Source organism: Manis javanica, chromosome 15 (assembly GCF_040802235.1).
Source record: "Manis javanica isolate MJ-LG chromosome 15, MJ_LKY, whole genome shotgun sequence".
NCBI lineage: Eukaryota > Metazoa > Chordata > Mammalia > Pholidota > Manidae > Manis > Manis javanica.
In genome coordinates this window covers 2396926-2541104 of record NC_133170.1, presented here as the reverse complement: position 1 = coordinate 2541104, position 144179 = coordinate 2396926, and the positions used below count along the sequence as shown (strand labels likewise).

General features: G+C 40.6%; 2 long non-coding RNA genes and 1 other non-coding gene across 4 annotated transcripts; 2 read left to right on the top strand and 1 right to left on the bottom strand.

Moving 5' to 3' along the window:
* Window positions 1–4113: 4113 nt before the first annotated feature.
* LOC108391139 (uncharacterized) lies at window positions 4114–10254 on the top strand. The gene is made up of 5 exons (XR_001851687.3): window positions 4114–4196; window positions 4601–4702; window positions 5115–5236; window positions 6379–6575; window positions 9093–10254. It is a non-coding gene; the product is annotated as an uncharacterized lncRNA (long non-coding RNA).
* Window positions 10255–58298: 48044 nt separating this feature from the next.
* LOC118970432 (uncharacterized) lies at window positions 58299–141403 on the bottom strand. Of its 2 annotated transcripts, none has more exons than XR_005058372.2 (5): window positions 141267–141403; window positions 141009–141113; window positions 93785–93845; window positions 91787–91828; window positions 58299–59656 (listed from the first exon to the last, which is right to left on the bottom strand). It is a non-coding gene; the product is annotated as an uncharacterized lncRNA (long non-coding RNA). The 2 variants fall into 2 exon arrangements; XR_005058368.2 differs by lacking the exon at window positions 58299–59656 and adding an exon at window positions 87850–88446.
* On the top strand, window positions 115624–115729 carry LOC118970963 (U6 spliceosomal RNA). Its single transcript, XR_005059189.2, has one exon. It is a non-coding gene; the product is annotated as a U6 spliceosomal RNA (small nuclear RNA).
* Window positions 141404–144179: the final 2776 nt, after the last annotated feature.

Genomic DNA, 144179 nt, shown 5'->3' with positions numbered 1-144179 from the left:
TCATCCCTGGGCCGGCTGAGCTCTCGAGTCCTCATCTCAGAACGTGCTGCCCCCGACACCGGCGGCCGCTGACCTTTTCTCTCTCTGTCTTCTGCTGCCCCTTCCTAGATCCTTTTCCGGACTCCTCTGCCTCCATCTTTAACAGAGGTTAGTGACTCTCAGGATTTGGTCCTACGTCATCTGTCATTCTATCTTCATGTCTGGACAGTCATATTCATCTTCTAAATTATATTTCATGTCTGATCTTGCCTCTTGCACGTGGATGTCTAGATTCCTGCAGGCGTGGCACCCCAAGTAACTTTCCATTTTGGTCCCACCCCCCTGGGCCTGCTCCGTTTGTTTTTCTAACTTTGAGAATGAGGCGGCCATATGCGTTCTTGTCAACTCCGAAAGTCTAATCGTCTTCAGGGACTTCTCTCTGTCCCTGCCTCCGTCCAAACTACACCCAGTCCTGGCGATACGTCACCTCCTAATCACTGCTCTGCAGCCTGCGCCCGCCCCAGGGACTGTGTCCTCTCGGTCACCAGAAGGTCTCCTGTGCTTTGCATGATGCTGGGGACATACAAGTCCTCAAAATGTTTCTTGAATGAATAATTAAATTCATTTTAGAAAATGGAGAAATATCAAGAGATAACAGAAGAGGAATATGGATTTTTAAAAATTCCTTCGTGTTATTAGCATACAATTTGTTTTAACAAGCCAAAGGAGTCCAATATTTTTACACTGAATTGTTCTTTGGAACATTTATATCAGAATCATATACTTAGAAATGTATTTTTAATGACTTCCAGGAGGCTGTTTCTCCACATTTTATGTGGGAAAATGCTATAACGGCGAGTAATTTAGTCCTGTGAGCCTCTGGCTTAGATTTAACATATAAACATCTAACATAAGAAGACACCAAAATGGAGGAGTATGTGAGCTGGAGGCTGCGATGTGAAATCGCACGTGTCAGCTGCTTTTTGGGAAGCAGGAACCGCATTTCTAAATGTCTTTGAAACCTGCTTATAATGTGGATGGTCAGAGAGGCTCTTTAATGTATTCTAATTTATAAAATTGAGTTCAGCTTCAGTTTAGTGATAAAATCCCAACTGCTCAACATACATGTATGTGTTCATAATGAGACAGCAAGCGTGTGGGTAATTGGGTAGCTCCTTTGAAAATGGAATCCCGGTCACTTCTTTATCTGGTGATGAGTAACTGGACACTTCCCATTCCCAGGGCACACGACTTTTTAAAATTTCACTGAAGGTTTCTGCAAGGCCGTATTCACATGTCACGTTCAGGCTTCCCGGCCCGCGGATACTGCGAGGGGGCATGCGTGCAGGGCGGAGATCCCCCCTGAGGCTGTGCCGCACTGCTGGTCTGTTGGCAGGAGAATCCTGGGGGCCCCATTCTGCCTCTGGGTGAACGTCGTGGAGCAGAGCTGCCCTGTAGGCAGCGGAGGGCCGGGTGTGTTCCGAGGTGAATGAGAGAATCTTTCGCCTGGATGCTGTTTAGAGAGCGATTGTCCCTGGGATGAGCGGCCCCACGGACGTCCCCAGAGACTGAACACAAACGAGGGACATTAGCTAAAGTCATCACAGTTAATATCTTCAGTACATCATATGATTGTTCTTTGCTCTTGACCATTAGAATCTTGTTGTTGACTTGGTTGTGGCTAAATGAACTCGTTAACTTTAAAGTTAAGGTTCTTTAGACACTGGGTGGGCAGATTTCCAGTACGTGACTGGCTGTTTGCATTTTTTATTTGCTGAAGATTCCTTTGACCTTGGTGAAAGCCAGCAGAGAGGAAATAGCATTCAAGGAGGCAGAACTTAAAATGAAAAACACATGAACTAGGAGAACTCCGTGGAATCGAGGCATGGAACCCCGACGAGGAGCGTGGTGGTGTTTCCCCCACACGGTCGGCCCGACCGCTCGGGGCACCTGATGTTAGACTGCCCTCGTGCAAATGCGCGTGGAAAAGAGGTCATAAGTGGGCAGTGAAGCTTCTGACATCATTTCTCCAAAATAGAAACGGGTTTTAATTACACGTATACGTCTGAAGTGTTCTACGAATTTGCTAATGTTTCTTGCATTTTGTCCATGTCAAGACATCAAATTAATTAAAAGGCCATGATTTTCATGATCCTTCCATATTGTAGCAGGGAGAGCTTGCATAACAAGAAGCATGTATTTATGATTTAGGTATGAAAGATTTCTCACAAGTGGCTCTGACTGCCTTGAAGCAGATGCTATTCTGTATTAAAATTACATTGTTCACTAACATTTATTGTCTCATGTAATGACAGCATCAGCATTTAAAAAGGAAAACAAATCAATTGCACATATGAAAACTAAACTGCTGAAGTTATATTTTAAAAATAAATCCAAAAACAGTTTTCTGCCACTCTGCAGGTAGAATACAACTTGCCATGAACCTAACACGTTTTAAAAAAATCTCCTATGCAATAGCAAATCATTTCTTTCTGCCCAAGTATATTCTGATCTCTTCTGGTAATATTTTTGCCTTGAAGTTTTTAAACAAAGAATGTTATTTTTATTTTTCTAATATGTTTAATAAGATTCCTTGCCCATTGTGAAGTATATATAACTGAACAAATGAACTACTGGGTCCTTATTAATGGACAAGTCAGTTCTGTATGAAAAAGAAAATACTAGTTCCTTTTCTTTAATCTTGTGTCTCCTCCAGTCAAGAATGATGATATTTTAAAACCTCTGTTTCATTTGTTCTTTCCCTCTCTTCTGTGTTTGGTGAAACCCTATGCATCCTCCGGGGTACAGATGTCCTCTGCAGACAGACGGAGGGCTCTTCTTGGAAGGCCAGGCTCCTGCCTCTGAGCGCCCCCTGCCCCGGGCCGCGGGCGGGGCCACCCCCAGGACCAAGGCGTGCTGTCCACTGGGGTCTTTAATGAACGTGGGAACTGCGTTTCACATACTGGGGCCACCTGGGTGGTACAGTACCTCTCACAGAATCATGCTTGACCTAAATAATGAAAGATAAAATGAGTTGATGGTCTTTAGACTTGTTTCAAATGGAAATACCATTATTTTCCACTATTTTTAATAATGAAATAAAAATTTTACATCAAAGAGACAAACATTTATTATCTTCATGTCTTGATTGATGGGATGCAGGCTTCAAGGTTCATCTTTTATTTTGTTTCTCTGGCTGTGCTGGTTTGGGGACTAGATAGAAGACCAAATGGCTAGATATCAGCAATGTTTATGAAAAATATACCTGACTTAAATTGCCTGAAATGGCTCTTTTATCTCCTGTTTTAAGAACCACCTCTTCTTACATGGCCCCAGATACACTACTGCTCAAGTGCCTGTAGCCGCCAGCAGGAAAATTTGTTACCTGTAGCCTGGTATGACTCAGCTTTTAAGATTGACTTAACAATAATTTCTTGGGAGGTTTTTATTGTACACTTTGTCCTTATTTTTGCTTTTATGTAGAAGAGATTATATAAAACATGAATATAATTTTGAAGATGTAATAAGTATATTATAATAAACTCTAATACAACTACTTTTATGTTTGCCAGCGACTTGCCTTATTTATATGCATATACACATTGTATATGCCTGTGGTTGTATTGCAATGGCCAGTTTGCATTATAGATTTTAACGGAATACCATGTCATAATATTTCCTCCTGTTACAGTGTGGTCTTTATAACTGCAATTTTCAGAAAAGTATATTTTTCTAGTGTGTTATTGTGCCATAATGTATGCATTTTATCTATATACCCATCAAATGTAATATAAATGTAAATTACATTTATTTATATAATATTTTTTTAAATAACTAGATCTATTTACCTATCTACCTTTCATCTAGCTAACTAGCTAGGCATCTATCCAAAATCCAAACCAAATCTTTCAGGCTACCCACATGAGATATAAAGTTCTATTTTCCTGTGCCAATTTTGTTTCATTTTCCTGGATATCTGTGTCAAAATTCAAAATGTTTTTGTCAGAGAAATGGCTGTTGGTCTAGTGACACAGGGAATAGTAGGGGAAGAGCTTGCAGCTAAAGGAGCGTTTTTTTCAGGCAAATGGAATAACTTATTTCCTTTAAAGCACATTTAAAATGCTTCCTATGTTTCAGGAATTGGGATTTTGCTGGGATCACAAAAATGAACATGATAGATACATTCATCCACTTCCAGACCTTATCTTCCAGTGGTGGTAAGAAATACAAATACGTAGACTAATAAATAAAATATTTACAAATTATATAATACATCAAGAAGGAAATGTTTTTAAAGCCTCCCAGACAGAACATGTCTCTTTGGGGTGAGTTCTGGGTGAACTCCCTACTGGCCCTCTGATTAAGTGCCAGGAAAGGGGTCAGGACGTATTGGGGACGCTTTCAGGCAGTGGGGAGAGCAGGGGATGCAGCCCTGGGGTGGGGAAGAGCCCATGTGGAAAGCTGGGTTGGGGTGTGGAGGAGAGAGCCTCAGGCAGTGAGCAGCAGCTTACCAGCTTGACATGAGGCTGAAGGGATAAATAGGGTCAGACTGAGGATCAGATAATGCTGGGCTTGTCAGCCATGGTTAATAATGTGGGCCTTGTTCTGTGTCTGATGTGAGGCCTTTGAATGATCAACCAGCCTAGTGGACGAAGATGGCATAGGAGACCTTGCAGGAGGCCATGGCGATCGTCCAGGCCAGACACTGGCATCGTGGACCGGGGTGAGCACAGAAGAAATGGGGAATAGTGTGCAAACAAGATGTGTCTTTCAGTGGTAAACAGTGGTAATAGTGGTAAACAGTGATGTTTGGGTGCGGGGGGGGTAAAGGAAAAGAAAAATCAAGAATGGCCTAAATATCTATCTGACTTTAGCACCAAGTCGCAGTTGGTATTATTCACTGAGACGTGGGAGAGGAGGGGCTGGAAAAGTGTAGAGTAGGGACGGTGGGCCAGTGGGAGGGAAGCGGGCAAGCTGATCGTGCTGTCCGGGGGCATCTTGCACACGTCGGCCTTAGCTCTGCAGGCCTGCAGCTCCGTCGGTGCAGCCCACAATAGGGAGGGCTTTACTCCACAGCTGCTGATTGTACATGTTAAGCATCTTCACAGCAACATGTCTGTGGTTTGACCCAACAGTGGGGGACCACGGCCCAGCCAAGGGGACACAGAAAACTAAGCAGCCCACTCGGCAGGGGGTGCCTGCAGGATGTCGAGGAGGGATGAGACGGGCGGCTCCTGACATGCTTGTCATCCTTATCGTGAGTGTATTTAAATGTCTGGGTAGCGTAAGAAAATCCATTTTATTGGCAAAAACTTTAAGAATGTTAGTGCATAAATAATTTAAGTCCTAAAGATGTTCTGATGTGAAAGTCCAGAAGATAAAGCCTTCCTGCCTATGAAGAGGGTTTCCACCGGCACAGTTTCCTTATTGTTGTAAGATTGTCTAAAGGAGGCATCTTAAGTCTTTCCTGTCCCATTCCATCCCGTTACCTAATCCAAAGTTCCAGCCCAGAGTCACCATACATCCCTCACTCACACATCTGGGCCATAGAAGTATGTCCAGAAGCAATACTTCTCTGTTGATACATAGACATATGACTGGCTGAATTTTTCAGAAACTAACCATTACTTACAGTCCCACGATTAAAATGCAAACTGTCAAAAATACTTAATAATCATCTGATGGATCCCCTTCAGTGTTCTATGTCAGTTTTCATCTTTTAAATGACGTGACACGTAAACTTCAGCAGTATCTCATCTACTATGAGGTTCTGGAGTCCTAACAATGGTACTTTTCTATCAAATAATGCCTATGGCTTCAGAAAATGCTGGTGGAAAGTCTAATTGGAGAAGGGACTTCAGCTATATATTTTTGAAATAAGACTTGAAAGAATAACCTTTGTTATTCTTAATATAAGAGCATTCAAAAAATGTCAGGAAAAATAAACCCTTGGAAGTAAAATAATGGTTACCGCAGGAATGACACTTTGATAATATTTGACTAAAACCAAGTCCACCAAGTGTTTTCATCAGAATGTTCTTTTTGTTCCCTTTGAAATGTTTTATATTATTGGGTATCACGTGTCTCCCTGAATTTCTGTTCTCAGGCACGTTTCCTGCGAGGGACATATGGAAAGGGTAAATGTCTGGAGTAAAATTTAAATGATATTATAAACTATGAGGGAGGATCTTGAAGGATTAATGCAGTTGAAAGAGCTAAAACTCTGTAGTTAGAAGGAGACAACCATTTTGCTTATCCTATACTCTTTTTATAGATTATGAAAAAGAAAATATGAAAAGCAGAACTTATAAAATCCTGTTACTTCATGTGTTTATGTTTTGATGTTGGTATCAATTCACTGTCCCGCAGATGCTTAGTATTATTATGTTTTGAACACAGAGAAATGTCATGTGTGGAAAACTGCAGAGAATTCTGGTGATGGGCATTTATGAATCAGGAGGTGGTTTCCCTGGAGAACTTCGGCTCAGAGCCTCAGGGCTGCTTCATGCTCTCCCTGCAACTGGGGCTCAAGTCTCCTGAACGGACTGAAGCGTGTGATTCCTACACTGGAGAGAATTCAAGAGTCATACCCTAAAGTAAGGGTAGATGTGGGCAATTACTTCAGTAACTCAGGCTTAACACTGTTAGCATTTGTCCCATTCAGTTTTACATTCTCTACTCTGCTGTGGTTATAAAGACATGGCCTTTCTTTCCCTTCATGGTTGCAAATTTAGACCTCCAGAGAACAAAGTGCACCAACCCGTCCCCTTCCTGTGACTGCCTGGGCCCCAGGATCCGGGGGCCATGCAGACTGCCCACGTGGCCGGCCAGCCTGGGGAGATACCGATCCTGGCTGTACATTCTGTCACATGCCCGACTGTAGGGCACACATGCTTTCAGCAGACAGACCCCTCCACACAACTAGAAGGTAGGCAGGCTTAGGACTCCTGTTTTACAAATATGGCAACTAGTATAAGAGGTACTTACCCGAGACTCCAGAGGAGTTCAGAACTAGGCTTGGAATCTGGCTCTTCTTCCAAAATCCTCTTTGTTTTTGTTATTATTGTCATTACTGGACCTAGTTTTTGACATGCTGAGCTAATTTGCCCAGCCTGGTAGTGACTTACTCCATAAGAAATAGGACAAATTATACTGATCAGAGCTGGGAGACCTTTCACATTTTACCAGCTTTCAAAAGCATCTGAATTCTCAGCAGAGCTAGAGCTCCCAAAGGGGCCATGAACAGGGTGTGCCAGTCGTGGACATGAGCGGTCCCGCAAGGACCCACAGTGCTCGGGGTTGATCCGGTTGTGCCGTAGGCCTGAGCCTGATAGCCATTCAGAATTCAGGGCCCGTGGCCTGTAGCGCTCCGCATACTCCTGGGTATTTATCAATTAGGAATCGCCAGCATTTCGCCTCCTCTCATTAGGTGATCACATGAAAAATATTCTTTATCACAGAAAAAAAAAACTAATGGCTAGATCTTGATGTAGCTAGAGGCGAGGCTGTGGATCAGTGACACGGGACCACGGAAAGGGAAGGAAGCCAGAAAGTTTGTTAGTAGGGCTGACAAAGACCAGCGACACCCACAGCTGGTCCAGCAGACATGTGTGTCCCCTCTCTGTCCTGCTCTTTCCTAGGAACAATGGTTACAAACAGTGTTAGTGCCACTGAAACCACATACACTGTTGGCACCCACCCCTTCTTCCTACCTGTATGTCTTGATGATTCTATTAATCCAAGGCTCTTCAAAATATATTTGACACTTTGGTGGCCAACAGATGGGCCTTTCTAAGGAGGGAGTGGGAGATGGTGCCGGGATACAGTTAGAGCTGAGGTCATGTTTCCTTTTCACTGGATCATATCTAACAATAAACGAAAACCTCTCTGAGACTGTGAGTCTTTGACACTTTAATCAGGCTCATATCACCCAGTTAGGTATTTCTCACAAAATGTTTTAGATTATGATTAGATATTTTGTACCAGTGTGCCATGGCTACATGTAGAAGGGTAACTCCAGGGCTTAATACGGTAGATATTTTTATTGTCTTTATTATTTTTAGGAAGATGTAAGGCCCAGAAAAGTAAAGGGAATCTACCAATCTTTCAACCAACCAGTATCTAAAACTTGGGCCCTTTTTACTACTTATAATGTATTCAGTTTGCTAAACCATGTCATTCGCCTCTTCAGATAAATTCAGAAAACAGGTTGGGTACAAGCCACTGTGACGCCCATGCTCCTAAAACATTTTCTTCTCCATGGAAGCAGGCGTTTCCCTTCCCGTGGGCGAGCTGAAGCTGGAGCTCCTTTGCGGCTGCAGATCTTCTGAAGGGATGTAGGGCTGATTCTGCCCCTGAAAGAGGCTTTTCTTGACTGTCTTATGAAAATCAGCCTTTCAGCTCCCTGCTCTAGCAAAGATCGGTTTATGTATTTCGGCTTGTGGTTTGCACCATGAGGGCGAAGCTCTGCACGGGAGGGATTGCCTGCCTCCCCATCGCTTCCCCAGCGGTCGTGGTTCAATGCCTGGCACATAGTGGGTGCCTCGCCCTCTCCGGAGGTAGACTGAATGCACGAGAGGGCGGGTGTTCCAGGAGCGAATGAATGACTGAGAAGCAGCAGCAGGGCGGTGTGAGCAGGAGGTGTTTACCTGGGTCCCCTCCTGATACGACCCCAGCACATCGAGTGTGGAGCCCCGTAACCGTCGGGGCTGCAGGCTGAGGGACGCGTAACCAATCACAAGGAAAATCCAGCAGGTGGACCCACCGCCACCCTGGCCGTTTCCGCCATTCACCGGGGCCACGCCAGCCCCGTCCTGGGCTGCATTTCCCACTGTGGCTCAGTCCTCCCTCGCACTTCAGAGGTCAGGACAGGCCTCCCTAAGGAGGCCACGTCTGAGGGAGACAAGGCCCAGGGGGGAGGGAGAGGAGCAGAGAGCTGAGCTACTTACAGGTAAGTCGGGCATAAATGACACTTCTCACATTGGACAGATTTAGACTTTCACGCTTTGTGTTTCACCAACTGTGGAGAAATAGTCTTTATCGTTTTACTATTTTGAATTCAGCCCTTTACTTCACAAGGCACAAACTCACTGTCCTATGATGTCTTCCCACAGAGCTCACCTGGCGCCAGCATCACACCAGTGGTGCTCCTGAGGACACAGTGATTGACGAGGGAAGAGGCAGGTCAGCGACAGCCACGCAATGCCCTCCAGGCGGGCCCTGCATATAGCAACTCGCGTCAGTCTTCCAGTGGCCCTGAGTGGTGCAGAATTCAGTGTGGTGAGAATCAGTGTTCGGAGAGGTCATGCAAGAGGGTGAAATGCATGCTGCTCACAGCCAAAAGTCATGTCAGAAAGGGCTTACCGCCCCCCAGCCCCAGGCAGACACCGCAAGGTGTGCAGGCGGCAGAGAATTGAGATGCAAGCTGCTTGCGCTGAGCGACTGCACACAGAGAGGGTTTGGTTGCCAGACAGAGCGACTCCACCCTTGTGATCGAATAAAGGCCTATGAGAACCAGTCGGGCCTCAGGATGCGATTCTGGCTCCTGAAGTACATTAATACGTTTTTCCATCAAGTGATTGATAGAAAGACCAGAGACATGTATCAGTCGTGCTGCGTCTTGGCTAGGAGCTTCCGTTTGATAGCAGCAGATGAGCAGGCACCTTCTGTGCCTGAACTAACTCACCTAGAATTCTCTGCCCTCAGTACTTTGAAGAAAGGTGGATAATGAGACCAAGGCTAAGAGACACATACTATTTCATCTTGCTGTCAAAACCTATTATTTAAATAATTGGAAACTTCTGAAACATTGAAATAAAAGTAGGCCTGAAGGGAATAGAAATGGATTTTTTTTTAAAGGAGGAAGAGAGAACAAGAAGGAATTTGGGCTTGTGGTGATAATGGCTTGTCAGTGTACTTGCGTCCCTTGTACTCAGTGTGCCCCTGCGGTAGGGACGCCGATGGGGAGGAACATGTGCAGGGACGGGGGGTATCTGGGTTCACTTTCTGCTCAGTTTTGCTGTAAACCTGAAACTGCTCTAAAAAAAATAAAGTCTATTTAAAAATGTAAATGGATAAGGTGAAAAATATCTATGCAAACATTTGGGGCATTGCAATTTGCAGCATTTAGGCATTTATATCAATTCCCACGCCCACATTAACCCCCATATGCAGGTTACCTCTATTCTGCCTGTGATCACCTCTCACAGGGCAGACACTCTCCCTTCCCTGGGCTGACTCCCGTTTGGGAGTATCATTTGCCTCTTATATGTGAAAATACACCTTTGAGAGAAGTCTGACAGGATTATGCTTGAGAGTTCTGAAAGAATTTCGCCCAGGTAAAAAAAATTCATTCTGAAGATCCAAAGGTCAAAAGGTCACTGTGAACCCGAAGGGAGGCGAGCTGGGCCTCCACAGACGGGGGGCCCTGTGTGACCCCGAGCCCAGTTCCTGGGCTCCCCTAACTAGTGAGACATTCTTGTTGCCATCCCATTCCTGATCTTAGAGGGAATACTTTCTTAGCAGTAAGTCAGTATTATTAATGTATTATGTTATTAATAATACAAGAATTACTAATATAAGTGGAATGTTCTCACCAATTGTGGCAATTCTGTCTCTGTAACCTAAAGGATATTTTCGGGGCCTGATCATCCTCATGTAGGTTAGAGATTAGAGCTCTGTTTGCTGTATTAACTTCTGAAATTCTCACTTTGCCTCAAGCTATCTCTGAGTAAGAGGGAGTTTGGTAAGCTCAGGACATTAATTATATACTTTTCAACTGTTTTTCATGCTTATCAACAGCTATAGGTCTTACAAATAGCACTTACCTTCCTCCATAAATTCTTCACTCCAAGTTGTCTGTTACCACGGAGTGACCCTCACGTCCACTGGGCAGAGTTCAGTGTGAGATCCATGTGATGTTAAAATTTCAAATCAGAAAGTACAAATTTTTACCCTTTTAAATTGGCCAGGGTTTCTGGGAAATGACATAGCAAATGACCAGAAAACATTACAACCAAAAATGAGATTTGGAATATTAAGAAGAGAAGGGAAGAAATGAATAGGTGCCACCCCACAGAAATGATGTAACTCTTGCTTTGGGAATGGTGATGTTAGCCCTTTAAGTGAATTCAGAAATCCAGTCACTCTATGTGTTGTTAAATGATCCCATTCCTTAGGTTTTAAGAACTCTTTAGTTATCAGTGAGCAGTGTTCAAATATATAGGATGCCTTTTTCAATTATCTGTTCTAAAATACACATCCACTTACCCTTTGAGAATTCCATGATCGTACTTCCATCTATTGCATACATATACCTCCCTTTGTAGGATCTATTAAGATTGCTTTGGGACTGCTTTCCTGGATACCAGCAAACATCAGTGTCATAATAAAAAAAAACAATTTTGTACAAAAGGCACTGATTAATATAGCTTTCTTCTCCTTAGCTACTGAATGATTCATTAACTATTTATTGGACTTCAGAAGGAAGCTCATAAAAATGGAAAATAACAATTAACCCCCCCTGAGGGTTATTAATTACCAACTGACTTTTTCAAACCCATCACCCTACATGATAGAAATCATTCCTACACAGTATGTCTGTGTGAACTGTGTGAATGCCCACACCTACAAACACAATTATCTTTTCTAACTATCGGGCTCGTGTTACGCTTTTATTCAGCTATTATTCTCAGAAATAGAGCTGAGAGCAGGAAGCTTCCAGTTCAGAATCTCTTGTTCTATAAGACCATTTGTAAGCCTTTTTCAGTTGATGCTGTTTGTATCTAATTATTACTAAGAAAGCTTTCCCTCTAAGATCAGGAATTAGACAAGGATGCCCACTCTCACCACTCCTATTCAAGGCATAGGACTGGAAGTCTTAGCCAGAGTGATTAGGCAAGACAAAGTAATAAAAGGCACCCAAAGTGGAAAGTAAGAAGGAGAATTGTCTCTATTTGCTGATGATTTTATGCATAGAAAATTCCAAAGAGTCAATTAAAAAAAAACTTGGAATTAGTTAATGATATCAGTAAAGTGGCAAGATATGAAATTAACATATAGATCAGTTGCTTTCTTTCACTAATGATAAAGCCTAAGAAGGAGAAAGAAAACTGTCCCATTCATAATAGCATCAAAGACAATAAATTACTTGGGTATAAATTTAACCATGGAAGTGAAAGATCTGCACAATAAAAACTACAAGACTTTACTAAAAGAAATTGAAGATGCAAACAAATGGAAAGACACCCTGTATTCATGGACCAGAAGAATTAACATAGTTAAAACAGCCATGCTACCCAAAGCTACCTACAGAGTCGGCGCAGTCCCCATGAAAATACCGAAGGCATTCTTCACGGAAATAGAAAAGCAATCCTAAAGTCTGTGTGGGACCACAAAAGACCCCGAATAGCCAAATCCATTCTGAGATCAAAAGAACAAAGCCAGAGTTATCACATCCTAATTTCAAACTATACTACAAAGCCACAGTCGTGTAAGAGGTGTGGTACTCACAGAAATAGCCAATAGAACAGAACAGAGAGCTCATAATTAAACACCAGCATAAATGGTCCACTAATATTTGACAAGGGAGCCAGGAACACCCAACGGGTAAGGATACTCTCGTCAACACACAGTGTTGGGAAAACTGGGGAAACACATGAAGAACTATGAAACTGGACCCCTTATCTCACACCAGTCATGAAACTTGAAATGGCTCAAACACTTAAACATAAGACCTGATACCCTAAAACGTAGGGAAGAGCTAACTGATACTGGGCTTGGCAATGATTTTTAGACATTTACCAAAAGCACAAACAACAAAATAAAAAATCAACACATGGGATGACATTCAACTCAACATTTTCTGCACAGCAAAAAGAAGCAATGAACCGAACCATAGCCTACCGAGTAGGAGAACATTTTTGCAAACTATATATTGGCTAAGGGGCTAATATCCAAAATACATAAGAAATATATAACTTAGTAACAGAAAACAATCCAATTAAAATATAGGCAGGACTAAGTACACATTTTTCTAAACAGGACATCAAACTGGCCAACACACAATGGAAGATGCTCCACATCACTGACCATCAGGGAAATGCGAATCAAAACCACTGTGAGGTGTCGTCGTCTCACATCAGCAAGAAGGCAAGAGACAGCAGGTGCTGGTGAGGCTGTGGTTGAAAGGGAGCCTCATACACCATGGGTGGGGGTGTGGGTGGGAATGAGCCCAGCCACTATGGAAACCAACATGGAGGGTCCTCAAAATTAAAAATAGATCTGCTGTACAATCCAGCAGTCCCACTTCTGGGTATTTGCCCAAAGGACATGAAAGCAAGATTTGGATGAGATATATGCACTCCCATATTTAACACAGCCTTGTTTACAATAGCAAAGACATGGAAACAATCCAAATGCCTGTCAATGGAAGAATGGATGAAAGAGATGTGTATATCACACAGTGGAATAGTGTTCAGCCACGAGAAAGGAGACCAGTCTGTCATTTACAACTACATGGAACACATTATGCTAAGTGAGACAAGGTAGATAAATACTGTATGATATCACGTCCATGTGAAATCTAAAAAAAGTCAAACCTGTTAAAAAAAATAACCAAAAAGTACATTGGTGTTTACAGGGACTGAGGAGTGGGGAAATAAGATTGATGGTGCTTAAGGGCACCATCTTGTAACAACTAGTAAATAAGCCATAGACATTGAATATTCAGCATAATGAATATAGGTAATAATATCATACTGTAAGTATGTAATGTGATATATATCACAACAGTAATCATAATATGTAAATGTATCAAATTAATAAGCTGCACACCTTTAACTTACAGAATATGACGTATCAAATTTATCTAATAAAAATGCTATCTTTATTTCCAGTGGAAAATATCAAATAAATATTACAAATATTTCTTCAGATTAAACCATTTTGATCTGCTTATATTTGGGTTAAATATTTGTAAAACAGTCTTTTCAGCATAATTTCTAATGGAAAAATATAATTTCAATGCAGTGAGATCTGTATAACATTTTCTTCTTATAATGTTTATCCTATATGATGTCTGCCCTTTGGAAACCCATTCTGTGCACACGCTTGGCACTTCTTCCTGTTCTCATACTGAAAACACTTTATTCTTTGTGTTACATAGAAAAAATTTGGAAAAGGTTTCATTTTACTCAAGTTTTTTGTTCAACAAGAACTCCTTTCTACCTGGTGTTCATGAAATGAGTATAGAAAGCAACCTCCTGGAACTTAGAAACATTTATTACTAATGTTTTAATTGAAGTTCCTGTCCCTAAACAGAAGACACCTAGATATCAGGTTACTTGCAGTTACAATGAGACTGCTTTTACAGGCAAAAACATATAATAATCATCTAAATAAACAATCTATTGGGGCAGAAAGACAAGCCATTCAAGTTTGTGTCTGGTATCAAGCTTTCACCCATCCCACGTTTGTAAAAAGTTTAAGACGATATGGCTCAGTGTTACCTAAAATCGTCCTACCTACAAATTCCCTGAGGTTCTTGTTGAAGATATAGATGGGCTTGGCTCCCTGCTGAAATAGCTCCCATCAGATTTCACAATGAATCCTGTCTTGTCAAACATCATTATTGCTCGACTCCCTGCCAGCATTTGCCACAGTTCAGTTTCTCCTGATGCACTTTCTTTTCTAAGGCACTTGTGAAAAGGCCACCTTTTTAACTTCCTTGCTGCAACAGCTCAATTTCCTGCCTAGTTTTTCATCTTTTGTGAATCTGCTATAGTTTCCAAGCATCCCACATAACCCTCACCCCACCAAATTATGGCACAAGAAGCCCTCTGATTTATTGTATCTTAATTGCTTATGATTAGGACATTTCACCTTCTAGTTTGAGCTGATTTGTCGTGAATACATTTCATTCTCTCACTGAAATTCTGTTATGTCCAAACATTCAAAGATGCAAAATACACTGCTTTTTGGGATACAGACCCATATAAAAAGTTAAATAATCATAAGTCATCATAATAAAAGGCATATATCAAGTAAGAGATATGAATTCATGAGAAAGATGAGTCTTGGTGCATTTCTTGGAGAAGGGAAGGACTGAGTCATGTTCTGATGGATGGGCTGGGTATTAATCAGATGGCTATAGATCTAGTTTCTGTTTTACAACTAGGGAGTCTCAATGGCAAATGAAATCTCAGGTCTTGGATTCAGTCTAGAAGTCAAAGCCATATTGTATTTTAATTTATAACTACTGAGTGAATACACAAGATTAGATTTAGAGAGTACATTGAATTTAGGATCTCAGATGTAAATGGTTTTCAAGGGGATTCCTGTTCATAAGTAAGATTCATATATAGTGATCAATTTAGGAAAGTAAATGAAAAGTTCTAAACAAATTGAAAGGAGCATCAAAGCAAAAACAAGTAGCAAACCTTTGGGGGGTCGCTACCAATTCATTAAAAGGGAATAGGAAATTTCACCCACTAGAGAGAATAAAGTATTACAGATATGACTGATATATTATACAGCTATCACTGCAAAGAAGGTTGGATGGCTCCACAGGGCTGTTTCTGATTCTGTAATCTCATATAGTGATCATACACAATGCTCCTTAGGAAGGAGCTCATGGTGCAGTTTATTATAAATACGACGGCCGTAGCTATTTTCTAGCAGTACAAGGAAGAAAACGAAGTGACAATATGAAAAGAGAAAATTATGGGGCACAAAGAATGTTGGTTGGCTTAAAAATCATGTCTCTCCAAAAAACAATAATTACTTCAGTAAATAACCTTGGAATTGGAAGATTCCTTACAATATTTATGCAAAAAACATTTCTCAGCACCTATTGTATATACAGAAAGTAAGCACTTCAGGATTTCTAAGACTTTGCAGATGCAAATATAGATCCGACCTGGACTCAGCCCCCAGAATCTTATAGTCTTGTAGGGAAATCTGTTAGAAGATGAGTACTTACGCCATAATCACGGACCAGGTAAATACTACGGAAACTAAGGGGAGGGAAGCCATCTTCCTAATAGTTTTATACTGGCTGGAAATAAGTGTTCTTGTAAACACATAAACGTGGTTAAGTTTCTTCCATAAAAAATACACTGATATTTTGCAATAAAATTTTAGTCTTTTTGTTACAAACCTTTCGCAGCAAAACCAATAATAAACCCCTTTCTTTAATTCTGTGTCCCCCTATAGGTACTTTTTCAGATTGTTTCTTCTCTGCTAATGCAAGTTTATCCTTATCTAGAGCCCATCCACTCCACAATCTAGTGATCTGTACACTGAAAACAATAAAACACTGATGAAAGAGGGAAGATATTCCATATTCACGATCAGAAGAATTACTATTGTCAAAAAATGTTCATACTACCCAAAGCAATATATGAATGCTATGTAGTCTCTATCAAAATTTCCATGGCATTTCCATGGAAATAGAAAAAACAATCCTAAAATTCATAAAGAACCATAAGAGGCTCTGCTGGCCAAAGACATCTTGAAAGAGGAACAAAGCTGAATGCATCACACATCCTGATTTCAGATGATATCACAAATCCATAGTAATCAGAACAATGTGGTATTGGCACAAAACACACATAGACCAGTGGAACAGAATCAAGAGCCCAGAAATGAACCCACATGCATGTCATCAACTATCTTTTTTCAAAGGTACCAAGAATACACAACGGGGGGAGTGTAGTCTCTTCCATAAATGGTGCTGGGAAAATGAGATGTTTGCATGCCAAAGAATGAGACTAGGCCTCCCTCTTACACCATACATAAAAATTAACTCAAAATGGATTAAAGATTTAAGTGCAAAACCCAAAATGATAAAACTTAGAAGAAAACCAGGAAAAAGCCCTGTGACATTTCTCTTGAAAATGAGTCTTTGGATATGATACCAAAAGCAGAGGTGATGAAAGTAAAATGAACAGGTGGGACTACATCAAGCTATAAGGCTTCTGTAGCAAGGGAAACAGCAAATGAAAAAACAATCTATATGGTGGGAGAAAATGTATGCAAACCATGTATCTGCTAAGGGGCTAATATCCAAAATACATAAGGATCTCATATAATTCAATAGAAGAAAACAAAAACAACCCCCAAAACAACAACAAACAAAAACATTTGAGAAATGGGCAAAATGACCTGAATAGACATTTCCAAAGACAAATAAAGGCTGACAGGTACGTGGAAGGTGCTCAGTATCACTGATCGTCAGAGAGATGCAAATCAAAACCAAAATGAGCTCCTACCACACACCTAATAGAATGGCTATTATTAACAGACAAGTCATAACAATTATGGAGAAAAGGGCCCCTGTGCACTGCTGGTGGGAATGTCAGTTGGTACATATTATGGAAAACAGAATGGAGGTTGTTCCTCAAAAAATTAAAAACAGAACTGCCATAGGATCCGACAATCCCACTTCTTGGCACATATTTGAGGGAAATGAAATCAGGATCTCCGAGAGGTATCTGCACCCCTGTGCTCACTGCAGCATCGTTCACAAGAGCCAAGACTGCAGACAGCCTAGGTGCCCATCGATGAATGAATGGATAAATGAAATGTGGAATGTATGTGTATATGTAAATATGACAGAATATTATTCAGTCACAGAAAGAAAGGAAATTCTGCCATTGGTGACAACCTGGAGGACGTTATGCTAAGTGAGTACATCAAACACAGAAACACAAACCATGTAAGATCTGACTTACACATGGAATCTAAAAAGTCTAACTCATGGAACCAGAGAGTAGAATGGTGGTTCCCAGGCTGAAAGATGGGGAAAACGGTCAAGTACAAGTTCTCAATTATAAGACAAATAAATTCTGAAGATCTAACATACAGCATGGTGATTAAATTTAATAATACCATATTGTGTATTTGAAATTTGCTAAGAAAATAGATCTTAGGTTTTCACCATAAACAAAAAAGATAACTCCGTGAGGTGACGGATGTGTTAATTAACCTGACTGTGGTCATGATTTCACAGGAGATACGTATATTGAATCATCACACTGTACACCTTAAAAATCATGTTGTAGAACCTACACATGTATTTTTTTTTTAAATCTACCAGTCATACCTCAGTAAAGCTGGGATGGGGGGTGAGGGGGGGAGGAAAAAAAAGGTATGGAGGAACCCTAACTGCATATTGTTAAGTGAAAGAAGCCAGTTTGGAAAGTCTACAGACTATATGGTTCCAACTCCATGACATCCTGGGAAAAGCAAAACTACAGAAACAGTAAAAAGATCAGGGGTTGCCAGGGGTTGGTGAGAGATGAGTAGACAGACATAAAGGATTTTTAGAGCAACTAGTGTGTATGGTTCTATAATGGTGGATACATGTCATTATAGCTTTGTCAAAACTCGTACAATGGACAACCCCAAGAATGAACTATGGATTTGGTGTCAATGTGGGGCCATCCATTGTTACAGAGATACCACTCTAGTGCGGGATGCTGATAGTGGATGAGGCTGAGTGTGAATAGGGCCATCATGGAAACTGTATGTTTTGCTCAATATTTCCTGTGTACCTTAAATTCCCCCAAAATAATAAAGTCTATTAAAAATGATAATAAATAAAAATATCTAGTCATGATTTGTTAAAAAGAGGCTTTGATGTCCATAGTCCTATTAAAACTTCTCACAAAACAAAGGAGCTCAGCGTGGAGGTCATGGCCCCATCCACGTCCTGCGTGGCCCTTAAGTACCCACCTTAAGTTGGAGAGATTGGCACAGGGGACAAGGGAGCACGGAAATGAAGGCAGCCGAGAGGATGTATGTAGGAAAAGTCTTTGGAATACTTACTGCCATAATTAACTGACTCCCTAAATAAGGGGAGTCTTAGCACAATGACAAATATTTATAACTTTTAAATTAATGGTACTTGCTGGATCCCCTAAATCTTTGCAATTATCTCACTGTTTCTTTCAAGTTACTCCTACACAGCCGCCTACATTCTCTTTCTAGTCTTTCATTTAGACTATGCAACCTAAGATAAAATGGTAGTGTCCTCAGAAAAAAAGAAGACTTGAAAGAAATAAATAAGATGCATAGTGTTTTTTTTAAATTACATTGACAAAATAATCAAATCCTGCTGCTGTAAAACTACCCTTGGGGTCCCAAAGAGGCACCAGCAGGAAGGGGCTGTAGAGGTCATGCAAACACTAAGGGCATATACCCCAAATCCCACCTCAGATGTGACTGTGGGGAGCAAGCGCAAGAAAAAAGTCTTCCAGAAGTGGGTGCAGGAACCCTTAGAACAATGGTCACGGGTGTTCATCCTTCCGCCCCTTCTTCCTCCAGATGGTCAGCTTAGGAACCTGTTATAAAGCCTTAGCCGAGGAGACACCTTTTCTGTCTACTCTCCTCTCCATTCTCTCCCTCGTGAGTTAGGTATCTTTTTTCCTTGGCCCACTGGCATCCAAAATGCACTTACTTTATAGGACCTGCTGATGCGTCTGTCCGTCCTCACTAACTGGAGTTCCCAGAGGACAGAGACTGCATTTACATTCAGGTATTAGTTACCTTTTATGGAACATGAAACTCATTTAAGTGCTCGAGACGCCCCTCAGACATGCTTCCTGCCCTCAAGGGTCTGACTACAGAAGAGCAATTAAAAAATAATGAATAAGAAACATAAATAATAAAAGCATGTTTAAAGACTGATAAAGGCAATGGAGAAATTAAACAAGATGATGGATAAATGGACAGGGAGGGGTAGACATTAGACGGAATGGTCAGCCCAGGCTTTCCTGAAGAAGGATGCTCGAGCCAAGACGGCAAGCGGACTGTGGTCCGGGAAGGAGCTGGCGGCGGTGCCCCAGACAGAGGGAGGCTGGGCGCGATGAGCAAGGGAAACCCTCCTGCCAGCGGTCTGCGAGGCAAGGCTTTGGCACTGCTTCCATTTGAAGAGCCTGAAGTCCTTCATGCTGAATTGTAAATGACAGATATTCAGCTCAAAAAAATACTGCTCTTGAGCGAAACGGGAAAAGCACTTTCTCCTCCTCTTTCAAATATTTCCCTGTCTTCGCCGGCCCCAGTGGGCCCTGCCTCCCACAGAGGACTTGGGGGGGAAGAAGGCACCTCGCCACGTCTTTGATCTTTAGTAGCGGTCAAAGTCGATGGTTGTGTGGTTATTTCTCCCGAGGGAGGGAGCGGAGTGGACAGGGAGCGAGAGAGGGAGGGGGGATCGGCTGGCTGAGTGCTTGCGGGGGTGGCCCACGAGAGGCCACTAGCCGGCGTGAACCTGACCGCCCTTGGGCAGGGGGCAGGCTGTGCCACCCAGGCCATCGGCCACTCTGCTGTGCTCACCAGACCTCACAGGGGTGCTTCCTGCTGACTTACTTGTTTGTATGTGTGTCTATTTTGATGAAAACCAAGAAAAAGAGCTGAGTTTAGGGAAGGGCTAGAAGTCATAAAGTAGGACCCAAGGATTCAGTGGAAGCAGGAAGAGGCGGCGGTCAGAAGTCCCCATGAGAGCCCCGTGCTGACCAGATTTTACAGAAATCTAGGGAGGGACTTGCAACAAGGCAGGAGAGTTTGGAGCTCACGCCGATGTTCCTAAGGACGTGAGTGGCTCTTTTTCATGCCTTCATCACACAAAGCGTTTGTATTTAATGCAAGTCAGCATGCTAAGGGTGAGATGCCCTGCTGGGATCAGAAGCACATGCTGAGGAGCAGATTCAAGGGGTGCATCTCAGGGGCGGAGGGAAAACTGGAAACTGGCGAAGGGCTGTCTGCATAGAGGGTCGCTAGGAGGAGATGCACAGAGGAAAAGGCAAAGCCGTGCTCACAGGCCGTTGCCCCAGACATCCTGGCAGCCCCCCCGGGGCCCTCTGGGCCCACTGCTTGCGTCTCTCCGGCCCTGCCCGCCTTCTCGCCCCCAGCCCTGGCGGAAGCCGCTGGCGCTCCCTGGCATCTGCTCCGAGGGCCTCCCCTTCCTGCACTGCGGCCGCATTCTGTTCCCCGGGGTCCTGTTCCCCGGCGGTGCTGAGCAGGCTGGTGGAAGGTGGGCGGCGGGCTGAGAACCCCCTCTCGGCTTGGCCTTGGACCATCTCCTCCTTCTCCCGACCTCACGGCTGGAGCAGAAGGTGAGGGGACAGGGCTCAGGACAGCTCCTGACCGGGGACCCCACCGTGCACTTGATGTGAATGAAAGCTTTCTGTTAAGCCCCTGAAATCTTGTTTCTGTCTTTATCCTGACTTGATGTGACAGCCCATGACCACTCTCTCCACCCCGCCCCTCTCCTCCCGAGCCCCCCCTCTGTCTCCCAGCTGGTCAGATGACCTTTCCTGCTGCCCCACGACTCCCCGTTTGGTTCCTGTGACATTCGAGGATGGCGGCAGGGAGAGGGCGCAGGAGGAGGCGCTGAGTTTAGGGGATGGCTGCAGGCCACAGGGTAGAAAACAACGGTGCAGTGGGAGCTGCAGACGCAGCTGGCAGGCGCCAGGACACTCCCTAGTCTGTCCCCCATGATGAATTTGGGCTCCGTGCCCCTGTCACCGCGATCAACATCCATCACCTTTTAACTATGAGCAACACTGTATTGTGCTCATTAGAAAGGTTGAAAAAGATCTAGAAGATTTGATTTTAAGCTAAGTGACGGCAGGGATTACATACTTTTGTAGCTGTATATTAATTGCAATAAAAAATAGAAGGTACAACTTGACAGGCTTAATGAAATTAAGAATAGCACTGGCTCTGTCTCCAGGATACTGATAAAAAGATACTTAAATTGAATCATTGAAAAAAGCCTAATAATTTTTTTAGCCTATTATGAGCACAGTGTTGAAATGTACTTACACTTCCCAAGGTCCAAACCACCCACTTTTTACAAAGGTTTTGATGTTAGCATTCTGTCAAGGCCAGATGGAGTGCTTCAAAGAATTTATCTACTGTCTCTGGTATTAAGCACCGTGGGCTGCTTATGACATATTTTAGGTTCTGTAGTTATTTCTCAGGGCATCTGTATATACAAGATTCACTTTAAATCCTTTAACACCTTTTCCTCATACGGATGTTCCTGCAACACTCCCCTGCGAGAACATGTGTTGGTTTTGCTAGAAGAAGACTTAAAAGTAACAAATTGACTTTCTTTACAATGCTTTAGAAAATTTTAACCCTCAAGAATAAATCCCTAATTAGGTGGTTAAACTGTAGGGACCAAGCGAAAATAGCCCAGGGGAGGTTTTGTAGCAGAGGCGTTAGCCTCGGAGACCATCCTGGGGACGCTGTCAGGAAAGCACCCCTCCCTCCTACAGCCTTTCAGGTCACCTGCCTCGTTGTGCGGACTGCGTGGGGATGAAGGGACGTGGGCAGTGAGCAAGGGGTTCTGGGAAACAGTGTGGAAATGCATGTAGGACTGCCTGTTTTTAAGAGGCAGAGATTTAGAGAAAGAGATGAATTCCTATTGCCACAAAAGCAAAGAGTGAGTGATTCCACATACATTTCCTTTCATTTAGACCCGAAAGATACCATTAAATCAGACTTCTCTATTTCTGCTTTGTCTCTCTGTAAACTGGATTCTCTTTGACCTTCTCCAGAGCCCGCTTCTATATTCGTAATATGCGGGGGGGTGGTGGTTTTGTATGTAAACTTCCCGTGTATGGTCTCAGTTTATCCTTACAATAGCATGTGAAGTAAGCAGGGCAGGACTGGTGGTTTATAAGTCAAGAAAGATGAGGCTCAGCATGCTTTTCTCGGAAAGTCTTACAGCCAGTAAGTCCCCAGGTCTGGTCCTCTGCTTGGGCTCACGGCTGACTCATCATAGGTTCCTCAGGAGCCGTCAGGTCTCCTCATACGGCTCTTTGTCCCTTTCCGCATCTTGTGTTTTATCACTTTCTCATTTTGAAATGTGTAACTCAGTCACACCGGACATCTCCCAGCCCCTCACTTCTCCACACACCCCCTCGCTTCTGAGTATCTGCGCGCCGCGTTCCTGCTTCTGCTTGTAACATTCTGGTCCCCGGGGGGTCTGACCGACGCTCAGCCCGTCTCCACTGCCCGTTGTGGCATTGTCACTGCTGGGGCCTCCCCTGACCACCCCCTCCAGGACCCCCTAGAGCCGTGCTTGCTCCCCGGCTCCATATTTGTCACACCTACTATGTTGTCATGTCATCACCCGCTGTCTGTGAACTGCATGACGGCAGTGAACCACATCTGTTTTACTCAGTGTCTGCCTCATAGTAGGTGCTCAATATTTATTTTTTGGCTAACTGAAAGGATAAATGAATGAATGAATGAATGAATGGGTGAATATTGTTCATTCAAACGTATCCTTTCTTCCAGCCAGTTTCCAAGTCTCCCTTATTATTTTCTCAAATGTTTTAGCAAACTAGAACAACAGTTCATTTGACTTAAAGGTGTGTCCTACATTTATAAAGTGTCTCTGTCAATCTGTAGCCTTCTGAGAGTAGATCTTCTGGGAAGGCCGCATGCCACTGATTGAGGAGAAAGAATAAAGATTCCACTTTGCTACTTTTCTGGTTCCACTTTTCTCACCACCTACTTTTCAACCTTGGATTCTGATAAATTCTATTTTTACCTCATCCATCAAGACTTGTGAATATTTTCTGTGAACCATTTGTTACCTATATAAAGCTAACTCATAGGTCAAAATAACAATAAAAATGCAAATTTACAGGAGTTATGCCATTGTGTAGAAAAGGTTATTTGAATGCTTGATCTGAATATATTGTAATCTTAGACCTTGCTGAAATGAATTCCCTTGAGATTTTCCATCCATAAGCTTAGTAATGCCTTTTCCCAAATCTTTGTTAGATTTCTCAAGCCTGACGTGCAACTTTGAAAGCCGGGGCATACTCTGGTAGGGATTCTTTAATCCAAAGGATTAAAAGCCTCTTAAAGGTTACCTTCCATGAACTAGATCCGCATTTTCTATGAATGAGCCATAGAAAATCTGGCCCGGTGCTTCTCTTCATGTTGGTACGTCTCAACAGGGTAAGATGTTTAGAAAACGATCTAGGTATATTCGCTGATGAAAGTCATCAGCCTCTGAATACTCAGATAACTCAATATCTGGCATTGTTTGATTTCACTTGTTTGACAAGTGAAATGTGGTTAAAACACATCTATAGGGTCTTACAACATGGACCCTTTTTTTTTGACATGGAAAAGGTCTGGGGAGCAGCTGGCTACCAGCTGGAGCCTCATACTGTTTTATTGAAGTGGAATTGAGGCTTTAAAAAGCCTAATTGTATCAAGACTTCACCTGCATTGCTGAACCTATTATCCACCCACCTCCTTCTTTTGAAAACACATTGCTGGTTGTTTTGAAGCCTGTTTTCAGTATTTCCATCCAGACCATATTTGATCTGAAAGTTTTATAGTGTTACTCTTGGTTTAGTTACAATGGCATAAAAGGGTAAATTAAATCTAGCTGCTTTTGTGCAGGTAAGACCAGGAATAGGGGCCAGAGTCCTGGGAGATAACGATGCTGTCTATAAACCCAAGTGGTAATCTGACTAGATCTGCTGTTGCAGTGAGTCCACGAGGGAACCATGAGGGAACCGTGTGTCCTATCATTAGTCCATGCATTCTGCAGGTTTGCCTTTATTTTGCTTTGTGATTCTCTTAAGCAAATATAAGTCTCACATTTGATTGTAAGCACTTATCAGTGCTTCCGAACATGGCCGATGATAGACTTCTCAGCTTGGACCCTGGATTTATTGGAACTTGATTTATTGGAAGTCTATATGGATTGGCAAAAAAGATTACTGATCACATCTTCAAGCATTATGTTATTAAACCTTGTATTTTCCTTCAGCACGGGATGCTCAGTAACAATCAGCAACTTCCATTTCCTTTGTGCTGTGTTTTTAGCGCATGAACAAATGATTGGTAACCTCTTTAAGATGGCTTGGGGGAGGGTCTAGAGAGAGAGAAAATTACCTTTCAAACACGAAGAGAAAAGAGTGATGCAAATGTGGTTGGTGGCAATAGTAACAATAACAACATGAAAATGTTGGCAGAAACTAACAACCCCTTGAAACTTTTTGTGCTAAAAGATTTCTAGATCCTGGGTGGCCTGGAAAGACTAAAGGCTACGTGAATAAATTAGATGTTAGTATGAAACAAGCAGGCTGACCCCTTTGGGGCCTACCGTAGAGCTTTCTTGTTGTCAGTAGGTAATTACATTTCTATTTGCCTGTAACTCTTGGGACTAGAGATATTTATAGGTCTTGGAAAAGGAACTGGGTACAGTTGGCTGAGGCCAACAACAATATATTGCTATAGGGTTTTCTAAACTGAAAATTGGATGAAAGAATCATCTGTATATTTACCATGCACCTTATTTTAAGAGGTGTGGCTGACACACGATATTCAGTGAGAGATGGCAAGACCATGCTGCCTTGGGAAATCTTAGGAGGGAATGTAGTCCGGTAAATATGTTTCTTATAAGTATTATATGTGTTATATTACTTAGTCTGTTGTTTCAAATATTTTAATGGTTGATTCAATTTCTCTCAAGCCCTAAGATTCGGATTCAAACATTCTCTCTTTGTAGCTTCCTCTGTTCGCCCTGCCCAGCCCTTCCCAGCAGGATTACTGCCTCTCCCAGTGCATTCCTGGTCCCTTAGGGCACTTCTCAAATTGCATTGTAATTATTTATTTACATGTCTGTCTCTCTCACCAGCCTGAGAGCTCTTCAAGGACTAAGACAGCATTTATCGAATTCACTTGGTATACCCACAGCCTGTCAGTGTCTGGCACATGATGGGCACATGATAACTGCTGGAAGGAAAAAAGGGGAGCGGGATCAATGAACAAATGTAAATTATAGTCATCTCTGATTTATTGGGCAGTCATGTCATAGTGCGCACAAAAGAAACGCCCATATTATTCCTCCTTCAACATCCTGAAGTCTTTTCTAGAAATCTGAAGTGTTTATCAGTCTTTCCAATTTATATTCCATAATTCCCCAACAATGATAAAAGCATTCTAACTAAAGTATAAGCACCACCAAATCACTGGAAATCATACTGAGTTGCAAGCTTGGAACCTACAGACGTAGTTTGTTTCTATTGCAATTCATTCATCTTTTTTTTTTAAAGGATGATGTCTGGCTAAGTCTATAAAAATTGATAATGGTTGGACTTCTAAAATTCATTTGTATCTACAAAATAGTTTAAATTGGAATTTACTCTTAGGAAAAAAGTAGCTTATTAAGTAGAGCTATTGAGATGATCGAGTAGGTTCCTTAGTAAATGGTTAAGTGTCTCAAAGACCCAGACTAACACGGTTGGTGAGGAAACAGTACGGTAGCCGAAGAGCCTGCTGGGTATTACAGATGTTTGGGTTTGTTAAAAATGAAAATACATCCCACCTAGATTTTTCTGTTACTATGCAAATTTATGTGTATTTAAGAGAAATTTAATTATTCTAGTTCATTCATTTACACTTGAATCATTAAAAAGATATTTGGTAATAGATACATGGGAACTCTGTCTTGGTTTTACTTTTCATTATTTCAAAGCCTCTAAGGCATTTTTTTTCCTGACATCCAACAAAGTTAACCAATTAAGTGGCCTAACAGGAGCACAATCACCTCCAATACCGACTTTGGTTGAAGAAATGGAAAAAAAATTCATTTACTATCCTTAGTTAGTGATGTCTGATAGATTATTATTTTCATTTAATTAAACTTATGTAAAATTAAACAACACGTAAAATGACAACATGAACATGTGATCGATCTTTAAGAACAGGGACCGTGATTTCTTATTTGAAGTTGTTATCAGGTCCTGGTAGAATGCTTGGGACAAAACAGAAACTCAATAAATATTGAATGTGGTTTAATTGATGGCGGCATCAACAAATGTTATAGGATAATATAAAATTTTTTGTTTAGTGATTACGTCAGCAGAGGCGAATGCAAAGATCATTTTCATCTTTGAGGCACGTGAGGAATTTCAATTATGGTGGGAGCCCTGCCGAGAGAAAGCCCATGATTTATATGCCATGCTGTTCCCCAGAAAGGATACAGTCTTGAACAAAACAAAGCAAAGATTTAATTAAAATGACAGAGTTTCTGAGTAGCCAATATTGGGACTAGAGAAAGGTTGGGAAGGGAGATTAAAAGACCTCATTCTTTTCCTTTTCCCCATATTCCTAAACTGGCCCACAATCGTGGCCACCAGAGAACAGGCAACAGCCAGTTTCCACGTGCCCTGAATCCGCATTTTCCCCGCCTGGACTAGAAGATTTGAACTCTCAGGAGCTACTGGCTAGAAGGGCATCTTCTACTTGTCATGCGCTGATCCAGGCTCGTGGTGTCCACAGGGTTGTGTGTGCTCCAAGAGAACTCACTGGGTCACTGACTAGGGTGTGAAGAGAGCAAGTTGTAACTGTCACTTACTTTTATCTAAAAAACAAAGAAAGTGAGTTCAGCTTTACTCATCCTTCAGAGCTTCTTGTTTGTTTTTTTGGTAAGTTTGTGAAGTGTAACATACATACAGATAAGTGAACAATGAAGGTATACAGTTAGGTTAACTTTCATAAAGGGAACAAACTTAGGTAACCAACACAGATCAAGAAACAGGCATTATTAGCACAGGAGACCTCCCTTGTCTCCTTCCCCTCGAAGAAAATCTCAATCGCGACTTCTAACACCATATACTAGTTTTACCTTTTTAAAAATTTTATATAAATGGAATCTTTCTGTGTATTATTTTGTATCTGGCATCCTTCAACTAATCCATGTGTTTATGAGATTTATCTCCGCTGTTCCCTGTACCTGTGCTTCATTCTTTTCCGTGCTGCATAGTACTCCACTATAGGAATGTGCCACAGTTTACCCCTTCCACTGTTGATGAACACTTGGGTGCTTCCTCGTTGCCAGTTTTTGCTTCTCACAAATAGTACCACTCTGAATAGTATTATCTACCAGACCTCTGTTGAATGAATACCTAGGAGTAGAATTCCTGTGTTTTAAGGTATGCAATATATTAGGCTTCTGTAAATATGGCTAGTTTTCTGAAGTGGTTGTAGCAACATCTATTCCCAATAGTGATTGTATAAGAGTTCTAGTTGCTCCTATCCTCACCAACATGAACAGTTAATTTTTTAATAGCATTTCTTGTGTGTGTGTAGTGTGTGTAGTGACATTGCACTGTAGTTTCAATTTCTCCTCTCGTGACAAAAGACTTTTAGCCCTTTTTTCAAGTGCTTACTGACCATTTAGATATTCTTTTCTTGTTCAAGTTTTTTGCCCATGTTTTGTTAGGTTGTTAACTCCTCTCCTTATTGATTTGTAAGAATTCTTTACACTTGTCTTTGGCTAATGTATGTATTTCAGATATTGTCTCTATCTCTGTGGCTTGTCTATTCACCTTCTTAGTGACAAAACACTATTAATTTGTTATATGCAATGACCTTGGCATCTTACTGCACATACATGTCAGATGGTCACTTACCCCATACAGACGGTCATTTATCCCATACAGATGGTCCCTTGCCCCATACTGACAATCATTTTCCCTATACAGATGGTCACTTACCCCATACAGTGTCTTGCCCCATACAGATGGTCACTTACCCCATACAGATGGTTCCTTGCCCCATACAGTCACTTGCCCCATACAGATGGTCCCTTGCCCCCTACAGAATGTGTACATGTGGAGGGGAGTTTGGCAAGGGGAGCTAGATGGTGTGCTTAACTCTTCTTTGAACTTTTCCTTTTGAGATATTGTTATGCATTATAGCTTAATACGTGCATGATTAAATGGATTGAATGATTTGTTATCCAGCTTTTACTAAATTAATCTTCACAAAATGGACAAATGGCTTTAAAATATTTTAGCAAAGCAAACTTAGCTTGAAGATACATGTTAATAGAGCAAGGATTTGGGCACTATAAGAAAGTGGTTGACTTGATACCACCTCCCCAAATAAAAGCTGTTCTTCAGGTAGATAAATAAAATAACCTAGAAATAACAGAAAGCTAGTCAAAAAATGAAATGATAAGAAAAGCTATTTAAAGATTCATGTCTACTTTAGTTGATAGCCTTGCCTAATATATTTTTCCTTGATATATTAAAGTATAATGCCACAGTGATTAACCAAACATTAAGTATATTTATTTTGTCTTTATCTCAGTCTTCTAAATTTTCTAGTTTTTCTATATTACAGATATAATTTATAAGTCAATATACATCCTTTGGGGTCATAATCAAAATAGTGTGGAGAACTGCTCTGGACAATTTAAAACTATTGAGGTAGCACTAAGTAGAAGCATTAACATGCAAACCTTCAACTTTTGAAATAGAAATTTACAAAGTAACTTTTCTCTTAGCTTAGACCTGGCAGTTTGAAAAACATGGCATAGTTATACAGTGGAAAGTTGGGGGAGTGGAGATGCCTGGAACAGAATTGTGATAGGCTTGTAAGTAATAGTTCTTATAAACAACTATTCTGAACTCTCCAATAATCAATAAAAACTGTCCTGAATATCCTCATATTCTCAAGTAAGGGCTGATTCCTGAGAATGCCTTTGGTAGATTTCACTTCAGAATACAAGGTTCAGATCCCCAGCCTGGGTTCCTGGGAACATCTCAGCATGTCTGTTATGGCAGCAAATCAATTAGCAGAGGCAGTTGCTGCACAAAGGTGGGTGGAGCACCTTCCTGCACAGCGGTGGGTGGAAGGCTTAAATAAGTTTTGACAGTCAGATAAGTATTTCTTTCCTACTAAAGAGCCTATATAAATAATGTAAGGAGAAAAATATGATGAATATAAATTTTTTTCTTTTCTTCATATTTCAGAGATTTTGTAAGGTTTGGTGGCACTAACTGGCAAACAATTTCGTTTGTGGGTGTTCATTACAAAAGACTCCTTTCATCTGATGAATGAAAATCGCCTAATACATCCTGTGTGCTAATGGCAGGCCTGCGAGAACCCCCCTGGGGGGCTGAATCTCCAGGGTCACCCCTAAAGCTCCGGAGCTTCCAGGCACTGTCAGCAGCCCGTGGCTGTTTTTCTTGGCTGTGCACTTGGTGGACATGTTTCTTCAGCTGAACCTCACATCAGTTCCCTGGAATGATACTCCCTCCCCTGACTCCCATCCCAAATGCTGTGGAAATGTGCAGCATATTTTAGGCATAAATCTCTGTGGCTGAGAACCTTTTGTAAAGGACTGTGTCTATAGGCGACAGATCTGCCACATCTGTTCCTGTGTGTGGGACACACACTATATTTATCATCCAGGGTGAGTCACCTCAGAAAGGAGCACAAGCTACCCAAGCTCTTGTTTCTAAACTGCTCTCTGCTACAGTGAGCTATGGTATTTAAGCTTTAAGTGGTACATATCTAGGCCTCCTGGAAGCACCCTGCCAAGAGCAACAATAGCTACAGAGGAGAAAATTCGTCTTCCTTCTATTTCCTCTCAGTCTGTCTTTTTGATGATATCACTGCTGAGGCAAAGGCAGTGTGGCTCCTCAATGGGTGCTGCCCTGAAACACTAAGCCGACCCACACCTGCTCTCGAATTAGAACAGCTGAATCTGGCAAGGCAAGAGGACACAAAAACAAAGGGTAAAAAGAAACGGATGTATTATAAAACGCCAGTTAAATATAGCTAACCAATCATTAAATATCCATAGCAGTTGACATCAGGGTTTCTGAAGTGTGGCTCTCAGACAGGGTCTTCAATATGTAACTCTTGGTATATGTGACCTATTTCCTAAAGAATTTTCTTTAGTTTCCCAAAGTCTAAACGAAAAGACTTTATCCATCTTTGCAGTTCTATCTTGAAGGTGCTCAAAATATTCTTTTTCATTATAGATCATTCATTTGTATAAAGAATATTATTTTCTTACACTTTTATCAATGGATAGATCATCCAGACAGGAAATCAATAAAGAAACAATGTCTTTGAATGACACATTAGTCCAAATGGACGTAACAGATATACACAGAACAGGCCGCCCCAAAACAGCAGAATACACATTCTTCTCAACTGCACACAAAACATTCATTCTGTAAGGCTAGATCACACTGTAGACCACAAAACAAGTCTCAGTAAATTCAAGATTGAAATAATATCAAGTGCTTTTTCTGACCACTATAGGATAAAACTAGAAATCAATTACAAGAAAAAAACTGGAAAAAACACAAATCATGGAGGCTAAACAACATGCTACTAAATAATCAATGGGCCAATGAAGAAATCAAAGAAAAAATAAAAATGTATTTGGAGAATAATGAAAATGGAAACACAATGGCTCAAATTCTTTGAGATGCAGCCAAATCAGTGTAAGAGGGAAGTTTGTAGTGATACAGGACTACCTCAAGAGCACGAAAAATCTCAAATAAATAACCTAACCCTACACCTAAAGGTAAGAGAAAAAGAACAAACAAAGCCCAAAGTAAGTAGAAGGGAGGAAATAATGAAGATCAGAGCAGAAATAAATGAAATGAAGACTAAAAAAGCACAAAAGTTCAATAAAACTAACAGCTGTTTTTTTTAAAAGATACACAAAATTGATAAACGTTTTGCTAGATCCATCAAGAAAAAAAGAGAGAAGATTCAAATAAATAAAATCAGAAATGAAAGAGAAGTTACAACCAACACCACAGAAACACAAATGATTATAAAATGATTATAAAATCATATTTCAACAAATTGGACAGCATAGAAGAAATGGATAAATTCCTAGACATAACTCAAGTTTGTAAGACTGAACCAGGAAGAAATAGAAAAGATTGGCTGCTAGTAGCAAAAGTGAATTGGTAATCAAAGAAACTTCCAACAAATAAAATTCCAGTACCAGATGGCTTCACAGGAGAATTCCACCAAACATTTAAATAGTTAATACCTATCCTTATAAAACTATTACAAGCAAAGTTAAAGTAGAAGGAAAGCTTCCAACTTCACTCTATGAGGTTGTCATCACCCTGATACCAAAACCAGAGAAAGACACTACAAAATAAGAGAATTGCAGATCAATATCCTTGATGATTATAGATGCAAAAATCCTCAATGAATATTAATAAATCAAATTCAAAAATGAATTACATTGCACAGCTAAATGGGATTTATTCCGGGGATGCAAGGATGGTTCAATATCCACAAATCAATCAATGTGAAATAGCACATAAACAAAAGGGAGGATGAAAACCACACAACTATCTCAATAGATGCTGAAAAAGCATTTGACAAAATTCAACATTGATAAATGCAAAAAATCCTCAACAAAGTATATATAGAGGGAACATACCTCAATATAGTAAAGGACAGATATGATGAATTTGCAGTCAACCTCATACTCCATGGTAAAAAAAATCTGGAAGTTTTTCCTCTAAGATCAGTATGGTACTGGCACAAAAATAGACAAATAGATCAATGGAACAGAACAGAGCACCCAGATAAAGCCACACTTATATGGACAATTAATATATAACAGAGGAGGCAAGAATATACAACGGCAAAAAGTCTTTTCAATAAATGGTGTTGGGCAAACAGGATGGCTACATGCAAGGCAATGAAGCCGGATCACTAAATTTTACTATATACAAACAAAAACTCAAAATGGATTGAAGACCTGAAAAGAAGACTTAAAACCACAAAACTCCTAGAAGAAAACATGGGCAGTAAACTTGAACATTGGCCTGATGGCAGGAAAGTGCAAATAATGAAAAGTAGAGCCCAGAAGACCACAGAGAAAGATGCCTCCCTCCCCGTGCTGCTCACCCTGCCTTTTGGTTCTCATTCAGGTGGATGGGCGGCCCCCGCTGCTGGGAGGACCTGCGAGGAGTTGATGAATGACTCAAAGAAGGTCACCACTAGTGGGAAAATGCTGAAAGATGCCTGACTGTAAGATGAAAGGGTTCGGAACACACCACGCATATTACAGGCTGTATAACACACTCAGCCCCGACCCCAGAGCATAATGAACATGTAGTCACCATAGGTTCTCCTCTTCCTCCTCCTCCTTCTTGTTTTTACTGCTGTTTTTGTTACTTACTCTCATTACTTCCTCCTACTTTTATTCCCATCGCAACTGTGTAGTTGTTACTCGACCACTAAGGTCGCTTCTGTAGTATTTAAATCCCGTCTCCTTCACTAAACTTTCTCTGCCTAGTCTTACCCCACATCCCACACTTGCCTCCCATTTGGGGATCAATACTTTGTTGTACTCTATCTTATATTATTCCTTGTTATTTCGAACATCATTTAATACTGTTAGCTGATCAAGGTTATAGATACTTTAGATGAATGAAACTATATCCCTATGTATTTCTCTGTGTTCACCACAATAATTAGAACAATGTTGAGCATATAGAATGTCCTAAATACTGTTTAGAAATAAATTATAGGTATTTAATTAATAGTGTTTAACTGTCTGTCTTCACTCTGTATGCTCAGAAAAGTATACACATGTTATTGTACTCGAAGCAAGGGATTTGTTCATGTTCACAATTCAGCATACTCATATTTCTATCCTGCCAGGTTACAATTTACCCTTTACTCACTCCTCTGGCCAAAACAAATTAAAACACATGAACGAAGAGAAGGCCCCAAAGGAAAAATAACCAGACAACAAAAATGCAAAAAACACCACAAAAACACCCCAAAATCCAAACACTCATGAAATAAATAAAAATAATATGTTTATATGGTCAACATTGATAATTAAGAGTACAGATTACAACTGGGAAAGAATTACGTAGTCAAGCTTATAGTAATTATTCTGAAATTGAAGCAAATATATGAAATGAATTACTAATGGAAAGAGCGACATCTGATTTTTTCCCCACATAATCCATTTCAGATCAAGATCACTTTGTGGCCAGAACATGAAATCAGTCGAGACCAGCTGACCTCTGCAGAGCCTTGTGGCTGGTTAACTTCATAGTTCACTTCATATTGTATTTGAGACATGAAAGAAAAATCTTCCAGTCCCCATCTGCTGAATTATAACCCCTCTCTCCCTCAAAGCCCACACTGAAAACCATCTCCCACCGCAAAGCCTTCAAATGAAAGATGCACGGGCATCCCCCGCTCCGTCATGTCAGAGCCGCAAAACAGCCATTTTAACTCTTGATTAATTCAAGCAAATGAAGACAATTCGGTTAAATATGATTAAACATGTAGCAGGACCTTTGTTTCTCTTTTCCCTTTTCTTAAAAAAATTTTTCGCCGTGTCCTCATAGTTTGTCAAATCAGCTTGGCATCGAGTGCACGATAAAGAATTATTGCTTCTCTGTCATGTTTATATTTTCTGAGTAAAGGACATAAACTCCACACAGTATCTGCTAAGATTTCTCCATATGCAGCCAGATTCTTTTTTCATTATAGCTTCTCTTTGGCGAGACCTGAAACGTTTTCTAAATGCTTGATAGCAGAAGGCTTCCAAGCAGCGTCAGAGCTGTCGCTCCAGCGCAAGCTCAGCACTACAGACTTCTCCAAAGCTGGGCAAAGGTGCTGCAAAGAGCCGTTTCTTTCTGCACCATCTCCGGTTCCCTGACACTTCCCAGGCAGGCCCCAGCTGGCTGAACAGCAGCACCGGTGTACTGCACATACTTGGCTAGGCGAGATGGTTTATGCAAACTCCGCCACCCAGACATTCCATTCCCGCGGTGGTGTGCGGCTTGGCGTTGTGCAATGTGCTTGCGCGTCTGTGTCTGAGCCTGCTCTTCTGCATCTGTGCACTTGAACTTTGTTCCCTTAACTGTTCTACTCCATTGTACCTTGCAGAATCCCGCCTCCTTTCTGTTCAAGGCAAAAATGTCCTTTATTTCAAAAATGATTTCTCCTCTAATGGAAGCATTGCTTTCTCCCTAAGCCTGGATTCCCAGGAAGTCTCCCCGCCCACTCTCCCTGATTTAAGTGGGGTTGTGGTGAGAACTGGCTTTTCTTTGAACGTTTCTTCATCAGTGAACCAGCTGTGTGAGCAAGTATGCTGGAAACTGGAGAGAGGGACATGATTTCACTTCATTTCGTTTTCCTATGTGTTATTTTCATGTGTTAACAGGTACCCTGGCTTCTGAAGCTCTTCCCATTCCCATTACCTCCCTCTACGTGACCTTCCTTAAAGCATCACTGCTATTGTCTACCACGCCCTGGAATTAACTTCGGGTTATATAAGTGATTTGGCAAAAAAGTATTTCTTTCCATGTGTTCTTTGCTGTCTTGCTCAGTAACTTCAGTACTTAACGCTTCTGACCCTGGAGATGCCTTGATCTGTTTCCTCCCCATCGCCGACCCTGTGCACCCGTGGCTCACTGCGTCCTGAGCCACACAGCCTGACTTACCACCAAGGGTGACCATGTCAATGCTTTGCCTTCTGAGAGCTTTAATTCAGGGCTTCCCTGAAGGGGAACCACGGGCTTTCACCTACATCTTTTCCCATTTAACCCAACATCTATTCTCTGTTCTCTCTGGCACCTTTATGTGCCCCAGGGGTGACCTTCTCTCTCCGTGCTGAACCAGCCCTGCAAGCAGGGCCAGCTTCTTTGGTCAGTCCCTCTAGGGCTTCTCCCTGACCCACTCATTGAATGTCGGCCCGTGTAACCTCCAACCAGTTGTTTTTCCTGCATTTTTGTTTTGTTCTAGTTCTGAAACCACCAGAGAATGTTATTGGAGAAAGAGGACACAAAATAGGGAGACTTGGGGTAACTACTGAAGGCACTCTGCCTTCACGCTCAGGGCTCCCTCGTGTTGGAAATGCAGCATCAGGGCTGTCCACTCCGGCACTCTTTGATCTTTATTCCCCCCTCTCTTCTGCTGTTCTCCAGTCTAGACTTCACGGCTCTCTCAGTGTTCTGGACTCCAAGCATCACCAGTGTGTGCAGGATATTATTATCACAAACATCTACTTTTTCTCTAACATCCTCATTCTGCCAGATCTGTAGATACATGCATTTTAAATTAACAAAAAATGCAAAAACAAAGCTCATTCATACAAAGAATATTTACTGAATGCCTGCTCTGTACAGGCACTTTTATAGGGATAGGGGATATGAGGGAATAGCGCTCAGTTAACACGGACCGCTGTGTATTTGACATCTTTTCTACATGCCAACTGAATTCTTTCCTTTCTTGAAGAACCTTTTGAATGTAGTCCTAAATCCACTTCCTCTACCATTTGTTCTAACCATTCCTTTGAGAAGCCTCTTAAAATCTAGCTGCTTCCACTGACACCATTCTCTCACAGATTGAGGTAAAATGACAGCTTCTTTTGGTCTTAACGGAAGATCTGTGTTCTTATTCTCCTTGTTCACTTCACTTCGTCTTATATTCTGTTTTCCATTTTTCAGGTCCTCTCGCAGCTCTCTGACATCTTCTTTTTCTCCTCTCACACCCAAAGTCCAGTTGTCCTTTGAAGTGCTATCATCAACCCTTTAATATTTTCTCTTTACTCACTCTGTCAAGAGGCAGTTGTATTTTAAAGATTTTTTTTCACGATGACCCCTGTGTTCCTCTCCCAGAATTATATCTCAATTCTGATCTTGCACCTCCTGTGCAGCTCATGTTTCAAAGGTCCTGTCCAGTACTTCTGTTTGAATCGCCTGTCACACCTCAAATTCAACATGATCATTGCACGGGTGTAGGTCTGGGCCTTATAGAAAGGTAGGAAGTCTCCTGGGGTGAGGGCCCCCCAAGAGTTCTTCTCCGCAGAGTCCTTCAGTACCATTCACGTCAGCTGGAAGTGTCTCCAGGCATGAGTCCAGTGGATATGGTCATTTTAGTCACACAGAGCCAAACCGGTAGGTCTAAATCACGATTAGGGGCCTGGTGCCAGGGATTTCGTAAAAAAGAAATATAGGAACTGTTCATATTAGCAAGCCCTCAATTCACGGTTTGATATATGGAAAATATAAAATAAATACAGGAAAATGGACAAGCAAGAGACATGGAAGGCATGTGGATGCATTTACTAGGCGAAATTCATGAGAGGGTCCTAGAACAAAAAGCAGGGCCGCAGAACAGACTATGTGTGGACTGATCGTCTAGCAAAAACCTAGTTCCAAGGAGGGTGGCCATCAGGCCGTGTGGGGCTCGGGAGAAAGACGAGGACTCAGGGGTGCGGCTCCCCGGCTGGCGCATGACACCTGCAGGGTCCGAGCGGAATCGCCCGCCGGTCTCCTGTCCCACTGCCCTCTGGGGCACCTCTTCAGTGCTGACATCATCAGCCCGGGGCTGAACCTTTAAAACCTCTACTGTGCTAACGCCTATGAGGCAGCTCTTCTTCTTTTTTTTTTTTTTTTAAATCTTTTCTTTTATTTCCCTGAATATTTCTTCTAATCTTCCATATGTACTCTTTCTTTGTGCTCTTAAATATTGGCCGTTCCCTTGTATTCTGTCTTGGGCCTTCTGCCATTTTATCTTCACTTTCCTTAGGAAACTCACTACTTTTTTGATCTTAACTGACACTCTATCCTGTGGCCTCTTCGTCCGGGGCCATGGTTCTGGTCTCTCCCTTGAGCTGCAGGCTGATGTATTTACCTACCTTCTAGATAGAACCATTTAGATGTCTTACTCCACATGTTCCAAGCAGATCTGAATTTTGTCCAAGCGCGCTCTTCTATCCGAGGTTTGCTGTGCTAATTAACCGCAGCATCATTCTCCGAGTCCCTTGGGCCTGCCTCTGGGGCCGCCCGGAGCCGCTTCCCTCCCTCATGCCCCACGTACAGTCATCCTGCCCATCCTGCCAGTTTTACCGCGTGTTTACTTCTCGGTCTCACGCTCTCCTGGTTCAGTCCGTTATCCTAGTGCCGCTGGGCTGTTTCACTAACAAACCCCTGCTCCGCCTGCACCGACCGGCCTCTCCACGGCACGCCGCTCTTCAGGCAGTCCGGGTGCTGCGTCTGCCCTGCAGGTTCGGTCAGGTGACTTTCTCGCTTCCAGTCTGGCCTTGGTTCTTCATTGTTCATTGACTCCATCCAAGCTTTTTGGTACAACCCAAAACCCTTCATGATCTGACCGCTGTCTGGGCTTTTAGCGTCATGTCCTATTACACTTTCTCTAAAGTACCTAAAATTGCACTCGTGATTGATTATCTACTTGTCATCCCCCAAGCATATACGGCATCCAATATTCCTTACCATTTTCTTCAGCCTTCTAGAGAGGAAGTCAACATGTACTCTTTGATCTTTCTCACCAATAACTCAAAATAGTTGTTCAACAAATCTGATTAATTTTATGCTGGAAAGTATCTCTCAAACCTAGACCCTCCATTCTATTCCTCTTTTATTATTTCTCCCCTGAACCATGAAAGCATCAGGATGCTACAGATCTTAGTTTTCTTAGCATTTGATGGCCTTTTCTACGCTGTGGTTTTGGGTATTCCTGAACATTTTTCTGAGATTATTGAACATCTCTGAAGGAAAGGACATATTACAGATATACATAATCACTAGATCTAAAGCAGGTACTTGAATAACATATAATTAGGAGAAACTACATAGATAGATGATAGATAGATGATAGATAGATAGATATAGATAGATAGATAGATAGATAGATAGATAGATAGATAGATAGATAGATAGATAGATAGATAGAGAGAGATAACTCTGAGGCCACTCTGCACAGCCACTAGTCATGGATATGGGATGACATTCATTCCCTAGTTTTCTCAGTAGCAGAAGGGATTAATATAAGAATGAAAGAATTTTTTTCCTACTAACAGAACCATGCAGCATTTATTATAAAATGAAGGTACATGTTAACACTTCAATCATCTAAATAATCCCAATGTCATCCTGACTCACCTTGCCTGCACAGAGGTGGGAATATGCAGAAAATGGTCTGAAAATATCTAGGCTTTTGTAAAAAATAAAAGCAGCTGACTCCACAACATTTGGGAGAAAAACTCTTTCATGAGAATCTTTCTGGAAATTTGGTGCTCCTTATTTTTGATTTGACCAAAAATGCTATTAAAAACCAACTTTCTGGGAAGTAGTTTCCATGAAAGTTCTGTCACTTGCCTTTTCTTTCTGCCAATTCAGTAAAAAACAATTCCAAATCAAGTCTAAAACTGAGGCCTGATAAAAAAGGACTTGCTTTTAACAATTACACAGTTTTGCAATGGTCCCTCAAGGCATGCACCTAATTGCAATAAACGCTGTGAATGAGGATGGAAAACTTGGACACACAACGGGGAAGAGACTGCTTAGGCATGGACAGTGTATAAAGACGCCTCTGTTTCATAGTCTAAGGAGCAATTGTAAAAAGGACTGTTAAAATGTTCAGAAGAAAGGCTTCTGCTTATTTTGCTGGAAAATACAGATAGTTCCCACTTTTCACCAGTTCATTTTGGGGGTCCTGCTTTTCACTACACCTCATACTGGACATTTAATCATAAAGCCTCATATTTCACATTGTACCAACCATAGCTACACATATCCTGGCTTCTGCTCACATCTGACAGCAGATGCATAGTCAAGATGTAATGCAAGACCAGCCAGACCTGGCTGTGCACTAATCTTCTTGCAGTCCCATTTGCAGCAAACATTTGGTGTCTAAATGGGAGGACTGCCTTTAATGTCGGCAAGTTGATGGTCGGGATGAAAAAAGTGTCTGAGTTCTCTGTGAGGATAACCTTATCTTGAGTGTAAGTTTGTTTGGAATGTCAGCAGCCAGTCTGAACAAAGAATTCCTTGTATGGTGAAGACGCCTTTCAAATTTATTTTTCTGTTGAAGACCAGAATTGGAGACAATAGTCTCTGGGAAGAAAGCAGATTTAAACCACAATATAGATCACTGGCATTTGCAATTAATATGATTTTTTAGTTCCTGGCGACCCAAATGGCAGGTATACGCTATTTTGATTTGATTATCTACTTTCAGCATTCTGCCCGCACCACCCATTTAGGCAGCCCTGGCGGTGAGGCTGCTCTCTGGTGAGGGGGCCTTTTACTGGGAATTGATGTCTTCTGGCTCATCGAGGAAGTCTCAGCAGACCTGGCTGCTCTTCCACACATTTCTCTTGCCAGTATATTTCAATATCTGTGACTCCATAATAAATTAATACATCTGTCTCATATTAATACTGCATTAGAGAAATGCAACGGTAACATGATACAATAGAAACATTGCTAACCCCCTAAGACTTTCACATGGCTTTGCTGGAAGAAAACCTTTACCGTCAACTCCAGCTCAGACCTCACGTCTGTGAACAGGCAGAACAGACCGTGTCCTGGACGCCTCTGAGAGTATGAACTGTCCTGTTATCAATGCCAACACTGCTGTGCGGAGATAAGGAACAAAGACGCTCAGGCTGGTCCCGCCGTGGGCCCTGTGCTGTCTACGGCCCTCGGCGCTCTTCTCTTCAGCAGTATTGGCTTGTCATTGACTGGACAGCTGCTCATAAATCACACCTTAAATTGCCCATGACTCCATAATGTTCCTTGCCAAGAAGTACTTCGCTGAATGTTGGATAGATTTTCCAAAATAATTTGCTTGCAAGATACTTGGATTTCAAATTTTCAAGAAGATAGGAGAAATCATGAAGAGAAAAAAACAGATGTTTCCTGAACGCCAAGTTTGCTGGATTTAATTTTTATCTCCAGAGTGAACAACACAGAGGCATGAATCTTCACTAGAGACTTTCTTTCCAACCACATCTCTAAAGACACATTTTTCCTTTCCAGTCAGGTCTGGGCACAGTGCATTCCTTTTCTATGAAACTGACTCTTCACAGAAGTTTTCAGAGGAAGAAATACCATAACTTCTTGGGTTAATTAAGTCTATTGTTTCATAAAGACTTTATAAAGACTAATGTTAATCTTTGCACTTGAAGTCACTGTCCTGACCTTTTACCAACGTACATACAGATCAGATACAGCTGGGTACCTCTGCCTGTCCCTTCGCCCATCCTTGAAATATGTTGGTAGACTTGCCCATCTTCTTTCCACACTGAATAGACCCGGGTCCTGTGACCTTTCTTCAGAGAGACAATCTTCCAGCCACTCAGTCATGGTCATTGCTCTTCTGTACACTTGCTCCAGATCCGCTTCTCTGAGTGGCCCACAGAGGCCACCGTAAGTGGCAGACCCCCCGAGGCAGCGCTGACTGAACGGGAAGCAGCCTCGCTGGACGCACATGGCACGAGGCTGATGTCATGTCATGTGGCTATACCTCATTTTATGCAGTCCCACTATGGGAAAATTCACAACCAGCTTAAGAAGAAACTTTGCTAGAAGATTTGCCACAGGAGAACTTTTAGAAAAACACTCCAATATATTTAAAATAGGATTTGTTTTTCAGATTCTATGTATGTGCATCTCCAGAGAACATCTATCATGTGAGATGACCTACACAATACCCATGTATTCATTCACTCATTCATTCTTTCATTTATTCAAGAACATTTGTCGAATGCCGATATATTCTTTTTTTTTATTAAGGTATCATTGATACACAATCTTATGAAGGTTTCACATAAGCAACATTGTGGTCACTATATTCACCTGTATTATCAAGAAGTCCCCTCCCCACACCCCGTTGCAGTCACTGTCCAGCCACTTAGTAAGACGCTATAGAGTCACTACTTGTCTTCTCCGTGCTGTGCTGCCTTCACCGTGCCCCCCCTACATTATGTGTGCTAATCACAATGCCCCTTGATCCCCTTCTCCCTGCCTCCCTCCCCACCTCCTTCCCTTCAGTAACTGCTAGTACCTTCTTGGAGTCTGTGAGTCTGCTGCTGTTTTCTTCCTTCAGTTTTGCTTTTTTTTATACTCCACAAATGAGGGAAATCATTGGGTACTTGTCTTTCTCCGCCTGGCTTCTTTCACTGAGCATAATTCCCTCCAGCTCCATCCATGTTGTTGCAAATGGTAGGATTTGTTTTCTTCTTATGGCTGAATAATATTCCATTGTGTATATGCACCACATCTTCTTCATCCATTCATCAACTGATGGACACTTAGGTTGCTTCCATTCCTTGGCTATTGTAGATAGTGCTGCGATAAACATAGGGGTGCATATGTCTTTTTGAATCAGGGATCTTGTTTTCTTTGGGTAAAATCCTATGAGTGGAATTCCTGAGTCAAATAGTATTTCTAGTTTTAGTTTTTTGAGGAACCTCCATATTGTTTCCACAATGGTTGAACTAATTTACATTCCCACCAGCAGTGTAGGAGGGTTCCCATTTCTCCGCATCCTCACCAGCATTTGTTGTTCCTTGTCTTTTGGGTGTTGGTCATCCTAACTGGTCTGAGGTGGTACCTGGTGGTTTTAATTTGCATTTCCCTGATAATTAGTGATGTGAAACATTTTTTCATGTGCCTGTTGGTCATCTGAATTTCTTTTTTGGAGAAATGTCTGTTCAGATCCTCTGCCCATTTTTTAACTTGGTTATTTGTGTTTTGGATGTTGAGGCATGTGAGTTCTTTATGTATCTTGGATGTTAATCCCTTATGGGATAAGTTGTTTATGAATATATTATCCTATACTGTAGGATACCTTATTGTTCTACTGATGGTGTCCTTCGCTGTACAGAAGCTTTTGAGTTTGATGTAGTCCCATTTGTTCATTTTTGCTATTGTTTCCCTTGCCCAAGGAGATGTGTTCAGGAAAAAGTTGCTCATGTTTATGTTCAAGAGATCTTTGCCTATTTTTACTTCTATGAGTTTATAGTTTCATGACTTACATTCAGGTTTTTGATCCGTTTTGAGTTTACTTTTGTGTATGGGGTTAGACAATAACCCAATTTCATTCTCTTACATGTAGCTGTCCAGTTTTGCCAACACCAGTTATTGAAGAGGCTTTCATTTCCCCACTGTATATTAATGGCTCCTTCATTGTTTATTAATTGGCCATACATGCTTGGGTTTATATCAGGGCTCCCTTTTCTGTTCCATTGATCTATGGGTCTGTTCTTGTGCCAGTACCAAATTGTTTTGATTACTGTGGCTTTGCAGTAGAGCTTGAAGCTGGGGAGCATAATCCTCCCAGCTTTGTTCTTCCTTCTCAGGATTGCTTTGGTTATTCAGGGTCTTTTCTGGTTCCAATATTCTGATAGCCATTGGGGATATAAAAATACCAAATACTGAATCTTGCTTAGCTTGGCCCCTTACCTCAAGGAGTATGGAACTCAGAAAGAGTTTGAGAAGAGTTTGGCATTTGTGATCAGTCAGATCTGTGTGGAAATGGTGGTCCTGCTATTTGTTAGCTACAAATCATCAATAGTTAACATTCTCCAAACCTTAACTTTCTCATCTTTAAAATGAAGATTATGACAATTTCTATCTCACCGAAGATGGCAAAGTTTAAATGAAAAAAATGCATGTGAACAGCATGACAGAACAGCTTGTGGGTGTATTACAAAACCTTTTTTGTAGCAGAAAAAAATGTGTTTGTTGACTGAATTAATAAATAAAAGAATGAATAAGTGAAACACACATAAAAACTGATTGCTACAATGTAACAAGCACTCTAGTAAGATGGTGAAGGACAGGCACAATGCTTAGCCTTCTTATGGAGACCCTAGGAAACATGAAGAAAGTAGTATTTAAAGGCTGAAATGAAAGAAAAGTAGATGAGTAAGTATGGGGAAGCACATTCCAGACAGACAAAAGAGCATGTGCAAAGGCGTTGAAACACAAGTACCTGTGGACAGTTAAGGAACTGTTAGAGGCCAGGTGCACTGTGTGCGGAAGGGCAGGCAGAGGGGAGCTGAGAGTGACGGGGCTGGGTCAGGGGTAAAGGGTCACAAGAGCACTGTTAGAATTTAGGACATATCCCTTAGGCACTGGAGAAAAGGTGAGATTTTAAGCAAAAGAAAGAGGTTCAAAGATAATTTGGAAAAAAATAATTAGTAGTACAATTAGCCATAGTGTCATAAATGCAATGGGAAGAAAATGACTGAGGCAGAGGCCAGTTAGGATACAAAATCCACTGAGGTGATGCCGGGTGAGATACAGAAGGTCCAAATTCAGAGTGGCAGTCGGAACAGAGTGGAGAATTCAGATTTGAGAGAGATTTTTCTGGCATAAAATTGATCAAATTTGGTGAGCAGTTGCTCAGGGCTATTGATGAGGGAGTTGGGGGGTATATGTTGACCTTTTCTCATTTAGAAGACTGGATAAAATGATAGCAAATAGGAGGATGAGAAGTGGACAACAGTAAATGATGGGTTCAGCTTTAGTCGCGTAGGATGAGGTTCAGAAATCAGAACCTGCGGCTCGGAAGAGAGGTTTGCAACAAGAAATGTGGACTTGAGAGCTCTTAACGCAGATAGTAGTCGATGTTTGGGAATGGATGGTGTCACAGTGAGTTTGGGATCCTTTGAAGTCCCCATCTAATCATCATTCCCAATCTATATCATACCTAGAAAATGTTCTTCTTTCAAATGTAGATCACCTTGGAACTGTCCCTTGGTTATAATTTAACCATATGTCTTTGTGCATCTGTCATTAATTGATTTAAATGTAGTTGTTTCCAGGAGACTAGCCCCTTCAATAAAGACACATCTTTGTCTCCAAAACCACTTGCCAAAAGGGATCTGGCCCGGAAGTAGAGGACCACATTGGATGCCTTCCCTTCCTTGAAGTGGAGATGATAGGAATCTGTAGGATAACTGGGTCTCACTGCAGGGAGCATAAATAGGGGGAAATGGCAGCTGCCTGTGATGTCACTACACAGAAAACCATTGCTTGAAGAGCCGCCTGGTCATGAGTGTTGGATTGCTCTGTGAACATGACCCACCGCAGTCTCAAATCTGTTTCTTTCAGAACTACAGGTATTTATTAAATATAAAAGTTGACTTTCAAATTTTAAAAAAATGCAATGGAGATTAATTGACATACAATATTGCATTAGTTTCAGTTACACAACCTAGTGTTTTAATGTGTGTGTACATCGTGAAATGCTCACTACACTAAGCCTAGTTAGAATCTATCACCGAACTAGGCTGTTACAATCTTACCTACTATACTCCCTATGCTGTGCATTACATCCCATGTCTTATTTATTTTATAGCTGTGTTATTGTACCTCTTAACTTCCTTCATCTATTTTGTCAAGTCCTTTTGTTGAGCAGTTATACAACTGAGCGGCCAAGAAATTTAGAGCATTATAAGCTGTTGACTTGTGTTAATCAGCTGTAACCACGCATAGGATTCTTTCATATGACATCACTTTTAAATGATGAACACAGAAAGTTTAGAGTGTTAATTTTTAAAAATTGTGAATATCCTGGCATTTCTCTGATTTAAATCTATTTCCTAAGATTTTCTGGAATTAAAAAAATTTAATTGTAAGTGGAGTGTTTTTATAGAATAAGAGACCCTCCTATTATTTCCCACTTCTATTCTTTTCTATAGAACAGGGTATAGAACAAGGGAAAAATTTTGCTGCCATTAAAAGATAAAGTTTTAAGGATGTATCTAAAAAATATCATTAAAAACATGAACGCTAAAGAGGTGGTCTCATCAGGCAAGACTCCGAAGAAGGGATTTTTTTTGAAAAGCGTTAAACTGTTTCTTCATGGTGCCCTGCGCTCCCGCGCTCTGCGCATTCACAGCAACGTATGGACATCTGCTTGTACCATTTTCAGATTTTAAAAAAGTCTGCTCTCTTTAAAGAACATCTATTCCCTAGCTAATAGCGTGTGAGTTGCCTGCTTCTTGAATGAAACTTGTTCTTTGGAAATCATTTCACACACCAAATACATTCATTTCTCTAGATTGTCAGTTCCTAATAGCGTCATTCCTCCCGGCCTACTCTCAGAGCTGAGAGCCGGCTAGACCGCGAATGAATTCCTGTGGATGTGCGTATGGATCCCTGTGCACAAACCTGGGGGAGAAATGGCTTCACACCGGAGAATGACGTCAAAGGTGAGAGCTTCATGCTCCTCGATGATTCGCAAAAAGCTAATTGTTGAGATGAAAGATCATTAGCCTCTTCTTCAGCCAGACCACAGCGAGGTCTGCTCACTAAGAGGGGAACAGCTCCAAGACCAGCGCCGGAGAGTGTGACGCCGGCACGCTGCGGCTTCCAGCCTCTGCTCACAGCCGCCTTTGAGTTTGTGCTGTTCTACCATCATCCTTTCTAAAGCAACTCAATTTGGACAGTTTTTATGAAGGGTTCTTTTTGTAGAATATTTTCAGGAATAAATAAATATACAACGAAACCCACGAAATGGGGAAACAGAAATTTTTTTCCTACCACGGATAAGATTCTGTCATTTCTCTTTTACCATACTCATTATAAAAATCAAACTTTTATGACAATTTAGGTATTCCTGATAAAGTTAAAGACATTATAAGGTCTTAAATAAATCAGTGCATCCCATCATTTTTGGTAATTACACATATATTCCTTACTGCAGGTCTTCTTTAATCCTTAACCAAATGCTTTGCATATTTAGTGATTGACTTTAAGTATAGTCCTTGTGGGGAATAGAGATGCCAAGTAGTTATTTAAATTTTAAGTTTGTAATTTTTTACTTTTTGTCCAAGAACTTTCATAACCAAATGATGCTTCCGTGGATCAACCCACATCTGTTTCAGAAATCTAGAAAGATTCCTGAGAATTGTCCGGTATTTTTTATGGGAATGATGATAGATTAAGGCTAAGGCTTTTCTTATATACATGTGTGTGTGATTTATATATTCTTTTTTGGAGGGATCTGCTGTAGCAAGCAAAGCGTTTACAATGTGGAATCTGAAAAAGGATAATCAGAGAAATCAACAGTTAAACTTTTACAAATATGTAATACCCAAATCAGCTTATCAGAGCCTGAATCAGTGAGATACAAGGGAAGAAATCAGAGATTTTAAGTCAGAAGATCTGGGTTATATACTCCAGATATGATATTACTTTTATACATTCATCCATGAACAAGCATTTATTGAACACTTATTATGTGCTTGGCACCACATTAAATGACAGATACATGCTTGTGCAATGTGTAGCTTTGAGTGAGTTACTTAACTGAGAGCTTCAGCTTTTGAATCTGTGAAATAGGGAAAATCACACCATCAGACTGGGACTGGGGGAAGGCTGAGTGTGGCAGGGTAACATAGAGCCTGACAGAGTGTACCCACACCTGTGCCCCTGGGCTCCCGGCTCATGGGCTCGGCAATCTGAAGTAGGGAGTACTAGATAAAGATGCTCTAGGCCAGAACATATGAGGAAAGCAGTCAATATTGGGTTTTCACATCATAGTGATCTGTCTCGTCACAATAGAGAAAAGGAAGGTAACCCCAGAAGTAAGGACACAGTAGATTGTTCCAAGGAACTTTGCACAGATCTCAGTCAATATCTGGATGCACCTTATTATCTGAGTGACTATGTGTTAGCTTCTGGGCCTCTCTGAGACTCAGTTACCTCATCTATTAAATGGGATGACAATATTGACCCCCCCACAAGATTGCTGAATTGAATGTGATGATCCTTGAAGAACCTAGCAGAGTAGATGGCCGTAATTACTAGTTTTTGTTGTTATTATAATTAATAAGCATCTCTTGGAAATGGTAGGAAGTTTGTCACCTGCGTTGCCATCTGGCTTTTCTGATCCCGAGTTAATGGTAGAATGACAATTACCGGGAACTTTGAGCAGCCCTTCTCTAATAGAAACTATTTTCCAGAAAATACTTCCTTTTTTAAAGGAAAAGTAACTGAATGGAGCTATTATTCATTTGGATGTGCAAGAAATATACATACTTAATGTTGGACCTGTAGGTAGAAAAATAATCAGCACTTTTCTACCTAAGATTTCATAGGCTTTCTTTGAATGAGTTCATGTCACCTCATAAACTAAAGGAAATGTTGTTTCCTCTGAGCTAAAAAAAACCAATATGTTCTGCCATGTTATCTTCTTAATCGTTGCTTATTCATCTATTCATATTTTGTACTCGGTTTAGAAAAGGACTATTTATTTTCCTATGTCAGCATTCTGCTTTTTCTCATGTGTGCATTGCTTATCCATAGAAAATGATAGAAAACCCTCCATGTGAGAGGTTTAGTGAATATAACAGCACCAACATTCTTTTATCTTCGATGATGGAAAGATAATCCACATGTTCAAGTTCTTGGTGCGCCAGCTTATTTTGAGTGACAGATGCATAATAGAATCCCCTGCGCATCAACACACCACAGTAGCACTGCATTGTCATCCTTTGTCTGATACAGGCTCATGCAAATCTTGCTCAGTGTTTCAAATTCCTAACAAAAACTATAGAGAAAAACACCTCAAAGCTATAATGTGGAGATGGATTAGGTATAGCTCTAAATATTTAAACAGAACCCTTAATAATACAAAATTCCTATTCATATACTTCTCAAGGGATGTTTATGGACAGGATGAAAATTATGAATCTAGATCTCACAAGTAATTTGCATGCCTAAATCCTGTATATACCTTGTTTTTCAAAGTATTTGCCTTTTAAGCTATGAGGGGAATTCTATATAATCCTTTGAACTGAGAATTAAGGGCATTATGTAATCTCCCAGTATCACCTGATTTTTAATTTTAAGGAACAAAAGCTATTACCTTTGGCTGTGATCAGGTTTGGTGATCCTTTGGCAATTTTTGAAATAGGAATTTGTCAGCCCTTTCCTCCCACATCTCTTTCAGTGCCCACCTTCTAGGAGCTGAGACTCCCCGTCCTGCTCCCTGGGGCCCTGAATTCTTGTCATATGCACTGAAGTCGGGCCTTCCTTCCCAGGCAGCCCCCTTGCACTCTCCCTGTACCCACTGAATCTTGCCCACCTTGGTTCTCAGTCTTGGCTCGCTACGCCTAACCTGTGCTCCGGGAGGCAGCGCCATAGGAGTAGAAAGAACACTGGGCTCGAAAGAAGATACTTGAGTCAAAGTTCTGGACAATCCCTGTGTTGTGCTCACCGGTGCCAGGCACTGTTTGCCATGAGATAACTCGTTCAGTTCTCAAAAACAGCCCTATGAAAGCAGGCACAATAGAGTTAAATCACCTGCCTAAAGTCACAGTTAGCAAGAGGGGGAACCAGGGTTCTAGTCCAAATAGCCCAGCTCCACAGTCTGTGGGTCTAGTCACTATGCTACAGCGACAGTAATTCACCACATGGACTTCTCTCAGCCTCTTTCTTCTGTCGAATAGGAGAGTTAATACAATAGTAAAGATCACTTTCCACTATAAAATTCTGTAATTCTAAGGAGGAACTCAGTTGAATCAAGCAAGTTACATTTGAGGCTAGACCTACAAGTGCTTTTGACTGGAGATGGAGGGCACTGAATAAAATTTTATTTGCCAGCATCGAGTATCAGGCATGTGGGTGATGGTCTTCTCTTATATCAGAGAAGTGCAGTTGACATCAGAGGTTGTGCAAGATGATGCCTGGACATATAAATAAATATTTACACACCTGTAATCATGCAATGTAACCTAACATGTTGTATCAGTTAAAATTCAATTTTGCTGCATATAGGGAGAACCCAAAATATTAATGGCTTGCCCCAAACAGAAATGTAGGTCTGCCATGTAAAAAAAGTCAGGAGGTAGGGGTTCCAGAAGCTGAGGTGCCTTACCCATCTGGCTTCCTTCTACATTCCCACTCTGCCACCTTAGCTCATGACTTCCACCCATGAGATCAGCCCATCATCCAAGATGGTTGCATTACATATAGAAAAGACAGGAACAAGAACCAAAATTCTTCCTTCCATACAGGTCAACTATCTTTAAACAGCTTTCATTGAAGACCCATCAGACACTTCCACTCACCATCTCCACTTACATATTTCTAGTAAAGCATTTGGCCACTCTTAGCACCAAAGTAGGTTGGGACATGTTACCTCTTAGCTGGGTGCTTCTCAGTCCAGAATAAAATCATCATTCTATTGCATATAAAGAAGGGAAGAATGGATGTTGAGTGACAAAATGTTGGTAACCATTTAAGAGGAAGTTACAGAAATCCACAAAATAATAATTCTACCGACATGGAGAAATCACATATTAAAGGCATTTAAGGTAGGATCCGTAAGCCTTGGCGACTGATTGGACCTGGGGGATAAAGAAGACTAAAGAGTCAAAGTCAGTGACTGAGTCCAAGTGACAAAGCGGGCGGAGCTCCTATTCTCAGATAAAGAAGGAAATGAGGAGAAACTGATTACGTGGATGAAATGAGTCGATAACATTTACCTTTGTTAGAATTCAGGTACATGTAGGAAAATCAAAATCCAGGAAGAAGCTGGATATTCAGGACTGGAGCTCAGTAAGTTTATCTGGGCCAGAAGCACTGCTGATGAGCGGGCAGCTAGCGTTCCGGACAGTGACTGAAGTAACTGCGGCGGCAAGTTCACCCGGAGAGAGCGTGAAGAACAAGAACAGAATAAGGACTATAAGACTCTGCTGCCAAGAAACAACCGCCTTCAAAGGTGGGGAGAGAAAGAATGAAAGGAAAAAAAAAGGTGGGGAGGAGGAAGGAGGAAAGCCCCAGAGTTTGAGATCATTCAAGGTGAACTAAGGGAACGCTCCATGGTGTTAATAGTACAGAGAAGTCAAGTAACATGAGGTTAAAAAGGTATTTTAAAAATTTAGGCCCAATGAAGTTAGTTCCCAATGGCCTTGATGAGGGCAGTTTTTGGACTCTTTGTGAAGACACAAGAAACAGGGAGATAAGACATTTAGTGAAGGTGAGGAAATGGAGATAGTATAGCCACTTTTGAAAATTTTGTTGTGAAGAGGAGAAAAACAGGATGGTAGCTGCAGGAAGACAGGGAGTCAAGGGCGAAGGAAACAGATACAGGGAGGTTGTCCAGGGCTGCAGCCCAGTCAGGCTGGTGACTGTCAGGCAGGGGGAAAGGCCAGGAGGGGAGGGAGACTTGGAACCAGTTCCACTTATTTGCAGATGGAAGGAATTCAAGAGTTCCAATCTGATGGCCTTAATTTCTTCGTGAAGTGGCAGCCAGGCTCACCTGCTGAGAGACAGTGGGCAGGGATAAGACACGTCCAGCAGTTGAACTGACTCCGGAGAATGTGTAAGGATGTTGACCAACGAATCATAAGGGATGCTGGGAAAGGTCAAGGGCATGATCAAGGTCAAAGGCTCAGAAGGCCTGTGATCCTCTTCCCATCTTCCTCCTTCTGCTTCTCAACAGACACACGTTTCCCTATTTCTTGTTTGTCTTTTCCAAAGCATTTCATATTTTTATTTCGATTAGGAGATTTTTTTCCAGTTTCTAACTAGTTATTTTCGATTTGAATTATATTGATTTTAATTTTCTGTATTAATTTCTGGTCTCCATGCTGAAATTCATCATCTGGAGGTGCTCAGATAAAAAAATTCCTCTGCACATAATGACCTTTCCATTCCATCCCTCCTTCCTAAAACACATTTCTCAGGCTCTTCCCTCTTCTCTCCAGAGACCACGATTTCTGAGTGGATGAATAACAATAGTTACAGAAATAATCCTTTACTTGTTCCTGACTTTAATGGGAAAGTTTCCGGTGTTTCCCCATTTACTGGGATTCATTTATCTCATAAATATTTACTGAGCACCTGTCATGGGTAGTCAGTCTATTCGGTAGTGGCTATATTTTGGTGAAATAATTTGACACTGTTTCTGATGCCATAAAATGTAAAGTCTAGTGGAGAGAGAAAGATTTTTAAAAGGCTATAAGGATATAATCTCCTAAATATAACTTGTGATGAGGATTATGAGTGAAAAAAGGTGATCAAGTAATTCCTCTTTGTAAAAGTGACATTTAAGTTAAAACATAAAAATGGTGTCAGGATTATGGAAAAATCAGGTTCAAGATAGGGATAAGTAAGAGAAGGGGTGAGTTAATCAATGTAAGAACAGTAAATATGATTACAGAATAAGATTACTTGGTACAATGGAATACGTATAGCTCATAAACTAAGTGCTTAGTAAGTGTTAACTGTATAATTTTAGATGATTTGAAACCTTTCTTATACTAACTAAGTAAATGTTTACACTTAGTTTACTTAGAAGAATTTTTAAAAATAGGAACAAATTTAGAAGGTCATACGTGGGCCCTACAGTCATATCTTGAAATGGTCATACTGTTTTTCTTCTTTTACCTATGAATGTGAAAAACTATGTGAGCTACCCTTTCATTCCAAGAATAAGTCTCACTGGGCCATGTTTTTTTAAATATAATTTTTCATATAAATCATTATAAATTTTATAAATACATTAAATTTAAGAGAGTTTTCTGGTTATTAATTTGTTTGGGCTCATTCGGTGTAAAGCTGCCAGATCTATCATTGTCAAAGTTTTAAGTTCATAAAACCACATGGCCTTTTTTTAAATGTTTGGAAATAGTTTCATCAGCCTGAGGATTTTTCAAAGTACATTCCATGGAACCATTTGAACTTTGTGATTTTAGGGAGCACACAGCTCTTCAATAACTTTATCAATTATTTCTGGTTGTATGTCTATTAAGGTTTTCAGTCTCTATGGGACTCAGTTTTGGTGAGTCATGTCACCCTAGTTTAGGTGGCCATTAGTTCTCCACTCGACTGTTTATACTAGTTTCCAATAGGTCTTAATTCCAGTTCATTCTGTTTTTAGTATAGTCAGTGTGACACTCAACATTGTTACTCTAATTAATTCACTTGTCCCCTGAAAACCCTTCAACAACTCTCCACTTTTCTCAAGATAAAATACCAACTCCTTACATGAGATATGAGCCCTGAGTTGATTCTAGAACCACTTCAGTTATCTCCCTCTCTCTTTATTTCAAAGACCAGAATATGTGGGGTTCACCCTTCTCCTGGGCATCTGCCTGGTATTTCCTCTAGCGGAAACTCCTTTCTCCGTCTGCTTCCCAAACTCTGGCTAGCAGTCCCCACCCTTCAGGTTTCTACTCAGCTGTAACCTTCTCCAGGGAGTCCTCCCAATCCCAAGATTATACTGCGTGTCCCCCACAGGGCCTTCTGTATGTTTAGAGGGACAGTAAGAGAGTGTGTTCACCTGTCTGATCACACAAGGGATTATAAGCAGGCTGAGAGGAGAACACTGCTTTACTCCTCTGTGTGTTTCCAGTGTCTGGAATCCAGGCTGGCACATAAAAGTGCTCAGTAAATATTCATAGACTGTAGGATGAATGGCAAGTGTGAATAACTTCTTATCACACTGAAATTTTAGCAACTCACATTTATTTAGCCTTTCCACAGTATTCAACTTAGTTACCAGATTAACACAATTTTTTCTTTTCCCACTTACGTATCATCACTCTGTACAATATTTAATTATGTAATTATGAAAACAAGTATAACTGGCATAAAGAAGTTGAAGAATAAACCCTTGACTCTTGCTAGGCACATAGCCGAACCCGAGAGCAGAAATAGTTTGCTGGGCGTGAGCACAGACATGGGCATTCACTCATCTGTGAGCTAAGTGGAGGTCTCTCGGAGTTTCTGCACCACAGAGAGACAGCTCACAATGTAGGGGTAGTTGTTGAAATCTATTTTTAAGTTTGATGCGTTGGATCCCAAAACATATTTTGTCATGTAAGATAAGAAACGGTCAATGCTCACAAGAGGGGACAAAAGTCCTCGTTAGCATCGCAGCTGAACTATGAGAGCCTGATTTTTAGGGCCAAGAAGCTGGGAGCTGTATACTACAGCGGGAGAACAAATCACATAAAGGGAACTTTTTCTTGGTAGTAGAAAGGCTGTGGGAAAAATTCCACAATCCATTAGAGGATTCTGGGAGCCCAGACGCTTCTGCACGTGTCTCCCATTTGGTCTCTGCCTTGGATAGCCCAGGATTTTCTATTTTCTAGAATTATTGGGAAGGTCCTGATTTTTAGAATTTCTTTTTTCCCTGCTTTTTGTTTCCTCACTTACTGGCAAAGCACCACTTAACCATCCCATTGATGTATGTCAAATACATATTTTATACCAAAACTGAGTATAAAAATAAAACCCCTGTTTTGGAAAATCTTTGGCTGACACATTGTGGGGTTTGTTCATGGGATCATTCGCTCCATTACTGCCATTCGTTATTGCTGCACGGAGGGTCCAGAACCTAAGTCACCTGAGACAGGAATGTGGAAACTGGATGGAGCTGATTTATGTGATTTTATTCATCCTTTTCTGTTTATCCATCTGGCTCTGCAACATTCTTTTATGAGAAATGCTCATGCATTGCTCTAAGATAATTTATCTCCCATCCAATGTCTGCTGAACAACTTACCCCTGGTATGTCGGTGTCTACGAGGGAACTCTACTGGCTGGTTACAGGATCTGAGTGGAAATCTCATTCAAATTGGGATAATTCCCTCTCTCCCTCCATATCTCTCTCCTGGGGATTGGGAGCTGGCATACTGAGTCAGTTCATGGTGTGTACTGAGCTGGACAGTTACCCTGAGCTGGACTTTGAGCTGGTGCCAGGACCAGTGACAGCTGCCTTTATGGAGGAGCCAATACTAGAGATCCCTTCTAAGAAAGCAGGTTAAAAACAAGGCAGACATGCAGAGAGAACCAGAGATGGGATGTGGCTGGGGGCCGAGGCGGAGCGGCTGCCCGACGGCTGTGGGCTCCAGAGCCCCGCGACACCTCAGCCCTTTCTCTCCCCGAGGCCTTCCAACGCCTTTGAGATGAACTTGCACGTTTGCATAGTTTTAGTGGGTGTATGTTTCTTGCAACCAGATCGTTCCTGGCTCATTCTTTGTACCATATTGAGAACTTGAACACAAATAAGTAAACTTTCAGATGGGAAATGTGACTCATGGAAGAGAAGGGGTGAAGAGCACAACCACAGGGCCCCTCCAGCCCCACTCAGCTTTTGATATTTTGTTCCTACAGATGGTAGGGCTCGAGCCCCACCCTAGACAGACCCTCAAGGCAGGCGGCCTCCGAGGCCCTCCTCCCGTCCTCTCCTGGGGTCTCCGACTCACAGGGGGCGGGGGTGCCTCTGCTCTCCTGTGTCTAGAGACTGATGCTCTCGCCTTCCTCCCTTTACAACCAATGTCACAAAAGCATCTGATACATTCATTTACGCACCAGAGAAAATGATTTTAAAGCTCTCTCCTCCTCTCTTACTTTACATGCATATATAACAGAGAATTTCCCTTTTACTAGTATTTGAGATGTTAAGACACAAAATAAATCTGGAACTGGGAAATTTCAGCTGATGAAAGGACTTGCATTTTGGGGGGCTGCCTGGACTTGGTTCAGAAATCACACTGCAGAGGTGGTGCCTCCTCTATCCCGCGGTGAGGCTCGCTCTGACCGGAGGGTGTCTGTGACAGTGTGGAATGTGGGTACTGGAGCGGGACCACCTTGCCTGTTTGGGTTAGTGTCTGTATCTATTTTAACAAGTATGGTGCTTGGGAGGTCAGTTATGACGAGTTCAGCTCTAGTTTGGGGTTCTGCATACATTTCAAGGGTAAAGGGCAGAGTCCTCGCCGTCTTTCCTCTATGCTGCATAAGACTCTTTGAAATATAATATTTTCTCTTAAGTGGACATGTCTTTAAAATGAGCTGGCTCGCTGACAGACAGCTTGCATATGCTTATGGATAAGCACATTCATAACAGACAGCAATTCAAAAATGCCAGAATTGCTTTCTCAAAGTTCAGTTTTGCATAGTTCTGGTAATTAACTCACTGTCAAACTCTGCATACATTTGAATTGCTTCTGTCGGCTATTTCCAAGCTTTTCAAAAGCTTGAATGGAGATCAAACAAAAACTCTCAACCTCACTAACTCCAATGACAATAAAAGCCCAACTCCAAATATTTCCCATCATGTAATCAATAAAATCATATGAATTTGTAAACAGTCCTGGCAAATCTCTGGTCATATAGATCCGCAGACTTAAGGTAGCCTGCAAGGTCACAGGAAAAAATCTGAGGAAATTTGGCTTTCTGCTAAGTTCATCCCAACTCAACTTAGACCTGGTGTGCTTAGATTCATTTAGTTTAAGGTATCATGTCACAATTTCCTGCTACTGAACAATGACGCCAAAAAAGTTTTACTAGAATCTTTATTCTAAAAGATGGCGCACAGTAAAGTCGCAGAAACGCAAGTGGGATAATTAGACAGACGGACTTTATTTCAAGCCAGATTCTTGACTAATGATAGAATCTTATATTTCATTCCTAAACATTTCCATTTGAAAAACAGGATAGTACATTAGTAGTGTCCAGGCTCTCCTAGGAATTGCAGTGCTGGGTGATCAGATGAGAGTAGATCTTAACCCAAAGTCAGGGACCTTGTTTTGTCCCTAACACGAACTTTTGGCTGCTGTAACAAAATGCCCTAGACTGAGTGGCTTATAAATAACAGAAATCTATTGCTCACAGTTCTGGAGCCTGGGAAATCCAGATGCAGTGTCTGGTGAGGACTTTCTTTCTGGCTCATAGGTGGCCATCTTTTCACTGTACGCACGTATGGCAGAAGGGGTGAGGGATCTCTTTGGGGGTCTCTCATATAGGGACACTAATACCATTCAGGAGAGGTCTGTCCTCATGACCTAATGCCTCCCAAAGGACTCCAACCCCAAATATCCTCACACTGGGGACTAGGTTTCAACATATGAATTTTGGAAGAACAAATTCAGTCTATAAAAACTAGGATTAAATTGTTTTCTAACGTAAGGTCATTAATTCATTCATCTATCCTACTAATCTTTTTTGAGGATCTATTAAATGCCAGGCTGAATGTCAGGAAGAAGAAATTCAGAGATGAGTAAGGTACAATCTGAGGAGTGTAGGGTCATCAAACAATGTGGAGTTATGGTGATAGGAATGTGCAAAGTTATTATGGGAACTTCAAGGAGAGTCGCCTAATGCATTTTTGTAAGGAGCCATGAGATGGAAGAGGAGATGGGAAGATGGATGGAGGAGGTCATGATGGTTCAGCTGAATCTTCAAGGGTATCTAGGTGGGAACCAGGCCAAGAAGACGGCTTGAACAAAGGAACCCATAGAGAAACAGCAGAGAACAGGGTCGGCTGCAGCTGGGCGCGAGACAGGGCACTGAGGGGTTGGCAAGCCTGGGCAGAGGCAGGGGCTGATGATGGGGCACAAAGGTGCCATCAAGTCCCATAAAATCTCTAACCCAAATATCTTTCACCAGATTATGGGGAGATGAATTTCTTAATCATTATCCCAACACAGCCCAGACCTATCACTGAGCAAATGCTTACTAAGGATTACTGGGTATGATTTCCTACCTCTAGGTCTTTTCATCTTGTTATTTTTTTTTTTAATTAGGCATTTTTACTTTTTAGATGAAAACACAGGTTTCAGTTAATGATGTAAAATTTTGACTATGTGAAGTGATGGCTGACATCACTTCATCCATTGTTTCATGTCTGACAGAGGGAGAAATATTTAAGGCAACACAAGTCAAATAACAGAAGTGAACAACCCCCACTTGATTGAAAGGCATCTACATACTGAGCCGTGTGCTACAACTTGGCATGTGAATTATTTAATATACACAGTAATGCTGACAAGCAGAATCCAGCACCCTCACTTTACATATGGCCAAGTGAGGGTCAGAGATGTACCTGGTTAGCAGGAACCGAGGCAGGGTTCGGGCCTCACTCAGCTGGCTTCATACTCCCAGCACACCGTAGCATTTCCCACACTGTGTGCACAGATAACCGGAAAAACGTCTATGTAGTTAGATTAATGCAGAAAGTTTACACACACACACACACACACACACACACACACACACACACACACACACACATAAAGGTTACTTCTTAAAATTTTAGACTTTTTTCCTCTTTGCTGATATTTGAGTTTAGATTACTATATAGTTTCAGGAAATGTTTGACAAAAAGTTTAACTAATGGTATGTTTTATATTGTTTTAATAGATCAGGACCTTCTGATTTGGGATTTCTGGGGGAAGAAAAATAACTCAATATATCACTCTGAAATCTTTGGAAACTACCTCTGACTGAAGCTGCTTTAAACTGAGTTAAGAGAGGGAACCTTGTCTTTCCTTCTGCAGGTCTTGGAAGCCCTCTGCTCTTTGTGGTTAGACGTGCGCTTGGCATTTTTTCCTTCCAGGGACTCCGTCTGAATAGCAGCATTCAGGGTATCGGAACTCCCACCCTGCCTGGGACTATAAAGTAGGACTTACAAAGTGCAGTTTGTTATTGGCTTCAAACGATCATAGCAACACACCGTGCCCGCTCTAAACAGAAATGGACAGAAGAATAAATGCAGGATAAAGACAGGAAAATAATAACAGCCAAACGAGATTAATATTGGAGGATAAGGTGTGTAGGGCAATGGTGTTCACACCGTGGGTTGCTCATAATGCCTGTTTTTTATTAAAAAAAGATAAAAACATCTCTAGCCTCTTTGCCCTGGGATCCATACAATTCCAATTTTGAGTAGTTCTCCCACTCAAATGTTTGGAGAAAGAAAGCTGAAAACCTTTTTTTTTTAACCTGCAGTTTAAAATCTTTCTTTTTAGTGATCTTCCTGGTGTGTCAACAAAGGAATGATGTATTCGTATCCGCCTATCTCTGAGTTTTTTTCCCAAAAATCATTCTTTTCTCTTTGTCTTTTTTGCACTGGACATTCTCAACATTCCTCTGCTGAAAATATCAGCCCCAAGTCTCAGAACTTCGGCAGGAGGTCCCCTCTCCACACAAGACTACTTGGAAGAAGGAGGATATGATGGTTATTTTGCATCAACTTGATTTGGACCACAGGTGCCCAGATTGAGCATTCTTTCTGGGTGAGTCTGTGAAGGTGTTTCCGGAAGAGATGAGCATTTGAACTGGTGGATAGAGTAAAGCGGTTTGCCCTCCGTGTGTCTGGGCACCGTCCAGGCCTGAATGGAACAAAACCTTGGAGGAAGAAATTTCCTCTCTACCTGACTGACGAGCTGAGAGCTCCTGTCCTGGCACTGGGGCTTCCACCATGTCACTCCTGGTTCTCAGACCTTTGGACTCAGACGGGAATTTACACCCCTGGCTTTCTTGGGTCCCCTGGTGACTTCTCGGCTTCTATAATCCCATAAGTCAGTGCCTGGTAACGCATCTCATTATGTATGTCCTACAGGATATATTCTATTGATTCTGTTTCTCTGGCGAACCCTGACTAATACAGAAGACAAGTGCACCTTTGTAGCCTCCCCAAGGAATAGAATCTTTTCTCTCTTCCCCAATATTTGGGCTTGAGTCTTTAGCACAGTCTGACAGGCCCCTGCACTCCTTTTTTTTTAACACTTAAAATTTTTTATTGAAATGAAGTTGATGTGTCTATTATATCAGTTTCAGGTATACAACATAGTGATTCAACAATTGTATACACTACTAAATGCTCACCCCTTTAAGTACAGTTACTGTCTGTCACTACACCAAGATATTACAATATTATTGGCCATATTCCCTAAGCTGTATTTCCATCCTTGTGACTGGTTTAGTTTATAATCTGAAGTTTGTATGTTTTTATTTATTTCATCCATCCATCCCACCACTTACGGTAACCAACAGTCCCTTCTCTATGTTTATGAGTCTATTTCTGTTTTGTATGTGCTTTTCAGAATCCGTGTGTAAGTGAAATCACATGGAATTTGTCTTTCTCTAAGCATAACACCCCGTAGGTCCATCCATGTTGCTGTAAATGGCAAAATTTAATTCTTCTTTATGGCTAAATAATATTCCATTGCATATGTGCACCAAACCTTTTATCCATTTATCTATTGATGGATACTTGGGTTGCTTCCATATCTCGGCCACTGCACATAATAATTGTTCATCACCATCTGCAATAAACATAGAGGTGCATGTATCTTTTTTATCGGAGTATAGTTGACATACAATATTATACTGGTTTCAGGTTTACCACATAGTGAGTTGACAGTTATCTACATTATTGAATATGCTCACCCCAGCTAGTGTAGTTACTGTCAGTCATCACAGAAAGATGTTAGAACGCTATTCATTATATTCGCTATGCAGTACTTTCATCCCTGTGACTAATCTATATTATGATTGAGATCTTGTCAGACGCCCACACTCTTGAAGTCTTTAGCATTCCCTTTCCTGTCTTCTTCCTCCTTTGAAAGTTCAGCCATGACTAAGTAAGCTAATTCCGCTGCCAGCTCTCTCCTCCTTCCTTCATTTCCCTCACTTTTCCTTCCTTCTAAATGTCCCCCCTCTGACAACCCTCTGGGACTGTGGTCCTCTGTTCCCAGTCATCATCAGATGCAGCTCAGCTAGCAAACTTATTCTCTCAAGTTCAAGAGAAGTTCATTTGTAAAATAATTTAAAATATATTATTGATTGCTGGCAATAATCGTATGTTAAAATTACTTAATCTTCCTAAAGGAATAAGTGATGTGAGATTTTGACACCCCCTCAGAAGTGAAAAAGAAAGACCTTCGAAGAAGCAAGAGCCGGTGTGCACCGTGAACAACCACGTCCTTGCTGCAGAGGGGGCGTCCTTTGGACCCTCTGGGTTTCATCCACCTCTCAACCAGCCTTTAAATGACTTCTCCCCAGCTCTCCTTCAAGACTGAAAAGTACTACTCATCAACTTTTTTCATGTTGACAGAAAGTATTCAACATGTTTCTACACTTGATTTCTGTTCTTTCTCTTATACAGCTAGGAAAGATCTAATTGATTTTAAAGAAACTATTATCAGATAGCATCTGTTAATGCCACATGTAAAAAGTGGTATAAATAAAATTCTTGGGAAATCTTAAGTCTTTATTTAGTGACCATCGTCCACCATGGTCACAACACAAATAATTTTGTGTTGATTGTATAAAAGAGTCCTTGAGTTGGGTGAACTTGGAAAGACTCAATTGAAAATTACTGCACCCTCATCATTCATTAGTAACTTTTAAAATAATGGATGACTGTGGATGACTCAGCAATCAACTGGAAAAAAAAAATGCCATGAACAGAGCTGATTATCTTATTGCCATTCAACCGATGAATAAAGTGGCTGTGGACTTGGTGTTATGATTAATAATAGGTCACTTGGTTATGCATTTTGTGCAGCAAGAATATTGCACATCTTGACCTTGAGAGAAAATAGTCTCATAATCAGTGGTGGGGTCGCCTTAATGTAATCATTACCATCTGGGCTTTCCCCAGACTTTCCCCCATTTCTAACACTGATGGCAACAATGCCCTTGGTTCTGTTACTGAGGATCCCTTGGAATAATAGTGACCTCACAGGAATGATTAATGACTCCTAGTCAGAGAAGAGGGGACAGGCTTCCAAGCACCAGTTCAAACACGGAGTACAATTAGCATATTCACTTCTCAGAAGCCAGTCACTTTTTGTCATAGTTTTTGCTGTAGTTCTTTGCCTGAATCTTGTAAGTAATTACTTCACATCCCTTTTTTATTGCAATGACCTCTAGTGCTAAGCATGCTTTTAATTTGGGCGGGGGTGGAAGTGGGGGGAAGACTGCCTGCTGTGTGACTTCTGGGGGCCAATGCTTTTGATGTTGGGTGGTTTGTCTTTAGTAACAGTCTGATTATTCCTCTGGAGGAGAGGTTTTGTTTTCAAAAGGGATTATTCACGGCTTAAACCGGACACCCCAAAGCTGCCAAGTAATAAAAGAGATGGTTAACATTCTAAATCATCTTACCTAACTACTAACTAAAAGCCAGAAGTGCTGGTGTTATTTTGGTGACCACACTATTGCATTCTTCTTGCAAAACTGCATAATTGAAGGGGTGGGGTCTGGTTCACATTCCATCTAAAATGCCTTTTATAGCCCTTAGACAGCTGGAAATCTGCTTCATGTTTAACATCTCTTTCCACAACAGATTAGGTTCATCTTTTTTGCACTTAAATCTGGAAAACTTTAAAGTTCAATTTTTTTCAAGTCTCAAAGTGATGAAGACCCTCAATATCTTTTGATGTTGAAATATGTTCCAATACAATCCTTTATTGTTGATCCACTACTTTTATATTAAGCTCTAATGCTCCAAGTAATTTAGTTCCAACTTTATTTCCTGTAAGTAATAAATGACATTTCATTGGTGAGCAAGCAGGCATCCAGCATCTGCTTAGGTGGGTCTGAAATCTGCCTCCTTCTGGGAAGTGTCTCTAAGCCTTTCTCTCCCCCACTTTGCACTTAGCTCAGCATGTTTTTGATGCCGGGAGGCAGTTTCTGTCCCTCCTCTTTCCCTTCCTTTGCCTGGAGTTAACATAAAATGGGGACAAAAGAAAAATCAGACAGTGAATCCTAAAGGCCCAGAAGTGAGTATCTGAGCCAGAATGTTTGAGGCAGAGGGAGCACTTGGAATAATTACAGGGAAGGAATGAGAGCGGACTGGCAAGTGGACCGCAGTCTGCCACGGCACCGTGACGGCAGTCCTGCAGGGGTCTCCGGTTCCCTGCCCTAAACCGCCCCGTGCGCATGCCCAGCTTGTCTGGAAGGGGGCAGACGGTCACAGCTGCCTGAATGAATGTCTCTCGCTGAATGGGTCTCCCTTCCGTCCCTGTTCTTATCCAACCTCGGAGCCTGCGTCCACCAGTGAAGTTCATTCTTGTCTTTCTCCAGGTGAGATAATGGATGATTAATCACTGTTTATGATACAATAGTTCTTTCCAGCCCAGGACAGTGACTAAGTTACTTCCCAAATAAATACTTCGCAATCAGCATATGCTAGTTCTCAAGTATGACAGCCTAGGCCTGTGGGCTGGGTCTCTGTACAGACAACAAAACTGTCATTCTGCTGCAAATCGTCACGGAAAATTAATGCGACTTCCAGTTAGTCAAATATAGATCAAAGTCTTTCAGGCTTCGTGCCATTTTTCCCTACCAGCAATATCTTTTCATTTTTCCCCCCCTTTATTCCTAAAATGTGGGGAAATTCTTTCTCATGCATGTATTCAAAATGGCCCAAATAGCCCTCCCTAAATGAACAACTCTAAGCATATTTTTATCACAAGTTCCCCCCCTGTTTAGTGCCCATTTTTTTCATTTTTTAATCTTACTTTGATTCATTTTTTAGTGCCTTTTTTCCCCTAAAACTATTTTTAAAACCTTGAAATTTCTGGCCTTTCATTTTTTATATCTCGTTGGCGTTTCAACTCACTAACGTCTGTTTCATGCTACTGTGCAGTGAATATCCCCTGAGCTCTCAAAACAAGATAACTTTCCACTTTTAAATTAATATTTCACTCAAGTTTTGGGAAATTTTATCTTCTACTAGTAAGTAGATAATTATCAATTCTTGGCCAAAAAAAAAAGGGTTTTCATGCCATGTAAATTTTCTTTTAGGCTTGTAAGTTACTGTGAAAAATGGCCTACGCGCATCCATCCAATCAGTTGTTTACAGTGGACGGTGTCACATATGTGGCTCTGGGCCTTAGGACGGCCTTGGCCCAGCGCCATGGCCGAGGGGGAGCTGACTGGGAACAGCTGGCAGAGCCCCGCAGGACCACAGGGCAGCCCCAGTGCCTGTCTGTCAGGAGTCAGCTCACACCCGTAGCGTGACGGTACATTGTGAGTAATAAAAGCATAGAAGTGAACGTTGTTCTCCTTTTCTTTTTTGATAATGTTTCATAATGATAATTGCCTTGATTGCCAAGAACAGTTTGGTGTGATAGAAAAGGTTCTGGAGCAGGAGAGACCTGGGTGTGAACTCCACCTCCACCACCAGTTGCCCAAAGCAACTAAGTCACAGTGACCTTACATAGGAAGCAGATGACAGCAAAACCTACTTATTGGGAGGATAGAATTATATATTTAAGGTATCTATTCTACCACCTGATCATAATGTAAGCTCAAATACACTGGTTTTCCTGTTTCAAAATTCTTTTTAAAAAATGATAACGTATATCTCATCTACTTCAAAACATGTTTTAAGACACACAAAAAAGCAGTGATTTAGGACTATCAAATCAAAGTTTGAGAGCTAGAAGAATGTTGAGAACCACTGAGTATAAAGGCTTCCCCAGTTTTATGAGCAACATGAATTGCCCCTTCTGTCTTCAGAACCTTGAGGGTCCTAGGCAGACAAGGTGTCTGGGACATTTCTGTAAGTCCAGGAACTGTGAAGATGGTAGCTCCTGGGGTGGGGGGCGGTGTTTGAGTGCTTTACAGGATTTATATCCACTAGTTGGAAAATCCTACTCATCTAATCTCTTTTCTTTAGAGACAAGGAATCTGGATCTCAGACATAGTCAGCGGGTAGTATTGCTGGGAAGTAAAAGCAGCTTTCTTGCTAGCATGCTCTTTCCACAGGAAGTGAGTGTGGGACAACCAGAAAATGTGCAAAAGCATCAAAATGATGTTCTTCTGCCCTCTGACCTCAGTAATAACTGGCTAAGGATTTAGAAGCTTTGGAGCAAATCCTCAAAGCAGCTGCAGGCCCTCAATGTTCCAGAATAGATATTTTAAGTTCTCCAGGCAAAAATTCCTGATAAAGACCTACTTTGTCACTGTACTAAAAGGGTCCCTGCCCAGGTCCCTGGTCATCAAGCAGCTGCTGAGACCTCAAATGCAAGGTGATTTCCTTTATTGTCACAGGAGAGAGTGGGCACAACTCCAGAATGGACATCGAAAAACACCCTCATCCTAATTCTCACATACCTCTGCCTCATGAGTTTTAGATATCTCTGAGCTTGAAGTTATTTTTGACTTCTTTTTCTCACATGTTCCAGGTCTAGTCCCACAGCAAACCTTGCTGGTGCTGTCTTTAAAACGCAGCCAGAGTTGGACCGCTGTTCACCACTTCCATGCTCCCACCTTCACCCAAGCTGCCATCTTTCCTCCTCTGAACAACTGAAGAAGTCCCCGAATGTGTGTGCCTGCTTCGACCCTTCTCTCCCCGACGCCTTAGTAAGGGTCAGCTCAGAAGCAGTTAGCCAAGCTTCCACAGGGGACCTATACCTTCCTTAATCGCCTTAATTTGATCCCCAAACTCTGCTGCTAAGTTAAAAGCTAGGAGAAAACTTTTTCATTAATTTTCATGGAAAAATTATGATGAATTTCATGCCAATCCAAGATACCCTGAAAATGTTTATAGAAAAGAAAATATTTTAATTGAACAATAAAAATATTGTTCAATTGTCATTATATTGCATAAATACTTAACATTAAATTAGAAAGAAATGTAAGAGCTCGTGCCTAAAAGGTAATGGCATGAATGTCTGCTGTGCTCCCTGATGGAGAAGCCCTGAAGTCGGTCCTCGTTGGCAGTAGACTGTGGAAGGCAGTTGTCCCACATGGGGTCCAGGCTTTCCTCTGAATGGTTTTCTTTATTAGTGGTTTTTAGCCATTTGGAGGATCATGGTTATCTTGCACTCAAAGTGCACCAAAGATTTGAAGTCATAGCATAGAAAGATACCTTCAGTCAAAATAATGGCTAAAGATGAGAGTGCTTGGAAAGATGAGAAAGCACATTTAGTGCTTTGAGAAGGAGAAGTTGCAAAGAATATTACCTCTTCATCCTTCTGGCTAAGCATACTTTGGCAAAATAAAATACTTTGTTTATCCAAATGTGGTGCACAGTTCAAACGTGTTCCATCTGATATTTGATGACTAATAACTGTTGAGTCATATAAAATAGCATGTTTTTCCCAAAATCTGTAATGTCAGAATATCATTTCTGATGCTAATTTGCTTTTTGTGCTTTAGGAAATAAAGGTCACTATACCAAAAACAGAGAGAGTTGTTTAGAAAGTGGGGCAACTTTTCAAGAATCTTTATGGCAAAGAGTGACTAACTGAATAGGTATCATACATGGTGAATCTATGCTTACTGGTCTTCTTATTAAGGCTCCTGATTCTTTGTGTGGCCATGTAGACCATCTCTGGCCTGTGTGCAACCCACGAATTAGAATGCAGGGAAGGTTGTCCATCCAACATGTTTCATGATCAGTCAATACAATGTGCATTTTCTATTACCTGTTGTATAACAGGGACCATGATAAAACATCTAAGCCAAATGAGGAAAGAGTTATCTTCACCCTCAAGGAGTCATCACACTAGCTGGGGAGGGGCAGGGCAGTTGTATAAAGTTTATGGTGATATTATGAATGATATAACAGAGTGCTCAGGAAGCAGATGGGGGCGGCAGGGGGGTGGCGGGGGAGCTGCTAATTCTGCCGGAGGTAGGGCGGAATTTTCAAGGGGAAACCCAGGAAAAGAAACATCTGAGATGAAACTTGAAAGGGCAGATGCCTGAGTGTGGGGGTGGAGGTGCAGTGTGGACCATGCAGGCTGGAAGGGTCTGCAACGGCCAGAGCCATGAAAAAAGAATCTTTTTGCGAGAAGTAGCACCTCTCCGTTTATAATCTTTGATCATATTGATCGTGCTTTGTTTCATGTTGGGGCAACAAAATTTATTGAAAGGTTTGATAAGGGAAAAAATGATCACCATCTCTATGCATAAGGATGTTGTAAAAATGTCACTTACTGCCTGAGTTATCTATTGCTGCAGAACGATTCACCCAGACTTGAAGGCATAAAGTGACAACTGTTTTATTATGCTTAGAAATGATGTAGGCCAGGAATTTGAACAAAGAATGCAGGGGTGCATATCTAGTACTCAGCTGGGGATACTGGAACAGCTGGAGGGGGATGTGGAGACTAAGTTTAACACTAAGTCTGAGATGATTTGAAAGCTGGGCTCAACCAGAGCAGCGGGGTGGGAATTCTCTAGGTTGCCCGGGCTTCTCGAGTACAGAGGCTGGGTTCCAGGAGGGGCCACCCAACACGTGACAGAATTTTTAGTGACTGCACTGTAGTATTTTCTGAGTTATAATGGGAGAAATTTCTTCCCACTATAACTATCAGATACAATCTTTTTTCTTCTGAGCAATTGGTACATTTCTGCCTTATGGTTACTTGGATCAGAAAACTAAGTGCATTTCTCTCTCAAGTTAGGCAAACTTTGAACTTTTTTACATTGTTTTAAAATGTTTTTAAAAGAAGGCCCAGGGTAAGCTTCTAAAATCTCTTGGTAGGTGACTATAGTTTGAGCTCCCTGTGCACATATATGTATGGAAGTAGGGGCAGGAGACGAAGGTGTAAAGAGAAGCAGAGGCCAGGTAAGGAAGGCCATATATGCCCTGCTAGGGTCTAAAGTACTTTGTATTACCTGACTTATATCATATCCATCCTGGTATGTGGGCACTAACATTTAAACTTTACAGGAAAATAATTTTTGACCAGCAAGTTCAAGAGCAGCATGATGGAATTATAATTACAAAGATTTTTATCTATCTTTTGTTTCCTCATAACCTTGTAATTTAAGCACTAGCTTTACAAGCTTTCCTATTGAGGCAAACTAGAGCATTGCTTCTAGAACTATCTGTGGTGAAGGACCCATTTTATTTTTTATTTTCAGTCAGCCATTCACTGTGACATTTTTCATAAAATAAAAAGGCATCGTAAGACAAATGACATGGAAAAAAGACAAGTCTGGTTTTTTTGTTTTTAGATTTAACAGGTATAAAATTACTTCATCAAATTACTGTACACTTTCTAAATGCCTGCTTTCATTTTCTGTACTTAGATGGGCAGCAAACAGTTCTTGGACCACCACCTGTCTGCAGACCAACTTAGAATAACATTAACCCAGAGGACTCGATGTATGCAGAGAGAATATTCTTCATGTCTCGGTCTCTTACCCAAAACAGTTACTAGTCTACCTTGGGTGGTCACCTCAGTCACTTTTTTTCTGGGTTGGTTTTTCTTATGAGTTGCATACAACTTTGTTTCAGTGATTTATTTAGAAGGGTTGGCTTGCTGCAAATGGTCTGGGGAATTGTTAGTGTCTTGCCCATTGTTCAGCCTCAGCTGGTGTTCAAAGACTGGAGCAAGTCCTCTGATGATTAAGCAACGGCATATGCATGTTTGGCTCATGATTTATAGGCTGCTGTGTCCTTCAGCCAGAGTTCCTGCCTGTACTGAGAGGTAAAGAGAGAATGGACCTACTTCAATGCTGTCTGTGTACAGGCTGGAACTATATGGTTGGTGCTACATTTGTGTACTCTAAAGATACCATATATATATATATAAAAATATGTGTAGATTAAGAATTTTTCTTTGCATAGCTTGGCTGAATTTTTGCTAGAGTTTTATGGTAGACTATATTGTACTTGCTATGTGTCTTTTCAAGAAAGAGAAAAGAATGCAGTTTGAACATAATATCAGAAGAACTTGCCAATTTTGTATGCCTCATGAGGATTGGCAACATCAGATTGTTGTAACATTTTCCAAAGTGAATTTCAAGGGATTAGAGCTGTCTTTTCCTGGTTCTTATCTTTCAGTAGATAATTCCTCAGTAAGATGTTGAGAAAAGTGTGGTAGTCCAGCCCAGCTAACACGAGGAGATGGTCAACTTGCTTAATGGGTTGTTGTTCCTAAATGAAGTTGTAAACCCTTATTATACACTGAAAATGCGTGGAAAGCTTTCAAAAACTAGGGCTTCCTGGGTCTTATCCTGAGATGTGAATTCATTATTCTAAGGAAGCATTGGGCATGGATATTTTTAAAGAATCACATAGTAATTCTCCTGTCCAACCAGGTTGAGCGCCGCTGCCCAGAACCAGAGGATGAGGGGGGAGTCAGTACACTTGGGTCTAATTCCATTCTCATTATATTACAGGAGAATTTTGCTTCAATAATTGGTGAAAGTAATATATGTGCTTAATACCTTTATTTTATGTACAAACCTGATCAATTTGAGAAATAGAAATAGTACAAAACAACCAGAAACAATTTATTGAGTAGTGTTTATACACTAATCGCATTATCCCAGTGTATCACAGTGTTCAAGGAGTTGGCTTATTATTTTGGCTGTAGAATTACAGACACGCAGGTACAAATAGCTTATGAAAATTCTGTGGTTGTGACTAAAAATAGAACAAGAGGTCCTGTCTTGGTCTTTTTAGTTTGGGGTCTAGTGTCCTTTCATTTATTGGATACTTAGCATTTTAGAGTCGATGTCTTTTCCCACTGGTACTTTTGGTTTATTTATTGACTGATCGATATACTGATATATTTTTAATTGAAGTATGGTTGATATATAATACTATATTGGTACAATACAGTGATTCAACAGTTACCCACATTGTTAAATCTTCACCCCGACTAGTGTAGCTACTGTCACAGAATGTTACAGAATTATTGACTGCATTCTCTATGCTGTACTTTCATCCCCATGACTAATTTATCTATGACTGAGATTTTGTGCCTCTTTATCCCCTTCACCTATTTCACCCCCAACCCTAACCCCTTCCCCACGGTAACCACCAGTCACTTCTCAGTGTTTATGAGTCTACTGCTATTTTGTTTATTTTGTTTTGTTTTGTATTTATATTCCACAAATAAGTGAAATCATGATGCTTGTCTTCAGCTTATTTCACTGAGCATAATACCCACTAGGTCCATCCACGGTGTTGAAAATAGCAGGATTTCTTTCCTTTTACGGCTGAATAATATTCCATTGTACATGTACCACATCCCTTCTGATAGTTTTGACCCAAAATATGTTCCCACTATTCCATAAACCACCATCTCCCTCAACACCTATGGGTTCTGTGTTAAAAATTAAGATTGATCCCTTGCCAGCTTTTGAATTATCCATCATGTACTCCTGGTCTGTTTGCTAACATTAAGCTCTTTCTACCACTGTTTCCCATTTGCATTTGACATCCTTGGGTCATCCTTTATCCTTTGGTTTGGAAACCTACCTTCAGGGCCGAACTTTTTGGTTCTAGAACTTGGTTTGTGTTTGGACCTGACCTCTTGCCTTGGCAAAGCCAATCCATAACACACCAGGTCCACCCATGACCTCATCTATGCTGCAGCAAAGTCCTGGCAAAAGGCAACCCCAATGCTTCAGTGATATTGCTCCAGACTGCAAACCCTTATCCCATTTTATACAAGCACAAATTCAAATAAAATAGAATGAGGAAACTATCAGTGATGAAGCTGAGAATATAAATTTCTGTTATGTTTCCATTACATTTCTACTCCTGCATGGGGTTCATGCAAATATTGAAAACAGAGCAACTAGTATTTCTGTGTTCCACAGTCAGGACAGTTTGGGAACTCATGTGTTGGTTGGTATAGTTGGTAAACGTGGTGTTATGAGGTCCACACAGCAGGTTAAAATTGCCTGAATGCACATCGGCGCTCGCCAAGAAAGAAAGAAATACAGTTGCATTAGCACAGCCAACGGCCATTACTTGAGAAACACAATCATAATCAAGACACCACCAGTGGCCAATACACTTCACTGAAAAACAAAGTTCTGATGGAAGAATGTATCTCTTGCAAGTTAAAATTCTCCACGGCTAATGATGATCATGCAAGCACAGTGTATTGTTTTCAATGATAGATATTGTTCTGGAGTTAATTATGATGTCAAACGGTGCAGGCATTTGAAATTATTTTCAATTACTTGATCAATACCTACAACTAAGCGGAAGCAGAGAGAGATCGGTAGGGAGCTGAGAGCTGCAGCGGCCTCCTACCCATTCAGAACTCGGAGGATAACCGCATGCTCACACATTACATGGAGCCGTAAGTTTGTGGAGAATGTGCGAAACCACTTGCCCAAACCTGTGACACTATTTAGACAATCAGATCATTACAATCCTATTTGAAGTTTGAGTAAAAAGTAGGTTGTAAAGATTTCCTTAAGCTCTATTGTTTCTAACAAAATCAGAGCTGAGTCTCACAAGTAGTGAATGCAACACATTGCTCCCAAGAAGTAGCCAGTCTGAGGCCAAAATGATTAATCAGTTTGTTAATAAGTCAGATTCACTATTGTGAACATTTCCATTTTCAACCAGATGTTATTGACATGGATTAAACACAGGTAAGGGTGAATCAGTTCAGACAAACATCAAGGAAAATACATCCAGAACAAAGCTGGAGTTAATGTTCTATTTAGAAAAAGACTCGTTGAATATTTCTGTACTGTTGAAAGGACTTCTCCAGAAAAGAATCTTTTTGCTTTAATTTTAATAGATTATATGATACTACAGTAAAGGTAATTTCAAAGTCATTAGAAGTAAATATTTTTGACTTTGCATTTTCTAATCCATGTTCTAATCATAAATTAATTTTCCCCTAAATTGGGTTATTTATGAAAAAATTTAAAAATATTCTTCATCTTCAAGGCTCACCCTCTGAAATATCATTCATTATACCAGGCAATATAATTAAAAGAAAACATATTTCCTTATTAATATTCTAGTATAAGTTTCTTAGGCTCATTGTTCAATGAGATATAGGGAAAATTATTTAGTGATTCATTAATAACAATTGGGTCCAAATACTGCCTTAATTTCTTCTCCTAACAATGGGCTCATTCATTTAAAACCTGACAGATTCCAATTGCTTACACATATTCACCACAAAATTGCTTATTTTCAGCTTATTGCAAAACAGACAGCAGTAATATCTTAAGAACAGAGATTGTGCAGCCATGAAGTAGAGGCCTCAAAATGTCTCACAGAAGATGCCAGGCGGTTTGGCAATCCAAGCTAATCAGATGCCCAGCCTTCTCTACAAACACATAAAAAAGCATGAATAGAAGGATGGTGAAAACCGTCCCCGTTAAATCTCAGGAACTCATCCTCTCCAAGCAGACAGCGTGGAGGATTCTATCCCATGAAAAATATCTTCGCATAACTAATCAGAAAACAAAAAGTACATAGCTGAATTTATGTAGGTAATAAGGCAAGAAAATTGTAGTAAGAAATATGAATATCCTGGGTGAAACTGTTTTATATTATTGTCTTTTGAATTGAAATGAAGGTTTTGAGTTCTTGGAAAGTAAACATGGCATGGATTTCATTTAAATTAATGAGTTTGGCCGTGTTTTTCAATGAATGTGAAAGATAGAAAGTATGACACATTGTATATACATTCTTCTTTTCCCTAATTACTAGTTTGCAAAGGCAGAGTGTTTATAGGTAATTCAAAATTTCAGTGAATTGAAATTGATTCTGGAAAGCAATGTCACACAGTTATGATTAACTTTCAACAGGGTGTGTGTGTGTGTGTGTGTGTGTGTGTGTGTGTGTGTGTGTGAGTGTGTGTGTGTATGAGTGTGTGTGTGCCTACCTTTAGTCCTCTGGGCAGGAAGCGGGTACCTACCATTTCTCAAGGATGGTCTACTTTTAATGTCAGTAAGTGCTGACAAAATTTATGGTAGTCAAATATGGACAAAATAGTTCTGTAACTTCTAATAATAACACACATCTTCTGTACTTTAACTTGCAAGTTGGATGGACAGCTTCCTGAAAGAGTATTTTGAAAAATAAAATAATCTATGCAGACTCTAGAAAAGGTGTTAAAAAGCTGAGTTAAGGGAGGGATAAGGTGAGAACAATTTTCTATCTTTGAAACATAGCAAGTAATCATGATGTAAGTTAGGTTCTTTAGAAAGGGAATAAATTAACTCAACTTCACATAAGAGCTTCAAAGCAAATTATCTTCATAACCTCAGAAGAGAAGATGAATTCAAGACTTTGCTTTGCCATCTTAGCCAGATCTGAGTGTACAGTGATGAGAAACAGTGACGGCGCCTAGATGCTGTTTGTCCCCCCGTCTTCCTTTCTCGTGCCCTCTTCCTGGCACAGTGCTAACAGGCAGGGATCTTTCTTCACTAGTGTGTTTTGTTCTTATTGCTCTGCCTTGAGAAGCCTCAATTCTTTGATATATTATCACACTCCAACAAACAAAAAACAACCAAAATCTAGTCATCCTGAAATGTGTGGGAAAGTGTGTTTGCTTTAAAGAATTCCTCCTGGTCTATCAGAAAACATCTCTCACAAAAGAGAAAGTTGTTTCTACCAGGGTGAGTTTATGTGTTTTTTTGCCTTATTTTTCTAGAAAAGAAATAATACAAGTTTAATTGTATAAGAATTTAAGGAACCCTCTGAAGTTTGGCATTTCCTGAATTATGTGTGATTCAGGCAAATAAGATTTGTCTGGTTCAAATGTGAAGATGTGATTCACTTCAGAGAACCTGGTGACATTTTCAATGTGCACATCAGGGATTAGGAGATATATAAGGTCGGAAGTAAATGCCAAAGAACGAACAATTGTGATTTGCTAAACACTGCATAAAACGTAGGATTTTCTGCTGTTTATACATCTGTAACTGCTAGGATTTGGAGTCCTGAACTAAGTGTGTGTGGGTGTAAGGAAGTCATTTTTAAAGTATCATTTGGCAAGAAATTTAGTTTTTGATTATCAGTGACAAGGAAGAACAGTGGCATTACCTCATCCACCACTGGGAAAACTTTCATTTTAACAACTTAAAAATATTTTCATTTGACATCTAAAGCCAGACTAGATGGCAGACATCTCTACAGGGTGTGGATTAAAGTCAGAGACATCTATACACTGGAATGTAATAATACCCAAATTTAAACTCATTTTATCATTTTGGATATGTATTATATGCCTGGTTGTGAACACTGCAGGAGTGTACTAAAGTGTCTTCCCCTTACAGAAAACTATTACTGGAGAGTTAAATCGCCCATGGAGTTGTGTGTGAGCATCTTTCTCTAGTGATAACTCTTGCCTTTCCTTAGAGGATTAAAGATATTGTCATATGTAATCTGATTCTGAAGTAGAGAAGCCTGCTCTCAATTGTCTCCAACTTTGATGTAATAGTTTCTTCTTTTGAGTTTTCTTTTTACTATAAAATGAGGCTTATAATAAAAAAAACTCAGTTTTTTGATGCAGCAAAAATTTCCGTCATTATTTGACTCCATAGCTTCCTGCTCACTATTCTAGTACATAATCCATATTTAATGTTTAATAATTTATTGTTTATAATGGCTGTATAATCTGTCATCACATGAATATACCACATATTATTTATCTATTTGTCATTTTATATTTAGGGTTTCCTAATCTTTTTCCAGCTTCACTGAAATGAATTTGACATATAACACAGTTTAAGGTGTTTTGATGTGACACACTTAATATATTGTAAAATCATTACTACAGCTTAGCTAGCATCTCCATCATGTCTCATAATTATCATTTCTTTTTGGTGGTAAGAACATTTAAGATCTCCTCTCTTAAATATATAGAATCTAGTATGTTGATTATAGTCATCATGTTGTACATCAGATTCCCAGAACTTATTCATTTTATAATTGGAAGTTTGTACCTTTTCACCAATCTGTCACCATTCCCTCCAACCCCCAACCCCTGGTAATCACCATTTTTCTCTGCATTTCTATGAATTTGTCTTTTTAGATTCTACATATAAGTGATATCATATATTTGTCTTTCTCTGTCTGACTTATTTCATTTACCATAATGCTCTCAAGTGCTATCCATGTTGTCATAAATGGCAGGACTTCCTTCTTTTACATGGCTGAGTAATGTATGTACACACACACACACACACACACACACACACACTCACATCTTCTTCATCCATTTATTTGTTGAAGGTAAGTGGTGGGAGAAGAGAAATGAGTAAAAACTACAACTAGACTCTCTCTGTCTGAAACATGTAAGAGTATGCTAGAAATTTAGAGAGTTACAAGTATTTCCATCCTCCTCATTAGGAAATCTTCATTCAGATTTGGATTTATGAGCTCTTTCTCTTATTGTAAATTTTATAGATTTAAAGTGGTCATATTTAAACTTTCTTCAGAAACAGAATTTTCATTAGGACTTTCTACTTAATTAGTGGTCTATCTAGTAAATGAAAAGCAAAGTTGAGAGACTTGTAGTAGCTCCAGAATTTTATTAAAAAATGGGTATGAAAGTATAGATTTTGAGGACAAATGATGCAATTAAATATATGGATATTCTAAGGATGCTGCCATCTCGGCTGTAGGATTTACAGGATTTCTTTAAAATGTGTTTGAAAACTATGATCTAATTTTGTCACCAAGTAATTAGTTACTATTTACCATTTTCTGTTACTGTTAATGAAGATGTTAATAAAAAGTTTGGATGGAGGGGTGCAGCAGGCTTGGAGGTTTAGGTAAGGATAGTTTGAGCCTGAAAAACAAATGCTTCGCACCCGCCACTTCAGACTCATTAGTGCATTTTGTAAGTATGAATAATTACTGTTCACAAGGAAACAAACCATGATTCAATCCTTTCCTTTCTCCCACCCTTTCTACCTACATTCCCCACTCTCGCCCCTGTCCCTACCACAGACACAATTTTTTTAATGTTTAATATATATTCTTTTTCTTGGGGCTCTTTATAAAATGTGTATTATTTTTGGTATGTGTGCATTTTAAATTACATAAACAATATTGCGTGCATATATATTTACATATGTCATTCTCATTTTTTAACAAAAATGTGTTCTTAGAAAGTATATTGAACTATCATACATACATACATATATACAGAAAAAGCACACAGAATATACCACTGAAGAATGTTTACAGACTGAACACACGTGCGCTACCAACATACAGGTCAACAAATATGATATTACCAGCCCTCTTCGAGCCCCTGCCTCCCATAAAGGCCACCATCTCATGACTTGTAACGTGTAATTCCATTTGGCCTATTTTGAACTGTGTATACTCTTGTGACTGCTAAACATGATGTCTCTGAATTTCTTCCGGGTGATTCTGTTTAGCAGATTTCCCTTCTCCTTTCTATGTAGTTTCCTAAATTATAAGTATACCATACCTGACCCATTCTATTTTGCTGCCTTTCAGATTTCCCAGGGGCTATTGCCAGCAGCCTTGGCTGTACATGGAATTTGGTGAACATGCCCGTGTTTTTCCTGGCTTCGTCCTTAGGAGGACAGCTGCTGGGGCCCCGTCTGTGCGCCAAGTCAAGCCCCAGGAGACACTGTCACAGGGTGTCCAAGGTGGTTTCCTGATTGATTATGTTCTCACAACTGTGGGAATGTCACCGTTGCTAATATCTGGTACTATTCATGCTTAAATTTTATCTATTTTAGTGGCTGTACAGTAGTGTCTCATTTTGAAGTTATTAACAACCTTATTGAGATATAATTGATATACAGTAAACGGCACATTCAGAATGCACAGTTTGATGAGTTTTGACATGTTTACGCCTGTGAAACTGTGCCCACCATCAAGATAACGAACACACTCATCTCCCTGAAAATTTCTTCATACCCCTCAGCAGAGTGCCCCTCCTGTCCCTCGTGCCCCCGTCTCTCCCGGGCAACCGCTGATATCTTCGTTCCTATGTACAAAATGTCTCTTCTTTTTTTCTTTTAGCTGCTTTTAAGATTTTCCTATTTGTCACTGGTTCTAAATCACTTCACTGTGATGTGTCTCGGTGTCAGTTTCTTTGTATCCCCTGGGGTGGACTTTGCTGTACTTCTACGGACTGTAGGTTTATTATTTTTGTCTAATTAGAAATATTTTGGCCACTGTTTATTTTTATTTTTTATTTATTTTTTTGTAGCTTTCCTTTCTCTCCTTTCCTTCAGGGACCCCAATCACAAATTTTTTTTTCTAAGTAATTGTCTTAATTTTTTTACTTTTTAAAAAATTTTGGTATCATTAATATACAATTACATGAGCAACATTGTGGTTACTAGATTCCCCGCATTGAGACAGGGACCCTGGGCTTAGACGGAATAGGGTGGGGGCCTCCGGAAAAAGCAGGGCGGGATATTTGCAGTCAGAGCAATGTAACTACAGGCAAGGAAACCCCCTACCAACACTGTGTTGATCATTAAGCTCTAGAGTCATTCTTCAGTGAGATCAGTTAATATTCCCCAGATAAAGAGTAACACATGTCTTTATTAGGCTAATCATTTGTAATCATGTGTAAGATTCACCTTAGCATACTAAAAGGCTGAGGCCTCTGTGCTGTCTTTCCTCTGTCAGGTCTGATGAGGTGATTTTGCAAACTGGGCAACTAACTTAGCTGCAGGCCCAGCTGTAGAAGGCACAGTAAAGGGCAGGAAGGATCCTACCTTAAAGGTAAGATTGCATTTTAACACCCAGGAAGTTAAAGAAGTAGGATTCTTAACTTACTCTTTAGCAAACAGACAATACCTCAGCCCACCTTGGGGGCTGGTCAGGCGGCCTTTTGATATGCTCCCAGACCAAGACGCCAGCATCCCAGGGAGAAATCAGAGGAGTAAATTTCTTGTGCTAAGTTAATTTTTAATATTCAGGGACCACTTAACAAGTCCACATCCCTAAGCCTTTTATCCGGTTCCCAAAAATCCTCAACTGCCTATAAAACCCCTAAGACAACGCACCACCCTGGACTCTCTTGTCCCGTCCTGGCCTGAGCCAGGAGCTCTGTCCTCTCATTGTATCTCTCACTGAAAGTCTCCCTGGCTCTCCTACCTTGACTGTTTGCTAAGTTCACTCTTCCGCAAGCAAGAACCCTGGCATCACCATTGTCAAGTCCCCACCACACACCCCATTACAGTCCCTGTCCCGTCAGCGTAGTGAGATGCTCTAGAGTCACTACTTGTCTTCTCTGTGCTGTACTGCCCTCCCCATCCAATCACAAATATTTAAGCTGTTTGAAGGTGTCTACAGCTCAGGTGTTCTACTGTGTTTTTTCCCTTATATTTTTCTGTGTTTAATTTTGCATAGTTTATTACTACATCGTCAAGTTTACTGTTTCTTCTGCAATATCCAAGCTCCCATTAGTGCCATCTGGTTTATTTTTCTTCTCTGCAATTTTATTTTTTTCTCTCTAGAATTTTACAATTTCCATTTTGCTCATTTTATCTTCCCTGTCTCTCATTTACATACTCATCTTTTCTTCTATCCTTTTAAACATATGGACTGTTCTTATAGAAGTTTAGTTTTCTTCCCTGAAATTATATATTTTTCTCTCTAGAATCTTAGAATTTCCATTTTGCTCATTTTGTCTCCCATGTCTCTCGTTTTCATACTCATGTTTTCTTCTATTTTCTTAAACATGTGGAATATAGCTATAAAAGTTGTTTGACATTGTGTTTTACTATCATCTGAGTAATTCTTGGGTCTGTTCCTACTGACCGATTTTTCTCCTCATTATGGGTATTTTCTGGTTCTTTGTACCTTGGTGATTTTTGTTTGAATTCTAGATAGTGTGCATTTTAACTTGTCAAATGCTGGATATTTTTGTGTTTCTATAATTATTTGGAGGGTTTATTCTGGGACTGAGTTATTGACTTGGAAACAAGTTGAATCCTCATGAGGGTTTCCTATCAAGCTGTGATAGTCAGAGCCAGAGGAGCCTGCACTGCAAATGTCTACTTAAATCATTCGTCTAACTTTTCATTGGACTATCTACTTTTTCCTTAGTGATTTTTAGCACAGAGTCATTCTCTGTGTGAGCCACTTATTGACCATATATAGGAAATAACCTCTCCCACTCTGTAGAATGCTTCTTACGTGTCTCTTAATCAAAAGGTTGTTTCCTGAAGAAGAACATGAGAAGTGTTCCCCTTCCTGAACAAAGCTGTCTGCATTGTAACAGGGAGATAAAGGGATGGTCAGAAGGATGGGGCTCTAACGGTGGCGTTCCCATTCCCAGTTCGCTGTGTCGGGGAGTCCCCTGGGGCTGCTCCAGGTACCCCTGAGCCATAGCAGGATCACGCAATTCCCTTTGCTTTTTGCCAGGACTGGTTGGCCCTGCTTGGAGAAAGTAAAGACACGTTTTGCTGATGACATGTGTTTGCCTGGCGTGGGGACTATAGAAATCTTTAAAAAAAAAATCTCTGGCGCTCATTCACCAAGAAACATCATATAATAAATACACCAGGTTTCCTTCTTATTGAAAATATACTTTTGAAGATAAATGTTTATTCAGAGATGAAAATGCCTATAGGAATATTTTCCTAGAAATATGAATCATCCAGTGCTTTGGCTTTTCGTTAAAAAAGAAAATGAATCTTTCTGCTTAAATGTATCTGAATGGGAAATCTGTTTTATCAGCTATTTGTGTTTAAAAGGGTAAAGGGTTAATAAAATAGCTTCAGTTTAATCACCATAAATTAATTTCCATATCTTTGTCCAAATAATCTCCAAATATTCATTATCCCCAAATCACAATAACGAGGGAACTGACCTCCTTATTTTTCTCTACTTTCCATCCCAGATAACATTAATTCATTTATCCTTTCAGAAAAATAATTTCCTTCCATGATGCAAGATGGTGCACTAGACACCACCTTTGCTTTCCTCCAGAGAAGGTGAAAGTCTAGTGGGAAGAGCTGGGGGGAGCCAGGCTCCCGGGTCCTTATTTAAGGTCTTGCTACCAGCAGCTAGCAGAGCAAGGACTGGTTCCTAAATCTATCTCCTTAAAGACATGCTCTTCCCATTCTACTAGGGTTTCTAGGAGATCAGCCTGTGTAGTTCATTCTAATCTGGGAAACTGGGAGTCAGGAAGCCACTTGATTACACAGCTCAAGGGCACAGGTCCTAAGAGATATGCATAAGGCTCAGACAAGCAGAACTGCTTCCATCTAGAAACTGAAAGAGCTTCTAACAGTATTAGGCAATTAAAGACTAGCAAAGCTATAATGTAGAAACTTCCAAGTGCAAGGCAGTATCTAGACAGAACACCCAGAGATTAAATGTGCTTGGGGGAGGGAGGGAGGTGGCTGGTGCATGGGCCTGGAGGGACTGCTTAGTGCCTTCATTAAATAATGTCATATGTAAACATATAAATGTTATATGTTAGCATGTAATGAAGCCAGCGGGAAATGTGAAGCCATCCTTACTTCCTATAGCTCAAAGGGGATCAGGATATGCCACCCCAAAATATGCCACTTTGGAATAAAGATTGTTTTGAGCTGAAGGCAACTGAGAATCAACAGATGCAAGAAAAGTTCTCTGCCCTCCCCTCATCTGCCTAAAACCAGGGCATAAATTTTCCTTTCAGGAAGGTGCTCAGGAAGAAACCAAGTCTTACCTCCAGGACAGAGAGTCACACCAAGATGAATCTGTATAAACAAACCTTACTAATATAAGTCCTGTCTTCCATTATATTTATCCTCCATGCATTTCCTTTCCCACAATTTATCATCACCAGAAGCCCAAACCCCCTCTCCTTTTTCTAGTCCCTTCTGCACAATTTATTGTCTTTTGTTAAAATGGTGTGTAAGCCCCTAATTCTAACTACTGCTTCAGGCTTTCACTTTTCTGTCTCTTCCCCTGTGCACATAAAAAAATTAACATCACTAAAAATTGCACCTCTTCTTCTGTCATTCTGTCTGTTGTCAGTTTCATTTGCAGGATCCAGCTACTTACTACAGGAGAGTAGAGGAGAATTATTTTTCCACCCCATCAGTCAGTACCCTACACTTTTTCCACTCGGGAGGCACCAATATGGTGGGGAAAATATCTGGCTAGGCGCGGAGCTACTCATTAGTCTTGGCCTGGACAGAGTTACTTCTGTGAAGGATTTTACTCCCAGTCGTTGTGCCTCCATTCCCTTGTCAGCATAATAAAAGGATTAGACTAGGAGAGGGTGGCTTTGTGACTACAGAACTTTGCCAAAGACAGAGAGGCCACATGCACCGTGATCGTTTACTGGTGTCTCTAATAGGCACCGGAGCAGGCTGATTCCAGTCCATGTGCAGAATATATGTCATCTCTGGGATAAAACATGGTAACATTTCTCCCAATTCCAGCATTCAGTGAATCAGTTTGTATCTTTTCATGGATTGTTGATAAAGATGGAAAATTTAGCCTATTCTAAACTCCACAGGAGGAAAAAGAGGGCAGATGCCTGAGCAGTGGTACAGTGTTCAGGGGAGAAATGAAATCTCTTTTGAAACTTGGGAGGTAAGGGTATCAAACTATCCACAATCTACCAAGAACGCAATATTCCTCTTTATCCCATGCTGTCCAAAAATTGTTCAGGCGCTATAGGTGCCTATAGAACACATGATTGCCATATAGAAACGGACCCCGCCCCTCCAGTTCTGATGTTCAGGTTAATTGGCAGTCCTGGAAGGAAGGTTGATGTATCTATGAGGAATCTATTTAACATTATCAAAGACTTGGTTTCAACAAACTGGTAATGGACAGTAAGTTCTTTCAGTGTGAAACAAATTGAATTTATTTAAATATGACCATCTTTGTAACATGTTGCATTCAAAGTCTCAAAAACTTGTTCTCACATAGTTTAAATTTACTCCCACCTCTTTCTCCCAGATGCAGATGGAATTCATGTAGAAGCAGACATTAAAATAAGTCACTCAGGGCCAACTTTCTTTCATTTACATAATGTTCTTTGGGGGAAAAGTATTAAATCAGTTTTAACCTGTTTGGGCCTGTATCCAAATAGTGGTCAGGACTGTTTTGAGGAGAATCAGTTTTGAAATTTGCAAAAGAGATCATATGAAATGCATTACTCAATTAAGTAAAGGAATTTATGCTTTATTGTAGAATACTGTACCATCTGCCGGATGAATGTAGCTAATTAAATTTCACTTGGTATGTGATTTTAACAAACAGTCGAAAAAGGAAAACTCTACAGTGAATTCTTCAGCAGCACCTGAAATGATAGATACCCACTGGGAAAGATCCCATCCAGCCCTGCTCAGGTTGCACACAGACGTCCCATTGTCTGGTCGCAGTCTGCATAATGTTTGCATTCAAAAGCAGGTCAGCGTCAGTAAGGACTCACAGGCAACAGAGAAAACCCAAACGCAGCATTTGTCTGCTGTTGTCAAAGATCTAGCAAGCCAACCTGATGGAGTCACAATGGGTGCAAAGCTTGTCTGGCCACAGCAGTAACAACTCTGCTCTGATGCACGCCGCCAAAAAGCCCCGTTTGGAAAGAGGAAACCAAAACTACCCCTGTACACAGTACTCATTGTTTGTAACATTGCAACTAAGCTGAAATGCTACAGTGAGCGATCAGGCTAAAGCCACACCACTCTTCAGTCTTTGACTTGGAGCGAGCAAACCTGGCTGTCTCTCTGGGTGTCACTTGCATCTGTCAAGTGGAAATCATATTATGTCACCTTGTCAGGAGCGCAGTTAGAGGAGCCAAATGCTATATATAAACTTACGTATACAGATGCTAGGATAACAAAATGATTAGTTAAAAGATCTGAAATGGGATGACGCCGTGTTAACTACCGAAGCATCATGGAGTCCAAGTTTTCCACTTTTACCCAGATGTTGTTCTTTTGTGTTGACTCAGCCTTTGCACTTTATATATCGACCAAAAAAAATGCATCATTAATTGAACACCAAGGGTGCTAACTTTCTGTCTTTCATGGGAACTGAGTCTTTCAAACATCAGTCATCACTTCTCTGGGAAACTTGGGTGAAATTAATACTTTCTTATTTAAATGATGCTGTGTCCTTTTCAAAAATAAAATGACAATATGTCATTTTCTTAAAGATGGGGCATTTCAAAGCATTCCTTCATTTGTTCTGACAGTTGAACAACAGTCCTTAATAAGAAGGAGGTGGATAAGGGCAGCTGGCTCTGGCATCCATGAACTATGAGAACAGTGCCAAGGTCATCTGTGTAATTCGGGGGTGAAGGCTTCTGAGTAGCATAAGCCTCCACTGGGGCTGGTGGTGTTCACGAAGCCCTGGGCATCATCAGTCCAGAGGAGGGCTGGGGCGGCGCAGAAAAGAAAACAAAAGATGTGTCTGAGCAGCAGGAGTTGATGCCACGAGAGCCTGTGTAAGAGAGGTTTCTCAAGTTTCATTTGTGCAGGAATTAAGAATCCATGGGAAATGAGCATTTTGGAATTAACTAGCTCATTCAAATACTGAGGAGGTTTTTCTCCATTTCCCCTGGCATGAAAATCACGGTTATCTTGGGGATCTACCTCAGACAGCTGAATTCAAAGTAATGTATTCACATGTGGGAATGATAGGAACCAATGCAAAACTGAAATAAGCAGAAGGAACATATGAAACCCATCACTGCAAAGCTGGACACATGCAGGTAGGGCAGGCCAAACTAGACACTAGGAAAGCCGAGAAAACACAGAATGGGAGAAATGCTTGGAGCTGCGCTGGGGAATACAGTGATTCTCCTGAGGTCGAAAGAAGCTTCAACAACCCAACCTGAACTGTGGAATTTGAAGGTAACTGTAAAAAAATTCCATCTAGAAAAGCCATCAACCCTTATTCTTTAATGGTATAAATATTAAAGACATTTTACAGCATGTCCCTGTTAAGCTGACCCTGTACACAGTACTCATTATTTGTAACATTGCAACTAAGCTGAAATGTTAGTTTCAGCTGTTTACAATGTGTATCCACTTAAGAGTGGATTTATAAACATACATCAGTTACCAAGGCTGAAAATTTCTAGCATCTTTTACAAATACATTATCTAAGCATTATTCAAAAACTGGAACCATTGTCTTGGTGAGATGATTTCTGGCAGGTGTCTGTGGGATCTCCTGTCCCAATACCATCGGAGTAGGTGTGGGCCACACGTCAGTCAGGAAGGATGGCGGCTTGCACCTGTGCTCGCTGGCAAGGCCTCCTGCCAGGTCGGGGCCCTGGGCTCCCTTTGGTAGCCTGCTGGCGGTGGTGCTGGCCTGAGAAGAATCTTGTCTTACTTTTGAATGTTCCCTTCAAAACCGTTTTGAACCAGTCTGTCCACAGGTGCGTGCTTTCTCTGTCAGAGACTGCAATTAAGATATCAACTGCTATTTCCTTGATGGCAGAGGGGTAACGGGAGGCCGAGATGTACTCATTGAGCACAGTTTGGGATAGAGGCAGCACCTGGGTTTCTTCATCCAGTTTGGCAGTTGATCTGATGGAGAAAATGGCATCAAGTGACATTTTTCAGGTCGCAAAAAGGTAACATGAACAGGCTTAGAGAAGACTGTCATGGGGACCCACTCTCCCCTCACTAACTGTATGCAGCCTCTCTTTGTTTAAGAAGAGGTTTAGAATTTAAATCAGAGACACAATCTAGATTTTCATTGGATTCTTTTAAACCTAGTTTCTTAGAGGCATATCTTTGGTGTCTATATTTAATTTTTAAAATATATGCATTTTTTTGGAGTTGATAAAATTGTGTTTTTCATTTCGTAATTTGATGTGACGCGCCAGCATCCCTCAAGAAGAACTATCAGCTGTTATATTCCCACCTCACAACTCCTCGTGGTTACTTAAGAGCAGGAACTGAAACAGCAATATCACAGTTAATAATAATTACAGCTATTTATTAAGTGCGTACTATGTGCCTGGCCCTGTCCCAAGCCCTTTTCCTATATCACCTCATTCAGTCTTCATGAGTGCTGTGAGCTGGGTACTATTATTTCCATTGTACAGATAAAGAACTGAAGCACAGAAATATACTTAATGTTAGAGAATTCCTATTTATGTTTGCAATTTTGGCTGAAATATTTCCTAGTGCAGAAATAGGTTATGTGGCAGGATTCTGCCGTAACCCGCCTCTGACAACCCCTTCCTTCCCGTCGGGGCCGTGAATCCTTCCCCACTGATTCTGAAACCTGTTCTGGACCAAAGCCGCCCGAAACAACCGACAACAGCAAGTCCTACGGCTCCAGGCCAAGATGTGTATCAGCATATCCCTTAACGTTTCTCCGAAATGAATCAGGGAGATCCCACTTCAAGCTAAGCAGCCCTGACTGGTTCATCCCTTCACCTCCTTGGTTCCAAGCTCAGCAACTACCCCTTGGGTGATGACAACCGAAGATGGGGGTCAAGGCCTGCCTCTCAGTCTGAGCCCCGCACTTTGCCAGTCACGAGGCCTGAGGCAGCCCCTTGAGCCACAGGCACTGGGTCTTTGGAACCAGAGTCCTTCAAATTAATTCCATGGCCTTGGACAAGGTACTTGAACTGCTGCAAACTTCAGGTTCTTCATCTGTGAAAAACACAGGATTATTGGGAGGAGTGACACGTGCAGAGGACCTGGCCCGGGGCAGGGGGGACGCATCCAAGGGCCACGTACTGTCAAGACATAACTCCTCAGGGAGAAAGTATCCGCGTCCAGGTAGATGCCAGGGGATTCCCAGGGAAAGGCGGGAGAGGCGGGACCCGCTCCGTCCTGAAGGCAGGGCCGGGAGCGAGCCGCACCGGGGCCGACATGCACTAGAAGGGAATCAGCCCTGCTGGCCCCGAACGGCCTCTTTTCTCATCTCTTTTCAGCTTCCAAATAGCACCTTCTCTCCACCAAGCAGCTGCGTGGAGCTTCGGCGGGTGTTCGATCCGACTCCGGGGGTAAAGTAGCCCCTGCCGCCCTCCAAGGCCCTCGACGTGGGTTTGACTGATGATGAGGACGGCTGTTGACACGCACAAGCGCGGGAACTGATGCTCTTACGTGAAGACAGCCAGGCGTCTGAAAAGCCGGCCACGAACAGTCATATGCAGAAAGATAGAATGAGAAGTTGTAAGGAAAAAAGAGAAACGAGCAACTGCTTTTTCCCTGTATCCTCATGGTCTCTCCTTGGAACACGGCGGATTGAAAAGGAGGCGTCGTTTCTCTCTGGCTCTAGAAATACTGCATGTTCCGTAAACGCACATTACACGACAGCTGCCTCTCAGCATTCAGGGCTCTCCGGAAGGCGTGCTTACTTGCCACTGTTTTTCAGGGGTAGAGGTCTGGGGTAACACATTCCCTGACGTAGGACTTTCACCGTCGGTTCCTAATGAAAGGCCCAGATCTGAGTGACGGCCCTCTGCCCGCCCTCCCCGCCCAGGCGCCTCCTCCACCAGTGTCTCCCATGCTGACCTCTTCACTATTTTATTTAGATGTGTTCTTATAAACTATGGGTATGTGTCTTTTATTTAAATTAATGGGATTTCCTCCATTTATTCATATTATCTTTTATGTTACGTGATGGAATTCATGTTGCGTGATAGAAATTACACGATGGATAGCTCTGTATTCTTCATTAGGTTAATGCCTAGGTATTTTATACCTTTCAGTTTTATACCTAGGAATATAGTTTTTGGTTGTTATGTTTGGAATCTCATTTTTTATTGTATTTTCAGTTCTTTATTGCTGGTTGTTTTATTTAGCTATTATCACAATAATGCTAATAGCATCAAGTTCAGTGACTGACGATAATAAAGATTCTTTATTACATTATTATATTCTATTGCTCTATCAAATTACTTATTGCTGTATATTAGTTAGCTATTACTACAGTTACGTGGCATACGAACCCGTCTGAAATTCAGGGACTTACAAAGCTAAACCCAAATCCATTTCTCTCTCCAGGTTGGTTAGGACTCGGCAGGACCTGACCAGCATCAGCGGGGCTGGGCTCTAGGCCATAGTGTGGGTGCAGGTCTCGTCTATATGCTCTTTAGTCTCCTTGGAACAATGGCTCTCTAAGGAATATTCTTGTCCTGATGGCTAGCAGGATGCAAGGAAACCAAACCGACCCATGCAGACAGGTTTAGAGCTCTCATTCAGGTCACTCGCCACGTGGAAGTCATATGGCCAAAGCTGACCTCACTTGGAGGACATGCTCCCTGCCCAAGAGAGGGCGTGGATATATAATCCTGGTAATAATCTCAACTGGTGTAGATAAATTCTATTGATTTGTATAAATTGAGCTTTTTAAATCCTTGCTGAACTCTCTTACCACTCTAATAGTTGTTGAAACTGTTGGGTTTTCAAGGAAGGCAATCATTTAGTTTGTATATTAATGTCCTGCCCTTCAATGCTTAGTTAGACCTACTATTTCTTTTTTCTTTTCTTGTACTTTTGGTCAGGACCTACTCTGTGAACAGTAGCTGTGATAGTAGGCAACTCTGTCTACTCCCAAATCTTATAGGGAATTCTCCATTAAGCATGTTTACTATATGTTTTTGTATATAATATTAACAAGTTAAGGAAGTAGCCTTCTATTCTTAGTTTTTGAAGAGTTTCACCATAGTTGTTGAATTTTATTAATATTTTCTATGCATTGACATAATTGTATGATTCTTCTTGCGTGGTTGTTAATGTGGTGAGTTATATGGATAGAATTTCTGGCGATTATCTTTTATTTACATTTGAATTGCATTAACTTGTAAATGCCCTGAAAGACTCGGTTAGTTAATTTTTTAAAGCATCTTTTCTTTGATCATAAATGAAATGAACCTATATATTTTCTGTTATTTTTACAGTTTTTATCCCACTGTGTAAGATTCTACAAGTCAGATAAAAAGAGGTTTTTAGGCTCTTGCTCTTACTTCTTTTCTGAAATAATTTTTACAAGGTAGGATTACATCTTCCTTACAAGTTGGCTAGAACTTACCTGCAAAGCTCTTTGAGACTGAAGCTTTTTGGAAGTAGAGATTTTTTTATTGCTATTTCAACATTGCTAATGTCTTTGGGCTTTGCTTTCCTCTTTCTTCCTTCCCCTCTTCTGCTCCTCCGTTTGCTGTAAACTCACATCAGCCTCACTTAGGTCATGGAGACCAGTTCGTCTTGTGCAGCAATTTTTACCAATTCTTTTGAACAGCAAATAAAATTCCCAGAGAAATACTGTCTGCTGACGGGGAGCTTTGCATGCTGGTCTTAGCATTTTAATTATTTTCTACAAATTGATCCATCTCCCTTAAACATTGAGACTTATCCATTCATCAGGGTAGCATATTTATTAGCACACAGTTCATAATATTCTCACCATTTTTAATTTCTTTTGTGGCTGTGATTGTTTCTACCTTTTCATTCTGTATTTTACCTTATCCTTTTCTTTATTGGTTTTACCAGAGGTCATTCTTATTGAACTTGTCAAAGAACCAGTGATTGGTAATATTCTGTTTTTACTTTTTACTTATTTTGGCCTATGTGTTTATTATTTTATTTCTTTATGTTTGTACTGCTGCTTTCTTACAACTTCTCAAGTTGACTTGTTTTTTTCTTTGTACCTCGTATTTCCTGATAAGTATATTTAAATGCAATAGTGTGTTTAAATGTAGATAGAGCTTTAATTTGAATCCAGCACACTTAGAAATGTATTATGGATGTTGTCATTTAATTTTACCCTTTCTGTAATTTTCCTTCTGTTGACCTTTTTGAACTCGGAGGTTATTTATATTGTTAAATAATTTTATATGCTGTATGGTTGCATCAATCCTTTATTCATGTTTTTGAGAGTCAAGTTTATTGAGTAGGGAGGCGAAGGCAGAAGGAGCAGGCAGGGCAGTTGGAAAGGTGCTGGGAAAATGGACGGTAGCTCCCTGGACGGTTGGCGAGTTGAGGGATTTGGGGATTAGGCTGAGCCGGAAAGAGTGCAGTTAGAGGGTTGGTTTGGAAGTTCGATGCATGGAACTGGGGTTGTGGAGCGGTCACAGTCAGCAGTGACGGCAAAGTCAAGGGAAGCCTTCGAGCGCTGAGAGAGGGCGAGGACACCCTCCCGATCCGGAGAGGAGGGCGTGTGCTGGGCGAGCAGGTGTCATGAACCTCACCGAACGGATGTGGCTTCGCCTGAGACCAACGACAGGCGCAGTATCGGTCAGCCTGACAGCAGCCAGTGGCCAGACCTTCAGGGGCCAAGGAAGCACGTGGCCAGGGGACCGCGGCGGGACTCGAGGCAGCAGTGAAATCTAGGAAGACAGCGACAGCATCTCCAAGTTCAGAAGGGAGAGGGGTATGAGGGCACCAAGAGCCACCCCTTGCGAAGACCTTGGGGAAGTGTCCTCAGGGGAGACCTGGGTTTTCGTTAGAGCCTGAAGGTGAAGGAAGGCACAGCAGAAAGATCAAGGATGTCAGCGAGGTGCTGATGACCGATGGTGACATCTGGGGGGCCCAGGGCTTCAGGACTTAGGAGAGGTTGGGAGGTGGGTCAGAGAAGGGGGTGTCGGTGATACCAGCTGTGAGAGAGACGGAATGAGCTGGGGGTCCTAAGCTTCCCACAGTGGTGGATATGAACAAGATGACAGGGACAACGAGATTAGCCCCTAAGTTCTTGAGGTAGAAAAGGGTGGTATGACTGGGTGGGGGAGGCTTTGGAAAAAGAAGGGAGCCTTATAACTGAGGGAAAATCTATAAAAGGGTGCTGAACTCAAGAGCTCCCCGAGACTACTAATATCCTTTTTGTGCATATTTATTATATTTATGTAACATTCTTATGCCGTTTGTTTCAATAATTCTGTTTTGGAGAGCACATGTTGTTTAGATGCTATTGTTTCAATAAGGGTTGCTCTTATCAGAGAAGGGCCAAAGGTCACATCTCTCCTGGTGAATTTAGGAGAGGAATGCAGGAAGGGGGACCCAGGCACAGGGCAACTCCACCCATCTCACTCCAACCATAAATTTCCTTGTTGTGGATTTAGCCTCAACTCTGTAAAAGCAGCAGCGGCCTGGACAGGCACGTGGCTAGAACCCACAGCCCCAGGGACTTTGGGAGGACCGCGGAGGGTGGCTTTGGGCTTCCTCTGGCCAAGAGGCCTTTACACACTGGCTCTGTCTTCTGTCCGGAATGCTGTCTGTCTGCCACCCTTTTCATCTCCCAGTTAAGTACAGCTCAGGGTCACTTTGCCAGGAAACCTTCCCTTCCTTCCAAGTTTAGACCTCCTCGTTTCATGTTCTCCTAGAACCTTGTTCCTTCAGAGCATTTATCTCAATTTGTAATTACATATTCATTATAATGATTATTTGATTTATGACTGTTCCCACGAGACTGTGAACCTCATGAGAGCTGGAATGGCATCTCTTTATAAGTCATATTAGCTCCAGTATTCTGTGTAGTGCCAGCCTTACAGCACACACTGGATGAATGAATGGATGAATGAACGACTTAAAAGAGGACAAGATGATGCTGAGAACTTTCCACTGGAGACAAGCAGTAAATAAGTGTTTCAAAAAAGAGGGGGGTGAGCTGGAGAATAGTTTATTAGAATTAGCACTGCCTATGTTAAGTAGCATTCTAAGATAAAGCATCATAAATTTCTTTCAATTGCCATCTATTATTTTTTCTTCTGTATCAGATTTCTAATCTAATATGTGGAGGTGAGAAAGCACAAGCCAATAAAATCTTAAAAGGTGTTACAGGTGGAGATGAAAGTCATATACATTTATAAGTATATGTAAGTATATAATTTCAAGCCTTCATATGGAAAAATCACAGGGTTTTAACTCAGCAAAAATATTTTGGAAACTGCAGAATTAGCCTCAGCGACATGATTGATTGCAGATGGCGACGGGGACAAATGCAAAGCATAGTATTACAAGATTAAGTGCTACTGTTTCAGTTAAAGTAGGAATCAAAAGAGCAGAACATCCTCCTTTGAATTTTCTGAAGGATCAAATCTCACCTACTCTGCATTGCTCCTTCAATGAGTCAGTCTCGCTGAGAGAAGGCTTCCAAGAGTCAGGGTGAATGGTTTATGATTGGACGGCAGTGACAACCTGAAATATGTTCATTAGTCTATAATGTTTAACAACGGATTTCACTAAGCTGATTCCTCGCCCTGTCAGTGCTGTAGTTCGCGTGCCAAACCCACTTCAGTTTTACACACACATATTCCCCCATCGCCTTCCACTCTCCTCATCTGACATTCTGGAATGTCACCTTTATTAGCTTGTTGACAATATCATGCTGCTAACTAAATGGCACTTCTGCCCATTTCTATCAGGGTCCAATCAACATGGTTAGGCTGATATTTAGGGATTATAATGATATGTTAACAGTGAATAATTTTAATATATTCATTGTTTATTCCTCTGGTTATGAGGCCCTGAAGTAATGACAGTAGCCTTGTTTGATTTTATGTTTCTTTCAGCTGAGGTCATTAGTACACTAAAATATTAAAATGCCATACCTGATGTTTTTCTCTGCAATTAAAATCAGTTTATATTCTAAGTTATTTTAAAGAAAAGAGTTAGGAAGTGAGCCCTTTTGTTCAGTGTTTCCCCACTAAGGAACATTTGTTTTTATGTTTAAAATACTCTCATTATTGTAGTAGTAGCTTCAGCAAAATCAACTGGCATAACAATATACATATTATGTATCACATGAGATATTAACATACATCCTTGATACTATCATTCTATCTTACTACCCTCTCAGAGAAATTTTAAATGAAAATCTCACATATTTCAGTTTATAGGACACTAAAATCCTTTTGAATCAGACTGACCTCTGAAAAGAAGTTCATCCATGTCTAGACATTTTCCACAGCCAATAATCAGTAGTAAAATGCACACACATATACCACACATATGTACACACAGATCAGTGGATGCTCACATATATAAATGCATGTATACTATGCATATAAGCATAATAAATATTATTAAATATTTGCATATATGGAAGATGTAGTGCAGGCAATGAAAGATTATAATGCCAATTAAAATTACGAAGTATAGTTGAAAACATAATTAAAAAGCAAATATCTGGTGAAAATAATCATTCAAATATGATAGACAAAGGGTTAAATACTTGGCATATAAATGGTTTATATTAATTCATGAGAAAAATATAAAGGTGCTAATAAAAAATTCAGGGGGGAGAGGGGACAAAGAACTTAGCAGACAGTTGAAGGAAGTGATACATACAAGAAAGAAAATATTCACCTTCACTAATGATCAAAGAAATGCAAATTATATTCAAGAAAATATTTCCCAGTACAAAGATGTATAATTTTTTTAAAGTGAATTTATGTCAAAATGGCCCACTAAAAACTTGAAAGTATTACTTCAAAGCAGTGTTAGGTTAAATATAAAAAAAGAAAGATATATTAGGGTTCAAAAAAGAGTACAAACCCATGTAACTCTAGAAACATATGAACATTTTTTAAAGGCATAACCAACTGCTATAAACTTTGTATTTATGTATCTTTCAAAGAGAGAGTCAATTTTCCAATAAAATTAAAAGGCAAAGAGTTAATGTAAGAAGATATTTTTTAAAACCTGGAAACATAACCATTAAATACATTTAGTCATCAATCAGAAGTCCATCTCTAACACAGAATCACATTTATATGACCGAATGAGGAAATGTTGGACTATTCAATAAATGGTACTTGGTAATTGGTTACTTATATGGAAAGATAATATCCTTACCTCATTTCATACACAGAGGTCAATTCCAACTGGAATGAAGATCTAAACAAAGAAAATTTTTTTTATCTTTATGACAACATACATAGAAAGATCTTTATAAACTTGTGATAGGGAATTAGTTTTTAATGTTGAGCTAAGAGCTCAAGTAATAAAAAATACAATTTTGAATACATTAAAATTAAATTTTTCTGTATTAAAAATCTAAACAAAGCAAAATGATGATCTTGGAGATAAGAAGAATATTTGTAATTGACCAATATAATATATACACTTAAAATACTTAAAATACAAGTATTCTTTAATGATAGATTACTGTTATTGGCAATATGGCAAACCAGAGACCCAAAAGCCCTCTTAAAACATATAAAACTGTTTGATAAAATATGTACTTTCAAGTGAATAAACAAACCTGTGAGATAGCAATAAAATATGTCAGTGCCAAGATCAAAACAAAAACATCACTGCAGAGAGATAAGGAGGCTCTAAAACTTTTGGTTATGCTGGTATCATAGAGCAAAGAGTTCTGGAGGAAAGTCTTGGACTTAGCAGGACTGTGAACAATAGTGGAAACTGTCCCATGCATAGTCGGGCCAAGAGATGCTACACCTTCAATGAAGTGATGGACTAAAACATAAAACCACAGGGAAAACTGTCCCTCTCATCTTTGATTCTAGTCAAAGATTAAGAAAGTCTCCTGATCAATTATAGGACCACTGGTGAGCCTTCCATGGGTGTGATGCCTGCATCAACATAATTTGCATAATTTTAAATACATGAATCAAAAAAACATCATTTAAATTGAATCCAGGTCTGTAGTACCCTTCAGTACACAGTAAAAGAAAATGTGGTTTATCCCTAGAGAAAGTGTTATTCAATTCATGCCTCAAAAAAATTCTTACAAGAGAACAACTTCAAAAGCAAATCTTCCAGATTGAAATTATCAGTTACAACATATAGTTATATATAATATGCAAAAATGTATAATATACAAAACTGTGTTTAATACTCTTAATGAAGTAAACAATGAAAATAAAAATCTGATCAATGAGAGATTACAAAAATAAGCAGGAAAATTTGCAAAGAATGCAATAAAAATCCTAAAAATAAAAATATAGTTAAAAAATATAGTTAACTATAGTAAAAAACAAACACGGTTGGTAAGTTAAGCATAAGCAAAAAGAAAACTAGTGAACTCTATTATCACAAGAAATTATTCAGAATGAAGCACAGAAAAATAAAATAAAAGAAATATGAAAGATTTATCAACATGGAAGAGGGAGTAAGAGAAGTAAATGAAATAAAAGAAATGAAGGAGAGGAAATATTTAAAAGGAAGTCATGGAAATTTTGCTCAGAATTGATAAAAGGCATGAATCCTTAGATTCAGGAAGACTCATGAATTTCAAGCAGGATGTAGAAGCAAAAATTCATATCTAAAAATATCATAGTGAAACTATAATACATCAAAAACAAATAATATCACTTGAAAGAAGACAGAGAAAAAAGGTTTGTTCAAAAATGATTACCAATCAGAATGACAGCTGATTTCCCAATAGAAAAGATGGAAGCCAGAGACACTGGAATGACATGTTTAGAGTCTTGATATAAAATTGAAAGCCCAGAATTCAAGCTTACCCACTCTGTCTTTTAATAGTGAGATGTAAAAACATTTTCAAGTATACAAAAAAAAGTGTCTGTATCAAAATATACACTTCAATGATTCTTCTCAGAACAAATTTTTGAGAATACCTGTTAAATGTGGATAAACCGAAACAAAAATGAATATATAAAGCAATAATAATAATGTTTAATTGTAGAATTAAAATTATGCAAAAATATTAAATAATAATTCTATTAAATCAGGTGGGAGTAATTACACTAAAATATTCTGAAGTCCTTATATTATTTAGAATAGGGTAAACAGGCTAACTTTTGTCTTTGTTAATTATAAATATCAACACTTCTACCATGAGAATTAAAGGAAGAAAAAAAAACTCACCTCTTAAATCAATGGGTACTGGTAGAATGACAAAAATCCAAAATGAGAAAACATCCTCAATCTATTTTAATGAAAGAGAGAGAGAAAAGAGAAGGGCAGATTTAAATATATATCCTCAAAGTTAAAGACATATATATTCCAACCCATTTCTCTGTAGCTTACTCATTTATTTCTCAACACTCTATAATCCTAAGAGGTAGATACCATTATTAACCTCATCTACTTTTTATTACAGATTCTGAATGACAATAAAAATATCACATATCTGTTTTTTAAATTCAGCTAAAGTAATTATAGGAAATACAACAGTCTTACATGTATTTTTTAAGTTGTAATAAAAAACACACTAAAAAGTTGTGTTGACTTGTTTTCTTATTATTAAATACTACATCAATGCAATCTCAATCAAATTCTTAACTGTATATTTTGGTGGGAAGGGGAGAACATGTGACAAAACAGTCTGACCCTATATGGAAGGACAAAGGGCCAAGAACCAAGAATAGCACAGTGTACTGTGGTGCGGGGACAGACTGGTGGAACCTTACAAATGCAGGTATAGTCCCTGGACCCACAGATTGGTAGCCTTACCTAGAAGCTTGTTAGAAATTCAGAACCTTTGGCTCCAACAACCCCAGATCAACTGAGTCAGAATCTGGCTTAACAAGCTAGCCCAGAAGAAGGGGAAAAGATGGTTTTAACAAACAATTCTGGGGCAACCAGTAGCTAAACACGAAAAAAGCAATTGTATCAAAAGGTACTGCTTGTTTGTATGGTACTCAATACCCTTACTCTCTATGACCAAATTTCTGAAGAACATCTGAAAAAAATCCATAAGAATAAAAGTGAAGGCAAAAGGAATGATCTGAATGCCCATTTTCTGGGTGTCTCTGTGTCCGTATGCCTGAATCTATGCATCATCCTGTTCATGAGCTTTTCTTAGGTCCCCAACTTCAGCATGTCTTTGTCTTCTTTAAAACTTACAATTTTAATTTTGTGCAGTTTAGTAGTGTTAAGTGTATTAGCAGATGTCCAGGACTTTTTCATCTTACCACACTGACACTCTGTGCCATTACATGACTCCCCTTTCCAATCTCCCCCAAGTCTCTGGCAACCACCATTATATTTTCTGTTTCTATAAATTTGACTACTTTAGACATCTCATATAAGTGGCACTATATACAGTACTTGTCCTTTTGTGACTGGCTTATTTCCCCTAGCATAATATTCTCAAATTTCAGTCATTTTGTAGCATGTGACAGAATTTTCTTCTTTTTTAAGGCTTAATAATATTCCTTTGTGTGTATATACTACATGTTACTTATCCATGCATCCATGGGTAGACGTCTGGGTTGCTTACACATCTTGGCTGTTGTGAATAGTACCGCTCTGAACATAGGTGTACAGATATCTTTTTGAGACCCTGCACTCAATTCTTTTGAATATACACCTAGAAGTGGGATTGCTGGATCATGCGGTACTTCTATTTTTAATTTTACAGGAACCCTCTATAGATACACCATGTTTTCCATAGTGGTTGCACCAACTTAGAACCCCACCGACAACATGCAAGAGTTTCAGTTTCTCCACAGCCTTGTCAATACTTAATATTTTCTGTTTTTTTAGATATTAGTCATCTTAAAGGTATAAGTTATATTTCATTGTGGTCTTGATTTGCATTGATCTGATGATTACTTATGTTGAGTGTCTTTTAATGTGTCTGTTGGCTATTTTTATATCTTCTTTGGAAAAATGTATATTCAGGTCCTTTACTCATTTTTAAGTCAGATTGTATTTTATGCTATTGAGTTGTATTAGTTCCTTATATATTTTGGATATTAACCCCTTATGAGATCTATCATTTGCAAATATTTTCTCCCACTCTACAGGCTGCCTTTTTTTGCTGCTGATTGTTTCTTCTGCTGTGCAGATGCTTTTTTAGTTTGATGTTGTCCCACTTGCTTGTTTTTGTTTTTATTTCTTGTGCTTTTGGTGTCACAGCCAAGAAATCTTTGCCAAATTGCACATGTGTTTTTTCAAAAGGCTGCATGCTGAGGAGCTAAATGTTCAACACAAGAAATGAGAAAAACAGAGTAAACCTAGAAGTAGTACAAAGAAAATTGAAAAGATAGAAAGAATGAAACAGAAAACAAAATACACTACAGCATATAAAGATACAAAAGTTTGTTATTTGAAAAAATTAATAAAATTTGCAAGCCTCCAGCATGTACAATAAAGAAAGAAAGAGAAAGAACAAGTGCACAAATGAACAACATGTGATAAAGGGAAAGAGACATATTGAACACACCAGAATCTAGATTAGAAGGGTACAGGAAGGAAGGAGTGTCTCTCACTAATTCTACTGACTAACTGGTAATCGTATCCCTAGGAAATGGTTTGAAAGCAGAATGGTCTACAGTCAAGCACAAATATTCTTAACCGTTTTGAATCCCAACCTTGCCACCACTGTCTTTGTGTAAATTATTTAACTCTGTTTCCTCATCTCTAAATGGAGATAGTAATAGTCCCTTCCTAATAGGGTTAAGTTAATAAAAATAAGTTAATGGTTACATGAGGGTAGACACATGTCAAAATTCATCAAGCTGTTCACTAAGATTTGTGCATTGAATATAAAATATAAAATCAATATAAAAATCTTTTTAAAATGTGCACAATAAATAAATTGATTTATTGTACCTGTCCTGCACTTTCTAAGTGTTTACTGCTGCTGAAGTAGGATTTGGGATGACTCTAGCAAGCAATATTCTTGTGACTCTTCTGTCTGCAGCTGCACTTTTCTGAGCTCTTCAAGTCTTCTTAACATGCCAAGTAAGGCATAATGAAAGGGCGAGCAGACGAAATAAAAGTCAGAAGTTACTTTACAACAGTGCTTGTTAGAGGCTGGAGGAGAGGAAGTGAAACTTAATAAATGAGTCTTTTGGAAATGCACACCTCTGCACGGCACAGCTCATTGAGAACTGGCTCTACTGGACTACATTTTTACAGTAACTAAATGGAAGCAGTTTCCCAGTTTAAATCATGCAGTTTAAGTCAAGTTCCAGTTTAAAAATGTCAATCAGTCAAATCAATCAATCAATCATGCTGAGTTCTTTTGGTGCAACCCATTTTATTTTAATAACTGTCGACAAAAACATGTACTTTAATTAAACAGACACAGTGATGATGAAAGCAGAATGGTGGGAAAAGACACACTGTGCTAGCAGTAAACTTGGGAAAGCTGGTGTGGCTTTGTTAATATTTGATAAAATAATATCCAAAACAAGACACATTGTCAGACATTTATTACCTTTTATCACTGCTAAATGGAAACACCTAGGAGTGTAGAAAGTTAATTCCTTAAGGGTGCTCTCTAGAATTGTTTGCTAACGATTTAAACAGATGTGTACTTACAAACAGATCAAATTAAATAAAAAAGAAAAAATACAGGCAAATCCATTATCAAGGCTGGGGATTCTGGTCCTCATTCTCAATATATGCATAGAACAAGTAGAGAAAAGTAAGTCAGAATATCGAGCCTGTGAACAGACTATGAACCACCCTGAAATGTGTGACATTTCCAGGGCGCGCGGAAGCGTCCTCCGCGGAGGCCACGTGACAGGCCATCACATAAATCAGAGAACTTTCAAAAGATTGAGATTGGACGCAATATGTGTCTCAACAGATCCTGGCTAGAAATCAGTAGCAGAGAGATAGCTAGAAAATACTCAAATTTTGAAAATCAAGCAATACACTCCTAAAGAACCATGAGCTAAAAGAAATGACAAGGAAATTAAAATGTATGCTGAACTGAGTGATATTTCATAATTCGTGAAGTGCACTTAATTAGCAGAGGGAAATTTCCTCTCTAAGCTAAGAACCTTTAAGAAACTAAAAGAGAAAATCAAATTACTCCCAAGCACACAGAAGAAAGGAGATGAGCGTCAGAGTGGAGGTCGAGGAGGCGGGTGTCAGAGGGAACCAACGAAGGTCGGATTTGCTTTGGGGAGAATATTAATACATTTACTCGACCCTATCAAGTCTGATCAGGAACAACAGTACTGACATCAGTGATGAAAGTGGGGACAGCACTACTGATCCGACAAATATTACAAATGTAACTAGAATATATAATGAAAAATTTTATGACAAACTAAACAATCTAGATGAAATGGACAAATTTCTTGAAAAACATAGATGTGAAAACAGAAAAGCTGAAGAGACCTATACCTATTAAAGAGACTGGATTTACAATAAAAACCTTCCTATAAGAAAACTTTAGGTACAGAAGCTTCAGTGGTGAAGTCTATCCTATTTGAGGACAATATAATATTAACCTTACACAAACCCTTATTAAAAAAATAGGAAAGAATAAAACACTTTTCAGCCCACTTTATGAGACCAGCGTATTTTAATAAACGTATTATAGGAAAAGAAAATATTCCTCAAAACACAGAGGCAAAAGAAAAATAGGAAAAAAATAGCAAAATGTTCGAATGCAATACCAGCATTATTTCTACATTAAGGATAATACAGCCTGTTCCGGCAGTGTTTCTAAGGAAAGCCAGGCTCCTTTAACATTCGGAGATGAATCTGTAGTTCATCACATTAGCAGAATGAAGAAGATACTGTGATCATAACAAGACGTAGACAAAAACATTGAACAGAATTTAGCATTTGTTCATGACAAAAGCTTTAAGCGAACCAGGACTGAAAGGAGATGTTTCTGATCTGGTAAGAACATCTCTAAAAAACCTACAGCTAAAATCAAACTCTGTGCTGATATATGGGACATTTTCTCATAAACCGATCTATAGATTCAATAAAATTCCAATAGAAAGACCTGAAAATGTTTTGTAGAAACTGAAACATTCATCATAAAATTTATATGGATGCACAAAGGATCTAGATTAACCAAAGTAAACTTCAAAAAGAAAAAAGAAAACATTATAAGACATATACTATCTGATTTCAAGACTTACTATAAAGCCATTGTAACCAAGATGATGTGGTATTAGTATAGGATAGACAAATGTTCCTTGATATAGAAGATAAAAAGAAGGTAGAAATAGAACCACACATATATCCCTCCTTGATTATCATCAAAATCACTAAGTCTATTTAATAACAAAAAGTCTTGTCAAGAAGTGGTGTTGGAACAATGAACTAATTTTATGGATAATGGGGTAAGGGGGAGGAAATTCACTTCAATCCTACTTCCCTTCATATAAAAAAAGTTGAGATGGCTTATAGACCTATATGTAAGAACTAAAACTGCAAAACATCTAATCTAAAAGGAAATAAATAGGAAAATATCTATATCTTTGCAACCTTGAGGTTGGCAAAACTTTCTCAGACTGAACACACCCACACACAAACATGCACAAGGAGAAGTGGTGACCTTGAAAATAATTGATGAATTGGATTTCATCAAGACTGGGAGAGAATATTTCCAAAACATTTATCTGATAAAGACTTTTATACAAAATATATACAGGATGCCTATAAATCACAAATAAACACAAAAAAAAATCCAATTTAAAACATGGGCAGAAGCTTTGAAAAGATACTTTTCAAAAGAAAATAAAACCATGTCCAGTAAGACTATTTATAGGTGCTTAACATCGTGAGCCACCAGGGGAATGCAAATCACAACCACGATGTTACAGGGTCATACCTACTGCAGGTGCAAAAGTGAAAAAGACTCAGGTCATGGAGTGAATATTTGTGTTGCCCCTGAATTCTTTTGTTGAAGCCATAACCCACCAATGAGATGGAATTTTAAGCTGGAGCTGTGAGGAGGTTATTAGGCTCAGAAGAGGTCACTGGAGTGGGGGCTCGTAATGGGACCAATGTCCTTAGAGGACAGAGACTAGAGCTCACTTGCTTCCGGCTTCTTCTCCATCCATCCCTGCCTCCTTGCCCCTCCCTCTCTCTCTCCCCCGTGTGAAGACACAGTGAGAATGTGGCCTTTTGCAAGCATGCAAGCCCCCTCTAAGCACTGGGGCATGCTGAATTCCTGATCTTGGGTGTCCAGCCTCCAAAACTGTGAGAAATAACTGTCTATTGTTTAAGCCATGGAAACTATGGTATTTTTTAAAAGCAGTCTAAGCTAAGACAACTGACAGTAACAACATTGGTGAGGAATGGGCGCATCTGAAATGCTCATGTATTGCAGGTGGGATATACAATGGTATAGACCACCTTGGAGTCCTGTGTAACAGCGCTTTGTAAGATTAAATGCTATGACCCAGAAATTCTACATCTAAGTATTAGCCCAGTGGGAATCAAGGATATTTATAACAGCTTTATTCACAATAACCCCAAACTGGAAACAGTCCAAATACTGATCAACAAAAGGACGGATAAGCAAATGGTGGTGCACACCTCAGCTATCAACAACGGAAGTTTACCGACCACAGCTGCTTGCAGCAACATGGGTGACACTCGAACACATACAGAAGCCAGACCAAAAAAAACCAAACTGTATGATTCCATTTACATTAAGCCCAAGAACAAACAAAACTAATCTATGCTGATAAGAATCAGAAAGTGGTGGTGGTGGTGTGAATTGACTGAAAGGAAACCATAGGAATATTCTAGGATGGAGGAAAGTATATTGTTATTTAGTAGTAGTTACATGAAGCTATATAATTACCAAAATCGATCAATCCTCACACCTAAGGTCTGCGTATTTAATGAATGTAACATGCCTCAATAATACATAAATTAATAGCAAATAGATAATTAAACATTCCGGCTGTTGATTCACTTGAAAGAAATTCACCTTCAGGGTGTAGTTCCTAAGCAGTACTTCTCCCAGTGAGTAACACAGACCGCCTGCATAGAAGTGACCCGAGCGCTGTGTTAAATGTTGGATTCTAGTGCCTTACTCACATGTCAATCAGAGTGGATGCATTAAAACTCCACGTTCTGTTTTCTACTTTACATAAATGATCCCCATGCTTATGTGCGTTATTTTGCTGGACATAAACTGATAAAAAGGATGTTAGCCTAGAATGATTCCTTTCTCTCTAGTAGCTGCAGTTCCAGTCACTGTACGACCTTGTCTCTTTCTGTAAGAATGAAGGGGTTCTCAGGGCCCAAGTGCTCTGGTGGGAAGAGTCCCTTCCAATACTCCACAAGCCAGAACGAGCCAGTGAAGGCTCCTAGTCCCTGTGTGGTCACATCAGCCCCATGCGGCCCTCAGGGCACTGAGGGACAGTGGCCCTGCTCAGTCCTCTCATTGTTTCATCCAGTTTCACTTTACCGCCTTCATCAGTTCAAGGTGAACCCCTGTGAGACTATACTGAACGGGCTTCTCACTAGACAGTGAAGTCCTCGAGGGCAAGGATGCTTCCAACACCGTTTGAATCTCAGGATTTAGTTCATGTTAGGCGCTTGGTGAGTAACTGTTGATTCAGTGAAAGAACTAATACAGCTAAAACCTGTCCTGTAACATCTCCCCACATAATTCCTTATCCTTACTGCAAATCAACATGTTTGGACAGAAATAGTCTACTGGTTACTAATTCATTCTATTTTCCTCACTTGTAGCTTAGGTCTTTCCATTTCGATTTCAAAAGATTATGAAAGAAGTAAGTTCTTTCCTGCCCCCAAGACCGGTCATGCCCTGTTGGGAACAATGGACTTAAAGCCATTAGGGACACTAAATTGCTTGTGGTCACTTGCACACACCAGCATATCTCCTGCGTCCTTGCCTGTGGCCATGGTCTCTGCTCTGGCTGGAATACCCTCCCCATCAACACCCATTCTTCTGAAAATACTGTTACTTCTCGTGTGCAGCCCCTGCACCAGGGGATCCTGGGGACCTGCAGGATCACAGTCCTACCCCTGGAACCCTTTGTTTCATACTATGTTTATCTGTGCCATATTACATGGACTTCAGCTAGACTGTGAGCCTGTGATATAACAAGAATAAAGCATTGACCTCTGTGTACTCTGAAAATACACTGTAGATGCTTAACTTATGTAATTTGAGACAATTTGAATTCTGTGACATGTTGAGTTCACACACAAAGTGACCACAGCATTCTCCACATTGCCAGCCCAATAATGTCAGGAAGTAAATGAGGTCATATCTTCTAGGTGGTTACTAACCAATCTGTCCTTTGAGGTGGTCACTAATACTTTAGTAATAAAGTCTAAAACTTTGGGGGTGGGGTTGACATGAAAAACACCAAACTATTATTTATGAACCTTTCTCCTGCTTCTTTTGGGAGGACATTTGCTTATTTCTAGTCCCATGGAATCTCTTCCACTCTCTGTATGAAGCGACAGGAACTTGGACTGAGACAGTAGCCGGAGCACAGAGAGGAATGGCCGTGAATAACACTCAGCGAGCGGCGGCCGATGCGTGAGGTTGAGCGGGGCCGGGAAGCAGGAGACGGCTACAGAGATTCAGCTGATGACCTTCCGGCCAAGGAGACTGACCTGCCCGCAGCCTTGGCCACGGAGAGGCCAGAGGAGCAGCCTGACCACCAGACAGCGAGCCGGCCCCAAGGAACCGGCAGGAGACCCTGGGGCGGAGGCTGAGGCTGCCCCCTACCCCCTCTTTCCTGTGCTGCCCAGACTCCCCATCTTCTCTGAAGCTCTCACCTGGCCAGCGGCTGCTCATCCATCCTGGATCCACCAAATGTTTGTGCCGAGCTTTACAGCTCACTAAGGCCTTCCTGTCATCCTTGTGCGGTGGATCTCAGTTCCCACTGTGCAGTCATGGGACTTGGATAGTAAGGGGCAGAGCTACGGGGTGAGTAGGGGGCATCATGATTCTCTTTATTCAATTTCTACTATTTAACACTATATCAGGTTCTCTAAGAGACAGAAGTATAAGACATGGCCTTTGACCCCAGGTGCCCATCACCATGAAATATGTCAGATGATTAGAGAGCAAGTGTGTGCTCAGGTAACTATATATTAGTAAGTATATAACAATATGTAAATACAGAAAGTTATATAAAAACTGCTATGTTAAAATCCAGTATTTCATTCGGGAAAAGACTCTTACATATTTATCCAGTTGCCAAAGACACAGGACAATATAGCACTGGCTCATTTGTAGAGATTTTATAGGACCTCTAGATTCTATTTATTAGACTATATAGGGCTGATAATTGAGAAACTGAATTTCTTCACTTATAAAAATATAAATTTTTTCTTGACTATTGTCAAATAAAATAAAGCACACACATTTTTAAAAAGCTTCATAAGTTCAGCAGGGTTGTAAAAGAGAAAAATTAAGCATATTTTTAAAAATAATATATCTACATTATGTATTTTAGACTGAAATATGAATTCCTGGTGGGAATGGTAGAAATATACTTTGATATATGAGCTTCATGTTCATTGCTTTTTGTATTAAAAATGCACTCTTTAATAATAGCTGAAGAAAATAAAAACTGATTTCATAAAGGAGTAATTTAGTTCTCCTAGAGGAAATAACTTTGACCCTGATTTAAAGTAATTTATAGAACATGGATCCTCTCTAAGGATCATGTTAGGCTTTTTGAGGATTAGTCTTTTCCAAGCAGGAGGTAATTAGAATTTTTAGAGAAGAGCGTTTGTGGCAAAAAGTTGGAGGGGGAGGGTCTGTTTGGGGATTCTTCTCAAATTAGCATCTGTCCACACCCCTGCAGCTGGTCCTCAACGAGGCTGCATAAAAATTGGTTTCAGCCATAATGTTAAAGACATTTCACCAAATTGCACAGCTTTTACAAACAAAACCATGTTTTCTTATTTCGTTCTGGAAAAAATGAGAAGCAGCCTCCAAAGCCTCTTCTAGTCATTCATACAGCTTCCTTCCGCTTTCTGCCACCAGGAGGGGAGCTGCTCCTGCCGGGGCTGAACAGCAGGCTGACCTGGAAGGGCTGCACTGCAAGCACCGAGGAGGGAGGGGAGCTTCCGCGTGAAGGGGCTCGAGCTGGAGAAGGAGCAGGACCTCCTGACTCTGTTCATGGGAGCTCGTGGTCCTGCAGGGAGGCTGCCCCGCGGAGGCAGGACACACGCAGCGCCCGGGGGGCCTCGGGCTGAGAGGAGAGGAGCGGGGTCATCAAAGATGCCCACTGGCGTCGGGGGTCCGCCCTGGGGGCTGCACTGTCGGGCCAAACACAGCTGGGCTCGCTCAGGCCCTGGAGCCGCCTCCCATCAAGGTCAACCCCTGCTTCAAAGACACCCAGCAGAGGGGAAATGAAAGTGCAGGGCATCCTGCCTTGGATCTGTGTTCAAAATGGCTCATGCAGTTTGCTGACTGGTGTCTTTCCGAGTTCATCGTTACTATTTGCCTTTTATCAAGAGCCAATGATATGCGCTAAAGACACACACGTACACATAAAATATTATTCTTCCCCTATGGGGCTGGGTGGTGGTAACATTGCTGTCCTCTCGGGAGACTGTAGCTGGAGCGCTTGGGGGCCACCAGACCCAGGTCAAGTGGCTGGAAAAGAGGTTGGTCAGAGATGAGAAGACTTCCAAAGGGGAGAGATGCCAGCAGGGTCTGGATACGAGTTTCATGGAAGGGGGCAAATGAACATTTGAAGGAGAAAGAGAGAAAAACAAGTCCCGCCACCTCCAACCCGTGTTTAGTCGAATAGAAATAAGCAGATGGTCCAAATTGAATCATCTCTGCCTTCTTGGTAAATAGATCTTCATCTTGTAAAAAAAAAAAAGCACAAATTTTCTCAGAGCAGCTTCAGCCTCTGGTCCTGGACCTTTTCCTGACCCCCCGGAAGAGCCTATGAAGGTCTGAGGTTGATTCATTCTCTTCTCTGTGCTGTCAGATCGTCAGTACCTGGGAACCCAGATTTAACGTGGCCGTGAGAACCCGAGAATAAAGACCCGGGGGGCCACCATGGTAGCAGAATTGGTGTCATCTAGTCCAACCCAAACCCCACTAATGAAGACGTTACCAGGAGGTATCTCAGATCTCAGGATAACCGAGCAAAAGAAGCCCAGGAGACGGCTCTCCCTGCTCTTTCCAGGAACAGAGAACCTCCTTTTAATATATATAATAATATATAATATATAACCTATACTTTTAACATATACAATTTTGCCAATTATACCTCAATATGGGGGGAATAATAAATCAATGGTTACAGTGATTATTTAAATATATAAAGTAAGATATAGAGAAATGACAATTATATAATATCTAAGCATGAGCTTTTGATTTTTCCGGGTCTTGTGTGTCCTTAAATGGCATTTTAGAGCTATTTTCATATGCAGATACAATGTTTTTTGAAGGTGGTTTGGAAACAAATTTATGTTGCTTTGATAAACAAGATATTAACTTTCCTCCCATTAAAAAAATAAACATGTATTAAGAATCTTCGCGTTGTCGTGCCGCAGACGCGCGACAGTCCCTCTTGCAACACTGAAATGCTCTACCCATCATCTTCCATTCTATTTTAAATTTGATATGGTTTGGATATATGAACAAGTCATACCTGCATTTTATTTTATTTTCTGTTTCACTAGCTTTCTAAATTTTTATTGTTTTTAGTAGTTTTAAGTTGATTGTCTCTGGTTTTCTATAGATACCGTTTCTGTAAATAGTGAGAGTTTATCTCCTCCATTAAAATGTATTTACCTCTGACTTTTTTCTCTTCTTTCCCTTGGCTTTTATATCCAGTAAAATGTTAAATAATAGAGGTGATAATGGACATGCTTATCTTGTTCTTGACCTTAGTGGACAGTTCATTTGAGGAAAGGTATATCTTGTCATGTTTACTATATTTAGTTTAGCCTTAATTTATTGAGGGTTTACAAAAATTCTAATTAAGAAAGACACGGAGTTTTTTCCATATCATCTATTAGTTCTTCCTAGGTATATTACTATGATGGGTTATATTAATAGATTTCTTAATATTAAACCATCTTGCTTTCCTGTAATAAATTTTTCATGGTCCCCATATGTTACTCTCTTGGATATTTGAGTTTATATTCAAAAACTGACTTGCAAGTTTCAGTTTTTTTTCAGTCTGTTTCAAACTTGGGAACATTTTCCTTCTTTCTCTGTGCTTTGAAGCAGTTAAAATATCACTGAAATACCTGCCGTTTGAAAGTGCAGCTGAATCACCCCATAGAACCTGTGACGTCGCCTGGGTCTGGCGCTCCAGGTGGGCTGCTCCATGAAAACATTTTTTCTTTTTCCTGTTAAAATGAGTCTGTTTCAATTTCCTCCCTTTCCTGGAGTCAGTTTTGGTAAATTACTGTCTTAGAAAACTGCTTCACCCGGGCTTTTCTTTTTTTTTTTCATATTTCAGATAAAGAAACTGAAGTCAAATGCTGTGCACTGAGGACTACAGCCAGATCTCTCCTGGAACTTGGTTGTGTTGTTAATGTTGTTTTAAAATATACCAGTTTCCACCATGCTGGTTCGTGATGGAGGTGGCTGCGATGAGGGCAGGTTGGAAGGATGGTGCGAAAAGAGGGCCCTCTAGGCAGAGCGGTTAGCAGGAGCTCATACGATATCGTCAGTGGTTAGAGTAGGACACAAAATTAACTTCGGTGTAAAGATACTGAATTAGTCATAGAAATATGAGCAGCTAGGAACAAATTCCTGCAGTCAAAAAAGTAGGGGGCACATTTGGAAACGGCATTGCATATAAGGAAAGGAAATCATTAAAATTAATCTTGGTTTTAATATATTCATTAATAATAGGAACATGAACAGCTGGACACTGTCTTTTCTACCTATAATTTCAACAGTGTTTTCCTCTTTCAATAGCTAAAAAAAATTTTGGAAAATACGACTTAATTTGCAAGTTTCTTCAGTCACATCTCTAATGAAGAAAGAAAAATAAATATGCCAAATAAACAAACTTTTATAAACATCTAAAAGTCATTACAGGGAAATATCTTTACATAGGCATATACTAAGTTCTTTATTAGTCCTATGTTTTTGAAGGAAATCTCAAGTTTGTACACAGCAGAAGCCTCAGAATGAGTTCCCAAGCGTCCAGAATGACTTAGCCAACACAGGAAGAAACAGAATTTCCTTAAAGAAAAAGCTGCTTAACCCCAGAATCAAAACAACCACACAAGAAGGACAAATATGCTCCCAGAAGCAACGATAAGGAATTCTTCAACATTCATCATATAATGGAAAAATACTTATTCAAAAGAACGGGAAAGTCCAATCCATACAAAACCAGAAACATTAAAATCTGCATGACTACGTCAGTCAGATGAGAAAAAGCAGTCAGTTACATAAGGCACGCAGTTTCCAAGGGCTGCTCTCCTTGCTGGTATGTCAGTGCATTCAGAGATGGGTTTTCCTTTGCTGTGTCCCTTTTCTGTATTCCACCACATTTATTTCTTCAGAGCATACATGATATTCTTTACTTCCTTACATTTAAATGCAAGAAGGACCCCAAAACATTTTCCTTTTTCTCCTATAGTTTAAAAATCCCTTTGAAAGGATAATTTTCTAGAGTCATGAATGCATGGAAGAAACTTCTAGAAAGAAGCTCAAGCATTGCTGAGGCAATTCAAACAGTTAAGGATAAAGAAGTATGTGAAACATGTAAAATAATGAGTTATCATTTACAGAGGAGGAAAGCATAGCATGCAGAATAAAGAATGCGACCAGATAAAAACAAAGAACCTCAAGCTGAAGTCAGATTAGAAGTTAAATTTCCTTTTTCTCTATTTACCAATCAAGTCAATTCTGTGTGTCTGATTCCAGGAAATTAATAAAATTCAGGACAAATTGGAGTAATTTCCTTTGGGAGGGAGTATCGTCTAATGGGAACATAGCTAGCAAAGGGCATATTTTTAGTTCCAAGGTCTGGCATGCACAGCTCCACACAGTTCTAATCACATATGTGGTAATAACAAGGAAGGGCTCAGTCACCGTATTTCTTAATAGCGGTAATATAAGTTATTTATTGATTCCTGAAGAAATTGCCTATAATATTTTCCTTTTGTGCCAATGGAAAGCATTGTAATTACATGGAAATCCATGATAATGTATTTAAAGAGCTCAAGTCGGGACACCCCAGAGCACTTAGAATGGAGTAACATCACTCCATACATAGCAATTAGAGAGCAACGAATTAGTGTCACTTACTGTGAGAAGCAACTGATTAATTATGTTTAGACATTGCTGCTGAGGGAAAACCCAGAGCCTACAGCTTCCAAATTGCACTCTCTGCCGCTCAGCTGACACACCTCTGCTGGCTGCAGAGCTGCTCCGTGTTTGATTCAGCCTCTCTCTCTGGCTGGTACAGGCACCCCTGAAGTTCTACCTGATGCTACTGTCCTGAAACAACTGTACATGAGAATGACAGCATACTTTTCCCTCCATCATATTAGGAGAGTGATTCGTGAGGCAGCTACGAGGCTGCACACCTCCAGGCCCGGCTCTGCAGGCGGCCGTGCAGTGCATGGCCACCGCAGTGGTATCCTGGCCCCCCTCCCACTCTGCAGCGACGTGCATCAATTCGGAAAATGAGAATTGCTCAAGGAGTCAAAGAAGAGATGTGAGCACCTGCCACCTTCTGTGAAGTTCTTGTGTCGAGGAGGTATTTTTTAAAATACCCAAGTTTTATCAAATTTTCATTTACCCTTGAACGTCCCGTCCAGCTTTCCTAAGCTGAATCTGGTAACATCGTCTCCTCTGTCATCGCCACATTCATGCCCCACCAGGGTGGGAAGCGAGGCCAGATGGTTGTTGGAACATGTGTCAGTCTGTTTCGCAGTTTCCTAAAAGAAACGCTGCTAAACGCCAGAATCAAAACAACCCCAAGAGGAGGAAGAATATGCTCCCAGGAGGAATCATGAAGGAATTCCTCAACATAAATCACACCGTGAAAAGTAATTACTCGAAAGAATAATTCCACTCCGTCACATTTCTTTCCGTTGAAACGTGAAATGCGTTCCTAAGGCTGCTAGGGAGACGGGTCAGCTCCAAGTCCACTCTGGGCAAGGACAGCCGGGCAGGCCTTTCCTCCTTCCACAGCACGAGTTGTGCCCACACGCATGGGCTGAGTCCCCGGCTGCGCTCTGAGAACCGACCTCTAGTACGAGTGACCCCGAGTCAGGGAGAGGGAGGGCCTCCCTGGCCTGAATTCTTAGGTGCACAATTTATAAAGTCAGTTAGTTCCTCCTCTCTCTTTCAGTTCTCCCCGTCTTCTCCCTGAACCCCTGCCCAGGTCCAGGCCGCTGGACTCCGTCTGTGCGATCGGCTATTACTGGTCAGTCATCTTGTACTTTAATATGTACAGAATATACGGTGAATCTTATTATAATGCAGTGTCACTCTACAGCATCTAGTTAACAATCCTGTAGTGTACATTTGAGATTTGCCAAGAGGGCGGCTCTTAAGCGTTTTCACCCAAGAAGGAGAAGGGGCAGGAGGGAAATGAGGAGTTAGAAGGGAAGAGGAGAATGATCAGAAGGAAGTGGTGACTGTGCGTGGTCACGGGCAGATGGATGCGTTGATTAGCCTGAATATGGTGATCGTTTCACAGTGTGTACGTCTATGAAAACATCCACGCGTACACCTTAAACGTAGTTTTCCTTTGTCGGTTATACCTCGAGAAAACTGACAAAATGCAGCCTCTGGTGTAGTAGGTTTTACGTTTGGCCCAGCCTTCTGCATTTCTGTCGAGTGCCCGCATCCCTGCGGTGCCTCCAGCCAGCCAACCATGCTGTGAGGAGCAGGCTTCTAACTCGTCTCCTGTTCCCAGTTTCTCCCCACAAAACACCCTATTATTGCATCGCGAGTGATTTCTCTTAAGTGTCATTGCATGAAATGTGACCCTGGGACTTTCTGTGACAGAAGCGGTTGGAACCCGTATCAGACCAGAGTAGTCATAACTCTCAGCGTAAGGCTCCCAAATCTGCATTCTTAACAACCACCCCAAGGTTCTCACATGCCCTAAAATTAGTAAGGTGCTACTATTTTAAGACAAGGGTCCAAATCAGATGAATTTTTCTTCCCAAAACATTTTTAATAGTCCCTGACTATTGAATAAAATTCCAGATTAAACACCCTGAAGGCATTTTCCTTCCTGCATTTTCTGTTTCCCCTGCCCTCGTCTTGCTGGTCCCACACACCAAGAGAAGAAAAACTGGCATCGTGAAAACGGTGGTAAGAACTGTCACTAAGGAGGACCTATTTATACCTCATTTAACCCATTGAAATCTCATCATTTGTATGAAGAATCTACCTTATTTCACCATTTTTCACCCTTTTAGGTAGGTGATACTTCCTCCATTTCACAGATGACAGGTCTGAATATCAGAAAAAGAGGCAGGTTTATTAGTGGGATGGATTCCAGCTCGTGTTATTGTCAGTCTCCCATTTACTAAGCCTGGAAATTACTCAGACTTGCTTTATAAATGTTTTGCTCCCAAGTAATTGTTTGTGTCACAAACAACTGGCAAAAAGCACAGCCATTTCTAGGGCATGCAATGAATAGTGGACACGAGCTAGACAAAAGGGACAAGGATGTTGCTGCATTGATGAAACAGGGTGTTTCTGCTTCTCCCTTTTACTTTCTAAAGTTCTATTACCTTTTGTTGCAATATTCTATACCTCAGAATAACTTTCCAGACCAGTTGCAATAAATAATCCTTACAAAATATACAGACCATAAATCCATTGTGAAAACTTAAAACCATCTGTGCATTGTTCATCCAACACAGAACATGTTTTTTTATACATTTCATGTACATTCTGTTGTCATAAATACTAATCATAAAGAACTGTTGATGAATTTGAAGCAATATTTAGTATTATTTACAAAAGGCATTACTGGAAAAATGGAAAAGCTATTTTATTTTGAGCCATGAGACGGAATCTGGCCATTTCTTACATTAACACCTTATAAATGGAGTGCATAAATCAATCATCAAATAGCATGTATTAAGATTCCACAAGCATATGGTACCATCGGAGGCACTGCATGAATAAAGCAGCCCCATCGCCCCAATCTCCATCCCTAAAAGAAAAGATATGATGTGGCGGGGAGTGTGCGAAACAGTTTTCCATCCCTTAGGGTGACCATCCTATTTATCACAGGATTAAGGACAAGAAGGACAAGTTAGAACAAACCACCCCTCTTTGTGGGGTACAGGGATTGGGGGATTCAAAGAAATTTGTTTCCACTGGGGAAGTATCTCTAGTAATCTTGGAAAATACGAATGATCTAATATTAACTGGATGTGACCAGTACCAATCTAAGGATTTTGAATGATCGGCTAGGGCTCCCATTTCTGTAATAAATTAAGGAAAGCAAATCAGTCAGAAAGAAGATCTTAAATGACTTCCCTAACATCACATGAAACCCCATCATTCCACATAAGCCAAGAGGAAACTACCCTCTCAAGTATTTTAATGACAAGTCGGATTAAATAAGTCAGAGTCCAATTCTGAATGTCTATACATCAAAAATTAGAACAAGCAACACCATGGAACATATGGGGCCCAGATGTAAATTAAAAGTAACAACAAAAACAAAAACCAGAGGAGTGAGCAGTCTATCCTACTGCTGTGACTCTGGTTTGAATTATTTCCCATCCTCTTATTGGCCATGTCAAACAGCCACAGAGACTGTTGAGAGGCCATATGCTCATTTCTTAATATTACTGTTATTCTTTAATATTCAACTTAATAATTTAATTTTTAATAATTCGTTATATAATTTAATATTTAATTTAGTATTATTTAATATTATTACATTAAATAAAATGCTGCTCCATGCAGTCCTAATATTCCATACTTCTATTTTTCTATAGGATTTTCTGAGTCATCTTAATGAAAAAAAGCAAATGGGTTTAAGCTGCTACTTTATAGGCTGAGACATAGTTCCTTATTTTCAAACTGCAGAGGAAAATTTTCCAGATGAAAATTTCTTAGACATTTGACTGATACCTTAGTCTAAGGATTTTTATATTCAGAAACATACAACATAATCCTGGGTGACTATCCCTTTTAGACTAGAATTTATTTCCTCTAGAAATTGAGGAATTTATTAGCTTCCAAGTTTTCAGTCACTAAACTCAAAAGTTCAAATATATGGGCGTGAAAATAACATTACACATTATAGGCTCAATCCTATTAAGATTCCTTGTTATCTAAGAAGAGGCTGTTGGACCAGGTCATCTGAGCACGAACGGAGGCCTTCCTGGGAGGATGTCCGCCGCCTCTCCCCTCTCCTGCTCCAGATCTAGCTATGTTTGTGACTCATTCCTGGTAGTCAGGAGTGCGTCTGTTGAGTCGCTGGCAGAGGTGATCCGGCCCCATCACTCCTTCCTTTTCGAAGTAGTGGATTTTCTCTGGACACAGATATTAAATTTCATAAACCAATAAAAAATGTAGATGTATTCAAACCAATACCCCCATTGTCTATCTTTCTAACCATATGTGCCCTATTGAAGCCAGGCACTGGCTCTGCTTCCTGACCCCCAATTCATAGCGGACACCCCTCAGTTCCTCTCGAGATCTGCACTGTTTCTGCCCCGTCCTCCCCCCTCCCCCCATCCCTTCTCTCCTCCCTGCCTCCCCCGTATCAGTTCATACGCCCTCTAGACTTTACATACTTTGACATCTTTTTGTGGAAACTCCACCACTAATTTAATAGGTGGTTGTAATGGTCTATAATTGCACATGGACCTATAAGAGATCCTATATTGAAGAGCAGATTCCTAACAAATTGACTTTTTACCATGAAGGCTGTGAACCATCAAATTTTATTTGGTCTGAGGCATCATTCCTAAGAGGGAGGTCATTCGAGGATTTGCCATTTAAGAAAAAAACAGAATTGGGAAGGCATGTTAACATGTGAGAGGAAGCCAGAAAACTGTTCTCTTGGCAATTCTGTCTATTCTGCCATAAACGTGTGTGTATAGATCCATGAGTGTGGTGTTGTGAAAAGTGACTTGACCCGAGTCATGAAATTCACAGCCAGCCTGAGATGTGGGAGGCCTGGCGGCCATCTCATAGAGTCTAACAGAAAGTCCAGTGGTATCCACACACTGCCTGAGAACTTGTTCGGCCTGGACCCCACGGGAAGCTGTTTTCCACACAAAATGAATAGAATATTACTCCAGCAGCTTACCTACTAGCCGGGGGAGGGCCCCACTGCTCCCCAGTGACTGGCAGCAGTCATTTCACCCTACAATCATCTGTATGAGTAGAACTCAGGATGTCCAGAAAATATTTCAATTACAAGAAACAAAAGCTTTGATATAGAGAAAGGATTCCCCTGCTATACAACAGAGTGGAACACAAATAATTTGGAAAATAAAAGACAAGAAATTTACCTAAGCGCGCATAAAGAATGCAAATTCATATCACAACCCTACTGTATGATTGTGTATAGGCTGTTTTATTTATTTATAGATCCAATAAAAGCATGGACTCCAGAGTCAGATGGCCTTGATTTAAAAACCCTTCTACACCACTTCTTGCTCTGTGACCCTGGGCAAACCACTCGACTTCTCTGAGCCTCCATTTCCTTGTCATTAAAATGGAGACAATAATATACTGTGTCTGTAAGATCCAGATGCATAGATGCCATGTTATTGTGTTTTATTTTTCACATCTGAACCTCTCTGATATACTTCTCCCGGGATTTGCTAAACGTTCAGATGCATTCAGTGAAAATGCAGAGCTTGTCTGAGTCAACACATCCAGGCGCACATGCAGAGATTGATGGGGATGGATTAATGCACCACATTCACTGTAACTTTGCACAGCACATGAAAGATCACATGCTGCGCTGCGTGCTCTGTAAGTCCTTCAGAATGTCTGCACCCAGTGTCCAGATATTAAGGCCCCCTTCTTGGCTCACAGGTTTCTGTAAGGATAAATGGGTTCTGTCAAATGTGCCGAGACACCTAGGCGACGGTGAACACTGTCTAAGTGCTGGATGGTATTATTGCTGTTTACATAGATGGGTGGGCTTAGTTTTTACTCTTTTTGTGGTTTTGATCATAGTTGTGTAATCCTTTGCATTTCTATATGATGTCTCATATTAAAAGACCCCTCCAGGACTTGTTATGCGGGGATGTGTGAACTGGTGTCTCCAACTTTCACAACTGTCACTCTAGAGACCAGAACTGGAGGGTCCCATGAGCAGACCAGCTTACAGAATATCACCCTAGCCAAGCACATTTTTCTCAGGGTATCAAATATGTTGTCATTATATAAAATACCATTTTCTGTTACGATGATAGCAAATTAGAAGCTCTGTTCCTTTCAGTAATACTCATTACAAGAAGCATTCAGTTATTGATTCTAGGGAAGTGCCGCTCAACCCCTGAACTAGAGGACCGGATGAATCACCCATTGTTTGTGGACTCTGCACATTAATGGCACAAAGTGTTATTAAACAAACCCGTTATGTGTAGCTTAATGCATGACTCTGGGATTGCTTTAAAGTCACACTCGTAGCAGGTTCCTGAAGCAATAAAACAGGTAAAGAATGACAGGCCTTTAACAAGTGACCTTTATAGATGCAAAAACGACCCCACCCTGAATTGGTGAAAGCAACTGGACAAAGTATGATTGAGCTACAGGGCAATCTGGCTTATGTAAGACTCCACCTTGACTAACAGAGTCTAATCAGCGGGGTGGGCAGTTTGCAGTGAGTTTTATAGTAACTGGAGAATAACATTTTGCTTACTTTACGTCTCTAGAGACTTGTCAGAAATGCAGTGAAAATGTTAAGACTAGATATATCGAAAGAAACTTTTCTTCCAAAACATGGGCTGTGGATTTATTATGATCTCATTAGCCCATTTAAGGAAATAACTATCTAAATTCAAAGAAGTTTGAAAATCTAAATATTCTACATTTTAAACATCCATTTTGGCGTCTACAGGGCCTACGGATCTAGCAAAGGGCCTGACAAACTCTTTTGTGAGAACCCTAATTTTATTCTACCTGACAGAGTCCAGTCATTTTTGACAATGGAACCTTTTGGTTCATTTAACAGAGACTTTTATTCACTCATCAATGATCCAGGGTTGGGAAACACTGCCCTGGAAATAAGCCTCCAGAATTCCCCTTTAAATCACTCTGGACCCCCAGTATTCACAGCGCAGGAAGTGCTTTGAATCTGCCTTAACTGCCTGCCACTTGGTTCAGAAATGACTCCAGAATCATGGGCTGCCTGAAGCCTTCCCTCCTTCCGGCCACCGCACGCTGTGCCCGGCTCTCTGGCCTTGTGCCCACATGCCACTATTTTTGCTCAAGTCCTCTTGGGACTGAAAACTTGACTTTGGACTTCTGGTTTCCAACACCACATGTAAGGAGATAGAAAACGTCACTCTTCCTAATAACAAGTAAAAAGCTGAACAGACTGAAAAATTAACCCTTCTGGGATCCGAAAAGGAAGGGAGGTCGCAGGACAAGCTGCTGTCCCCCAGGACTGGGGAATCGGACAAACACAGAGTCGCCACTTACCTGGAGCAGAGACTCAGGACCCAGAACCTGCCAGGAACCAGTGCCGGGGCAGGAGACCCTGAGCTGTATCAGAGGAATCGCTGGAGGCTCAGTGCCCGCAAGTCTGAGAGTTAAGAACTCCAGGGGACCCCGTCATGATGAGGCCCCCACAATATTGTGAGATTTCTTCTGGAGCTTGTAGAAGTTTATAGCATTGGATGCATATATGAGGAAGAAGAAAGACCTAAAATCACTAATTTTCTACCTTAGGAAACTAGAAAACAGGGCAAATTAAACCCAACGTAAGCAGAAGAAAATAAATAAGAATTAGAGCTGAAATCAATGAAATTAAAAATAGGAAATTAATAGAGAAAAATTAGTGAATCCAAGACGTTCTTTGGAAAGATCAATAAAATTCATAAACTTGGTGCTCACTTCAGCAGCAACATGTACTAAAATTGGCAACTCAGAGAAGACCAGCATGGCCCCTGTGCAAGGGTGACATGCAAATTCATGAAGCATTCTGTATATTATTTTTAATTGGAAAAAAATTGATAAACCTCTAGCCGGGCTAAGAAAAAAAGAGGGACATCACTGGAGACCCAGTGGACATCAAAGGGTAATGAAGGAATACTGTGAGCTGCTGTTTGCCCATACATTTGATAACCTAGGTTCAATGAACCAAATTCCTTAAAAGACATAAATTTATACAAGAAGAAATGGCCAATATGAATAGCTCTATATCTATTAAATAAATTCACTCAATAATTAATAAGCTTCTAAAATGTTAAGTACCAGGCCCAGATGGGTTCACTACTGATTTCCACCAAACATTCAAGAAAGAAATTATATTAATTTTCTACAATCTCTTTTAGGAGATAGAAGCAGAAGCGATACTTCCTAATCATTCTATGAAGCCCGAATTACCATAGTATCAAAACCAAAGACATTATAAGAAAAGAAAATGACAGGCTAATATCTCCCAAAAATATATGTGCAAAAATTCCTCAATAAAATATTAGCAAATTGAATCCAAAAAAAGTATTAAAAGAATTATATACCACAACTAAGTGGGATTTATCCCAGGTATGCAAGTTTGGCTTAACATTTAAAAATCAATTAATGTAATCCAGCACATAACAGACTGAAAAAGAAAAATCATGTCATCATATCAATAAATACCAAAAATATATAAAAGTTTTGATGATATCCAACACCCATTCATGATTAAAAAAACAAACTTTCAGTAAACTGAGAATAGAGAGGAACTTTCTCAATGACAAAGATTATCTACAAAAAACTTACAGATAACATCATACTTTATGATGAGAAAGTTGAGGCAAAATTGTTTACAAATGACATGATCATTTATATAGAAAATCCAAAATAATCTATAAGACAAAAGAAAACCCCGGAAGCAATAAAGATTATAGTAAGATTGCAGGATACGAGGTTAATATGTGAAAGTCAGTTGCTCTCCTGTATACCAACCATGAACAAGTGGAATTTGAAATTAAAAACAAAAGTATAACTATTACATGATCCAGCAATCCCACTTCTGATATATCCAAAAGAAATGAAAACAAGATCTCAAAGAAATATGTGAATCCTCACGTTCATTGCAGCATTATTCAAAATGGTCAAAACATGGAAATAAGCTAAGGATCTCTCAGCAGAAAAATAGGTAAGAAAGATGGGAGATGTGTAATTAATATATTATTATTATAAAATATGTGATATTAATATATTTAACAAATATGTTCTAATAATATTAATATATAAATATCATAATCAGTATTAACATATAAATGAGTATTATTCAGCCATGAGATAAAAGGAATTTCTGCCATTTGCAACAAGTTGGATGAATCTTGAGGACATTATGATATAAGTGAGATAGAGTGAAATAAGTCAGACAGAGGGAGACAAATACTGTGTGATATCACTTACATGGGGAACCTAAAAATGTCAGACTCAGAGAAGCAGAGAGTAGGGTGGTGGTTACCAGGGACTAGGGGCTGAGGAAAATGGGACTATGTTAGTCAAAAGGCACAAACTTCCAATGACAAGTTCTGGGCATTTAATATGCAGATTATAGCTAATAACACTGTATTATATCCCTGAAGGTGGCTAAGTGAGCAGATCTTAAATGCTCTCACCGCACACATACAAATGGTAATAATGTGACAGGATGGGGTGTTAGCTAATGCTATGGTAGTAATCATTTGTAAATGTATAAACCAAAATATTATACACTTTAAACTTACACAAAATTACAAGTCAAATCGGGTAAGATTCCTCAAGGCAGGAAAAACCTAAGACAGGCACAGTCGCAGGGGGGCCATCAGGTGAGAATTTGGGGATCAACAGAGGTGAGGCTCAGAACCTCACCCCCCCTGCTTTGAGAGAAATCTTCTGCATCCGTGGATGTCTTGCTGCCCTTGTCTAGCCTGGATTCATACTTAGTCCATAGGCACACACCTGATCATGTGATCATCTACATTTGCCCTCTTACAGAACTAAACTATGTTTTCTACCTTTATCTTGCATCTACCTACCACTTCAGCATTTTATTAAAAATAAAAATAATAATAATAATAAAGGGAGAAATGTGGGATCCACATATAAATCAAGTATAAAAATCAAACGAATATTCATATTTGACCTGATTGTTAATAGTTCATAATGCGTGATCAAAACCGAAAGTTTCTGTGATGACTGCCCTTGTACTGTTCACCATGTAAGAATTTATTCACTATGTAAGAATTCGTTCACCATGTAAGAACTTGTTCGTTATGCTTCAGAAGATTGGAGACTGACGAGAATTAGTCCTGAGATGGATTAATGATTGTACATTGAGCATTGACCCCCCCCATACAGAATTTTATTGTTAACAACCATTTGATCAATAAATATGAGAGATGCCCTCTCAAAAAAAAAATTACAATTATAAATCACCAAAGCTGAAAAAAGCCCACAATACCATTTATATTAAATACTTAGAAATTAACAAATTTCTAAATAAATAAGAAATTTAATACTAGGTATAAATCTAACAAAATATGCACAAGTTCTATATGAGAAAAGCAAACTCTAAGGACAAAACCAAAGAACTAAATAAATTGAGAGAGATTCCATGTCCATGGATAAGAAGATACCACGTCACGATGTCACTTCTTCCCAACTCAGTCTATAGATTCGAAGCAATCTCAGAAAGTTAGTTTACAGATATCAGCAAACTGATTCTAAAGCTTATGAGAGGCAGAAGACCCAGAGGAGCGAACACAGTGCTGAAGGAGACGAACATAGAGGACAACACTTCCTGGCTTCAAGACTTACTATAGAGCTACAGCAATCGTTGACAGTGTGGTGATTACCAAAGAATAGATAAATAGACCAATGAAACAGAAGTAAACACCCGAGAATATAATCAACTTATCTTTGACACAGGAACAAATGCAATAGAATGAACAAGGACAGTCTCTTCCACAAATGGTATTGAAACAACTGGATATCCAGATGCAAAAACAGAAAATCTAGACACAGACCTTACGCCCTTCACTAACAGTAACTGAAAATGGATCATAGATCTCAATGTAAAATACAAAACTATAACTCTTCTAGAAGATAACAGGAGAAAATCTAGATGACTTTGATATTATGCCTTTTCAGATATGACACCATGGACGGGATCCAATGCAGAAATGATTGATGAGCTAGACTTCACTAAAATCTAGAACTTCTGCTCTATGAAACAAGTGTCAGCAGAATGAACACACAAGCCACACACTGGGAGAAAATATTTGCAGAAGACACACATGATAAAGAACTGTTATCCAAATTATAAAAAGAACTCTTAAAACTCAACAATAAGAAAACAAACAACTCAGTTTAAAACACAGACTAAAGATCTTAACAGACACTTCACCAAAGATACACAACTGGCAAATAAGCATAGGAAAAGATGCTCCACATCATATGTAACCAGGGAAATGCAAATTAAAACAATGAGATACCACTACAAAACTATCAGAATAGTCTAAATCCTAAACCCTTACAACACTGGGTGCTGGCGGGGATGCGCAGCACTGGGAGCTCTCATGCATTGCTGGTGGGAATGCAGAACGGAGCAGCCATGGTGGTAGACAGTTCAGCAACTTCTTACAGAACTAAACATGTGCTCACCATACGATCCAGCAACTGCATTCTTTGATACTTGTCCAAAGGAACTGAAAACCTACATCCAAACAAAATCCTGCACATGGATGTTTATAGCAGCTTCATTCATAATTATGAAAACTTGGGAATAACCCAGATGTCCCTCAGTAGATGAATGGATAAACTGTGGTCCATTCAGACTATGGAATATTATTCATTGATAAAAAGAAATGAGCTCTCAAGACATGAAAAGATATGGAAGGACCTTCAATGCATCCTGAGTGAAAGAACCCACCAAGGGTGAGCCCAGCCATAAGACAGACTGTGGACGTGGGAGGCTGTGACTGTGACGTGTCAGTGGAGGCTCTGGTGAATGATGTTGGTAGTGGGTAGGCGATGCACGTGGCAGGGGAGCTGGGGAGTGTGGGAAAGCTCTGGACTTCTTTCTCAATTTTGTTGGGTATCTAAGCTGTTCTAAAAAATGTAGTCACTAAAAAAAACCAAAGCTACTTCAGACTGCTTTTGAAATATATTTTGGCTAATGAGAAACCTGCTGTCAGTCTAGTTGTTGACCCTTTATAGGCCATTTCTTTTCTCTCTGGGTAGCTTTCAGGGTTATCTCTTCATGTTGATGTTCTATTATTTCATTATGACATATCTCAGTGTAGATTTTATTCATTCTACCCTGATCCTAATGTAACATTTCAGACTGAAAAGTTGGGGGGTTTTTCCTTACATTTCTGGAAATTCTCAGCCATTATCTCTTTGACAATTTCTTTACCATTTCCTTTATTCTCTACTTCTGGAGCTTTTATTGGAATGATATTGGAACCTTTCCATCTAACCAGCATTTTTTCAGTTTCCTTGTTTTTCTTGTTATCTCACTGTGGTTCATTTTGGCTGAATTTTAAGAACTACACATTTTTCTGTGATTAGGTCCAGTCTAGATTCCTATCTATTGAGCTCATCAATCCAATGACTATAGTTTTCATTTCAAGGATTCCTAGTTGGTCATTTTTTAAATTCATTTGACTTTACAGCTATCTTCCTGCATTTTATAATTTATTTTCATTCTTTTCTTTCTTTACCTGTTTGAGGACTGTTAATGTACATTTAAGTCATTTTAAGATACTATATTATTTGCATTTTGACAAGTGAATATTTTATTGATTTTGTTTTCAAATATTTCAATGTTTTATTGATTGATTTCCCATATACCCTCCAGCCTCCCTGCCATATGTATAGGCTCCCCCATTACTAACATCATATTTTATTGATCAATATTGATTTTGTTCTTTTTTTAATGTCACCTTTCTGTAGGTAATTGGGAGATCCACTTTTGTCTCATAATAGGTGGAAATTACTTACCGTTCCCTTCTCCCCCACCCGCTCCGTGCCCAGTGGTGACTTGTATCCCACGGCGACACAGGGGAAGATGCGGACTCGGTCACCGATCAGCAGGTGGTTTGGCCCAGGTGCGGTTCTCAACGCCACCGTGCCCTCCACAGCAGCTTTCAGAGCCGTGGCCCCAGGCAGCAGGGGCTGCCCCCTCCATCTCTTCTCAACAGTGGAGAAGTCCTGCCCCAGCCACCGGTTTCCTGTCGTGAACTTGCATCCAGTTCCCCAACCTGAATGTGGTGCTTTCTGCCCTTGTTGCCCTGTAGGAGCCCAGTTCCCAGGCTCTTGTGGACCCGGGGTCCAGCAGGCCCATGGCTTCACCTCCCTTGCAGCTTCTTTCTGTTCTCTTTCTGGTTCACAGAGATTAGCTTAAAATGCAGCTATATCATTTTGTTTTGTTTTGGTTCTAGTATTTTATTTGTCATTTCTATATGTTTGGATTGGGATAGAGAGAGTTTAAGGCATACATGTCTAGTACCAGCATGACCAGAAATCTTCAAAAAATTCTTAAAACTCCATTTAAGGTAATGCAAGGCTCTTGCCCAAAATACGCTTGTTTGATAATCCACGTGCTGTAAATACCTGGTATGAACCTGTGGTCATTGCCCTCAGGTTTATAATGGATGTTAGAAGGTATCCATAATAACAATAGACGGTTTTCTTTTGAAAAAATCTAAGAAAAGTCAGTGGTGGACCAATATTCCTTTATTCAGGGTCTTCATGTGGCTAATACTATACATTTTTCCATTACTTTTATAATGTCATCTATTCTGCATCACCAGACTTAGTTATTAATCACACTTTAATGCAAAAATTTCTAAGCATGTCTGTTTGAATATATTCAAACATGAACATCACCTCTTATAGCAACAGAATAAACGCTTCCCAAGAAACACAGTCAATTTTGAGTGGAAAAATTACAATGTGTTTGAATTCCTTGGGTAGTTGTTCCACTGGTCACCTCTCCATCATGAAGTGCTGTGAAAAGTGTATCTTCTACCATGTGATGGGAGACGGAGAGCATAATCGGAGACCAGCAGCTCCGGGACCTGAAGGAGCTTTGGGATTACAGCCTTTTGAGCTTGTAGGTGGTACCAGCAAAGTTCAAGGCTGCATCTATGGTTCCAGAATTAAGGGTGCATGGTTATCCTTGGAGAGGAATCATCAAGGAATATTCCACGGGGTCTGTATTCCGCTCATTGGAACCGCCTGGCAAAGCGGTCATAGGGATTCTGGCCGCCTTGATGGCTGCTGGAGCTTCGTCAGCTCATGTGCAATGTACGTGTCATTGTTCTTGCATAGTGAGCAACTGGTTACTCAATGCCATCTGGCATTTTTTGGCTAAACACAGATACAGCACCATAAGGTGAAATACCAGCAGTGAGAAATAATAGTTTACATTTATCATAATGTCCTAGCACAGAACCAGAAGCCAGGAACTGCTTAATGTCCCCAAATCTGTCTAAATGTTGATCGTTTTTGTTGTCTGCCTTTTTAGCTTTGTCTCCTTGCTGGTATTGGTAGGCAATGAAGTGCTTCAGCAATGACCGGATTTTGAGGCAAAAAATACTGAATCAGTGGGCCTTTGTTTTCAGAATCAGCACCCTTGAACGCACTTACGCCTGGATGGTGGTCTAAAAATGTTCCTGTAAACTTTAAGTTCCGTTTTTGATCACATAGCCAAGAACTGATTATTGGCCTTAGAGATACAATGAGGAACAGCACAGACACGGGAATGCTCGTATCTGGCACCCATCCAAATACCCTCAAGTGTTTCTGGGAGATGACCTTTCACTGGCAGCATGATCAAAACATTTTTAAAATATACATCATAATTGTAGTTTTGAGGAAGCAGAAACTCATTCTCATTTTTCAAAGTCATTTGAAATTCTGTACTGAAAGAACTTAGGGTATTGCTTTTATTATCTGTGGATGTAGTCATATATTTAAAACTACTAAACACATTTGGCCTTTTGTTTTTCTCCCCAGAAAGTGGCAGCAACACATTGATTGATGGTTCAGGAGACTCAGAAGATGAAGCGTTTGGGAGTCTTACTCAGCAGGTACCTGGGTTTCCCGGTCACACCTCGCCAGCAGGCTCCCGTGTCCACGCTGGGCGCCACCCTCCACCCTCCGGATGCGTGGAAATGCTTAGAGAGCATTCTAGAAAGTAAAAGTTGAAGTTTTTCTACCACGTTTTCCTTAGAGCCAAAGGTAAATGTATACCTTTGACGTGGTTAGTGCTAGATGACAGGACAATTGTGATTCTTCATTGCCAAAAGAATATATTGAAAACCTGTAAAAAAGATTCCCTATATGAACCCATATGCTTCTAGTGCTAGAATCATCGTGAAGACCAGTTACAAAGAAAGACAAAGCCCTTCTTCAAGAGCCCTCTGAGTGACCAGGAGGTGTGCCCGCTGTTCTCAGCGCCCTCCCTTCGGGCCCTCGAAGTCCCCGGTACCCACTTCAGTCTTCCTGGGCAACACTGAGTCCCTTGAAGATCCAAGGAGACGGGCACAGCGCCGGCCGGACCTACCGCTCCGACCCTCGTGGTTCCCTGTGCGCGCATGTGAGCTCGTGCGCGTGTGAGCTCGTGTGCACTGCACGGTGCTTCCGTTCTCCTAACCTGCTCCCATCTCACAGTTCCTGTAAGTCTCCGTCCCCCTCCGTCAGGCTTCTGGACAACCTTTGCCCTCAGCGCAGACGCCGTGATGGAGCGTCCCCCCGTCTCCAGCCCCTCTGTTCCCACTGCGCCCAGTCCAGCCTTGAATCGGCGCTGCTGCTTCCCTGGGGCGCAGGCCCAGCGAGCAGCACGAACTTCCCAAACTGAACGTGGGCGGCCTCAGAGCACCAGCCTGCTGGGCTCTCCTGGCGCCTGGCACACAACGAGGGTCCCATCGGCTGCCGCGCCCTCTGCTCCGCAACAGCTAACGCCCTGGAGTTACTTCACTGTATTCATTTATCAACTTACAGATTCACTATTTCTTTTATTTCTCACCAAGCCTGTACTGAATATTCTTTGTATGCTAAGAGCAGGAAACAATGAAAAAACAATCCTTTGTTTCAATGAATAGACAACCTCATACAGTATTTGTACAGCATTTGAATAGTTTCAGGCACATAATAAGACTAAAAGTTTGTTAAAATAGTACATACAGTGTAATCATTATAATTCAGAAGAAGAAACTTAAGGGTGAGATAAATACTGAAGTCAGTTTGAGCTTCTTGGAGTGTGTGGCGAGTGTGAACTTCCCAGGTGGAGATGCCTATATTTAGGCAGCTATAAAGATGGTTCTGGAGCTCAGGACAGAGCATTGAAGACAAGGATACTGGAATCCTCAGTGTTTAAGTCATAGTTAAATCTGATACATCATCAAAAAGACAATGAAAGTGAGCGGAGGATCAGGGGAAAAGCCCTGTGGATATTAACAAGCCAGTGCAGGGGAAGGGTCTTCTGAAGGAGACATCACACACACACACACACACACACACCCCAAAAGGTAGGCGATCTTTACAGGACTGGGTCCTTCTCAAAATGAAAGGCTTAGGTCAAAGGTCCTTTGTCTAGGTCGTATTACATCAGGAAAATGACACACACACCTCCAAATCTCTATGTCCAGGCCCTGGCGTTGTTTATAGCACTTTCTACCTCTCAGGTGACCCCGTATTGATCTGCTCACACTCTGTGTGTCCCAGCTGGGAGGTGAGCTCTTTGAAGACAGGAAAGTTGCCTGTTTCTCGAACCAGCGTCTCCCCAAATGCAGGTTGTCATCTTGCTCTTACAGACGCTAAAGAAACACATGTGGAATTAATGACAGAAAAAGGGAGGCAGGGGGAGAGGGAGAGAAGGAGGGAGAGAGGAAATGAAGGGAAAGAAAACCAAATGAAGCAGCCACCCCTGGACAGAAGCTGTTAGGGTCGCCACGTGGGTCCACAGCCCTACTCCGGTCAAATATTTCAGTTTGCTGTAAGAAGCCAGAAATCCAGATATTTATCATATTTCATTGTTTCTAAAATATTTTTTTTTCACATTTTTAACAACTCTGAAATCTGCATGTGTCCTATAAACGATTGCTATCTTAGATTCAATGGAATTAAGGATCAGAAGTTTTCTGTTTTAAAATCACAAAACACTGTGAAGGTCAAGCACAACACTTGTCTTGATTAGTATGTTCCCAATAGGTAGCTTTGCCTCAGAAGCGTCCTTACAACACCCTCCTGCACCCCTCCACCCTCCAAGGTCCTTCTATTTTATTCCTCTCAATAATGAAAGTGCTAGAACAGGAATGTGGAGCAGAGGAACCCAGTTCTCATTATGGTGATTCAGTTAAGAGTGGAATTAGGCAGAGAACATCTTGGTATTCTGCACTTTTGGACAGCGTATGGTGCAGCAGATGCTCTATGTCCCACCTGTGCAGATGCCCATTTGTGGGTTTAGTTCCCATAATGGGAAAACTTGAAGAACAGAAAAGAGGCAGAAAGGGGAAATGTCACCAGGTGACCTAGCTGGCTTTCCTGTCTTTGGCAGGTATTACAGTCCTGGTTCCTTTGAGGATTACATGAACTATCTCTTTATAGTCTTTACAAGATGTTAAAGATTGGGAGAAAGAATTAAGGTGAACTTCATATATTCCAAGATTTAAGGGAAAGAACACAAAATCTACATGGTTCTCATTTTACTTAGTACAAGTGAGCCCAAGAAATGTAATTTTCTTAAAGAGGAAAGATCTGTTATATTTCCCTTGGTTTTTCTTCCCTTCTCATATTGAGATCAGGTTTCGGTAGAAAATACTAGCTGAGCTCTCGCTGGTGTATTGTGCTTAGACAAAAAGGCAGAATGCCTGTTATTACCTTCTTAAATACAGGCAAAGCTTCCAATCTCCACTTACTATGAAATAATAAACTGTCCAAACTGCCATTTTCATCTCATGATGTGTTTAATAAAACACATGCAGCAGTAAATGGTAATTGTTTAGTTCACGTGTTGACATAAATCATTGTATAAATTCTAGGTTACATTTAATGAGTATTTTACATTTCGCAAACAGCACACTGAACACAACTCAAAGGTTACAGCTTTTTATTCCATCATGTTAATGTCAACACTGAGCTTTGATGTTCTAGGATGTCAGATCACCTTTAAGGCCTTAACTTATCATAGAACCATCTTGAAACCCACTTATATGGAAGTTAGGCAAATAAATCTGAGAATGACTTTTTTACTATAAAGTTCTACTTCTAAAATAAAAATGCAGAAGAATATAAAAATTCAGAATTATAAATACACATTTAGTACACACATTTAAATATTTCTTTAGGAATTAGAATTTTAAGGAACAGAATTAAAAATTTTTTTAAAGTGCAACTTCTCACATAATATTTTAAGCAATGTTTGTAATTAAATATGGAGGATGACATAGGATTAAATATTTTAGTTTATGAATTCATGTGTGCTTCCTAAACCAGGTGTCTGTAGACTATGGAGAATTTGAGGGATAAATAGAAACTATATTATATAGCAAAGAGAAATGTAAAAAGTAGGACTTTGGATAACAGAATTGAATGTAGAGTCTATATCAAATACAGCATGGAAATCAGATTACAGAATTTTGAGTAGGACATGTCTGAATTCAAAGTCCACCTTGGCTATGTGTAACATCCATCTGTCTCACTCTTTCTCACCTACCAAGGGAATACGACACTATCTAATTCACAGGGTTATTGTGAGGATAAATGAGTTAACAGTGTGATCTGCGGGTACCTGGTTATCACTCGGTAACATAATGAGTTGATTGTTGTGGTTGAGTAATTTATTCAACAATGTGTAGTGTTCCTTTTTGTGAAAGGACAATAGAATAGAGGCTTTTATTCTGAGGAGTTCAGGGTCTGAAGGAGAGAGGATGTAAATAATTATAGTAAAATGTACAGAAGTGTGGACAGGGTAAGAGGGCTTAGGAGGACCCCAACCAGCCTTGAGGCATCAAAGCTGTTGGAGGAAATACCACTTATACCAGAGTCTTCAAATAAATGAAGAGTTTGTTCAATACCTAAGAAAAGATGAAGGTTTTCATGGGGACCAAGGGTAGGTAGTGGGGGAACATTCCCATATGATGGAATTTGTTTGTGTGGGGGAGTGGGGTTACCTACAGGGCAAGTGGCTCAGAAGGAATGTAGCCTCCTGAAGCTGAGTGCCCCTGGGCCCTGTTGTTAGGTGGCGTGTTGCCCGTACAAGGTCGCCATGCAAGAGTCACCGGGTCACTTGTCAAGTCAGCAGAAATTTATAGAACACCTGCTCGGGGGAGGCTAGGACCCCAGAATACAATGTTGACAAAAAGGCACAGTTCCTGCCTTTGGGAACCTTAAAATACAGAAGGGGAGATCGATATTAATTTGATTCAAATAATTTTAACATCTCCAAAGGTGCTGAAGAACAGTTTCTCACACCAGAAGGGGCCGTGGAACCGAGATGTGCAGCGTGGACAGGAGGGAGGAGAGAGACTCCTGCACAGATGGACTGAGGCCTAAAGGCCTTACTGAGGGCAGAGCAGGGGCTGTAGGCACGGCCTGGGGCGGAGAGTCTAACAGCCCTGTGGAAACACAGACCAGCCGACCGAGAACAAGCGAAGGGCACCTATTTCCAACCTGCACCTTCCACGCCTGAGAGGAAGCGAATCAGCTCCTGCCATTTATGTCTGGGCAGGGACTCAAAGGCGGCCGGGGAGAGGGAAAGCTTTGTGGTGGACAAGGAGGAGGTGCTGGGCGTGCCCTTACTGGAGGTGGTGAAGTGGGGAAGCCGGGGGTAGGCTCCCGAGAAGCATAGTGTCCCGGGTGCTGGTTAGGGGCACATTTGTTCCTTCCTCTAGATCATTCTGAGTTGGAAGTGGGGACACAAATCAGGGGAATTAAGCCAGTTATTAATCAGGTCCTAGTCATCTGGGGTCAATTGTTACAGGTTATTGTTCGGCTTCCTGGGCCAGTCGCTGTGGACCGCCCCCTGGTGCTGCCAGTCTGACTTGGGCTGGTTGTGGGCGATAATGGGCTGGTTTCTGAAGGTTGTGGGTCAGAGCTGTATTTTCACATGTGATTTGGCCTTTGTATATTCAGTCTCTCACATCTACGCCTTTTCAAAACTACAAACAAATCATAGCAGCTTTCAGCTGTGCAGACACTGAAGTAAACGAGCCTGATACAAGTATCTTCTGCTTAAATATGCAGTTTCTTGATATTAAGCAACTCAAACACTCAAAACATCAGGAAGCAAGGAAATCCTTTGAGTCCTACTAATTCTGTATTTGACACAGTGGAGCAAAATGTAAGAACGTACAATCTGGTACTTTTTACTCAAAAAGAGCAAAAAATGTTGAGAATGAAAACTTCTTGTCTTTTCCTTGTACCTACAATTAGTTTATTAATGAAAAGCTCAGGGCAGACCTTTTTAAAATAGCGGAGTATAGAAGGACTTAAAACAACATGTAATTACTACCTCCTGCTTCCAATTTAATTCAATAATTTGTTTTTTTCCTACACAGAGTGCTAATTTCTGAAATACCGTGTGCACATTTTAAAGCATACAACTTTGCTCCACATTCAACCTCCAGACCCACAAGCACCCAGATTTTCAAACTGGTGCTGAGTTCTGTTTTAACACCTCTGGAATGCAAAAAAATTAAACTCAGTAATTTTAGATGTTTCTTTGGGTGGATTTGTACTTTGAATTATGTCTCCCCTGGGGGTAGGCTTTGTAGACATCACTCCTTCCGGTTTCCTCTGGCCCCTTCTCCTTCAGGGTCCCCCTGTCTAGTTTCCAGGGTGCTGGGGCCTCTCTCATCTTTCAACTGTACAGTGACATTCATGAGGCACGACCTGTCCCGTAAATGGCTTCATTCAGAACTCTTTCCTAAGAGAAATTCAGGAGTTTCTACAAACTGAATCAATTGCCCCTCTTATTTTTTTTTTAAGAAATGAATGATTATGTTTGAAATTCTTAACAAGAATATTACTTAGACTTTAGCCAGCTAAAACCTAAATTGCACCTTAAAAAAAATGGAAATGATTAGCATGGAAAGATCATTATGATGATAATATCTTCAAATTTCAAAACTCAAACATACCATTAGAGACTAAAATAGATCTTCCAACATTCGTTATGAGTTTGGTCTTACTGGGTGGCAACTGAAGAAATTCAGTTTCTTGACCCTGGTTACTTGAGGGGCATGATGTGTAAGCATGTTCCTACCACCTCTGTGTGTGACAGATCGTCACCATCACGAGAAGAATGAATTCCAGGCCAGCTCCAGGTCTGCACCAGTCTGATTAGGTGTCAGTTCCCCGGTGGACATTCTCAGTGCAAGGAGGTGAGCTAGTTTAGGCACCCATGTTTCCTCAAGTCTTGAGAATGAGTCTCTATTTTCTCCCATTGGAAAGACCCCTTAAAAGAAAATGTTGTTTTGGATTTGGGGCTTTTCTCTGCAGCAGTTTACAAAATTTACTCAAGGACCACAATTAGGCATTCAAGCTAAGCTCACTCCACCATGTAAATTTCATATTTTCAGGACAAAATTGGCAACTTGTCCCTCCCCCTCCCTGCCCTTCATCCTCACACCAGTTAAATCTACATACATACTCATCTGCACAATTTTTCTCTTCTCTTAAATCAAAAGAACTTTTCTTCTCTGTTCAAACACTTATTATTTCCCCTGCGAGTGAGTTTCTACCAACCCTGCCTGTTTAGGGACCTCATTCCATCGCTGGTTCCTAACCCATGCCTCTCCCTTTCTAGAAAATTCTTCCCATTAGCATTTAAACAAGAATTAGTGTTTTCCATGTTTATTTTTTTTACATCAGCCCTGGTCCTACATCATTCTCTTACAACCCTCACTCGACTTCCTAACCAAGATTTTCCTAAGACATTTTTTCATTCACCCCATAAAAGTTTCCACTGAGTGCCTGCTTTGTACCGGGTACTATTTATTGTCTGCTAGGTGCGAGGTACTATTTAAAACTCAGTGAGAAGAACCAGTGAGAAAAGGAGAAGAGGAATAATGAACCACGGCGGCTGGAGGAGAGCCGTTGCTGGAGGTCATCACTGCAGCTCAAGCAGGGAGGCCAGCAGGCCTCAGGGAGAGGGGACTTCTCAGATTCGGATTCCTTTCTGTTTTCTGCTGAATTCTCTGTTTCCTTAAATTTTCCTGACTCAAGGACTGGGGGCTCAGCTATACGTATTCCCTGCTTTCCGACACAGCAGCGTCAGGGGTCCTTGCTTTCTGCTCCTCGTTTATTTCATTTTGGTTTCTTCACAGGAACAATGGAAATAGCCAGTCACATTCTGACGATGTGTTTGGAACGTTTCCTGGGATGCGTGTGCGTGTGTCAGGGAGACGGGAGAGGGTTGGGAGCAGGAGGGTGGGAGGGGGGATGTGAGTGTGCACTGGCCGGTCGCTCTGTGCGCACGGGTCAGATGTTCCTCCGTAACTTTCTGCTTTGGAGATCTTTCTGTTCGTAAAATTTGTTGTAAAATATTGGATATGAAATGTCAACGTATATGTATACTTCAAGAATAACAACACTGCAGTGAATATCCATGAATCCACCCATTGGTTTAAGAAGTGGAGCATTACTGGGAGTTAGAAGTCCGTGGTCACCACTTGTCCAATTCATTCCTTTCCCTCTTCAGAGAGGGAACCACTACTCTGAGATCTATATCAGCAATTCCTTTACTTTCTTTCACAGATGTGGGCAAACGTGCTAAATACATGCAAAATATTACACAATAAAATATTCCTATTTTTGAAATTTATTTAAGTGGAAACAAACCCTAAATACTCTTGGGTCACTTGCTTCTTTTGTGGTTTAAGTATTTAAGGTAGAAAACTTCCATGAATCAGTATTTTTACTAGGATTTGATATGTAAAATTCTTATTTTTCATTTAGTTTTCATATATTTTGATTTCCCTTGTTTCAAAATTTCCCAGATGTATAGATTCTCCTAAATTTTGGGGGGGGGTGGTGGTAGTTTCTGTGTTATTGATTACTAAATTGCCCTAAGGTTAGAAAATGAGGTCTATGTGATACTAATCTTCAGAAGTGGTTGATGTTATCTTAATGGCTAATCATACAATTAATTTTCATAAGTTTAATGTGTGTTTGCAAATAACAGGCAAAACTCAATTGTTAGCTTGTACATCTTCCAAAGTATTTTTTCTATCCTTTTTTATCATCTATAAATTATGCACTGCTACTATTGTTTAATGATTTACATACATATTTACCAATATCATTAGAATCCTTTTTCTTTGCATTCTTACGTTCTTTCTGGGACCATTTCTCTTAGGCTAGACTGCCTCCTTCAGAATTGCTTTAGTGAGAATCTTTTGGCTTCCATTGGTGCCATTAAAAAAATCAGTCATCAATGGAATTGCCATTCTTTTAAGATCTTCCCTTCCTCTTTCAGGGTTTTTAGGTGCAAATTTACTTTTATTTTTTATCACCTAAGTTTCTCCACGCTGTCTATGTCTAAGAATTGATGACTTCAAACAGTTCTGAAAATTTTCAACCACTGTGTGTTTAAATATGGCTCCTCCTTCATTCTCTCTCTTTCTTTTCCTTCTGAATCTTTGATCAGATGTGTATCAGACCTGGTCAGTCTACACCTTTGACACGCAAACTCTTCAAATTTCACGTCTTCATTTGATTTTGTCTTGTAAGCAATTTCTTCAGGTAGTTTCCCATTCTCCCTCTAAGTTTAATTAGCTCTTTAGCCATTCATAAGTAATTTTATTTTACCATTATATTTTCTCAAAATTCTAGACTATGTTGGCTCTTTTTCAGATTTTCTGGCTGTTTTGTTTTCATCTTTTCATCTTGCTCATATTTGCATACTTCCCTCTAATTTCTCCCAGCATGTTAAGTAAATTTGTCTCATAATTTCATTATTTAATATTCATGAGTCAGGTGTCCTTTGCTCTTTTCCATTGTCTCTCACTCGGTGACATATTTCCTTATACGTTGTGATTTTTGAGTGCAAACTGTTCATTTTCTTTAGAGCTTCTTAAACTCTAGAAACGGCGCTCCTCTAAAGAATCCATCTTTGCTTCTGCGAATTGGCTTTCAACCAAACCGAAGAGAGTGTAAAGAGCATTTCGCTCCTGAACTTTCACAGACCACACAGGAAGTATCAGTTCCAGTAACGGACTCCTCTGAAGGCCACCTTCTGGCTATGAATCCTCAAGGAGGCTTTTTATTATTCCTCTTTACAGCATTTAGGTCTAAAAATATGATTTTCCTCACTGTATCTGCTGCACAGCTGGTTTATTTGCGGGGTGAATTTTCCTTCCAGGCCCAGTTTTAGGGGGAGGTCTCCAGTTAGAAACCTGATACTGGAAGGAGGGCCTTACCCCTCACTGTTTGTCCCCTTTCCTTCCGTCTACCCGTCTACCCGTGTAGAAGCTTGGGGTTTCTGGAGCTCAGCTGGAACCCTCACGCCCAAGGCAATCTCTGGTCCTTAATTATATCTTACAGTGTCTACTTTTTCTTTATTTTTGGCTTGTGAACTTTCCTCCACATGCTAATCCTGAATGCATTGACAGTAAAACATTTAAAAATACATTTTACTCAGTATTTTCTCCCATTGGGGAGTTTACTCACAGAAATTATTCTGTCATATGCTAAGACCTAAAGGTATTATTTTGATTCTTTCTTATTTGAGTTTGTCGTAAATTTTTAAGGTCTGTCCTTGTCGCTGAGTCTCCTAAATGCCTCCTAACAGGAATGTTTCCTGCAGTGAATATCCACATCTGGATATTCATGAGAAAACAACTACTGTCTACCCTTATTGTTTTACTATACACAAAAATTAAAATTTGTTATAGGCCTAGATGCTAAAAATCTAATAATCTATAGCCTCAAGGAAAAAATAGGATATGATCTCTGTTACTTTGGTGTAAATAAAAAATTCTTGGCATACACAAAACACAAAGCATAAACTTGAAATAAAATGGTGAGTATTATTTAATCAGAATTAAGAATGTCTGGTATTAAAAGAAACTAGTAAGAAATATTACTGGCCTTTTACCCAATCCATATTCCTCTCCATGGAAATGAGCTGAGTTACCTGAATGGCTGATGATGTACATGGGTCACCATCTTTCACCCAGGCGGAGTGGATTTATATAAAATCCTAGTAGAGGATTTGGTTTTTTTCTTCCCCCCGATATGCTACAAATCTATTAATAAATACCTTTAACTTAATTAATTACATAACTTAACATTTCTACCCTCATTTCTAAGCCAGTTTGACCTGTTAAAAGTTGAAATAAGTACATAACGTTGCTCTCACCATTGTCTGTTTTTTCCGAAGCCTTTTTTCTTCATCCTGAAATGAGGCTATTCATTCTGTTAATATTTGTCTTTGTTCTTTCTTAATTTATGCATATATATCTTTGACATTCTTTCTAGTCCCACTTAAGTTTTTGCCTTACATTTTAACTTCCACACTTTTCTTCCCTTTTTTTTGTCTGATGATTCTCAAGCATCCATCTGTTGTTCTGGTTGTTGACATCCCCTCTCATTGTCTTTGGAATAGCAAAGCATTTCAGTGGTTTGTTTTGCTTAAAGAAATGTGATTGTCTTTTTATGTGAGGAGTCAAATTGAATGCTGTTTCCTTTCATAAATTCTTTGTTTAAATTGTAGTTCTCGTGTTGGGCTCTATTCTTTTCGCTCACTAGAAAGTGTCTGTGGATGGATACACAAACATACATCCATTTTTGTATGGACCATTTTTATTTTAAACACTGAAGAAATCAGTAGTTACAAAAACTGCCTTCAGTTCTACTAGTAAAAAGTTTTAAGTATTATAAATGCATTCTTTAACCTTGTTTCTATAAATCTGAAAGCCAGGAATGAGAAGGTTTAGCTTAATATCACCCTATATAAGATAAGAAATTCAGCATATCTTTGCTCCCCTGTTCACTCCTTACCCATTTACTGTTGTAGGGTTTAATTTAAAAATATTGTTACTAAATTGTTTACCCAAAAGAGCAAGCATCTCTTTCAGGTGGTTTTGATTTATAATCCATTTCTGTAGAATACATGATAAAAATATCTAGATAACATGTTTTATTGACCTTAATGTTCATCTGTAATTTAATACTATGTTTTTATATGAAACATGATAGTGTGTATATTGTAAAGCATAATAAAACACCAAACTCCAGTCTCACTCTATCATGTGTTTCTAAATGTGCAGTGCTGATAGAATTTTCTTGCAACAATCCTATGAGAAACAATGAGGGGGGAACCCTTCCCTACTCATTCCAAGGCCAGAGATACCCAGATGCACCACCACTCAAAGACATTACAAGACAAGAAAGCTACAGACCAATACGTTTTGTGAACTTAAATGCAAAATTCCTAAGAAAATTTAACAAATAGAACCCATAAGTAAGTTTTACCAGGTGGCATATCATTACTAAGTGGGGCTCATCACAGGGAGAAAAGGTAGTTGTGTCATTTGGTGACTCAGTACAAGTTACCATATTCAAGGAATAAGGATGAAAAAACATGATCATCTCAGTAATTGCAGAAAAACCATTTGGCAAAATTCAGCACTCATTCATGATAAAAATCCTCAATGAACTAGAAATACAAGGAGACTTCTACACCTGATAAAGGCCATCTAACATAAACCTATGGCGTGTGGCTCTCTGCCCTCGTATTCCACATCAACTAGAAGTCCTAGATGGACTGGGAAGACAGAAGTAAAACTATTTTTATTCATAGACAATATAATGGCATCTATATAGAAAATCCTAAGGAAATCACAAAAAAACTAGAAAGAATGAGAGTTTAGCAAGTTCAAAGAATATAAGGTCAATATAAAAACCTTCTATATTTCTAGGTACAAGCAAAAATCAGCAATTAAAAATCAATAATATGAAATAAGTAGGAATAATTTAATAAAATGTGTGCAAGATTTGTAGATCATATACTACAAAATAATGCTGACACAAATGAAAGATCTAAATAAATGGAGAGTTAGATCACGTACATTGATTGGAACGCTCAATAGTTACGTCAGTTTTCCCTATTTGATCTAAGATTCAGTGCATTCCAGCCAAACTCCCAGCACATTATGCTGTAGAATCTGAAAGCTGCATCTCAAATGGGGAAGTGAAGAACATAGACTAGCTCAAACTATTTCAAGAAAGAAAAACAAAGTTGGAGAATGTACCTTCCAAGGCTAATACCTACCGTAAAGCCTATATTTGCCACAATATGTGATTGGCATAAGGACAGACTTTTGGATGGAACAAAGTGGAGATCATAGATAGACCCACAAGTATAAGACACGCTGATTTCAAATATTCTAAGGTGATCAAGGAGGAAATGAAAGTCCTTTCAACAAATAATGCTGAAACAATGGACAACCCTGGGGAGGAAGGAAGGGCTGGGGGGAGAGACTTTGGGGCAGAAGGGGACTTGTGCAGTGACAGATGCTTTAGGATGTGGGTGTAGCACCAGTTACATACCTGAACCTGTTTTTCTAAGTGTATGAAATATACAGTTAAAGTGATGAATTTCACTGTAGGTAAATCACAGCTCAATAAAGCTGATTCTCTTACAGAAAAAGGTTTCTAAAAGACAGACATCATCAGACAAAAATAAAATCCTGCAGCTCAGCATTACTCTAAATATGTCAGACTTGAGTAACTTTGCAGAGTCTCACAGCATTGGAGGTAGGAGTAGGCGATAGGAATAATGTAATTCATTTATTAATATTTTAAATAAATTCATCATTTATTGAGTAGCTACCATGCATATATAACATTGTGGAAGATAATGGAGATACGATAGTTAATCATAATATTTACCTTCCTGTGCCCTAGACTGTAGTAGAAGGACAGAACATAAGCAAATAACTGTTTTATCAGGAGGCTGAGCGTTGAAGGTATTTTGGAGGTGGTGTGAGGATAGTGGAAAGAGCTGGGATCTGACCTTAGCCCCCTCCTTATTTTGCTGGGTAAGTCAAATATTTAGTGATCTGTTCATTCATTCATTCAAATGCTCTTGACTGAGCCTGTGCCCTGTGCCTGGCAGCGTCTGCGTGGTATTGAGAGGAACGTGCCCTGTGAAGCCCTGGCTGATGCACAGATTCCATTTTCCCAGATGTGGAGCTTCTCTTACAGAACGGGTCGCCCTTGTCTCTTAGTCAGGATGACAGACTGACCGGGGACAAGAAGGGCGGTGGAGCACGAGGTGACCGTTGGCTCTCGGTGGCTTGTCACAGACCGCGCTGGCCGTGGGGATGCTGTCCGATCGGTCGTCGGCCCCGGGGTGCCTCGCCAGAGAGGGCGGAGTGGGCGACGGCCCGGGCTGCCTGGCTTCCCTGCGGCCCCGGGGCTCGCCTCCGACCCCCCTGCCCGGGGGTAGCCCATCCGCAGAGCGCTGGCCGTGGAGCCTGACTTCCTCCCCGGAGCCAAGTGCTGGAGCTCCGCTCTCGGGAAACGTCTGCAGATGCATGGCCTCCCCCTTTACCGCCGCAGGGCCGGAGGGGCGCACGCCCTCTCACCCCCTCTGTCTCGGGGAATCAGATGCCCTGCAGCCCGCGGCCTTCTGCCCCCTGGGCTCTGCTTTGTCAAAAGGCGGACTTTCTCCACGTAGCTCAGTGATGATTCAGCAGTTTTCTACAGAAAGGTAGATGCCGACATTTTTAAAGTCCCTGTTTTAGATGCAAAATGTTTTCCATGTTCCTTACAAATATGCTGTAGAAAGACACTTGACACTATCCTCTCTTTCTTCAAGGGGAATTATAATGCACCATGTAAACTTTATTTGTATATTTCTGATTATTAATAACTGAAGACACACAGGCACACACACCTCCAATATGAAGAGCTTCATATCTTTGGTTGCAAATATAATCACAGCCATCTAATTTTTTAAATTTCTTTGGTCCTTACATACAATACTAGCAGCAAGTCCAGGATCCTCCCCACTTAACTGTCGGAAGCCTCCGGAGCTGTGGCAAAGGGCATCTTCTTGTTTCTCATAACCATGCACTTGTTTCAGTCTCCCAGACGTCCCGGCAGCTAGTGTTGCCCACTGCTGGGAAGGGGACCCATTTTTTTGGTAAACTGGCAAAGGTGCCCACACATGGGCTGCGAAGGTACAGCCTCACCCACTCACCTCTTTTGTTCAAACTTCTAGCAGCTTCCACCTGGTAATGGAGAATCCTCATCGTCCGCTCCTGTCTGGCAGCCCTGTGCCTCTCAGGGGGGGTCACTCTGCCTTCCCAGAACCACTGGAATTCCTCAGCAATCCCGAAGTGACTTCCTGTTCTCCTCTGAGCCTTAATATACTGCTGGCGGTATTTCTTCTTAGGGACACACACACACACACACACACACACACACACACACACACACACACTCTCTCTCTCTCTCTCTCTCTCTCATTTTCTGGTGGGACAATGCCTTTGATGGCATAGCTCATTATTCATAAGTGGAGCGATATTATATATGCATATACATATGTATAACATAATGTGTTTACATATATTTTGTGTTTGCATGTTGGTTTGAGCTTATTAACTACCTATTATGTACCAGCTACTGGATACAAAGATTAATAAAGATAGTCTTTCTCTTCAAGAAATTAGAAAGCCAATTACAATTCTGTGTGATAAGTACTGTTTCAGAATCACGCATAGAATGTGGATATTTTGGGCAACACTCAAGAATGAATTTTATGATGGAGGAGCAAATCTAATAGAATCATCTAATTATCAGATTTTTCTTCGTAAGGAGGCCATGAATACATCACTTGATTTCCTTCTGTTGTTTTGGTTCATGGTACACATAGGGTCATTGCATGTTTTTTATTTTAGCTTTTGTTACTGTTAAATTTTCTTTCTCACAGCACACATTCTATTCAAGCTTAGTTTAGTGTTTGTATATTTGTGCTCTAGAGAAAGGCACATAGTATCATCTTAAAAAATATATCCTTTATAAAGTGTGAGTGGAAAATTGCATCATTGGTAATGATGGTGTAGGGAACTTATATATTGTTTGCAGGGGATTTTTGATCTAAGTATTCAATTTAATTAAAGCTTCTGTAACAGTTTGTGACATTCAACAAAATCATTTGTCCATACATGGCCTGACCAACCTTTCAAAATATGAAGTGTCATGTTACCTTGTAATAGCAAGAGAAAAACCAGCCTTATTTTAACCTTTTTTCTTTCATACTGGAATCCGTAATTCTAATAACACACTTATACTGGCAACACAGCAGAAAATTCAAATGGTGTCAGCCCTGTCACACATTGATATGCAAATTGTTCAACACATTTCGGCTATTATTGGGTTATGTTGACACATGAAATTGATACAATTTGGAAACCTTGGTGTGTTTTCATTTTTAGTAACAAGAATTATTACTTTTGAATGTTTTATTCTGTCTTCGGTTTTCACTATGAATGTTTGAATCAAAAGGAGAGAAGAAAGAAATGTAGAAAAACACCTTATTGGTGCAGAAAGATTTTAATCTATTTCTTATAACCAAAACTCCCTGGCCTTGTTTGTCAGGTAGTCCCAGCAAACTTCACTTCACCAGATGCTGAGCAAGACCAGGAGTACCGCAGAGGCTGTGCAGCCCCCCTACTTGCATGCAACTGTGTAAGTCTGGAACCACTACACGGGTCTTCACATAGAAATAAATAAATAAAACAACTTTGATGTTAGTTTAGCAGGCACTGAATATCATTTTGAATGGAGTAAATAACTTAATGAACGTCAGTGACAGTAGGACGTTGCCTGTGGTGGGGCTCAGGAGGAGTGTGTGAAGAGATCAGAACAATTTTTACCTGTACATCCTTAACCTGATGTCTGAATTCAATAACCATTTTCACAACATGAGAATATCATTTTTCCTGTCGTATCCACTTGAAAACCTCAATTTGAGGGATGCCAGTTTTGCAAGGAGGGGTATTGCTGGGGTCACAAGTGCGAATGAAGGGGTTAGTTCAGAATGGACGTGTGTAGGCAGGCCTCAGGGCACACATGTGCCCCTCATGAGAAGACACTTTATGGCAAGATGAGAAGTATTGGGCAGCACATTCGTAGGACGGCAGTAGGGCCCCCAGGAACATGCCCACAGCAGTATTTGCTTAATGGTACCTTAAATTCTTTCAATTTTCTCCTTTCTTCTAAGAAAAGTTAAATAAAAGGCGTTTGCTTTGTTTTGTTTTAATAACAGCTACCTTGTTAAACCTCAAGTTGGACAGTGTGGGCTTGTATGTCAGGTAATACTAGGCAAGCTTTTCCTGCTTAAGTTGGGAACAATGCAGAGAAACTCCTGGAATAAAGCTCCAAGCGGAACCAACCGACTTCCACGGTGCCAAGAAATGTCATTCAGGAAAAACAGAACTGCAACATTTGATACAACTCATTTTGCCCATCCTCTTGAACCACATTACTTTTATCAGCATTAAAATTATAGTTGCGTCGGAACTGCCACTGAGTGGTTTGGTTCAAACCAGAGTCTAAAACAGCTGCAAAAATAAGGAAGCGTCTCCTCCGCCCCCACGAGGGGTTAGAGGGCAGCGTGCAGCAAGCCAGGGGTTATGCAGACCGCCTCGGGTCCGCGTGGGGGAATCAGAGTCCCGTGTCTGCACGTGAATCATGTCAGCTGAAAAACTCCCAGCCTGACGAGCAGAGAAACGTAACCGCAAAGCCATGACACCCCTCCAGTTAGAGAGCACAGCGAGGCGCCCCCTCCTCATCAAAGGCGGCCCATCCCGCCCCCGCAGCCCCTGGCTCTGCAGCCCCCGCCCCCCCAGAGATGCTCCAGGAGTAGGTCAGCTGCACCCAGTACCACAGGGTCCACGGCCTGGAGCCACGCGCCTGCTCTCCCTGGGCCTCTATGGCTGAGTCGTGGCCCCAAGGCTGGGGTAGTTCGAATGCTTTAAACCCATAATTGCAGCAACAAATCTGTTTTCATCCAGATCCAGGTTTTATGCACACACACCCGCCAAAGCCAAAGCTTCATGAAAAATCCCCATCACGACACGTGATGCCTTCTCCATTTCTATTTTACTCTGTTCTGTGTCATGTTAATACGGTTGCTGCCGACCACAGAAGCTGATATCATGACGTCTACAAATACACTGACCCACGGCTCACAGGACGCTGCAGTTCCGCCCTGCCCGTGTCCCGCGGCGCTTCAGAACCACCCGGGGGCTCTTCCCAGACCAGGAGCCCGGGCCGCGCGGGGGACAGGGAAGGACTCCAGGCCCAGGCAGGCCGCAGGTCTCACCCAGTCACTTGCTGGGTGCCTCAGATATTTACTTAACCTCTCTGAGTTTCATTTTTCTTACCTGTTAAATAATAAATTCTTCTCTACACAGTTGTTGTGGCTTTGAAATGACATAATACCAGCAAAATGCTTTGCTTTAGGTCTGAAACATGCTAAGAAGGCCTTAGTGTTACTAATAATCTTGCAACCATACTATTTCCATTGGGATGCATTTCTGATGTCTAACAGGGATTTTTCGGAACATGTCCTAATCTGCCTCATACCCTATGCCTTTGCTGAGCCCAAAGTGGGCAGAACTCTGTCACCTCATTAATACCTTGCCTGGCCACTAAATTAGAGGTTCCTAAATAGGGTACTAATGAGGTGACCGAGTCCTAACCTGATTTTGGCCCCCACTAAAGGCATTAATGAGGTGACCACGTTTTAACCTGTTCTTGGCCTTATGTATACAGTGGTTTTCAAAGTAGGTGAGAACCTGTTTTTAAAAGGCTATTAAAACATCAAAACGTGACCCTTTTTCTTTTTTAAAGGAACATGAAAGAGATAAAAAGGAAAGAATTGGATAGAGCTCATTAGAAACCCCAATACTAATATTTCACATTGTCCTATACCAGCTTTCCTGAGGAACTTTGATAGACTGTAATTCACATTGTTTAAGTAAATATTTGGGCTTCTCCAGGGAATGATTTCCAGTTTAGCACAGTATTCTAAGTCCCTAGGTCTTCAGTTGACACAAGTAGCAAGTATTTATTGAGAAACCAGTGCTGACACTCTAAGTACCGTAAGGATACTAACTCCCTTCCCACAAAGTGTGTACAGCCTGCTTTACAGAGACTGCTTTAAAAGATAAGAAAATTTCTGTACTAACAGAAATTTTGAGGTGTAGTCAGGCCAACAGACCAAGAGATGATTGCCATTGAAAAGATAGACTTGTTACTCACAGTTCCCAAGCAGAGAGGGTGCACACAGCCTGCCGTGAGGATCCACAGGGGGAAGCAAGGAGGCAGGAAGCTGAGGATTGTGGGCAGAAGGCTTTAGTGTGGTTCCTGCAGGAGGGAGGGACAGGTGAGGCTGGGTAAGCAGGCTTAAGACTGGCTAGTTTGAATAATGTTAGCATATTTAAGAACTAACAGCTGCCCCCTGGTGTCTGGTTCCTGGCCCAGGTTACAACCCACCCAGGGCAGGTGGACAGTGGTCACCTGATGAAGGGTAGGGTCCGGGTGTGTGCTCGGGAGTGGTTGGTTTGTATCTGAAAAGCACACTGGCAGGGGCATCATTCACCATCTCCAGGAACCGGCTACTCCCGGCAGAGGCAGTTCCTGCCAGGCTCAGGGAGGCCCCGGCTGTCAGAGCATCAGGACACAGGAAACAAAAGGCAGGGTTAATAGAGAAACCACCCAAAACAGCACAGCTTAGTAAGTATCAACTACACAGCTTATTTGGTAAATTTCATAAGTATTAACGACACAGTTTACCACTAATATATGTATCATATACCAAAAGATTTGGGGAACTTGGAGAAATGGCCCTCAGCCTTGGCTATGCAGGGGGAGCCCCAGGCTCTCTGCTCGAGTCCCCCTCCAAGACCCCGACCTCACTGGGCTGCAGCGGCGCATCGGGAGTCATAGGAGCTGGCCAGGTGATTTGAATGTGTAGCATAGGTTAAAAACCACTGATTTAGAACAAAACTGTGGACATGCATATTTGGACCTTCAATGCCCTAAAACTGGCCAGTTTTTGCCCCATCTTTTGCAGTAAAGAGGAGGGAATTCGTTCACTTGACTGAAAGGAAACTACAACTCAGGAAGAATACATGATCAGCCTGTAATCCACAGCTAACAGGTTGATAAAGACACTTCTTTTCCAAATTTGAATCTAGTTACTTTTTAAACAGGAAATACTATTTTCATCTCCAAATAAGCAATATTTTCCCTATCAGAATATTTTGAATACTTCTTGCCTTGACCCAGTATCCAATTAATTATTATGGCAGAGAAACCAGCAAACGGAGACATAGTTGGTATTGACCATCATTTTCTGTGCAGCGCCTGCATTTGTGCAGGGCTTCTGCCCCTCTCCCATCATCCTCTCTGGCTGTGGTTAGCCTGAGAATGGCAGCGGTGCCCACAGGATGGGCTTTTGCAGTCGTGGTGCTCCAGCAATTTATCAGTAACGATTGACCTCAGGGATGGTCACAGGCTAAGCCGAGCCCATCAGAATGCTTCCGCTGCAATTCTAAATGCAGATGCTGTAGAGAGTGTGTTTATTCCCTTGGCCTGTAGGCTGTGAGCGTCAGTGAGATCCTGCCTAAGGCACCAGAGCATAAGGCAGACTGGACGAGAGAGGGGAAAAGATGAGATAGATAAGCTGCTATTATTGTTTGAGCTCCTGGGTTTCATCAAGGCTTAAATGCAAACAGCTTCACCCGTGGCCTTAACGATTGTCTGAGCCATTAAAGTTCCCTTTTACTTAAGATGTTTTGAATTGGGTTTCTGCTACTTGCAACTGTTACTTACGAATCAGATGTCTCCCGAAAGCACCTGCTATTTGGGGCACAGGCCTGTTCGTTTTAACGAAGGGTACTCAGAAGAGCCAGTGCTAGGGTGTGTTTTTCTGCTTATATGGACAATTAGTGCCTTGAAGCATACAGGTTCTCCAGATCAAGTGTACAATGAGGCTGTGACTCCAAGTTCAGAATCCATGGATGTCATCTTGGAGCTGTCCTTCAGAGAAGACAGGGAGTCCCGTGACAGATCAGCCAGTCAAGATCAATCACTAATCATGGCTGTGCGTCAAAAAAGTGTGAGATGTGCGGGGAGGCTCCAGATTCACGGTCATTACTGTCAAGAAGCTCACCGCTTGTGGGGAAAGACGGACCCCAAAAGCCAGTGCTACATGGTAGTGCATACCTGGTAAGCTGCCAGATGAGCGGCGTGAAAACATTTCAGGGCTCCGTGTGGTCAAAGGGATGAGTGCCCGCTGTCGGGGGGGGCGGTGGTCACAACACTTAGAGGAAGTGTAACCCAACCTGTGCTTTGAAGCACGGGGAGCTTATCAGACATTATCTTTGCCTACAAAGAGAAAATGCCGTATACCAACCTAGGGTTGTGCCAAGAGTCTAATACTGGACCAAAGAAGTGAATGCAATGCAGCAGAAAACCATCTCTCTACCTTTACCTACATACCTACGTATCTTGATTTTTATTCCTTAAAGTGAAAAAAACACCCAGATGCACATACTGATCCAAGCAGTTATGATTCTCATCTGTTAGGGGTTTTAATCTATTTTGATTAGGAAAGTAAACAAGCCAGGGTTTGGAGTAGTTCCTTTAGGATGGAACACAGAGCCCAGAGGAAGGAATGTCAGAGTAGGCTTCTTAGAAAAAGCAGCTTGTGAACTAAAACTTCCCTAAAGGCTGAGCAGAACTGTCAAAGATTCTGAAGTGAAAAAAAACATGACATATACACTGTGAACTGCAGGAAGTTCCAAGCGGTGATGGCGAGGTCTCCGCAAGAGTAGAAAGGGCAGCAGATGAGTCTGAACTCTGCAGAGAGAAAGGCAGAGCGCAGCTGTCGTCACGGGCGTGGGCCCCTGGGCTGCCTGAGACACTTGCGGGGAATCTGTGAAGTCAAAAAATTCTGCAGTGATGCTAGTCTGTCATCTGCCTTTGAAAGCTTCCTTTCCCACGAGTGTTCAGTGGGATTTTCCCCTGCATGTTTATCAGCTCTACACAAAAAAATGAACCAATATGTTCCGAATAACAAATCATGATGTTATAACTACCAAGCCTGGATAAAAAAATATAGTCACGGTGCAAGATAGGTCAATTCACAGATTACAAAAAAACTTGTGAGACTGGTTTCAGATGCCATATAGCTACTAATCTTTAAGAAATTTCTACTTTTTGAATTTCGATGTTATTTAAAATAAGGACATTCATAATTTCTAAAATGGCTATTAAAATACTCCATTTTCCAACTCTCTATATGTGTGAGAGCAGATTTTCTTCATATATGTAAACCAAAATGACAGATCACAAGAGATTGAACACAGAGGCAGTTATGGATTCTAACTTATTAGGCAAGATCTTTTAAATATATTCAGAAATATA